Here is a 133156-nt window from a genome sequence, read left to right on the forward strand (position 1 = left end):
ACATTTTGATATGCAAGGGGAAAAATAAAATAAAAACATCATCTGACTCTGATTAATCGACAATGAGGCGTAGGGGGGATTAACTCTTCCAAAAACTAAATTATTTGAGGTAGTTTCTTTATTTACGTCACACTAGAGCTGTTGACGACGGATTTCATTGACTTTGATTTTGCTATGTGAAATTAAATACTTTAAAATTGTGTAAAAATTTATATACCTTACAATTCAAAAGTTTTACGACTGTTATTAAATAAAATAATAAAAAATAGTTAATATTTACTAAACTTTACTTTTTGCATGGATTTGTCTTTGGATAAACGAATTTTACAATTGTGTGCAAATATAATTAAATTTGCTTTGAAAGTTCTCGATATATGGCAAAATACACAAAAAAATATTAACATTAAGGGGACCAAACTTTGGATCGCTCTCCTGCCCATACTATGGGGACCATATTTTTCAGATTAAAGTATATTTGTTCAGAGAAAGTACGTTTTTGTGTCTTGTTCCATAACTTAAAACATCATCTGCCTTAATTAATTAGCATATTTTAGAACACCCCCTCTAATAATTAAAATGGAGTCCTAGAACGTGAAGATCCGATCATTAGATCAATAGTTATTCAGGGTAAGGTTTTTTTACGCACTGTACATCGATGCTATAAAATCTAGTTCCTACCAGACACAATTCAACTTTGTAATGGACGGTTCAACCGTTTTGTCCACGTGACGCATGATATTGAGTAATGCACAATTGAGTAATGAGTAGTCCACTGCGGGACCAGTCCTGCAGTAGATTGTTTGTAAAGACACGGTTACCAGTAGAACACCGAAGTCAAGTATCACTGGCTGCGGTCAATAAGCGAGTGGGTGACCACTTTTGTTAGCCTGCGTTTGGACCCAGGGTCCGCAGTATCGGTGCTGGTTAAACTGTTCTACCGTAACTCGACATAAAATATTTTATGAAATTTTTACAGCATAAAAAAAAAGAAAAATCTAGTTATGAAGGGATTTAGGAAAATAAATCCTAACTGTTCTCGACTTCGCGTGCAAGTTGTTGGGCCACCAAAGCTGCGTAGTCATCCCCTCTACTCAGGATCAAAATTGTGATGACATATCTTCTAATCATCCTCGAGGATGTTTCCCAGACTGTAGCCAATAGCCCATTGGGCTGCTCAAATGCGACGTAAATAAAGTACATGCCTATAGAATTGGCTGCTGCTAGTAGTGGATTTGATCTTTAATAGATTTTCACATGGAAGGTAAAGGAATTGAATTTAGGTTTTTTATTTATTTATTATTATATATACATATGCAGGTCTGGATGCTCATTACAAAAAGACTACTTAGAAACTCTTGCCAAGTTGAGGAGGAACTATTCGCTCAAATTGGAGGAGGACATCATAATGATGCGTCCAGGGTTACAGCGGGATTTGAACCTGCTACCTCCACTCAATAGAGTGGCCCCAGGGAGGCCCCAGCGTCGTCTTAGAATCTCTATTTGTTTTAAAAAAAACTTTTATGACTTTTAAGTCTAAAATATCTCAGAGGACCGTGGTAGCCCAGTGATTAGAGAATCGGATTTCGGTATGGAGGGTCTGGGGCTCGTTCTTCAATTCCGCTAAGACCCACCGAGGACATGCGATATACGTGATCGTAACATTTGTGGAATCGGAGAAAATTTTCTTCCCCTTCAGATCTATGCCTAAATTGAGAAAGTGGCCTCACACTATTGTGATAGCATGTCTTCGGATCATCCTTGTCAGGATTCTGATTCCTCTCCCACGCATTTTATTGACCCCTGTCCTGAGAGTCAGAGGGTAAGGCACACAGGAAGTGTCGTCCCCTTAGAGTGGGGGTGGACTACGGAGAAGTCAAGGACATTTTTTGTGAGAAAAAATATTCTTATATATAAGAGATGGAATGCGGAGACCAGATAGACTGGACGTAGTTAAGGAGTAAGGAGCCGTAGAGCTCCGGAGTTGTGGTATAACATCTATACTTGCTGATATGTAATTGTGAATGTTTATATAATCCGGAATTTTAAATTAAATATTTATATAATTAAAATTCCTTATCATCATTAAGAGTGATTTGATTCAATGAACGAACCAAAATAGAAACATCTCGCGTAATAGAGAGAGAGAGAGATGTCACAATCCTCAAGGATGTTTCCCAGACCGTCACCAATAGCCCACTGTGCAGATCCAGTACGATGTAAATTAAGTGCCAAACTAAAATATCTATAGATGAAAACAATATTATCCATATTCAGAAAAATTCCTGATTAAAATTATAATTTATTATTGCTCCTTCGACGCGGAATCACATTAATAGAGAACATGTTTTCCTTAAACGTGAGACTTTTCTAGTAAGACTATGTAAACAGACCTTGTTTTTTACATTATTGCGTCGTGCTTCGGCACAAAAACATGACACGTGCTGTCAATAATATCGCAAATTATACATATTGACGTTTGACGGTGAATTTATGCATCGAACAACTGTAAGGGTAGCAAATAAAACGAGAATTGGTTATGCATTTAGTGAGGTTTTCACTACAGCGCGAGAACGCGAGAATCTCGCATATTTTTTTCTTTTCTCGCATTACCGCGAGAAATTATTACCGCGAGAAATTCGCGCATTCTATAAATAAATTTCAAAATTCACGAATTTCTCGCATTTTGGAAAAAGCTTCGAATTACGCCATTTAGAATAAAATCCGTTTCACTTTCATTATTTTCAACATCTGCCCCGTTATCTAGCTTCCTTATTTACCAGTATTGTTCAGAACAATTTGAACAACAGAACACAACCACGGAACCCCTTTCAGAACACATTTCTCCGCAACCACGTGTTTACCGTAGGTAAGGTTTCTTCATGTAAGACGTTCAATTTTTTTATGTGCTAATGTAAGATGGACAGATACCTTGTAAAGGCAAAATCTTCTATGATGATGCACCAAAAATATTCAATGCTTTGAAAAATAGAAGACGTTAAAAATGTATTATAATTAAAGAAATGATTTTTTTTCAAGAGTTTTTGTGTTTTTTTAGGTTTTAGAAATCTCTCTTAACTTTTTGAAATCTCACTCTGTTTTTGAGAAAAGGTGAGAAATTCTCACCCATTTTTTTTCTATGATGAAAACACTGAATTTAGTGTAAGTTTAATTCTTGTTGCTTTCATCTTGTATTTTTAAGCCTTCTATAACCCTAGAGTAAATTATGAATAGCTTTGTATTATAAATTGTTACAGAATAGAGGAAAATACTTACAGAAACACATCAATTAACAAAAGTCATCAAATAATTCTTTGAATCAGTTCCCGTCCAACAATTAAGATGAGAAGGAAGTAATTTCGATTTTTTAGTATTAAATAAAACTCATTTTTTTCTGAACAAAAGCTAAACTTTAATTTGTAACTTCGATAACTTTTTGCCATCTTTTTGGTAATTTATTGTAATTCTGGCGTGCTCATAGAGCCTATTGTCCTTATCAGCAAAAGAAAACTCAACCAAGTGCGATTTGAGGTAATCGTTATTAACATTTTTTTTTTGGCAGAAAAAAAAATTTGCCGTAAAAACATTATTTTTCCGTAGTCACTTTGTATTCAGAGTTTAGATGTGGTTCCAGTAATTTGAGCACAGTCCATTCTTCTAATTATAATTCAATTGATCGTATTCCATTTCTCCCAAATAAAGAAAAATATGTTTTTATCCATTTTTTAGCTCTGATCAGCCTCGATATTATTGAATGAAAATCGGGTAAAATTTTCCTTTTATCTTATTTAAATGTTGATCAATATAAATGTTTTCCGATCTCATTTTTCACGAAGATTTGAGCACTATATATCAAAGGAGTCCCGCAGTGAACTGATCGTTAAGACACGGTTCCCAGCAGATCACCGAAGTCAAGTATCACTGGCTGCGGTCAGTGTGCTGCTGGGTGACCACTTGGATCAGTCTACGTTGGGACCGAGGGTGTGCGGTATTGGTCCCCGTTAAACTGTTCTACCGTAAAGTTCTCGACTTTGCGAGCAAGTCGCCTGGCTACCAAAGCCGAGGAGCCATCCCTTCTACAGAGGATCAAAATTGTGATGGCATGTCTTCGGGTCATCCTCCGGGATGTTTCCCAGACCGTTGCCGATAGCCCATTGTGCAGCTCTAGTGCTATGAACTACTAGTAGTAGTAGTATATGAACTACTACTACTACTATCAAAGGTGATCATCGCAGAATATCCTGTGTATAGTATATACTTTTTATACTTTGAATACTTTCTTACAGTATAATATATATCAGATTTTAAGAAATATGCTAGTTTAACCATAATATATTCGAGTAATAGTGTTTCTCAGCTCGGATGGTCCCGCAGTGGACTGATCGTTAAGACACGGTTCCCAGCAGATCACCGATGTCAAGCATCACTGGCTGCGGTCAGTGTGCGGGTGGGTGACCACTTGGATCCGTCTGCGTAGGGACCGAGGGTGTGTGGTATTGGTCCTCGTTAAACTGTGCTACCGTAAAGTGCTCGACTTCGCGAAAAGGTCGTCGGGCTACCGAAGCGGGGGTGCCATCCCCTCCGCAGAAGATCAAAATTGTGATGTCATGTCTTCGGATCATTCTCCGTGATGTTTCCCAGACCGTCGCCAATAGCCCATTGTGCAGCTCTAGTGCGACGTAAATTAACAACAACAGCTCGGATGTCTGGAAAAGCTAGCTTATGTGCTCATTACAGAAACGGCTTGTAAGCCCTTATAAAGTTGAAGAACAGCTAGCACACTTGAAGGAAATATGTTAAGGGTTACTGCTCGAACACACTACTTTTACGCTCAGAACATTTGCCGGATCGGCATGACCACCCGGCTTGAGATTTAAAGTTTCCCTTGGTTTCTTTACGACCGTAGTGACCTCTAGCGACACTAAAAGAAAACAGTTTGGTGATGCTGTAGGTTTGAAAAGTTTACACTCTATAGTATATAATTTAGTGTTTGTGCCATATTTTTGTTAACTTCTTTATGACTTATAGTATGAACGAATAATACTTTTATCTGTGACTTATAAAGTATATTTTTTTCATTATTTCAATAAAATTTATTACACAGTCTGTCCCAATTCCCTCCGGAGTTTGGAAGATTTATAACAAACAAAATATTACCAATACATCGGCAAAATTTACTTTACCTGATAAAGAAACATCACAAGTTTTTTTTTTCAGAAATGTTCATCATGAGAAACTTAAATGATGTGACGGACTTCAAATCTAAAAAAAAATTCTTGTCACAATCATTGCAACTTGTAACGATGGATCAATGGTCGCGAATATGGTTCCGTAGGGTACGAATATATTGCCGTAATTCTGTTAAATCACATGTCATAAAGCGGGTGGGGCAGGAACACGTAATCCTTGACGTAACCCCATAAGATATAGGTAGGTAAGTACTTTATTTACGTCACCCTAGAGCTGCACAATGAGCTATTATGATCCGAAGACATGCCATCGCAATTTTGATCTCTGAATAGGGGATGACTCCCCTTCTTCGGTAGCGTGAGGTCGAGCACTTTACGGTAGAACAGCTTAACGAGAACCGATACCGCCCACTCTCGGTCCCTACGCAGGCTGATCAAAGTTATCACCCACTAACTGACCGTATCCAGTGATGCTTGACTTTGGTGTTCTACTGGGAACCGTGTCTTCACGATCAGTCTACTGCGGGACCCATTGCATAGATGTTTAAATATATTGCCGTATTCACAACTAACTGTCACTGGGATTCTAAGTTTATATTGTCTTGCCTAATTTTAAACCGAATACAATATATCATTCACCGAATCAACCGAATCACTAATATTCTAATATAACAAACTGCTCTACCGTAAAGTGCTCGACTTCGCGTGCAGGTCGTTGGGCTACCGAAGCGGTGGTGCCATCCTCTCTGCAGAAGATCAAAATTTTGATGGCTTGTCTTCGGATCATTCTCAGGGATGTTTTCCAGACCGTCGCCAATAGCCCATTGTGCAGCTCTAGTGTGACGTAAATTAACTACAACAACAACAACAATCTAATATAACGACATAACAGCTGCGCATTCTAAAGCGTAAAATTAGTAATTCTGACCTAAAAGAAATTTGTTAAAAATTGCGATTATTTATTTTAAACCGAAAGTAATTTAATTTCAACTTATAGAACAGACAACCTCCATATTAAGATTTCGTGATTAATAAAATACTGTTATTGAAGATAATCCAATCATTAACAAACTATTGGGAAAGTCTTTATCGACTGAAAAGTAAAGCAAATACGGACGCGCTTTAAATATATTCTGTATAGGAAATCAGGAGCTGTGTAATCAACTTGTTTTTGAAATCACCCACGACATATTCTAAACAGTTAACATCTGCTTTTTTTCAACAGTTTCCGTATATTTTTTATAGGCTGCTTCTTGCTTTCATCAAAAGATTAAAAAAAAGAAAGAAGAACTACCCTAGTTTTCCGGCTAAAATGCCATTACAGCTGTAAAGTGGTATGCTTACTAATTAACTATTTGGCTTTTTGCCACAGCTACAAGGAATACATTACTCGCTTTTTAATCAAACATCTATTCCTTTTCTCCTTTTACTTTTAAAACTTAATTAATACTTAATAGACCCTTAAGTTTGGAAAAATGCAAATTAATAATTATTTATTTTGAGTGTGTTTATATATTATTCAGGATGAGTAAAATTTCTTTCGAATTTCTTAACAGGGGAAAATAAGGAAATTTCGGATGGCGAAGAGAAGATACGAACTTGAAGAATAAAATGCTTCCATTTCTTAAATTACAATTCTTTACACACGATATAGTTGTAGCTAAAACGATATAGTTGTAGATAAAAAAAAACTTAAGTAATATATGTATTTTTTATTTTATCTATCTATCTTTTTCATTTCAATAAATAGGAATCTTATTGTTAAAAATTAAGAGAAAAAAAGAATTTTTTTACCTTAAAAACCTAAAATTTTTATATAACCGCAAAAAAATTTCGATTGTTCACAGGGATTTTAAAATATGCAATGGAATCCTTTCCTTAATCACACAAATCATTGTCTGATTGTGGAGTCTCATTTTTACCCCTTGTTTGAAGAATTGCAGTGTTGAGAATTGAGAAACTGCAGTCTTGCAAAACTAATTATAAAGACTATGTGTTCATTGGGTGATCATCTATTGAGTAAAGCATGAATTAACTATTTAATATATATCACTGAGTAAATTATATAAATATCTATTAAAAGAATTCGAAAATATAACATTTTTACCTATTTAAATAATTTTATATTTGTTACAAGTTCATAACAGTAAAATGACTTTCACATACAATATATAATGTCTAACCCAACATTTTTTACGTCATATAGTATCAAACACTTAAAATAGTGCTTAGCCTATAAATTTCGTCTAAAGATTTTACCGCTCCCTTTATTTGGTTTCAAAATATGATTTTTGGCACCCTCACAGGTTTCACGTTATTGATTTACTTCCCAGGTTTAGTTTCTAATTCTGTTCGGTTAAAATTTAAACTTACTAATTTCTTCCAGTTACAATTACAACTTCGCTTAAAAACTTAAATTATTATTTCATTATTAATTAAATAAACTCATTAAATATTTTCACTACAAAGATTTTTTGTTTCATTTTATAAACGGCGTTGAACAGCTGAACCAATTTTGGGGTTTACGACTACTACTAATGTTCAACTCCGTAACCTTGTAATTTTGAACCCAATCCAGAAGACAAGGGAACTCCTGGTTCAAATATTTGGAAAAATTTACCTTCGTGGAGGACTTTCTGATGAAACTAACTATCATTTGCGTAACATGGAGAGGAAAGCCACCGAAAACCTCCCACGGTTAGCCTGATGGTAAGGGGGCCCTAATCCATGATCCGTCTACAACTTTTACGTCAGCACCGTATTCGGTACGCGACAAGAGTAGCGCATCAACAAGCTACCACTGGGATTCAAACCTGAATCACCTCATTGGAAAGCGAACGTTCTATTCCTTGAACTACCACAACTCTATATATAAGTAGATTATTCGGCAGTAGAGCGAAAATTAGTTCTTATCATTGTTGTAGAATCTTATATAGTTACTAGAAGAGCCACCTCTTACTCGCTGCACTAGCCAGCCCGTAACTGTCTTCGCAGTTTCTATCGGATTGCTTTGCAACTTGAGCTTATTCCGTTTAATTACTCAACTTGGATACTTATACATTGTAATCTAGCTTCGTATGTATCCTTTTTTAAAAATGAAGCTCTTAAACTATGCAACATATACATCCTGTTTAAACCTTACATTTAAAAACATTTCATTCAATTTATATGGATTATAATTTGGTTTATATGATGTACTTGTAAATTATATTAGGGACAAATAATTCATTGAGTTTCATTCGCACAATAAATTACTGTAGTCGGAAACAAGTCGTTTTATGTCCTTTATTCTGACATAAACTGGTAATCAGAGAAAATAGGAAAAATATGAAGGAAAAAAAGAGTTATAAAATATATAGGAATGAAGGTAGTACTCCAGAATTTTAAAACAGAATTCATTAAATCAATAAGTAACGTATTTCTTTTCTGTATTAATTATTAAGCATCATTGAAACTGAAAAAAAGTTCTAAATTATCATGTTACCTGCGTAAATTAATCAGCATAGTTAAAACAAAAATTTAGAAGAGCTTGTTTATTTACACAAGCAGTTTGTTTATAACCTTTTCTTTTTCTACAAAACTTAGAACTCAGTTTCTTTCAGCTTTTTTGTTGCCTACGCGAGAAAAGATATTCCATCGGTTTCGTGGCAATATACAATATATGTATTGTATTCATTACTTAAATTGCATATGTTGATTGAACACAGTTTTACATAACATTTGCAATAAAAATAAAAATAATAACTTATTAAAACGTGTATATAACTTATTTACCATTTAAAAATTGAGAAGCAGTGGTTACGTATCTTTATCATAAAATATTGCATCCTAAAGTAATACCGTACGATTTCTTTACATTATAATAAAGGAACAACTCTTTTAGTTTAGTGTTCAATCCTTAATTTTTAATAGAAATCAAAGGAAAAAACATAAAAATTCACAATAATATTAAGAACTGATGATACATAAATATTGCTAGTTAATACCGTTAAGTTTGCAAAAAAAATAGTGGCTCTCCCCCAGGAAGACTTAAAACCGTTAAATAAAGGATAAATAAATAATTTACGGGCAAGTACCTTTATAATTTCTAATATTTTTTTACTAATGACAGCCTTTGTGAATTTTCTTTGCTTGATAGCAGTAATATCATGTGATTTTTCTGTCCAATGAGGATGGACCAAACGGTAAAATGACAGTTGATTTTTATATAGTATATAGATATAATAAGCCAAAGTAATCGAAAATTATTAGTAAATTAATAAATGGAAATTTAATTCAGCTGAAATTATTAGATTTCGCTGGCAAAAAAAACTTATTATTTCTCTTTATCATACTAACTCAAGTTTTATAAACTATAAAAGCTAGTGATCTTGAATAAAATACTCTACAAGGAAATTATGAAAAGGCTTCATCTAATTTAGTAATCCTTTGAAAGAAAGCGTGAGCATTTCGCTTAAGAGTAAAAATAACGCTTCGGAAGAAAAAAAACATTCTAACTTTTCATTTTGCCTTCTTGTCGATTAACTATTACTTATATTATTTCAATACCTCACTGACATAAATGAGAATTCAAAATAAAGGTTGTAACCAGGCAGCGATATGCTGTAACCAAATTCAAACAAATATGTCGTGATGCCACAAAGAGAACAAAAAATAGCGAATTTGCATGTTACAAAAACATGATTAAGACCAGCCATTTCATTTCCTTTTAAATTAAAAATATAACAAGTAAAAGAACAAAAACTATGTAATTTCCAGTAATAATAATTTCTTCACCGTATTCAATGTTCATACACAAGTTTTTGTAATCTTTCCTAAATAAAAGAGAATAAATATCTTTCATATTTGCTTCATATAATTCTTTTTCTTTTCTATTTTCATTTTTTATTTCTACAACATCTACCTGAAATTGGCTGTCTGAAAACATTTCTTTACCGAAAGGCCAATTACAAAATATTGATGGATTTGTAAAATTAGTGTCACGTTGTCGAAGAAGAAAAAATTAGAAATAGGTGCCTAAAATCAATTTTACAAAGTAGCACGAACTTTTAGAATGAAAATGACCGAATTTAAAAAAATTACATACCAAGCTACTAAAAATAACTGCATACTTTTACCGTGCTCATAAACATAAATAAGTTTAATTTTTTTTTTTAATGAAACAATAAAAAATCATTTTCATTTTAGTTACAACATATTAGGTAGGCTCAGAACAAATAAAATTGTCATACATCAAAATGAAAGCAAACGTTTTAAATTTTCTTAGAGCGAATATCAGCATTTCACCCAATATCTTAACAGTTACTAATTAAGATTAAATATATAACATTATCATAAAAAATTAACCTATCATTTAATAGTTATTAACTAAAATTAAATATTTAAAATTATCTAAGATATTTTAACCTATCTTTTAACAGTTTTTAACTAAGATTAAATATTCAACATTATCTTAGAATTTTTAACCTATAATTTAATAATTACTACCTAAGAAAAAATATTTAACCTTATCTTAAAAATTTTAAACTATCTTTAAAATAATTTAACTTAAATATTTAACTTAAATATTTAACTTAAATATTTTTAAAAAACCACTTTAAAACTGAGGTTAAATATATAACTTTATCTTAAAAATTTGACCTATCTCTCTTTTAATAGTTATTAAATAGATTTAACTATCTATCTTTCTTTATCTATCTTTCTTTACCTGTCTTTTTTAATAATTATTAACTAAGATTAAATACTTAACCTCATCTTTAAAATTTCAATAACTAAAGCTTTATCAGATACAAACGTTAATAATCGACAACATTTTATAGCGAGAAAATAGCTTTTCTGCTTTAAACGAATATAAAAGCTGATTTCTATAGGAATTTCTTATTATCTTCTATATTTATTCACTTTAATACTCTTTGCACGGCCGGGATAGCCTGGTTGGTAAGTCCAAGAGGTCGTGGGTTCGATCCCCGCCAGCCGAAGACTCCCTGTGTAGTAAATAGCTACTGATGCACGTTAAATCTGTTGAGTCACTAACTCCTCTATGTTCCCATTACAAATCATACCTCTGGGGGGTACTGATCCAGGAGTTTCCTTGTCTCCTGGATTGGTTCAAAATTGCAAGGCTATGTAGTTGAACATCAGTAGTCGTAAACCCAAAATTGAGTCAGCTGTTCAACGACGGTTATAAAATATTCCTTGCAGTATTCCAATATTTAATAGTAATTGAATTAATCTGAAATATTTTAGTTAATTAACCTTTTCACTCTCTAACCCTTTGACGCAAGTGGGGCAACAGTGTCCCTTTTATATTTTTTTTTCTGACTCTCTATATACAAATAAAAAATATATTTTAGAATTTTTTTAATCGTAATAAACAGTCTAATAGTTACTAAAAAAATCTATTAGATTATCGTAATCATATTTGTACTAAAAAATAAAAACCAAAAAAAAATAGTTTTGAAAAAAAAGTAGTTTTTTTTATTTGCATTCAAGAATTTATCAATAGTTGATTTTATAAATTAAAAAAAAATTCAATAATGAATAAGTGTTTCTCTTAGATTTAAATAACTGCAAATAAGAACAAATTTGAAAAAAAATTTATTCATAGTGAGCCGTGCTTGGAAGATTTTACCTTTAACGGTGTCTCGTGCTATATTTAACCACAAATTATTAAAACGTAATATTTTTCGCTTATTTCGACTTATATGCAAAATACATATACAATATACAAAATAAGGAAAAAAGTATGAGAAATTTACTTAACAAAAATTCTACGTCAAAGGATTAACAAATGGTATAATTTCAATCTTTCTCCAAGATTTCTTTAACACTTAATCGTTATTTATAATAAATATTTCTATATAATGTTTAGGGGTAAAATATTAGACTTAACACGTATGGGGATTTCATTGTTATTTAAGCTGGGCTTTGGATGACGGTAGGCTTCTGTTCCTTATATGTTAATTTTTGTTAGCTAACATTACATTTTACTAAAATTATATTTTTAAGTTCATGAGAAATCAAAATTGAACCGAAATCAAGTTGAGATAATCTTTCCTAATTTTTAAAACATATATGTGACCGGCAAAGTATAAAATGACGGCATTATATATAATGCCTGACGTTTTTAGGCAAAGTATGAAATGATTTATATTTCACACATTGCCTAGGCATTATATATAATGCCGGATGCTATTTAGCAAAAGTATAAAATAAACGTCCTGATGAGGTTATTATGTAAATGATGTGCATGTTACTGTGAATGACCGAAATCGGTGGTTGTTGACTTTCACCGGTGAATGTTGACAATCACATAGTCGCTTTGCCGAATGTCCGAAATATTTATTGCTTCCGAGTTGATTTTGATTTATTCGTGGATATAATTACATTTATTCGATATTTTAATACTTACTGACGATAGATTAGAATAAACATCAGTGTTTGGAGTATCGGGCAAATGTATACCGGGCAATGGTTTTTTAAGGTCAAGGGCCACTGCCCGGTATACATTTGCCCCATACTCCAAACACTGATGTTTCTTCTAATCTATCGTCAGTAAATATTAAAATATCGAATAAATGTAATTATATCCACGAATAAATCAAAATCAACTCGGATGCAATAAATATTTCGGACATTCAGCAAAGCGACTATGTGATTGTCAACATTCACCGGTGAAAGTCAACAACCACCGATTTCGGTCATTCACAGTAACATGCACATCATTTACATAATAACCTCATGAGGACGTTTATTTCACACTTTGCCTAAATAGCATCCGGCATTATATATAACGCCTAGGCAATGTGTGAAATATAAATCATTTCATACTTTGCCGGCTAGTTTTAGGCATTATATATAATGCCGGATTTCATACTTTGCCGGTAACATATACAAATATATTCAAGTTTAACTCACAATTTTCAGACAATCACAAATAAAGTTATTCTCTAAGTAGAGTTTATTTTAATTATTGACGTAAATTTAGAATGTAAAACTAATCGAGTTGAAGACGGAATAAAATTCCTTTTTCACAAAATTCTGAAATCGTTTCGGGGTGAAAAAATAATTCTTTTTCTCAATTATTATCTCGTATATCTTTTAAAAATATATTTAATTTTTAAACAAATATTCTCCTAATGTAATGAAATTTACTTAGCTTTTAAATTGTATACAATGTAACAAAATACAGCTTTTGAAAACGAACGGAAAGTTACAAAACTGATATTTAATGCTTAAAAGTTAAATTAGCTTGAAAAAATGCGTTTCCTAGTATTAATAATAAATTCTTTTCTCTGACGTTTTAAATTTGTTAATTAACCAACCAAAACTAATTAATCTCGTAGAAAGAAAATTATGCTTAATATTTTTAACTTTGTAACAGAAATATTTGTCACAAATAATTTGCATTTTTGAATAATCATTTTATTTTAAAAACTTAATCCATTTTATAATTGTATAAAAATAATGCTATAATAGTGAGAATTACAGAAACCTTTTTATATAAAAAATCGATTGCAGACACTTTTGGTTATTAAAAAAATGGTGATCTGAAAATTATAATTTTCAACAACGTTATATAAAAACACGCAAGAGTCATTTACTACCTTTCAGATTTATATCAAGGGGGCCATAGTGATTTTTACAGCAAGAAAATGCCAACATACATAAATATACGTCTATAAAATAATATCTTCAAGGTAAAATTAGAGTAGTTTTAACCCAATAACATCATTTTAAGAGAAGATTCTAGTTTTTAAATTTGTTTTAACCCTATGCCACAATTACATTCCAATTTATTAATACTATTTTGCAGTACATAAATGAATATAAAAAATTATTAAATAATTTTTTCCGAATTAATCTCCAAATGTATTTAAATGCCATAAGCAATAAAAAAAAAGTCATTATTAAAATCTGACTAATCACTGTTGAACAAGGCTGGATTAAAAATTGTTAAACCTTCACGATTGGTGAATAAAAGGTAAAAGTTTCTTATAACCATCTAACATCTTCTCTCTACTTCCTCAAGCAATCAAACAGGTTTTGATATTTTTAATCCCCTTTTCCTTTAATAGTAAGAACTGGACAAATTATTTAATAGAACTATGAAATACTAGAACTTAAAATTGACACACTTTAAGAAATGATGAGTACAAATTGATTATATATTTTTTTAAGCAAAGGACTTTTTTAAGTTTCAAAAACTAAATTAATAACATCATTCAAACATATTTCAACATTACATCATTCAGTTTCCACTGTAAAAGTAACCTTATGATCAATAATATCGACATTTTATTCTTCTACATATTCTCCTACTTTCATGCATTTACTAATTTCGATATATTTTGAGCAGGGTTGGCCAACCTTTTGAAGAAGCGTGATAGTTTTGAAAGAAAAAAAGATATGCTTCCAACTTTTTCACGATATGAAAAAAATATAAAAAGATTTAAAATTGTTCTAAAATGTTTATGGTATTTTAATCAAGTGACACATTTTTTCGTGTAAGTCTTAGTAATGAAGATTAAAAAATAATCTCTATATATATATTTCTTTTATGTGGCACCATAAATTCGGTTGTTTATCTATTGGCAACACTATAGTTATTATTCATTTTGTTAGATTGTTTTAGGTAGTGTTAAGAATTAAGCGTAAAGTATTTATTTAGATTCAATATGCTTGGTTGCCTTTAGCAGTAATTTTAATAGCGTTGAACAGTATACGTAAAATATTTAGTTAGAACAATTTTGTATTTTTATGAAAATAAAAGCTTATTTACGAAAATATTATTAAAATTTATTTTTGAAGCTTTCTAAAATATATGTATAGTTCTATGGTGCCGCATACTGTGATACCAATTATTGGGGATAGAGCTTGTCTTTTTTGGCCAATGGAAAATATACACTACCCTACAATAAAGGAAGAGACACTTTCAGTTTTTTTTACATTTCTCAAGAATTATATGATTATTTAATAACTTTAGAAGTGCTTAGTTCAGGCAATTTTTAATGCATGCTTAGCCTAGGGTTAAAACTTTCAAAGGTATGAGAGTTCGACAATAAATTGCGAAAGAAAACAAGTACATTTAAGCTAGAAATTCGTAACTTGTATCAATTACTTAAGCTGTTAATTTAAATAACTGCATGAAATTTCGTAAACCTAGCTGAAATATTTATGGAGATATAGACAGTTTTATGAGAGAAAAAAACTAATTTTTTGCTGTATCTTCTATATTTCATAAAATTAAATAAAAATTTTTAATGAAATTTAAAATTAATCACATATTTATTGTTTTAAAGTTTTAAACAAAAATTTTTTATCCCGCGTAAGCTTTACACCGAAGAGCCATTACATTATGACCACCCTGCTAATAACATGTAGAACCACCTTTAGCCATCAAAACTGCTAGCATCCCCTGTGGCATTGATTCCACAAGGCGCTGATAGGTAGTCTGAGGTATCTGGTACCAAGAAATCACCAACTGGTCCTGCAATTCCCTCACATTGAGAGGGGGTAGCGTGGCAGCGCGAATTTGATTTCCCAAGTAGGATAAGAAATGCTCTATTGGATTAAGGTCAGGTGAATTTGGGGGCCAAGACATGACTTGAAAGTCACTGGAATGTTCCTCGACAATTCGACTCTTATGACATGGAGCATTATCCTGTTGGTAAACACCATCCCCCGCAGGAAAATCTGCTGCCATGAGAGGGTGAACCTGGTCTGCAACTATGTTCAAGTAGCTTACAGACGTCAGGGATTGTTCTATGAGGATTATGGGTCCTAATGTGCCCCATGAAAACATTGTTCCTGGGCGAGAAACCATGAAAACCTGGGCGAGACCATTGCTATAGATGGAGGGTGGTCATAATGCAATGGCTCTTCGGTGTAAGTACTTAAAGTAGCTCTTTTATACTGCGCATGCGCCAAAAAAAGAAAAAGAAAACTCTATAATTTGTTGTGAATCGTATTTGGCAATTAAGGAAAAAAGTCAAATTTGAATATCTTAAAAATTCAAGAAGTTTCAAGCCATTTTTAAGAAGTTTTTGTACTTTCTAAAAGAAAGCTCAAAAAGATAAGGGCTTTTCCACAAATTTCATTTTGTATTATCAAACAAAATTTGTTTAAAAAAATGACACCGACATTGTGGGGGATAAACCCTCCTCCTTCCGCATTTTTATTTTCTTATATTATCACATTTTGGTGAACGGATGTTTATTGTAGCGTATTAGCATTAGTTATTAAAATTTGTCTCATGATACTAAATTAAATTTCGGGAAAACCTGTTATTATTTTTTGAGTTTTCGTTTAAGGGGTAGAAAAGCAACCTAGAATATTGCTTGAAGCTTTTCAAATTTTTAAAATATTCAAATCGGAATTTTTTATTAGTTACCAAATATTTACCACAAAATTATGAAGAAAAAAATTTTATATTTTTCCACGCATTCACAGAAAAAAAATACTTAAAATACTCATTTCTCACTTTTTTAACAAATTTTTCCAAATTTTAAATGAATTAAATTAATTAATTAATTTTGTAATTAATTTCGAATTGATCCCAAAATTTTATTTACTTATATGGAAGATTTTTAAAGTTATTGGAGAAAAACGTAAAGCAAAAAAATTGGTTGTTTTATAAAAATGTCCCTACCTCCATAAATATTTAAGATAGGTTTAAAAAATTTTATGCAGTTATTGCAAATAACAAAGTAATCGGCACAAGCAGCGAGCTTATTGCTTGGTTTTCTAGCATAGGGTGTTCAAAAGTACTTGTTTTATTTCATATTTATAGTCGGTCCCTCATTCCTCTCAAAGCTTTAAATCTTTTTGCTAAATTTAAAAAAATCGCTTGAACTAAACATTTTCAAAATTACAAGATAATTGAGAAATGTAAAAAAACTGAAAATGTATCTTTCATTATTGTAGGATAGTGTTATTATACAATACTCAAGGTATGGCTCGAGAGAAGCGTGAGGAAGTAGTACAGCACGTAATGTAGCATTAGAAAGTAGCATATCTCACGTAATGTAGCATATCTCACATAGATGGAAATAATTTTAATGCTTCTGCTGCGTACTATGCCGAAATGTCCCAAAACTCCTATTCATACAGTTGTTTGTGTGATTTAATGGTTACCGAACTGATTTGAATTATCACTTAAATTCAATATGACAATATCGAGGGCATTTTCTTTAAAATAGTTAAAATTGAAATCAAAGAACTTTTAAACTGGCAAAATCGTGGGCAACAGTTAGAAAACGAAAAACAATTTTTTTAGTATATTGTTTAAAACTAATTAAAGTGTTAGGATTGGAAGATGGGTTGAAGAATAAATAATAAAGTATTGCAGTGTACAATAATAAATACAGTTATGCTGTGCATTCCGCTGGGTAACCATTAAATTCAGGGAAGAGATTTCAAATCTTACCGATTTTGCTCCGAATGCAATAGATTTTTTAATGGCAACGTTATATATAACACGACTTTAGTTAAAAACGTTATAGATAACTCGAAGACAAGTAAATGTTGCGACTAATTTTCCATTTCGTGAGCACTTCGAGGAAATTAGGGACATGAACAAAAAGTAAAAGACTAAAAGTTGATTTTATTTCCTTCTTACTGCAGTTCAAAAATTCATCATCACTTAGCAGTGGAAGATGTTGAGCGAGAAATTTTCTAAATATCTCTACTTGCCAGAATCGAGAAAACCTTATTTTGCACATCTCGCATTTTGGCTAGTACGATCATATGTATGGCGCTGAATGAGACGTTATGTCAATCGGCAGCGAAACCCCTTAAAGTGAGTCAATGAGTAAAACAATAGTTAATTATAATTATTCGCTAAAGAATTTTGATGTTTGTTATTTATACCGAAAAATTAAATTTGTGAATAAAAGTTAAAAATCATATATTGCATAAATATGGAACTTTATAAATTTGAACTACGAAACAATTTCAAGTTTTTTTCCTCCTTCTTTTGTAGAATTCCTTATTTTCGGAAAGTTTTCCAGCTTTTTCTACTTTTTTCTTCTTTTTACTCTTGTTTGCTTTTTTCTTCGAAGACTCCGGCCTATTTTCATCACAAAGGACCATTATATTTTTAATTTCTTTTTTTGTGTTTTTCTTTGTTAAATTTATTTTTTTACGTGAACTTTCCTTTACTTTAGTATCTCACCTTGTCACTTGAGCGACCAAACCCTAAACATTCCTTATCCATCATAGAATCTCAATCTGTACCCTTCTTGATAATCTGCCTTTGATGTTCCGCTCTACTTTTGTATTCTTTTCTTTAGTTTAATACCTTGTCATTGTCTTCGCTTGAGCGACCAAACCTTAAACATTCCTTATCCTTCATAGAATTTCAATCTGTGCCCTTCTTGATAATTTGACTTTGATGTTCCGTTCTACTTTTGTATTCTTTTCTTCAGTTTCTCACCTTGTCATTTTCTTCACTTGAGCGACCAAACCTTAAACATTCCTTATCCTTCATAAAATCTCACTCTGTATCCTTCTTCATAATCTGACCTTGATGTTCCGTTGTTCCTTCATAGAATTCTTTATTTTTAAGAGTTTTCTTGCTACTTCTTTTTTCTTTTTCTTTTTTTTTATTTCCTTTCTTTGTCAAAGATTCTGGACTGTTTTCACCACAATGGACTATTATATTTTAAACTTTTTTTGTGTTTTTCTTATTTGATTGAATTTTTTACATGAGTGCAGAGAACGTCTTTACTATTTTCTCATTGTCTCACCTTCCCACTTTCTTCGCTTGAGCGACCAAAACTTAAAACTTTCCTTATCATTCATAAAATCACAATCTGTTCCAAACTTGATAATCTGATCTTGATCTTTTCTTCTTCAAACTGCATGTCTCGTTGAGCCGAAAAAAACATCGTTCCTCTGCAGAACAGACTTGAGTATCTTATACAGAGCAGCAAGATGGAATGCTTTTTTGAAATTATTGTAGTATTCAAATTTGAAAATGTTTGCCATTGCAAGGTAATTAAATACCTTAAATCATAGGTAAAAATATACCTAAATCTATTGTTTGAATACAATTCAGCTATATGAATACATTTAGAAGTCAGGTACAAAACTACCTTATACATTATAACAGCTAGGTAATGATTACCTATAAAATAAATGTTGAGATTTTTGTGCTGTACAATTACGATAAATTCAAAACGGAATACTGCTAGTCTAAATTTAGCATGTCTATTCACTCTGCAGGTCAAGAGGAGTTGGTGGTCATTTTCATCTTTAATATTTTCCACTTCAATATCTTCGGATGGAGTTAATTCAAGGATGTCACTATAGTTATTGTTTGCTTTTTTTTTTCTTCTGATTTCTGAATTTCTTCATCTATTATTTTCTTGAGGGGAATTAATTTAAAGAATCTTTCTTTAATTTTATTCCAGTCAATGTCTATTTCTTCTTCAGATTGAAAACATATGGCACTATTATGGATAGTATCTGATGTTTCACTTTTATCTTTAATATTTTCCACTTCAATATCTTCGGATGGAGTTAATTCAAGGATGTCACTATAGTTATTGTTTGCTTTTTTTTCTGATTTCTGAATTTCTTCATCTATTATTTTCTTGAGGGGAATTAATTTAAAGAATCTTTCTTTAATTTTATTCCAGTCAATATCTATTTCTTCTTCAGATTGAAAACATATGGCACTATTATGGATAGTATCTGATGTTTCACTTTTATCTTTAATATTTTCCACTTCAATATCTTCGGATGGAGTTAATTCAAGGATGTCACTATAGTTATTGTTTGCTTTTTTTTTTCTTCTGATTTCTGAATTTCTTCATCTATTATTTTCTTGAGGGGAATTAATTTAAAGAATCTTTCTTTAATTTTATTCCAGTCAATGTCTATTTCTTCTTCAGATTGAAAACATATGGCACTATTATGGATAGTATCTGATGTTTCACTTTTATCTTTAATATTTTCCACTTCAATATCTTCGGATGGAGTTAATTCAAGGATGTCACTATAGTTATTGTTTGCTTTTTTTTTCTTCTGATTTCTGAATTTCTTCATCTATTATTTTCTTGAGGGGAATTAATTTATAGAATCTTTCTTTAATTTCATTCCAGTCAATGTCTATTTCTTCTTCTTCAGATTGATAACATATGGCACTATTAAGGATAGTATCTGATGTTTCGTTTTTATCTTTAATATTTTCCACTTCAATAACTTTGAATGGACTTAATTCAAGGCTGTCGTTGTAATTATTACTTACTTTTTCTACTTCTGCTTCCTGATTTGCTTGTTCAGTTGTCTTCGGGAGGGGAATAAACTTGTTGAGGGTTTCTTGAGTTTCTTTACAGTCAATGATTATTGGTTCTTCTTCTGATTTAGAATCTGTGGAACTATTAAGGATGGTATCTGATGTTTCACTTTCAACCTTAGCATTTTCCATTTCTGTATCTTGAGCTGAATCTATTTCTGGATTGTTTCTGTAGTTATTGTTGGTGATTGATTGAGTCAGTTTTTCGCAGGACTTTTCAGTCTATTTGTTATTTTCAAAGAGAATGTGGAATTGCGGCTTTTTGGGCTTTTTGAATCTGAAAAGATTTTTTTCATTTAAAAATATATATTTTTCTTAGAGGGTCTATTGTACTTAACTATTATTTTTACACAAAACTGTTGCACAGAGCTTTTCATTTAAGATCAATTCGCTTTTATAGCATTTTTAAATTCAATCTAAATTCCACATTTTTGCTTTTAATTATATTTTTTATTTATTTTTCACTGTTCGTTTTTTCACCTATATCTTAATGTTATAAACTTTAAATTTTTGTATAATTGAGAGTATGCAGTAAAAATATATTTTTTAATATTTTAAAATAATAAAGAAAAGATATTTCACATTTAAAACTTTTTAGACCTACTAAATTATGTTATGTCTCTTTTACGCCTGACTCGCTATGCTCAGCTTAAATTTGTGCTTTGGTGGTCAGGAATTTCAGTGAGTTTTTCAATCAGCAAGAGGTGTTTATATGAAAACAATCAATCTGCGCAAACGAGTATTTAGCAATTCCGTAACTGCCGAACTTAAAGCCTGGATACCTGGCTTAAGTAGTGTCATTCTTTTAGAATAGAATCTCCGTAATTCTTCATTGTAATCATAGGAATATGTTGCGGTTTTCCCCAAAATGGCTTCGTGTTGCTACTTAAGCAACGTATTCAGGACTTGAGCCGAAGTTAACGTCTAACGTTCTGAAATGGAAAAGTAGCGTTTTCGAACTCAACTGTAACCTAAGATGTACCGTTGAGCTGTCTATTTTTAATTTTTGGTATCTTTCTTACAACTTGACAAGTCGCTCTTAATCAGTCAGCCAACATGAAATAAAGAATATCAGGATCCAATGACATTATAGGGCTCATTCCTATGACGAGAAATTTTTTGAGAAAAACTCGAAAGTCCAGTTGTTTTGCAAATTGACAGAAATTTTTAAGAAGTGTTTTCAAAAAGTTTAATTATTGACCTGAGTCATAATTTCTAAAAATATACCATTCTAAAGGCAAGGCTGTCGTGACGCTACTTAGGATGCGAATGATGGTTAACATAATTTTAGTTTAGGTTTACAATTATTATATTTCCAATTCCTAAATTTTGACTGCTTCGAGAAGTTTAAATTTAATTGATTATATTTAGTTCCAAAATCTACAAATTGTGTTGCTTTTAAAAAAGACTCACTGTGAAAAGTATTTTCCTGAAAATAGTGGAAGCACATTTGGAATGAATTTTGTTATAATTGGGTTTAAAATTTCCCTTGCATGTCATTTTAGATCTAAATATATATTTTATTTTTTTTGGGAATATGCAAATGTTTGTTTGTTTAAGATAAATGCTAATCATTATGTAATAAAATACCAATCTTTATCTTTTTGAAGAAAGACATGTTCCGAAATTGGAACATTAGTGTTAAAGGTGGTCACATTCGGCACTTAAAATGCCTGAACTGAAAAAAATAATATGTAAATATTAAAATATGATATAAATCGAAACTAAAAACTAAATTCTTTTAACTTTTCTATCACTAGAAAGTGTATCACATTTACTTAAAATCAATTTATTGCGCAAAGCGTATTAAAAAGTTTTGCAACACTAAGGAAGTAAAATAAATTTGAGTGTTATTGGTGGATATTTTATTCAAAGCAATTTATTGATATAATCATTTAAATAAATATATAAAAGTAGAGGGAAAAACTTCTTCACAGAAAAGTATTTTTAAAATTCTGTTTTAACTCTTTATCGTGTCGAAGGAAAAACTTGCAATCGAAATTTCTTCCACTTTCCGACTAGCTAGAGCTCTCGAATGTCTGCTAGAGTCAAGTGCTCAGAAAAAACGTAGTTTTTTATCATTTTATTTCCTCTACAAGCAGAATTTGTATGGACAGTTTATTTTATTTTATAACCCGCATTAAACAGTCGACCCAATTCTGAGTTTATATCTATCAATGTTCAATTGGGTAGCCTTATAATTTCGAACCCAACCCAGAAGACAAGGCAACTCCAGGATCAAGTATTGAGACAAACTAGCCTTAGTGGAGAATTTTTTTTTATGAAACTAATCAGCATCTGTGCTACATGATGAGGGAAACCACGAAAACTTCCCATGGTTAGCCCGACAGCAGGGAGATTTTAACCCATGACCCATCCGCCACTGAGGATATTTTAAGCCAGTACTGTAATCATTGAGAGCCTGGAGCATATTTATCATATCGAGCAGATTATTATCAAGCATCCTCATCTGGAATTCGAACCTTGGTTTGCGTTATTGGGATAACGAATGCTCTCGAAAACTAAGCCATAGGGTCTTTGTGTGGACATTTCACCGCTAATAAAAATTTATCCTCAAACAACATTTCAACCACTATGCGATTAACTACAACACAAAAGCACATAAATTGCTGTTACAGCCCCGTGCTTGAAGACAATGTGGGATTCAATCATTTGATTACTGCTACAAGCAGAAGTCAAAACAGAATTCCGAAGATACTCTATGAATCTGCATTTTATAGGCATTATTAAAGTACTCATTTCATGACTGAATTAGAACTCTAATTAATAATGAAAGTCTTAAAATTTATCATTAGTTTTGAAATTAATTATTTACAAGTATCTTAAAAGTAATTTTACCAGCTGTACTCATTTGGCAAAGCAATTTTTCTCTTTAATACTATTTCAAATAATTTTTATCGCTGTAACCAGAAAGACTGGAACAGAAATTTTTTAATTTTATAAATAATATTTTCTAACAAAAGCAAAGTTATAAAAAACTATTAAAAAAAACTTGATTCGTGATTCGACGTTTTGAGTACGTTATTTTCAAGTTCCTATTACATTTCATCGAAAAATAACTTGGAATTAATAACTTTTGCGACCTCAATGAACCAAATATAGTGAAATATAGACTAAAAATTCAAACAAACTTGATGGACTGAATGTAGCGATAAAACGTATAACCTCTTAACAACACTATAATGCTACAAAGGTTTAGAATTATAAATTCATATCATCTTCACCAAGGTTAGAATCGGTATTTTGATGCAACACAGCATATCAATTCAAGGGTTTCAATTCTGCCGCCTCATTGGGCCAAACAGAATATCGATGCTGTTGAAGATACAGTAAATGTAAAGTTAGAACTCCAAAATTTGGTGCAATTAGTTTTGCTTTTAAAATGTTAGATTTTTAAAGCTACTGCAAACCGATCGACAAAATCTTTTTGTATATTTAGTAAAAGTCTTGGTAAAGTTTTGGGTATATTTAGTCAAAGTCTTACAATTTTTGAACCTCCGAAGCGTCAAAACATGATAATTCAGACTTATAATATTCATGAAGTGGAAGTGGAAATACGATGGAAGTAAAAAACTCCTTTGCACTTTCTCTAGAAGATCTATGACACTTTGATTTGATTGAATCCACCCTACCGAATTACTCAGTGCCATTGAGCTACAATTTTTAATTTAAAATAATTAATTCCCTTTCAAAATTGAACAAAAATTTACTTGCAATCTTTTCCATACAGATCTGACGATATTTTTCATTAACATGGCTTTTAGCTAGTTTTAGGCAATTCGAAACTTGAAATTATCTATGGAATATGTTTTGTCGAAAAGGTAATGAAAGTTTTTTATAATAAAAGAACTGTTTGTTATAATTGTTAAGAATAAATTCCTTTCATTGTTACACTTTAAAGATAATTCAAAAAGTATGTTATATTTAGATTGTTGCTTTATATTAACAATTCTCCAACAATACCTTTATTGGCATACCTTTGTTAAAGGGAGGTCATAAGCCGCACATGCATCCCTCCCAATAATTTTACAAATCAATCCTAATTTTCCATTTCATCCCCTAAAGAAACTATTTTTGTAATTTCTGAAAGAATAAAAATGAAATGTTGGATATTTTGTATATAAATTAGTTTTATAACTTTCACTTTTACGCCAAGTGATATCTTAAAAAGTATTTATTGATTTTTTTAAAAGACTACCAGAGTCCGCCCACTGATCGCTCCGCTCAACAACTCCCGTTGTTGGTTCTCATTTATCATGAATCTCAGTGATTACTAAGTAATGAATGATTACTTAGATTTAAAAAATAATCAATTATATTTATTTTGAAAAAAATTTAAATTTAAGAATACAGAATGCGTGACAAAATAAAAAGTAATAAATGACAAATAAGTTTCCTTGCTAATAATATGTATACACCAGTTTAAATTGGAAAACAATTTTATTTCTCTTGAGTCTTATATTTTTAAAAACTTCGATACTAATATTAAAATTTTAGCCTGGCAACATCCAATCTCTATTCTCCTATTTTTTACGTCAAATTTATTTATCGTTTTGTTACTTTTAACATGAAGTCAATTACGAGCTAATAAACTGAAAATCACCTGAGACAGGAAATTTTTTGAAACAAAAGCATAAACAGCACTTAAATCGAGAAAAAAAAGTTTAAAAAAGCGCGGAAAAAATGACTTAAATTTACAATAACTTTCAAACGAAATAAAATTTTGAAATTACAACAACAACTCACGTTAAGTTCATAAATGAAAATGGTCCTTTCCACGGGTCAAGTTTCAACTCTGTAACTGTATTGTAAATTACAGAAAAATGCTTAGGGTTCTTTATTGATGCAAATTCAACATTTCCCGTTTCATTATTTTATCACATTTCCCGTTCATTTTTCTACACATTTTCGTAATTCCAAGTTTTTAAGTTTTGCTGCTAAGCAAAGCAAAATCTGACGAAAACCGATACAACAACGACGCACGATTGAAGGCTATGCTCCTGCTCACATCGCTTGCCAGCCACCCTGGTAGCCTCTTATATCTTATTTTTATATCTCATATTAGTCATTTATTTATATATATTTTTCCTCTTAAAAACCAATTTTTAAAAAAAATTAAAAAAAAATAGAAAAATGAAGAAAAAGAAGAGATTATTTTGGTTTATGAAACAAATAATTATTAGAATTTTATGAAAAAACGTATTGTTAATATGTTAATCATATGACAAATTGGGCGATAACTTGGATTTCAAAAATAATCAATTCGATATCAAGAAAAAATATTTAAACTTAGGGATACAGAATGTATGACAAAGTAAGAAATTATTTTACTTGTTAAGGATACGTAATGATAACTTAACTCGCACTCTTACTCTTTTTTTAATTCATTTATTTATCTTTTATAGGTACTTTTGATATAAAGTCAAGCACGAGTTTATAAATCGAAGATCTCGAGAGAGACAAATTTTCATTATTTAAAGCAAAAAAAAGGGAAAATAATGAAAAAGCACTTAAAATTGCAATAACTTTCATTCAAATTAGAATTTCGGAAAATGGCCCTTTTAGCACGTCTAAATCCGTTGCGTTGTGTTAGTGTTACTTACGCCATTTTATTTTATATTATTTTATAATGGTCATTGAACAGCCGATGCAATTTTGAGTTTGCTACTACTAATGTTCAACACCGTAACCTTGTAATTTTGAACCGAATCCGGAAGACAGGGGAATTCCTGGATCGAGTATTGGGAGAAATTTGCCATCGTGGAGGACTTTTTGATAGAAATAACCCGCATTTGCGCTACATGGAGAGGAAAACCACGATAGACCTCTCATAGTTAGCCTGAAGGCAAGGGAACTCTATCCCATGATCCATCTACCACTGAGGATATTTCACGTCAGCACTGTGGTCGGCGCAGCAGGGGGCGGAATTCGTATCGACTGGGATTCGAATCCGGTTCGCCGCATTGGAAGGCAAACGCTCTATCCCCTGAGCCATCGCGGCTCTAATTAATCCATTGCCAATACCAGAGAGTCTGCTTGAAATCGAACTAATTTTTGAAGCAGAGGTCGCGTTTCTTGCTTTTTCAGTGACGCCATCTATGACCAAGAATAAGATTTCAGTCACACACAAGTCACAGCCTGTTTTACGGGTATTACGCAATCAAACTCCATTCATTCATCCCCACATCATAATTTTGACCTGAACTAGAGAACAATCAATCTCCAATTCAGTACCCCCATAGGTAATGATATGTTATGGGAACTTGAAGGATTGGTTGACCCTGACAGATTTAACGTGCACCTGTCACCATTTCATACAAAAAGGAATCTTCAGCAGGTGGTATTCGAACTCACGTTCTCACGAACACAGTCCCACAACGTCCTACCAACCAGGCTATTCCGGCTTTCGCCTAAATCTGCTAATCTTAACTCTGTAATTGCGTTTCAGCAAGCAGTAAATCAACAAACCTTTGTTTACAACAAATTTAACAGTGAATGATTTTCGAACTAATATTTAAATTTGAATTTTTTTTTATTCAATCAAACTCTTTAACATTCAAGTTTATAAGTTTTATAAATTTTGGGAAGCAAAACGAAAGCAAAATATATGAGATTGCAAAATATGTGGGAACAAAAGCAAAATATGTGAGGCAAGAGTAAAATATGTGAAACAAAATACGCAAAACCAAATATGTGAGAAAAAATTATTTAAAAAAAAGCACTGGAAATTGGTATAAATTTCGGAGTCACAAATCACAGTAAATTGCATATTTAAGAACTTAATAATTGTAGACACCACTTTTTGTAATTTGTCGTATTTTGCACAACATCACTATTTTTTCTAAATCAAATAGTGTTAAAAATAAATAGTGAAAATAAACTATAATAAATTAAAAATACTGTAAAAATAAAAAATAAACTCTATTTTTATATTAGGAAAATTTTGAATCCTTAGTAATCAAACCAAAAATCTATGAAGTATTTTCTTTTACTCTGTATTTAACAACCCAGAACTGTAGAACAAAAAAGTTACCTTAAATACTTGAATTTAAATGAGGAACTAAAACTACTAAAATCGAGCAAAATATTCGTGGAATGAATGAAAACGAAAAAGAACCAAAAGATTTTAGGAATAAACTTTAAAATATTCCCAACTGAATGATTATACCAGGTTTCAGTTGTTTCAGTGCACTTTTAAAGGGTTTTTTTTCTCTTTTGAATTCTTGTAGTTCTTTAAATTGCTTGCGAGCGGAAACTTTTAAAAGAAAAACTCTCAAACTCAGTCTTTCGTACATAAAGCCATTTCGCAGCTTTTGTTTGAAAGTTCATAAATTCTCAACGTAGTAATGCAACAAACTACATTATGCAAAACAGTTGCGATGGCTTCAGCAAATCACCTTCTAAGCTTTTGGTTCGTATTTGAATTCCAAAACATGTTCGTAAATTCAATTACATCCATCCTAATAACCTCCATTCCTTTCTTTTATAGAGTGTTAGATTTTAAGTACCTACCCTCTTTTTTTCTTGAAAAAAATAAATAAATAAAACTTTTGAGCAGTATAAAGATTGTTTTATTTCTTAAGTATTAAAACTTTCAAATGTGCACATAATTTTAATCATCTTCTCTAAATTTTTTGAATAAAGAGATAATTTCAAATGACAGGAAAGAGTATTCATTCCACTGTATTATATATATATATATATATATATATATATATATATATATATATATATATATATATATATATATATATATATATATATATATATATATATATATATATATATATATATATATATATATATATATATATATATATATATATATATATATATATATATATATATATATATATATATATATATATATATATATATATATATATATATATATATATATATATATATATATATATATATATATATATATATATATATATATATATATATATATGAATCACTTATATTTAGAAAAATACCAAGTAACAATTTCTTTTCAAAAACAATTATAAACTATTGATTATTTATATCATTTTCAGTTGGCAATATGCAGGTCAGTCTCAAATAATGGTAAATATTGTTTTAGGAAAATAAAAGAATATTGTTGTTTTAATTCCAGATTTTATTATGTTAATGCAAGTATCTATGTCTGCTATTATGAAAATAATTATATCAGTGAAACTCTTAATTATAACTTTAAATTATGCGTTTTTTCAGTATATCTTTACCGCATGGCTTTACCGCATAGCTTTACCGCATAGCTTTGTGATAATTACCAAACTGATGAAAGTTCAGGAATACATGTTCTTACAAGCAGAGTATATTATTTATCGTTTAATTAGGTAAAAACTACTCAATTTTGCTATTTTTGATTCGAAATTATAGTATATAATTATGTATCATGATGGATTATTTAATTATTACGAATATTATGAATTTAAATTTGCTGAACTTTTCTTTGAAACAGGTACTATATTCAGAATAAATAATGAACTAGCCTTTAGTTGTTATAATTTAGTCTTTTTAGGTGTAGCATTAAAAATGTTATTACCAAAGTGTTTTAAAAACTTAGAATGGCAATTGGAACACTTAAAAATTAAGAAGATCACAAATACCCTCATATGTGACCTATAACGCCCGGTCCAGATGGCGTATTAAGGTTGAGCTAAATTTCTCCACATAAGTTAGAATATTAGCTAACGTAAAGCGAATCAAATACAGAGCCATATCGCACATCGAATTTGTTAAAGTATAATTATTTCTCATCCATGTCTTTTACTTAACTTATATCTTCTATTGTAACCGTGATATATTTTTTGCTTTCTGTACCTGACAACTTCCATGCATAATTAACTTGTTTAAGCTCTACATTTCTTCGTTCCAGTCTTTGTGTTAAGTAAGAAATACATAGTAAGAGAATTGAAATCTTTGTGAAAGAATAAAGAATGAGTCACTTAAGAGAATTTATACTTTACGGGTTTTTCGTACCACGTTTCATTAACCAATCGGGATCGAGATACCCACACTGCGTCACTTGCAGATATCCCATTTCAGTTATTTTCCCATATTCCAATTCAACACTTAAATTAAAGATGTCGGCAATAATCTCCTAAGTATCACAAAGTATCGCCCAGTTTCTATTAAAGTATCGTAAAATTTTATTTATAATTTTTCAATTACATTGAAAAATTGAAACATAATTAAAATCAGCAAATATTTAAAGCTATTACTTACTTTCTTAGGCTCTTTATTTTGACGCATAGGGTATCCAATCTACTTTTCCATGCTCCCCGATCTTTGGATTGGGAACTGACTTCCTCTAATACTCAAAATTTTTCCGTTTTAAACTCCGCCTGCACTTGTCTCTGCCAAGACAGTCTTGGTCTTCCTCTTCTTCATCTCCCATCAGGGGCTCAGGTTAGAAAAACGTGTGTTGACTTTTTAGAATATGTGGATCCATTTCCATCTTCTCTTGATGATTTGTTCTTTTATTAAAGTTTTCTTTTTCTAATATTGTTTCATTTCTTACTTTAGCAAGCCAAAAAATTTTGAGGATTTTTCTGAGACAATTATTTTGAAAAACTTCAAATTTTTGAAAGTCTAATTTTCGAAGACACCGTTTTTCATAACCATGCAATAAATTGCTCTGAATATATTTTACCAAAAATTGTATTCAAATTGGTGCAAAAATCAATTGGCGAACTTGATGAGTTAGTAGCCAAATCATTAAGCTCCATAAAATAGCTATATCTGGATCCATTTGAGGGCAATTTTTGATAATAATTACTAAAGAATGTAAAATTCAGATAAATAAGATAAATAATAGCACCTTCTCAAGTGAACCCGAACAGCCAGTTCATAACAGGAAGGTACCCTTAGCAGCATAAGATAACCTTTCTAAGCATGAGTTGCTCTCACTTCTTATAATTTGTTTTAACTTCCCTTCAAAGTTAGTACAACTGTACAGAATTATCATCGTGTATTATAAGGAATTCCAAAAGATAAATCCTAAAAAATATCATAAAAATTTGTAGCAATGAAACCATACGAAAGTTATCCAAAGATGTCAATAAAAAATCTCCACATTTTATAAACAATCATAATCGAAATATGAGTATCAGGAATATGAGTCACGAGTATCAGTTATTGTTTAATCAAGGCTAAACTAGATCAGTAATTTGACTTACATATCACGCTGTCTTGTTTTGCTCAGATAGACTGTCATAAGAGCAATGTTGCTTCACTAAGATTGGTAAAGTCCTCTATATAAACAATCGATGAAGCTAATATCTGCTAAATTTAATCATTACCTCAGCTTATATCTGGACAAAGTAAATTCATGAAATGAGATATTCGCTTTAAAATATAAAATATGTTTAATCACTTTTAAAAATTGTTAGTGTATTTCGATTTAACTTTGAAAAGTCACAGGAGAATTTAAAATCTAAACTATTAATATTTTCATAAGTTAGAGGTGTTCTTAATAATCACTTTATAGACCTTTACTTCTCTATTATAATAATAAAATTAATTAAAACGTTAGAGTAATTAAGAGAATTTGAAACAAATATTGTTTTTACTTAAAAATAATTATTGTTCTGTAATAAATAATTTGAAAGGCAGAATATCGTTTCTTTTCAACCGCAAAATGCAATTCGCCATTCCAAGGCTGCTAGTGATGCTAAATATTTAAATCTTAATATAATTTATTGTATTGCAAAGCACAAAACAAATGAAGGATCGTTCAACAAAAAGATATACCAAACATACAGTATAAACAACGCTCTTCAAGACATTAAATATTATTAAATTAAACTCCAAAATAAAATTTCTCTCACTCTTTTGTTGCCAAGGAAACTAGAAAATATTTCTTAGAATCGAAACTTAATATTTTATGTACGTGAAAGATTAGTTTAGTTTTTTGTTACAATAATACTTAAGAACATTCCCCTCCGACGTCATTACGAAGCTTTTCTAAAAGTTTCTTCTAGCATAACAGGTCTCTGCACCCTCTAGCTACTCTTAAAGGAAACGATTAGTTGATATAGTAGAGTTAAATAGTTGACACTTTACAGTTTTAAATTATTATCTGTGGGATATTTTTGTTAATTATAGAATTGTCTAAGCTGATGTCACTTCACTTAGTCATCCACTGGAAATCCATCAATTATCAATGAGTTACAGATAGCAACCAATAGGAATGTGTTTCAATTGGGATGCGAATATGAATCATCTAATAAGAATGCTTCAAACGACAATTGATTAATTTATTTTAACTCAGTGACATAGTTCAGCCTCTGGCTCGGACCTCGCTATTTCAGTATGATTATATCATGAACGATGATATAATGATCTGCATAAGACTAATCGAACAATGATCTGCCATAAGACTAATTCTACTATAAACTGAGAAAAGAAAAAATATTTACGATAATATCGCTGTTTCGGAATTTATTCCTTAGTTGAAACAGAATGATGATACATGTCATCCATATGAATATACATAATATTCAACGATAATAAAAAAGAAAACTTTAGGAACAAGAAAAATAGTAAAAAATTTAAATATTTAAAATAAATCGTAATTAACTTTTGCAAAATGTACTTTTGCCTTCATTAACAACGGATATCCTACATCTAAGCATTTCATATAAAACTAAAATAAAACAAATAAACAGACGATTGCGAAGAACTTCATAAATTCAATTTAAAGTAATAAAGGAAAACGATAAACTTCTCAATCTAACTATTAGCTAAGGTTTTTGCCTTAACGTGGCCCTGAAATCATTTAGTTGCGTGTTGCCATTTTGCCACGCATTGAAAAGAAACGAGTCGTATTTTTATATGCTTTAACATTAGAACGGAAATTGTATACATTTACTATAATTTTAATTATATTGTTTAATTAAAGAATAAGAAAAAATATTATAACTGTTTCATGAGTCAATTAGAATATTCAAGCGATGCCAACTTTTAAATACCACCTTAAATAACAATTTTCTTAATAAGAACTTTCGTTTCTAAATAACTAAGCTGCAAGATATTGACTAAATGTAAATAGACAATTCAGAAAGCTGAATGCTTATTCATGAGCTATTGAGAGGATTTAATATCCTCATTTAGACCGCCTGTTGTTTGAAACTACGATTTAGAAACTAATCTGATTCACTAAAGAATCTTTTCCAAGATATTGAACGCTCTATCAATGGAAGACTTTATTGCATACTACTTACAAAGAGAGGGCTATTAAATACACAGGATGTTTTGTATTGCTTAATATATTTTTAGAATCCATATCGAAGGTGATTATTAAATAAATCATAATTACATTGCAGGTCATAAGGTGATATTTAACTGGGAAAGGAGAACGTTGTGTTGAACTAAAATTGCGGAGCACCCTTTCTATGCTTTTAAATTGAAACAAAAATATTAATAAAGTTCTAGGAATTTCGATATATGAAAAGAACAAATTCGCTCGATTTGTTCTTTAATAATCAAAAAGTAAAGAACAAAGGGTTTTTCAACAGTCAGAAATTTTTATCTCCATTTTTTGATCACCGAAAAAAAACCTAATTAGAATCCTGCCTATTACAGAAACCGAGACTAATTGATATAAGAGATTAATTAAAATTCAACTTGCTACAGAACTATTAACAGAACACCATCTGGAGACGTTGTCTGCCTCTTTTTTCAGCCTCTAAACTGAAAAGTTGACCCCGATAAACTATTAAATGTTCTATTTCATATAAGTTCTACTTCCTTTCCCTGTTTTGATGCTTTGTATTTCGTAATTGTGACTTAGCTCAATCATTTTTATATGTGATTTATAAATTTCAGATAAGCTAGTCAGAAATTGCAGAACTCAGAATCTCTGAGGTGTTATGGGGAATTTTTTTTAGATAATTTACAATTGAGGAGAAATTCCGTACTGTCGCTTAAGATTAAAGAAAAATATTTAAGGTTTCGGTATTTCGGTATTTATCATGCACTCAAAAATTCCATCTTTTAATCTATTCACAATATCTTTTGAATATTTTTATATCAAAACATTGCTACATTTATACTTAAGAAAAAAGAAAGGAAACTAATATTCCCCATTAAAGTCAATTCGTGCATTTCTACCAATAGGACTACATTTGATAAAAATCGAACCTTTAATTCAACTTCAAGTTTCTTTAACAGTTTTTCTTTAAAAAACCTTTTTCGAATTGCTATAATTTGTGGAACAAAGCTTTGAAAAATGAAGAACATTATGGGGGAAAAAAGGTTAGAAAGCGTGTCAAGCTTTTACCTTTCTTTTCTTAAATAAATTCGATCTCAATGTAAGTTGAATAATACTATAATTTATTTCAAAAATAAATTGTTCTTTGGATTTCCCGGAATCTCAAGAGAATATCAAGAAAAAGTAGTTTTTATCCTAGATTAGTCATAAATTCAAGAAATAGGACATTTCCCTTACATATATTATTTCTCTACATTCCGCCAATAAAATGACTTTATGATTTTTAACGCTAATCCTTACTTTAAAATTTCCCTTCCTTGAAAATATTTTAAAAAGAGATTATTTCTTTTAAGATTCATAAAATCCCTCTTTGAACTTCTTTTGCTGTTATATTTTTTTTATTCTTTCCCTTTTTTTCAATTATTCTTTCCTTTTTTTCATTTATTCTTTCCTTTTTTTCATCTATTGTTTTTTCTTTTCACTTGATGTGTATGTATTATAACATCCATTCATTTTATAGATATTTAACATCCATACTATATTAAAATATCAATGATTACATCTGTATTTTGTTTTATCACCGGCGTTGAACAGTCGATCCGTATCGGATTTAAGGTTGTTGTTTTTTTTTTAAACCGTAGTTGAACAGACGACCCAATTTTGAGTTTACGACTACGAATGTTCTACTACATAGCCTTATAATTTTGAACCCATTGCAGAAGACAAAGGAACTCCTGAATATAAAGTATTTAGGAGACAGTTTGCCTTCGTGGAGGGCTTTTTGGTTTAACAAACCAGCATTGGCGTTACATGGAGAGAAAAACCACGGAACCTCCCATTGCTAGCCCGATGGCAAAGGGTAACCCATGATCCGTCTATCAGCGAGGTTATTTTATGCCAACACTGTGGTCAGTGCTTGCAGCTTGCGGAATTACTATCAACCAGCCAACGCTGGGATTGGAATCTAGGTTGTCTCATTGGGAGGTGAATGCTCTATGCCTTGAGCCACCAAGGTTTCGGATCCAAAGTTTATTATGTTCAATTCCACAGTCAATGTGATTTTGCACTCAAACTGTTTGATCAAGCACTGGGACAAACCACCACCTCCTAAAAGAGAGGCCGGGGCACGAGTTACCATAATCGAGAATTCGGATACTTTAGTAGTCTGCACGGTGTGACATATTTCGTATTTTTTTCCACTGCACAGTTTAGTAGCCCGAACGTTGTGAGGTTCTAACGCCCACTGCGCAGTTTATGTTCGTTACGTTGATCTACTAAATTGATCCGTGCGAAATCGTTTCTTTTAGGAGGTGTTAGACAAACACGCGCCTTCGAAGAGAACTATTCGACTGAACTAGTTAGTATCGACCAGCTCTCAGGATTCAAAGCGATTTAATTCATGGGGAGGTAAGTACTTTCTCTCCTGAGCAATGCCAATAAAATACAAATTATACGGATGTTGAACAAATCATTTCCTATCCACATTGCCTAAGATATCGAAATTTTCGTAGATTTTTTTCTTCCGTAATATGAGTGACAATTATACTTGAAAGTGTTCCATGCATATAGGTGATACTTCACTCAGATATTCCCGCATCTTCTAAGTCAGTTTCAAAATGCAAGGTTTTCTAATATAAAAAATTGCTCATAAACTATTTGATCGTTTAAATATTATGCAAAAAACTGGCAAAAAAAATTGGGCTATTTTTTTTTCTTCGCTTAACAGAGGAATAGGAGTGATGTTAATATATGGGACTAAACTAAAGTTAGAGAGAAAATTTATAAATTGCAGAAGAACCTAAAATTTAGGAGAATATTACATTTTGATAAAAAAAAATGGAAAAACTTACTCAATTATAGGAATGGAATGGTTGTGATTTGCTTATTTTTTTTAATACTGGGGATAAGGTATTAAAATAATATAAAATGGCAAATGATAATGTTAAATGAAAAATACTTTTGCCACAAACAAGCTTGATTAGTAATAAATGTTTGAAGTTTATAAACCAAGATTTCATTTTTGTTCCTATTGTATATTGTTCATGCTCTTATTTATAGATCATGTTGTTTATTGCTTATTCTTCATATTACCTGCATGATTAATTTATGGATTATTCTGCATTGATTTTTAAATAAAGCCACATGAAAAAAAAATTTCACTTCATATATAGTATAAATCAATGTCATTGAAATTTTAATTACGCTTTTTTTTATTATTTTAATGTTATTACTAGATTTTTGCTATATTATTTGACAGAAGAAACCTAGTTGAAATAAAGTCCTTATGTTCACACATTTTCCTTCCTTCGACTTAAAGAACAAATTCAAATGCAATATTCTGGAAAGAAAATTATAAAATAACAATTTTAATTGCAACTTCAAATCTTGAGGTAAAAGATACGTAAAGCAAAATTTAAAAATCTGCTTGGAAGCAAGTAAATTTAACTAGAAACTTCTTCAAATTACCTTGAAATTTTTCTCTTAACTTATCGAAATGAATTTAACTTTTCCCAAAAGGAATTTGTTATTTTTGTCATTTTTAATTCTTTAACTGTTTACAAGAAATATTTTTTACAGAAATGTTCAAAAATTACCCTCAAGCAAACAAAACCAATTTACTGCTTTTATCTAAAGCTAATAAAATCCTTGATATAGCAGAGAAACTAATCCCATTATGCAAAATAGCGTCTATAATTTCAACCAACTACTTCACTGGTTTTTAAAAAATGTGCATTTACAATTCCACATTTGTTCAGAAAACCAATTAATTTCGTTTCAATGACTCCCGTTACGCTACTTATTATCAGCGTTAAAGTTGAAAGCATATTACCCTCATTTTCATTGTTTAGATATACGAGATATTCTCTAAAGCATTTCGTTTAAAAAATTTGAGTTCTTAAAAAAGATGAAATGCGAAAAGTTCATTTGAGTAAAAGTCATATATGTTTGTACTTTTACCTTCATTACAAGCAACGAGAGATTCTAGTAACGAATAACTTTCGTTTAAGTAGCTTGTTATTTGCATAAAAATTTATTTTCGTTAGAAGTAATGAAAGTACAAGTAGAAATAGAAAATTTTACTTGTACTTTCGTTACAAATGGAGAAAGTACAAGTAGAAATACAAAATTTATCTTGAATTTTGTTACATTTTAAAGTTCGTATTATTACTTGTACTTTCAATGCGAGTTTTAGGAAAGAGTTCAAAATTAATCTTTTTGAAATTATACTTCTTATACGACTTCCAACAAGGTTGAGTTAAACGTTTAACGCTAAATTTTTATTGGCCGGGAAATCACGTGGTAGGTTCCAGTTTTCCCTCATTCATTTCCATATTGTTTTGGTTCTCACTAGCATAAAAATAATAAAAGTATTGTTTTTCTATAAATATTTTTTTAGTTTGTTTTGATACACAGATAATTTAATAGGGTAGTATTTTTTATTTTCAAATTTAGTGGATAACAATTGTAAAAAATGAGTGAAAACAATCCCACGGACAATGTGACGGATTTAAGGTTATGTCAAGGTACGTCTCTTGTGAATATCAATTGATTGTTAGGTTTTCTCTTCTGAAATTACATTATGACGCATACATTATTAATACAAATACATTTTCCAGGGCGCGACGATGAGGCAACCACAAGCACTTCCACTGGTTCAAGAGGTCCACGAGTAGGGAAAAATGCACAATATTACCGTGATTACAGAGCACGGAAGCGAGCGGAGCAGGAAAAAGAGTCGTTGAATAGAACTAGTGATCCTTCTACGACTGCTGATTCTTCTACAATTAACGTCGCAGGTTGCGAAGTTTAACTTCTTCCGCGCGAAGGGACTCCGCGCACTATTTTTTTATTTATTTACTTTCAACTTTTTTTTTTCTATTTTTTGAAAATTTTAAGTTTTTTCTTCTTAGAGTTTTTTAAAAATTTTCTTCAGCCTTCAAAATTTTGCTCTAAATGTTAACTTTATAAATTACTGGCTGGATATATGTTCCTCGTACGGGACGAAAAAAGAAGAAAACAATCAATTAATCAGTACCCAAAAATTCTACAAACTTATGCACCGAACTCAACACCAACAACACTTAATAAAGCTAAAATAATTCAGATTTTTGTTTTATTTATTTATTTATTATTTTTTGTCCTTGTCTGCTGTTTTACGCTATTATAATACGCAAAACATGTTTTACTTGTTCATCTCAACAAAATGAAGATCAGTATTATTTGGCACTATGTTGTTGCTCGAGGCAAACTCATCACAGTCAAAATTTGCCCCAATTAAGCTATTTTCTCTTGAACTTATTTTTCGAGGGCTCTTTATTAGAACTGCACAATATTAAGTTTTAATAGGTACCTAAATATATTAATTGTACCTACATTTATAGTTTTTGGATCTACAAAAACTGCACCAATTTATTACCAAATCTAATTAAACAACATTAGCTTTAATAATAGCATGGCAATTTTTTACGATTCTCCGGATTGAATATGTATCATTTTGCCACTAGTTTTGACTTTTTGTACACAGTTAATGTTTTTATTTCAATTAGTGCATAATGACAAAATTGTTTAAGTATCATTGACGGTATCAGTAGTATGGTGAGTTTTTAACGATACTTTCCCATTAAAGGGGCCATTGGCGATGGTCAAATTTTTTTCGCCACATCAAGCACTAAACACAATATTCACTTAATAATAATCGCTCTTTAGTATTTTGAATCATCTTATTAATCAAGGAATGTGAGTGCAATTGCCCGATTTACTTGAAGATACAGCATTGACCTTGGAAGTGCAAAGAACAATAATTTCAGACAATTACAAAACAACTTATTTAACGCAGCGTAAATACATGAATAATACAAAATTAATTATAGTTACCAGTAGTCGAACTTTTTAAGCAAGATATAATAATTACTTCGAACAAAACATGAACTAATTTATAAAAGATTCTTCACAAATTTAAAAATTAATTATTCTGAATAAATTTAAAGCAGAATTGGGTTGAATTAGAACATGATAGAGAATAGGTTTAAAACAATTTCAAATAAAAATAATATCTGACTTGGTGCAGATATGGAGCAGTAATTACATCATTGAAATTAATAACATTTCATCCATTTACGGTATACCATTGTATTCTGTTAATAGTAGATAAAATGTACGATAAATAAATGTAAATAAATAAATGTACCAATGAATGTAAATGTACTATGAAAATGAATTTAATATCGTAACATATTTTACTTATATTATTTTACTAAACAATCACTAATAAAATTAGTTTAAATGCGAGCATGTTAATTTTGAACAATAAAATATTAAATATTAAAAACCCGATATAAACCAGCCGGTCTGGTCTTTTTTAAAAAAGGCAGGCTTTTTGGCGACTATGTTAATAATCCATGAGCTAATTATTGAATGCTAAACTTTTTTTATACCATTGTACAGGGTGAGCCAGTCAAACCTGCATTTTTGAAATGACTGTACAAAATAAACGGATGGATTTTTTAAAATTTTATTGTTACTATCTTCGACTGCATTAAGCAGCATTTAAGAAACAACATTCACTGCTTAAAACAGTAAGATGGTGTCCTTCCCGATTGAGACATTCTTGTAGGCGATTTTTGAAACTGCCCATCACATCACGGAGCATTACGCTGAGGAATTCTCTCGATTTCCAACGGGATTCTCCCCTTGAGTTCCCCAAGCGTTGGAGGTCGTTGTTCAAAGACTTTACTCTTCTGGTACCCACACAAGAAAAAATCGCACACTGTGAGGTCGGGCGATCTGGGAGGCCAAGAAATTGCTCCATTTCGGGATATCATCCGATTTGGATAAACAAAGTTCGTTCGCTTTCACAGCAAACGAGCGTTGTTGTTCAGACCACTACTTCATGGCGACTTAAATGCTTAGTTGTGGGGGGACACAATGGTAACCTTGGTAACTCGCTCCGTCCATTTTCACGGCTCTCCCGTCCTTTTCAAAAATCCAGGTTTGACTGGCTCACCCTGTACTACTTTTTCCTTCATACCTTCATAGTTTAAAGTTTCTAAGTCTTATAGTTTTTCAGGAGCGAACAAAAACGTAACGCTAAGTTGAACACTCAAAACAGCGGTGCGGCACTTACGATTTTTTAATTTCGAGTCAATAAAAAATATTTAATTATCTTATTTAGATATTTTAATTGTTTGGAAATATTTATTTCATTATTATAGCAATTAATATTATTTATGGGACAGTTCTAGAAATTAGATAAGTAAAACTACGAATTGCCCATCCTCTGCAATGAATTGTTTATACTAAAAATTTTACGTTTTTAGATTGATTAATAAAAACTTGAATTTTGACGTGAACGCCGACTTTTTAATTATTGAAAAGATTCTTACATCACTAACAGCGTTTATTTTTAGGGCATGTCAAGAAAAATATGGTAAACCTGCCATCTTCATCGTAAGACACAATGCCCCTTTCATCTACGTGTTTAAGAGCATTTTCGCAGCATATCATCGCTTTTAGGTATATTAATTAAGCACTTTACTGAAATGTTTACAGCTGACAGTTATTAATTAACGATGCTATGCAAATACAATATCATATTATCTTTACTATTCCACATAATTCTAAAATCTGCAAGAAGAAACAAATGAGCGATAGGCTTTCATTGGCCTCTTTTGCAAAACTTGCTTACACAGAAATGACGTCAATGCGCAGTAACCTGTTTTTTCAAGTTGTCTTCTGCGCATGGTGGTTTCTAATTTTTTAATCATTAACGATAATCATATTTAAAAAAAATTTCACAGATCATTTTGTTTTGATAAAACTTATTAAAATTCTAAATTTAAAAAATCAGTAACTTCCCTATTAGTTAGTAATTTAAAAAGAAGAATGTTTTCGTTTAAAATGAAATTGCAATAACTACTCAAAAATTATAAGAATATAATCTTAGGCATAAAATAAATAACATAACGAGTCCATCAATTTCTCATAGAAATTTAGACTTCAAAATATTGCAAAAATTTTAAATGTGTTAAATTATAATTTTATATTCAAAATGTGTGACCTAAAGTAAAGTACCTGTGAAAACTACACTGGAAAACTTTTTTCCCCCTTTTTTTTCTGTTATATGAAATTTTTTTAATAGATCTTGGCTACTTTTGTATCGCTGATTTCAAATCCGCAATGGAATTCTTTCTTCAAGCTATAGTTTCCTTAACGACAGTTTTAGTCAATTTTTTGTAGAATTATACAAGTTTAAAAACGTCATATATAACAAGGGGTCACATAAATGTTGAGACGAACTTCTGAGAAAGATAGAGCACATCTTCAGGAGTAAAATTGCACCGGAACTAATACCTAGAAATGTCGTCCTACGCCGCTAGGGGTGCTTCCCTTATTATAAACAGTTTCTTCGCGTTGTTATGATCAAGTCATAATAGGGAAGTGCCCCTAACCACGTTCGATGAATCTTTCAGACATGGGTTTACATGCAATTTTAATTCTAATGATGTGCCCTAACTTCCTTAGAAGTTTGTCTCAACATTTACGTGCCCCCCTGTGATACATATTGTTTTTAAACTTGCACAAAAATATATCGACCAAAGATAGACGAAAAATGTCATGATAAAAAAATCTGTAGCTTTAGGAGAGAAAGTATAATCTGATTTGAAATCACCCCACCCGAAATAGGCAAGATCAAGTATTTCCATGTATGTGACGAAACATTCATTCAACAGTGTTATAAAACAAAGCTGTAAAAACTATTAATATACACAATTAAAACTAGTTATATTGTTTCATATGAACTACAAATAACAAGTAATAAAACTTGTTAAGTAGTAATAAGACTTTCAATTTGTTTCATTGAAAAAATTGCATTCAAACGGTAAAATAAAATTTTAATGAACTAAATAATTAAGATTTTTCACATAAAATTTAAATTTTCGCATTATTGCTTTTACCTTAAAAGAATCTGCTTAGAGAAATATTACAAAGTTTTTCTTTAAATGATAATCACTATTTTAAATAGCAATACATAAACTTACTAAAAGTTTTTCTTGTTTCTAATAAATAAAACACAAAAAAATTAAACCCAATTGCATTACAACCCATGAAGGGTCAAAGCTACTGTGCTCATCCCACTTTTCTTGTTTGTTGTCTCAGGGGTACCGATGCAGATCTTCCATTTACGTGGTCAGCCGAATGCTGAACCCTCAGTGTTTATTCCCCAAGCATGATTATTACTCATTTTATCGATCCACTGAAAGGATGAAAGACTGAATCAGCCTTGACCGGTACGAAGATCGAACCCCAGACCTATGGCACGAGCGCACCAAAGCGCATCATTCAACCGCTGAGCCTCTTAATCAATATGTTAAAAATATGACATTATATATTTTCAAATTTCTTTTTCCAAAAGCAAAAAATGTCGCGTATACGAATTCGAAGATGCGGATGAGAACTTCTTTTGCTAGTTTTTCGCATGTAAATATATTCCACTAATCAGTTCTCATCCGCATCTCCGAACTCACATGCACAAATTTTTTCTATGCAGGGTGAATTGCCCCCAAAATTTAGAGCGACGCTTCCTAAGAAAGTGAAATATTGCGTGTGTTTTGTTTAGTAGAAATGCTGCTGAAAATTTTTTCTTCAATCTGTTTAAGAGATTAACTGTAAACTGCTGATTAATCGAACAGTCAGCTGCACAAAAACAATCACAAAAACACGTAAATATCAAGAAACTTGTAGACAAGAAAGCCAGATTTAAGTTAAATCTATTTTAAATACACTTGCTTTTATTTTATTTTAAAATGGATGCTGAAAAATCTTCATTAAGTACCTCTTCTGTAGGTCGCTGTTCCAAATTGTTTTTATTAATTGTTTCGTTAAATATACAATCAAAATACATTTCATTTTTAAAATTGCCATTATAATATTAGCCTTTCTATTACTTATTAAAACTTACGGGGAGATTTCCCTATTGTGATCTGTCGCAGAATAATCGCCAAGTCTTGGAAACTTCCGGGCAGTAGCCCTCGAGAAACTAAAAAAAAAACATCACAGAAAGGGACCAACTCGAAAGGTATAACTCGTAGCCACCCTCGGGCGAACATCTACTTATTTTTTTAAAATAATTTGCAAGTTTAAAATCTATTTGCCACCTTGGCGATTGTAGTTGGCGTAACAGTTCACGATACGGAAATATCCCCCAAACTTACTATAGATATCATTTTAAAATTTTTAACTTATGTAGCTCAACTATTTGGGGATATTTCCATGTCGCTCTCCGGAAGTTGCCTAGACTTGGTGATTATTCTGCCACAGATCACGATACGGAAATCTCCCCTCTAGGGTGTCTGCACTAATTGGTTAGTGAAGACGGATATTTTAAGTAGCGAAATCACACACAAAAAAGTACTTTCTTTGAATAAAGATAGCTTTTTTTTTTCTATGGATACGAATTTTTAACCCCCCAAATATATGGAGTAGCTGGAATCTAGGAAATGTAATCTCTAATGATAATCAAAAAATGTTGAGTTGTAAAGTATACAAACTTATACATCATTCTAAAGAATATATTTTTATATTGCAAAATACAAATAGTCCTCGAGAAATCGAGTTTTAAGAAAGTCAGATATTTAAAATTTGATTTCTCAGAAATTATTCGACTAATTTTATTTACAATTTGTATTTTGTCTTATGAAATTATATTCTTTAAAATGATATAAATATTTATACACCTTACAATTCAAAATTTTTTTGATTATCCTTAAATTAAAAAAAAATAATTATTAAAAATTATTTTTTGCATAAAGTTTGGATTAACAAAATTTTTAATTACATACAAACAGGGGTTTGTCCAAGCCAAATTTAATACCGTTTAGCGATACCTTCACAAATTCAACTTGTAAATGGTAGTTCCACAAAATACTTTTTCTTAAAATTTTATTTTTGTATCCCGTAAGAAGCAATAAATCCGTATTTTGTGTTGATTTTTTAATATAATTTTTTAAATATTCACAAATTGTGTCTAAATTTTCAGAAAATAGGTGCCTCTCAGAAAAACCCAGACAAACCCTTGACAAATGTGTTTCAATTTGCTTAAAAAGTTCTCAAGATATAACAAAATCGACAAAAAGTGAAATTAACATTAAAGGGTCCGAACTTTGGACTGCTCTCCTAGCCAAACTATTATTTATTTCCCAGCTTGCAACTATACCCTATATTTTGAGGGGTCAGAAATTCCGATCCCTCGAGAAAAGGGTATGTTAATTCAAAGAATGTCTGTTTTTGTGTCTAATTTTGTAACTTAAAATATTGTTTGCACTATCTAATTAGCATATCTGTTGTCATGCCCTCAAACCATTAAAACTGAATCCTAGTATGCAAAAATCTGATCATTACATCAAAAGTTATTCAGGGCAGTTCGATTATTTATTTGCGCTCTGTATACATATCTGATGACCTCATACTTTTTATATTATGATTAATGCTTGTTTCAATTATTTTTAATTTCTAATTGGATAGAATCTAATATATGATGTTGATGAGATACTGAATGTGCTTTACTGGTTCCATGTTACAGAATTCTCCAAGTTTTATATTAATTTATTTTTCTCTTTAAAAAATACTTATATGACATATATATCTTATGATTTCTCAATTTTATATTATAATTGCTTATTTCATTTATTTTTATTTTCTATTTTGATAGAAGTATGGGATATTGTGTTTGTTATTTAATGGTATTTTATTAATTATGAGAAGTTTTTATGAAAGGAGCTTGTTTTTGTAAGTTTCAGGATCTGTTTTATATAATTTTATTTATTTGTAAACTTTCTTTTTCTGCCGAGATATTAATATTTCAATATTTCTGTCTTTTTAGCTTATAGATTTAAAAGCAGAACTTCAGAAAAAATATGATTCCTTCAGAAGTTTGAAAGTCAAACAAAAAGCAAGTCAGTTAACAAAGGTCACTCCTTTAAAAAATAAGGTAAACTTTCATAGTTAACGATCCTTAAAATATAGTTTCCTTTTTTTAACAATCACTGCATCAACAACCCCGAATGCACCAATCCAACATATCAGTTGCCTAACCACACTTTGTTTAAATTGGGGAGTATCTTTAGTTAGCTCTTGTGGCAACTGCCAAGTGTGTCGCTAGACTACAGAGATGTGAGGTTAACTTTCTGATATTTAGTAATTTGCATTTCTTAAATATAAATTTCCAGAAAAAATTTTATGTAATTCTTATTAGCATCAATACTATATAAACTATTATAGGCTGTGGTCACTTGAATCAGTTCATTTTCTCTTGTTGGTCAGTCGCTGTTTTGCTATTTTAGTGCTGTTGCTAGCTTTACTTTTTAGTTTATCTCGTAGAAGAACATTTTTGAACTTAGTTTTGTGCACTCATTACTCCAACAAAAGGTGCCATGAGAGTGAAATGGTTAAAGGGGAGTCAATGTATGATTTAACTGAACACTCTTCAGCCACATTTCTTGAAATTCCTGAACAAAGAGTTGCCTGGTGACATTTAGAGTTACTAAAAGTTGTCTACAAAACTTTGATACTATCTGTGATTGTCTTTAAACAAAGAACTGATACTGCTTATTGTTGTTCATTAAAGTTAAATATGATTATCATCTGCATAATTAATTCTGCTGCTTATAGTTCTTGCTGGATTAATATTTTTGTATCATCTAACTATGGTGTTCTTGTTAACCAATGCATGTAATGTTTCTTCACTATGTAGTATCGAAAGTTTGAAATATAACTTTATGTTATTTTTCCTGTAAATATCTCCATATATTTTGGGATTAAAGCTGTTATAATCTCATTATTTAAAATGAACTTGTTTAAGCCATTTTTTTAAAATTGATAATCAGTATAATTCCAAATTTTATTGTATTTATTTATTTATTCGCTTTTTTTTTTTTTTTTTTTTTTTGCTTGTTTATTCTTTTATAAGTAACTTTTTATTTGCTCATCTTCTTTGCACTAATTATTTACACAGTGCATGACGAAAATAAAGAGTTATGTGTTTAATGTTATGGAAGGAAATTTAAGCATCAAGGTTTAGAATTTCAACAATATTAAGAGAGTGATAAAATATTTTAAATTAGTATAAATTTATATTGCCACTGACAAACATAAGAAAGATGTGGGTCTCTCCTAATTTCTAATTTATTTAGTATTTATTTTTTGTATTATTTATTAAAATAATATTTTTGTTATATGAGTTTATATACCATGCAATTAAATTGGTTATTTATTTATAATATTCAGTAATTATCAGTATGTTTTCTCTGATAATATCATATTTGAATTGTCACAAATTAAATTATGTATGCATGGATATACACAGTTAAAAGAAATGCATTAAGCAATTATGTATTAAATCTTTTTTATTGCAATTTCTTTTAAACTTCTTTTTTTAGAGTTTTTAAAAAACTTTTTTCTGCATTTTTAATACAAGCAATTGTAGAAACGGAAACAGTCTGTGTAAATTGAAGAATGAGTTTTTATGTCTAATATCATTAAGAATGTTTCTTTAATTAATAAACGAAAAGCTTTTTCTTATGCTTATCAATTTAAGAAAAAAGCTTATCAGTTTTTTAAAAAATTACTTATCCATACAATATTTTTTTTCCTGTTGGTTATAATTTATAATCTGAGCTAAAATGCCATAATAATAATTTCAGAAATCTTTGATAGCTATGCACCAAAATTTGTTTCTCAAATCAAATTCTATTAATTTTCAATGTTAAGAAATTATTTAATATGCAAATTCAGTTTTAAAAAGAAATCTAATAATAAATTTGTTCATTACTGTGAATTTTTTTAATGATCAACAACTTTATGTTTATTGATAATTTCTTTTGAAAAAGTTGTCAAACTTAAAGGATATAGAAAAAAAAAATAAAGTAGTAAATGTTTATTTCTCATAAAAATTTATACTATATTTTAATAGGGTGAAATAGTGAAAGAAAAAAAAGTTAAGCAACAAGAACCAGCAGAGCCAAAAATTGATAATGAAGATCTTGAGTTGAAAAAATCAAGGTAGAGATTCTCAGTTTTTATTGACAGCTTTAATTATTATTTAATTATATAATTTTTTCCATTAGCTTCTTAATCTTTATTGAGAAAAAAATCAAAATCTGTATTTATTAGTGCATGTTTTAATTTAACACTACTGCTATTCTACTCAACCATTCTGATTAAAATTAATCTTAATTTGTCATATTTTAGTTAGTGTTTACATTTAAAATCTATATATATATTTCTTTTACACAGCGACAAAAAAAGCCTCATTACAACTCCCCGAATGGCAACGCTAGAAAATCGACCAATGATTGTCGCTAAAAATGTCCCATGCCAAATCTAGCTGAGGTGGCTCAACATATAGCGCTTTTAAAAACGGAAACTGAAATAACCAGAGAGAGCATTCTCACCAAATGTGATCTCTTCCAAAATTCACCCTATCAGCTGCGGCAATCTCATACTATTATTGAAGTACAGTAGGGAACCGATTATCCGGAACGATCGGGACCATCACTATTCCGGATAACTGATTTTTCCGGTTTTCTGAATCGCTACAAAAAGCCGTTTTTTTATTGTTAAACCCAACTAAAAAAAATTTTTTTTTAGGAAATAATCTTGAAAAGAAGAAAAAACGATGAAGTAATACACTAATGATTATTTCCAAAATGATGGTAAGGTGAACATCTTTCAAAAAAGAAAGAAAAATCCTAAAATCTTATAAGGAAAAAAAAATTTTGTTTAAAAAATGGCGGGAAAATTTATCGAATTTCGTTCCGGTTTTCTGGTTTTCCGGTTTTCTGATTTCCGAATAACGGGTTCTGTACTGTATTATCAAAAGACGTATACAATTTTGTGGATTTGCAATGTACCTAAGTTAGTAGCGAGCGAAACGAGCTTGATTTGCGAAGCAAACCATATAAGATTGCGTACCAATTTTCGGGGGTTGGCGAGCATTAGTGAGCTGGGGGCGCAGCCCACTAGTATTGGAGAAAAATTTATAATTTTAAAAATATATATTAATTAATTGCATTACTATGCAAATTTAAAAAATGTGAAAAGAGCATGAGTAGTGAAATAAATAATTAAAAATCCTACTATAATTTTGATTCTATCCTATAGTGAGGAACCTTCTATAGCATTGAAACACAGAATGAAGTACTTAAATTTATTGAACTTCTGTGTTGCAATGTCTAACTATAGAACTATTACTGACTCTACTATATCTACTCTATAGACTCTACTATATCTACTCTATAGACTCTACTATATCTACTCACTCAGATCAACGGGTTCATAGATCTGGTCCAACTTCGTCAGGCCAGATGAGGATAAGCAACAACAACAACTATTATAGAACCTAAACTATGGAAATTATTATGTGTTTGATTGACATTATGTGTACTCTTTTCAAACATTTAGCTACTTACATATAAAGTTAACCCTTATTTAAGTAATTAAATCTGTATTATTATCTGTAATTTTTGACATTTTTTATTTTTTTTAACAGGTTAGCTTTGGAAGCTAAAGCAAAGCTTTATGAAAAGATAGTGTCTAATAAAATTCTTCTTGGTAAGTCAAAATTTATGAAATTTAATCATATCACATTAAATTAATAATCTTACTGTTAACCATGTTTTTGAAATATTTGAAAAATATTAATTCTTAAATTTACTTTTACTGTCATTTTAATATTATGTCAAATTGTATCATCTTTGTTTTGATGTCTCTGCCATTTATTCTAGTGATGATGTACTTCTGCTATACTAAAATGTGTTTAGGTTTTAATAAAATTTAACTATTGTGGTTTTTAATCGTTTTTTATCAATTTTAATTTTATCAGACGGGATAACTCTCGGTATTTTATTATATTTGGACAAATGTTTTATGTATTTATAGATGAAGAACAAAAGGATAACTATTTAGTTGACTTTGAAAGGAAAGAGCTTTATAACCCAATAGAAAGTGGTAGCAGTGAGACTAAAGATCCACATATTGATTCTTCCAACCATGATTCAAATAGGAATTACTATGAGTAATATTTCACTTTTTTATACCAGCATTCTTTTATTGTGTTTCATTTATTTAGAACAAATATTTTCAGACTACATTATCAGACAAATTTAGTTTCAATTAACTTTTCTTCATTCATTTATTTCATCAGAAAATATGGTGAGAAAAAAAAAGAACAATGTGAAATAAAGTTATTATTTGTATGTTGCTTTAGAAATATGTTGAAATGTAAATGTTAAGTTTGCGTTTATTTTAAAATTAGAGGGAAACAGCTTTAAGCCACCCACATTATAAACTTCTTAGTTTGCAATTTCTGGTTTGACATATTTTTAACAATTTTTCTAATAAAATAAAATAATCTAATGAGTAAAATAATTCTTTTCTAAATTCTGTATGTTTCATATTGTTATGTGTTTTATATTATTCAACTCTCCTTAAAACTTTTTTGTTTATTTCTGAATAGACAAAGTATGAAACCAGAAAGAGTTGCTGTTTCAGATAATTCAAAAAGTCAACTCACAGAAGACCCTGATCAACCAATACATTACCAAAATGTTCAATATAATGGTAATTTCTTTAAAGCAAAGTTACTTGACTATTTTATTCTCAATCTATGTTGAAATTAAATTACTGCATTTATTTCTGTTAATTAAATTTTAAATCACTTCATTACATTGAAAATAAATTAGTTTTTTAAATAATGTTTTCAGTTAAGTTATATTTTAAAATAAGGAACTTTTTCTTGTAAAAAAGTTGCATTAAATGTACTTCATTCTTTTTTGTGATAGTTAATATTTAATTTTTTTTTAAATTTGATTATTTATGTTTTAGCTCTTACATTGGTTTTTCTCATTAAACAAATTTTTGAGTGTAATTTTTGTGGCAGTTTTAGTTCTAATTCTTTACAATAGTGGTTAGTAAGATGTAGTTTCTTTGTATAATTTAAGTATTATGGCTGTTTCAGATACATTTTAATTTGGATATGATGTAGGGATATTTATCCCAGAAAAATAAATAAAATCGTTTAGGAAAAATTGATTTATTAAGTAAATATAAAATAAAAAAAAGAAAATTCCTTAAAGGGATCAAAAGAATCATTCTCCTCACATCTAGAATATTTGTGGTAAAGATATAAATTCAATGGGTGGGACATCCGTTAGTGAAGAATTTGAATTTAAAAGTAAGTGAATTGTTCCGAATGGACAGTTAGGAGCATGGAAAGAGATCCATGGTTGGCAATTTATTGAAAGATAACATAGCCAAAATTAAAGCCGACCCCTTTAATCAATATTAAATTTAAAAATGATTTGGCGGAAGTTAATCACCAAAAAGACAGTGAGAATTAGTATAACCATGTAGCTGAAACATTTTTATGGTGAAAAATAAGCAATATAGAGTTATAAATAGTTTTCGAATTAGTCCTGACATTGAATTAATGAGTCTTACATTAGTATTGAAATAAAAGGTAGTCGTTACATTGATTGTTAAGAAAAGAATAAGATATTTTATATTCGCTTTTTATAAAGTGTAATAAAAATAATTGTTTTAATTTAATTAAAATTCAATTAAGAATGATAAAAAAAATAAGTTAAAGACATTTTAAAAACTAGAAAATATATAATGTCTATTGTGACATCACAATAATATTAGCTATACAGAAACTATTTGATCAAAAAATATATCATGCTAAATTATTTTTTTAATTTTTGAAGATTTGTTTTTGTAGATGAAATTAGTAATTTTAATTAAATTTTTGTCAAGCTTATGAATGAAATGATTCTTTTATTTTTCTAAATAGAAATTAGAGACCATGGTACAGGATATTTTGCTTTTTCTGAAGAAGAAGAAAAGAGAAAAGAACAGATGGAAGAATTAAATTCTATGAGACAAGAAGTTAGTTATGTTTCAAATCAAATGAATATTGTGTAAAAATATAAAAGTAACTATTTCTTTGATATCTAAAAAGTTATCAGCTGTTATTTTATGATATTTGTCATAACATCAAAATATTTCAAGTATTAATTAATCAATAATTGGAATTTTGTTTAAATATGTTTCCATGAATTGAAATGCTGTGTATTTCTCAACATTTATACTTTTGATAAACCGTTAAATTAATATTTCATCACCCAGTTAATCTAATATACATTATTACTGTAAGTCTTTATTTCTCATCGTAATTTTGAATGTTCTGAAAAAATTAATAGTTATTGTAACTTCTTCACTTCTTAAAATTTTTATTAGAACAATATTTTTACAATTCACTCTCAATATAATGATCTTTGTTATTCAAATACTGAGTGTACAAAAATTATGCAGATATTGAATTGAAATGCCTGGCACATTTAAACTAAACATGTGGAATACTTAACTCGTAAATTAATTTTAAAAAAACAGCACTCCCTATTTTATTTACTTTAATAATTTATTTTTTTAAAAAGTATTTTTTTTTTTACACTTTCTTATTAATAATATTTCCTAAATTTGTTATGTTTTTAGAGATAAGAACATTTATTGTTGAAGAAAGTTTGTTTCTCTTCTTTTTATTTGTTATTAAGTTGTTCTTCCCTTTATTGTAAATTTCTTTTCAAGTATATTTTTAACTTATACTCTTTCAGACTGGAGAACAAAGGTTAAAGAATGAAAGACTACAGAAAAAAAGAAGAGCTTTGATACAAGCTCGTTTGACAAAAATATGTGAAAGAAGAAACATTGATGTCTCTGTTGTGAAAACCTATACAGAAGAATCGGGTAAAAATTGCTTATCTAAAACAAATTTTCTTTTTTTTTTCTTTCATAAAAAGTTTTATTTTTTCCCAACATTTTTTTCTTACGAAATTTTGAAACATTAGCTAAAAGACTCTGAATTTTTAAAAGAAAAAATAATTCTAAAGAATTATCTTTCATGTTTGTTTATCTCTATGCATAGTTATTCAAAGGCTTAGTGAGATTTTGAAATAAATGTTATTAACCATACTGTAAAAAAAAAAAAAAAAAAATTAGCAATGCACCTTTTTTTATAACAAAAAGATCTGTTAAACTTACCTTAGATATAAACGTTGAACCATTTTTGAAATACTTATGAAATTCAACTTTTCTAAACTTCAATTGTGCTTTACTACAATTTATAAACTTGTATCAATTTTAAGAAATAAAAATGGTTTTATGGTTAAGAACACTTGAATCTCTCACATAAAGTCTGAAATATTGATTAAAGTTAGAAATACTTATAATTATATATTTACATTAAATATTGGTATTTATTTAGTATACATCTTTCTCTGGTGAGTAATGAATTTGAGAAAAAAATTGGCATACATTGAGTACAAATGTAAAAATATATATACTTACTGGCAGAGTTGGCCAAAAATGTAATCGATTACATTTTTTGATTACAGTAATCAATTACTTGTAATCATGATTACAATTTTCAAAAATTTTGATTACAGCTGTAATCATGATTACAATATTAATTACAGTAATCAATTACTTGTAATCATGATTCCAAGTAATTGTGATTGCAAGTAATCACAACAAAAACGATTACGGGTAATTAGGATTACAAGTAATCAAAATATATGATTACATATAATCATGATTACATGTAATTATGATTACATGTTATCTAAATACACGATTACAAGACTATTGTATTCTTATAAATGATTATATTTTACAGTAGATAGTATAATGTATTTTATAATGATGCATTTTGCACGTATTTACATGTACTGCATTTTGTATGTATTTGTATATGTACAAATGAATGTAACTAAAATGTATGTACACATGATTTTATCTAGTGCATATGTTCAGACATTTTAGTTTGACACACATGTACATACACTTATATTGTAAGTATAAAATATATGTACGTATGTATATAGATAATAATTGCGTATGTATGTGTAAACAATGTAGACATGTACATTTATATGCAATGAATATATGCATTCTATGCAAATATTTGTGTATGTAAAATGTATATCTATATTCATGTACGCGTGTATATACAAGTACTTGTTGTTTGTATGAACATACATACATTGTCTGTACAGTGTATGTTCCATGCATGCATGTGCAATTTATTTATGAACAGTATAATATATGTATGCATGTACAATATAGGTATATATGTAGTATGTACAATATATGTATGTATACATGTACATGATATGCATGTCCAATGTATTTATGTACATATACACAATATGTTCATGTTCAATGTATGTATCCAAATATGCATAATACATTTGTGTACGATTGTACATACATTGAGCAGATTTATATTTTACATATATTCATGTATACATTCGACGTGCATAACGTATGTACATACACACATTTGAGATGCATATATTGTACAGATGTATATACATATAGCGTACAGATGAATATTCAAATAATGTACATATGATGAAATGAACATATAATGTTCATATAATGTACATATGTGTGTACATATACAGTACATAAGTGCAGAAATATATTGAGCATAATTCTTTCGTATGAATTTTACATGTGTACATGCATGCTATCCCTATCTACGCATATGGTGCAATGTATATAGTATGTCCAATGAATTGTATCCACACATGTACAATGCATGTATGTTCCATGTATGCATATCCATATATACTATATATACATGTACAATACATGAATGTATGTACATACACTGCATATATACATATGTACATTACATTTATGTCTAAATATGCGTACAATGCAATAAATAAAATGAATGTAAGTTAACTTTTAATGACTCAAGCAAGTTAAATGACAAAATCAAACGATATTTAAATTTAGTTTTCAGCTTTAATTGTTCTATATCATTTTGAAATTCTTTGAATAAAAAATTATTTTCAGGTATTTTCATGAAATGTTTGACAATACAGATTTATTTTTTTATAACATAATGCATGATTCATAGAAATTTTTTAAATGGTAAAAAAACGGTAAATTTTATGTGTGGAAATAATATTTAGAAATTTAAAATAGAATTATCGTTTGCTTTCTAAAAGATACGAGTTTTATATGCCTTAGAATAAATTTTAAAACAAACTTTAATAACTTTACTTATATAAATTTTTTTAATGTATGCACAATGTATGTGTATATTGTAATTACATATATTTAAATGTACGCATGTATTTATACATTACTTGTAATTATGTACACGTATACGTTGTATGTACATGCGTACATTGTGCATATAACTATTTTTTTGCGCATCCATACATTACATGAGCATAAGTATCAACAAAGTATGTAGTTATACAAGTACATACGTACATTGTACATAAGTACATACTTTGCGTGTACATATATCGATGTATATATAAATGTGCATGTATACATGTACGCATTTTATTTACGCAACTATGTGCATATATTGCACCTTTAAATAACATTCTTACATATTGTACGTAAATACATACAATTTTATATACATACGTACATTGTATATACGTGCTATTATCGTAAATTTATACAATGTATGTACTCAAGTACATAAAAGGATGCAAACGCATGAACATTATTTTCACATACGTTCATACATATATTGTCTATGTATACAAAGATACAAAACATTGCCTTTTTGTACAAACTAACATACATGCGTATATGTATCATAAATGCATAATTATATGTACTAAGCATATGTGTATTGCATTAAGTATATTACAATATAATTATGAATATTGTACGCACAAACAACATTTTTGCATATATTGTATATATAGGAATCGCAAATTGTACTTTCATACGTGCGTACATTCTATGTACATAAAAATATGTAAACTCATGCATATACTTACATAATGAATTTACATATGGTATACAATCGTTATAACTTGTAATCAAATAGTTTGATTACAAGTAATCACAATTACATGTAATCAAATTACATGTAATCATATATTTTGATTACTTGTAATCATAATTACCCGTAATTGTTTTCGTTGTGATTACTTGTAATCGCAATTACTTGGAATCATGATTACAAGTAATTGATTACTGTAATCAATATTGTAATCATGATTACAGCTGTAATCAAAATTTTTTGAAAGTTGTAATCACGATTACAAGTAATTGATTACTGTAATCGAATATGTAATCACGATTACAGCTGTAGTCAAACTTTGTAATCATGATTACAAGTAATTGATTACTGTAATTGAAAAATGTAATCGATTACATTTTCGCCTTTCTCTGATGTAATAAAAATTTTGATTACTTGTAATCGTGATTACAAGTAATTGATTACATAGCTGTAATTATCTGTAATCAATTACAGTTGTAATCGACGGCCAACTCTGCTTACTGGTCACATTTGACGACCAGCTTGGTCACTTTAAAAGTTAAATTGTACAACGTATAAACTTAAATGCACGTTATACTACTTCCTCACTCATCTCTTGACACCGTAACTTGAGTTTGGTAAAATGTATTTAGACTATTGCTCAAAAAAGGCAAGCTTCATTACCGATAATAGGTATTAAAAAATGGAGCACCATTGCAACATATATGTTTGAAATTTCTATAGCCATCTTAGAAAAGATTAAAAATTAATTACCTCATAACTAAATTTTTATTTCTTTAAAAATACAAAAGTATTTTAAATTTCTACTTAACTATAACTAACTATTCAACACTACTTTATTTACTTATCACAACCTAAAAAGAATGAATAATATCTATAGTGTTGCCAATCAATAGAGAAAAACCAGAGTTTGATAGATAAGTATATTGAAAATTGAACATTAACTCAAAGTCGAGAAAGAATTTTATGAGGCATATGGTTGTGGACTGTGTAACATGAAATTCTAGAGTAAATATAATAATTACATAAGTCGGATTTGTCAAGTCTTCTCAGATTCAGTGAAATCATTACACCTGTTTTGTTTTGCTGACACAATATTTCCTCTTATTCTGCTTATCACCTGCTGAATTTGTCAATTTCTTTTAACTGACTTATTACCGGTGTCATTTAGGTTGTTTAAAAAACAGACAGGGATCGAAATTAACGGTTGGTTAGTAACCACTAAAATCTGACTTGGACCAACACCTAATAATTATCAGTGGTGCACTGGACCAGAAACCATTCACTGGTAATTGAGTAGTGAAGATGCTGGATTAAATTTATATTTGACTTTTTATTAAATTTTTCTTTCTCAAAATAGCATATATTATCAGAAATAATGAATGGAATTACACATTCTTTCTAATTTTCACCTAATCTGCTTTAATAGCTTTTTATTTACTTTTAATAATATGATTAATTTTAAAAGTAATAATATTAAAAGTAAAATAATTGCATAACATTTAATCCATATGTATAAAACAATGAATTTTAATTTATATAAAGCTTTATTTTAATTTTTCAATTTGTTTTCAAAAACTATAAATTGCAATTGTTAAATTTACAATTATAAATAAATAAATTATTATAAATTCATAAATTAAAGCATTTTTTTAATCCACTCGCAGCATGCGAACAAACTAGTGAAATCTTTTGGTTACTGATCCTTAGGACCAGTATTTTCTTCTCCTACTAAATATATTTCAATTTTGTCATCAGTTGAAACAATTCATTGCTGTTAACTAACTAGATAATTTTAAATAATAGCATTATTAAAAAAAAATCCTTGCTTTTTTCATTAATTTTTTTAAACTTATTTTTATTATAGAAACAAATGAAGACTTGGAAGGTCCTAAAGAGGAAAAAATTGATCTCTCTGAAATACCACTACCAGAAATTAAACAAGAGACAGTGGAGGATCCAACTGTAAAAAAAGGACCTAAAATTCGACCTTGGGATATGGGAAAAGATAATTTGCAATATTATATTTCTCAAAAGAAAATTAGTGAGTTGAAATTACCTCAGTAAGAAATAATAAATTCTATTTCTGTAAGATTAAATTATTACTATAAATTCCTTTTTCAGAAACCCAAAATCAGTGGATTGAAGAAAAGAGGGAAGAACGACCCACGGAGTTTGCACCTCCTTCATTTTACAGATAGCATGTCATAACTTTCTCTTATATATTGTACATATGTATAGATAAAAATAAACACGTGTAAATACAATAGTTGATTTTTAATTTATCTTCTTATTATTGTTGTTAAATACTTAAAACTTATTAGTCTATGTAGTAGAAAATAAGAAATTTTATTTCGAAATTCTTAGCTATTATAATCAAAATAGTGTATTAAAACTTACTAAATATCAGGAAAAAAGATGACTTTAGTATTTCACTTAGTGCTATATTGGTCCCAATTTTTCCCCCATCACAAGAAAAAACAGCAATATTAGTGTTAATTTGTTTCATGCGTATTTTTATATGACTTTAAACTGTCGTGTTCTAAAATTACTATCGTTATTTGATTAACATCTCAAAAATGAAGTACACTTTATGTGCATCTCATCTCTATATTTTCATGCAAAAAGAAAAAAAAGATCATAAATGAATTTAGGTTTATTTCTTTTTTTACTTATCCAAAAAAAGTTTTTTCTTTTAATAATGCTGTAAAAATCAATAAGAAATTTCTTTTCTTCATGTTTTTTTTTTCCCCTCCCTTATTTAGCAACTCTTTTTTTTTTTTTTTTTTTTTTCAAATTAAAGTAACTCTGGAATTAAAAATAGTATATTTTATTGGTTTTTTTTGCGATAAAATTTGGCTTTATAGTACTAAAGTAAAACAAATTGTGCTATTTTTAGTTTTGTTATTTGTCCTTTTCAAAAGTAGTCTGGTACATGTATACCATGCCAAAAAACATCCTGGATTTTTCCTTTAGCCCACTAAGAGGCCTGCTATTTGCTCATTAACATAATGCAACATTAAATAAAATGAAATACAAAATATTATAAATGATTTCTGCATATTATTTGTTAGAAAAAAAATTTTTAATACAAAAAGGAATAAAACCATAATATAGCACAAATTTGTTTACACTTTTACTTTGCCGAGTGGTTAGTCAGTATCTGTGTTATATCTGTATCTTTGCTATTAGGTATCTGTGTGTAGTCCTCTGTTGTTAAAAACATTAAACAATTTCAAACCATATTCGCTAACCAATCCTGGTACAGCCATCTGAAAAGACATGCAGATTTTCTAATTTATAAGTTTTTTTTTTTAATTAAAGTATCCAAATACTTCCACACTGCATGTTTCTTACAATTTAAATTGTCTGACACAATGATATATGCTTATAACAATATGATGCAATAGCAGTAAAAATTGTAACCTATGTGCGTGCCTCACAAGCAGTTTGGATTTTATCTTGGCATAATTTTAAACAAAATCCACCTGTCATGCCACTTGACTTCAACTTAAGTAAATTATTTTTAACAAATTGAAAAGGTCAATCTTGAACATCTTTAATATAACTATACTATTTATATGCATTGAACTAATAAGATAGTTTAGTTCCAACATCTAATGACTCAACTCACTAATTAATTCTGGTTGCCCTTCAACATCTTTCCACTGTATGCAAAAATTATGATCTTCCTCAGGAATTTTTAATCTTATGGCAACATTCTTAAACATTAAGACAGCTGGAACTTAAGCTTTACACACAGTCTTTCTTTCCCGCATCATAAACACTATCTGTATTGTTATGTATTTTTAAAAGCATGTATTAAAATATGATAATACTTATATAAACGTTAGTGTTCTAGCACTAAATTTTTAAATCAAAAAAATTAGCATAGTTGCAGAAAATTAAATACTTTTAATTGCTAGAATTCATTCAAAAAATACTTTTTCATTAAAAAAAACATACTTTTTCTATAAAAATTTCCCCTTTATCAATAATTGATTTAGCAAATATGTATATATTGTGAAAAGTGATTATTCAAATTCTAAATTCATGCATCGTAATATATTAAAAATTGGGATTTTTAAAATCATGCAAAATTTTGAAGCAATAAACTTCGAAAAGGCGATTGAAAAACAAAACAGACTTATAATGGAATCAGTGCAAATTGAGCACATTAAAAACTGATGACTTAAATTTGCAATTCAAAATTTTCAACATTGTTTATTTTTTAAGAAAAAAAAATTCATTGTGTTCAGAAGTTCCCGCAAGCCGCAAGTTGTCAACTCAATTTATGCTTAAAAAAAACATCGCTAGGAGCTCAGAAAAGTCTCCTTTTCCTGAAAATATTTGCTTTTTTAGCCTTTTCAGTCAAAAAAGTTGTCGATCGCCTCAGACCGAAAATAATTGCAAATAGTCGTCAGTGGCAACCCAGTATTAAAGCAAATTCAATTTACAGGTTAAAATTTTATTTAGTCATTTTAACAATTAAAGTTATACAGGCATTACCCAGGGTTCTTTGATATATATCCGATATTTATTTTGAAATAAATATCATGATATTTTCAGCAAAATTTCTAAAATATCCCCCACGTTATTTCAAGATTTCTTTTAATCACTACACAAACTCATGCTACCGTTCACACTATCTTTACTTCCTACAAAAATCTTGTTTTAGATTGCACCTGCTCCCACTTGCCCCCTACCTACCTAGAGTACCTAAGTACACTCATTTGCCAAATGCTTGGTATAGAAAAAATGGAGGGAAAATGCTAGGCAGTCAGGTAGAACACTATGTTCAATTTTTAAAGACCTTTTTAGAAAACAGGGGGAAATTGGTACAAGTTTGCCAAGACAACAAACTTAAAATTCATAAAAACATCTTCAATTTAGTAAATGATATAAATTTAATGGTAAATTGTTTTGATTATATAAGCATTTTAGAACCGATTGCAAATGCTTTAGATGCAGTTCAAGCAAATAAATGCACGATAGCACAATGTGTTGAAATTTGGTGCAAACTAAAGGAGAAATTAGAAGCACATGGAAAAAAAGATGTGATGAAAAAGTTCTCAGAAAGAGAAGTAATGACTTTAACCCCTGCTCACTTAGCTGCTAATATGTTGGACCACAGATATTGTGGAAAAAAACTAAATGACGAGCAAACGCAAAGAGCTTTTAGTTTCCTACGCTCTGTTGACAAGGATATTTCACCTATGACTATGAATTTTTTGGCCAAAAAGAGCCCTTTTCCAGGCTTCAAGTTCGAAGATGACTTTCTCAATGTGGAACCCACAGTTTGGTGGGAAACTATCAAGTTAGAGGAACCATTAAAAGTCAGAATAACAAATCTTGAACAACTACTAACTGCCTCTCCTTCCACAGCTGGGTTAGAGAGAATATTATCTAGCTTGTGATTTATTCAGTTCAAGTTGCGGAATAGATATGGGACTGAAAAGGCAGAAAAACTTACTTTTATGTTCAAATATTTTAACAAGAAATAAAGAAAAAGTGTGTTTTAAAACTTAGTAAAAGTAAAATAAAAATGTCTTGTATTTTGGTGATTGCAAAAGATTTTGTTTCAGAGAACCTTTTTCATTTAAAAAAAAAAATTCTAATGTTTTATTTTATAAAAATTACAAATTTATTAATTACAATTAACATTAGGAATTTAGAATTTATATAAAATGAATTATTTTATGTTTTAAATTTGTATATAATGTCTGAAAAACAATTCCTAACAAAAAAGTTAATTTATGTTGAAGATACTAAATATAAAACAAAAATTTTAATATATATCAAAATATCAAATATATATCAAAATATCAGATATATATCAAAATATCGGATATTTTTGATATTTTCGAAAATATCATGATATTTACGATCCCTGGCATTACCACATATTAATAAGTATTCATGTCTTGTATCAAGTTTTAAGGGCTCCAATAGACTGACTCACTTTGCCTATATTACTAGTCTAAAGAATACACCAATTTCTTTTATTTTGTTTCCAATAACAGTGTATAATGAACAAAGTATTCTCATAAATTCAATAAAATATGTGAGCCATATCTGTATCATATTATTAAAACATTTCAAAAATACATAAAGCATTTAAATCTTAAAATGATCAATTAATTATAAATAATAAACTTTTATTTTAAAGATTTTTTTCCTCATCTTTCAAATACAATATTTTTAATTGGCTACAGGTGGCTCAGAGCAGAACTCTCTACCTATGGCAGCACTTTACATGTTTTCACCATTAACGTGTGGATTGTCATAAGGAAAGGATGTGTGTTAGTTTCCATCTTTATTTTCAAATAGATTAAAAACTTCTAAGTTAGGAAACTGCTTGAAATGGCTAAAACTGCATTAAGGTAGTCCTAAAAGAAATCATCTTGGAATTTTTGACACTTAAATATGAAAAATATTATAGAAAAGTAAAATATTTTAGTCTTATATTTGCATACATCTGAGAACACAGGGGAAGGGTCAAGACAAGGTTTCTTCTCCAATGGCATATTTAAGCTAAACTTTAGAATGGATACAATGGAAGCAGTTTATATTTTTAAAATTCCGGGAAGATTTTCATATTGGTATGAGCGCCTAAGTGATAGACAAGTTTTAGCATTTTCTGAATTAGTTGCAATTGAGATGCAAAGAAAGAAATATCACCTAAATGGACGAACTTGAAAGGTTAAAACCAAAGCGGATATTTGGGAAATGCTTTCTGTTTGAGTCAACTACAATCATCAAGCTGCCAAAAGAATTTTTAACTTGCAAAAACTTTAAAACACATGTCTAGGTGACGAGTTCTGTCCTTAGAGTTGGTCCCCCTCTGAATTTTTAAGTTTTTCATGGGTCATTGCCAGGAAGTTTCTAAGAGACCAGCATAGAATACTGCCCCTACTGCTATCTCCAATATAAGATAGAGTGTATTTAAGTTTGTCTTTAATTTATTTCAAGTTACATAATCAGGCAATTTAAGTATAGTATAAACAGAAACCGATATAGAAACATCCCCAAAACACAGATTGCATTAAAAGTCAACACTTTAGAGGAAAAACTTCGGCATAGACATATAAAACATCCCCTGAATTTCCCTAAAGTGATTTGTGGCAGAATAATCGCCAAGTCTTGGCAACTTCTGGGCAGCGACTTGCGAGAAACTTTTAAAAAAACATCACAGAAAGGGACCAACTTGAAAGGTATAACTCGTAGCCACCTCTGGGCAAACATCTATATGTTTGTTTTTTAAACATTTGCAATTCTAAAATTTATTTGACACCTTGGCGATTGTAGTTGGCTCTACAGATCACGTTACAGACACATTCCCCTTCTTACGTAGTTTCACTTTCAATACTAGTTCTTAACATTAACAAATAACACAAATAATTTTTATAATAATCAATACTCGATTTATTTCCTTCTATACAGTCATAATGAGAAATTTTATACAGAGATGATTGAGACTCAACATATTAATGATTACATGTTAAATTTCCGGCATTTCACCACCAGGTACCATCATTGTGATATTGTTACCATTCAAAAGAATTTGATCCAATTTAGTGACTCTTCGGCCCTCCGGGGTACTTTCATACTCTGTTACATCTTCAAGCACCATATTAACAAAGTCATCAAATCCAAGAAGAGTCCCGACGATTTCTTTATCATTTTTCATAATGATATGTATTTTTGAACCAATACACTTGTCGATAAGTTCTAACGGTAACAAAGTAGACGGATTAGGGATACTAGTAGCAGCCATTATATATACTACCTGTTATATATAAGAACAAAGCTTCGAAGATATTAATCAATTTTTAAATCACAAAAAGTTAATGAATAATTTTTGGACGTAATTATGATATATTTGTTTACAGTCTCTCTTCGGTTTACCGGAAAATCGAAAAAACAAAGTAAGCAGAATACAATCACAGTTAATTTAATTTTATTAACTGAAATTAAATATTTTCTTTGTGATCAAAATTAAAATGATCGTATTTCTTGGATGTATATATTAAATTATCATAAATTACTTGTTCTTGTTTTCAATTTATAATTTAAAAAAAAAAAGAAAAAGATTTATGTTTCAAAATCATATTAATGAACTGGCAAGGAAAAAGTCACCTTGGTTGCTCTCGTTCGTCTGCGAAAGTTTAGTTTTCGTTCAAGTTAGAGGTCACGTTCTCGTATCTTTAAGTCAACTGTCAAAAGCACCGGTATCTTTTTGCCGATAAAAAAAAAAACGTGGCTTTATAATTTGCTTCAATAAGACAATTTAAAACCTAACATGGCTCTAAATAAACTCGCTATTGATGCTTTGGACCTTAAGGATAAACGTGTATTGATGCGGTATTTATCCATCTCTATTATCTTTCCTATTATTGAATATTTTCCTTAACTTTTCATTTTAATTGAAAATTAAATTAAAATTTTTTAATATTAGCATTTATTTTCTTTTAGTGTGGATTTCAATGTTCCTATAAAAGATGGTGCTATCACTAATAACCAAAGGTATGTTATACGTTGCAAAATCTGAAAGCATACAGTTGCAATACAAATTTCCTCAATTTTTTCATTATTTAAAACTTATTATGCCAAGTAAATATCCCCTAAATATTGAATGTTCGAAAACATCCGCAATATTTTTATACACTGGAGTTAAAAACTAACTTTTTTAATTCTTTCATGTGTCTTGAATTTTTTATCTATATTTGGTTTAAACTAAGCTTTATTTTTTAGGATAGTTGCTGCTTTAGATTCTGTGAAATATGCCCTGGATAAAGGAGCGAAATCTGTTGTACTCATGAGCCATCTTGGACGTCCTGATGGGCAGAGAGTTGAGAAACATTCCTTAAAGATTGTTGCTGCGGAATTGAAGAAATTATTGAATAAGTAAATGATTTATAATTGTTAGTGAAGTAGCATATTTTGTTTAAGTTTTCTGCTGGGAAACAGTCTCTAAGACTATTTTGAAATAATTGCTTCTTTTAACTTTTTTAAATCAAATTTAGTTATTTATGTTCAATTATTTTGTTATACTGAATTATAATTTTTAGTAATTTAACAAACAAGTGATTTTCCAAACGAAAGGACTTGTTTCTACCAGTTATGGAAGGGTTAAAGCTGAACTCATTGCTACCTAATAGAAAATAAATAGGTGCAAATAAATATTTTAAAAAAATTATGTGCATAAAAATATTTTTTTAAAAAGTTAAAGTTTCATTAATGGGTGCAAAATAATTTAATCTATTAAATCAGCAGCAGTGATGTAATCGCAAAAATAAAAGTATAATTTAAGTATCTAAATTTTTACCCCTGTTGACACTTGCATATTCTGATTTCCAACAATAAGTTAGGAAATAAAAATCCAAGTCTGTAGATAAAAAATTTTGTTTATTTAGAGGAGGTATGTCTTTGTATCTGATTAAGTTATATTCTGCTCATAATTATTTTTGCTTATATTTCATATGTTTATGTGCTCATAATTATTTTGCTTAATGTTTCTTACTATGAAGGTTCTGTTTTGATATATAACAGTCTGAACAAAAATTGAAAATAATTCAGTGTTAGTTTTTTTTTTCTTTTTGATTGGAATTGGAGGAGAAACCAAAATTGAAATATAAGTACATAATCCTGAAATAGCCAATCAAGTCAATTAATTACAGTTGCATACTAATAGCAATACTAATAGCAATACTAATAGCATTTACTTACCTTCAATCTGAATTTTCAAAGACTCAACTATTAATCTCTACAAGTGTAATGTTTTCCAGTTATATTTTATTTTCGTAAAAATGTAGTTGTATAATGTGATAAAAATCCTTCAGAAAAAAAAATCTGAAATGAAACCATATTTTTAATTTTATAAAAATTTAATAGTAATGTTATATATTGTTATAATCTATCAAATAAATCAATAAAACCTTATTTTTATTTATTATTTTAGAGATATATTATTTCTCTCTGATTGTGTGGGCCCAGAAGTTGAAGAAAAATGTGCCAATCCACCTAGTGGGACCATCATTTTATTAGAAAATCTCCGTTTCCATGTGGAAGAGGAAGGTAAAGGTGTAGATGCCAGTGGTGCTAAGGTATTAATGAGTTGCACATACTTTATTTATATTTGTGTTTACTTTTTATTTTAATTTGCCCAACTGTGGATTGAATGCATCTAGAATACAGATATGAAATGCTGATTTATGTTCGTAAACCTGTTTTCACTCAACAGAAATTTCACATACGAACAAACTTATCTATAATCTATTCTTATTTAAACATACAATAAATTTCTATAACTCTATTTTACGATTGGTTATAACATTAAAATCCTGGCTGAAAGCTTGTTAATCTTGCTTTGACACTGAATCAAGTTTCTTATTCTCCAAATTTGCTAGTAGATGTTTTTTTATTTATTTTCTCCTAACAATTTAAAAATTTATGTTCTCTATAAAAGGATTATTTAATGATGAGAAAATCATTACAACTTGAGAAACTTTTGGTTATGTGATACCTTTTCATTACTCCTGGAATAAATAAATAACAAGCAATTGAATTTCTCTAAATTTTATGTTTATATAAATCCTTATTAAAAGTTGCTTTTAAAACCTTGTTTTCATAATTAAATTTAGAGTTGGAAAAAAGTTGTTCATATTTGGTTTTATCTACAACAATTTGTAGAAAATAGGATTTGCAGTGGTAGGATTCTTAATAATTAAACCTTTTTCTCATATAAGAAAGGTGTCACAAAACAGGACTTGAAAATTATATTATCCGACATGCCCAGTTTTTATAAAACTCTGAACGGAATTTTTACTCTTATATGCCCAAGTGCTTTTGACTCAATATATCCTGTAATAGAAAAACCATTGTGATGAATCAAATTGAAATCCCAATGCAATGCAGCTTATCTACTCATGCCGAAGGTTATTTTAATCAAATGAACTATAATGATGAAAAACCTTTAAACTTTGATCCATCACCTGCAATTTAATATTTCAATTCATTTTATTTCTGCAATTTCACATTGTAAAAAATATGCATGTTGAATAAGCATGTATTTGTCAATAATCCCTACTTATGACTCCTGATAATATTTCTTTGTTAATAATAATGTTCAACATTCCATTGATTCTATCAATCTTTATATTGATTCATTCTCTCAATATGTATTCATGCAAAACAGCTAATGAATAATACTAAACCATGCTGAATGCATTGCTATTAATACCTTTTAATTTTTTGTTAATAATGCTTCTGATTTATAATTAAAAATGTAATGTAGATACAATATTAATTTATTCGTTTTTGATTGATTTATAACAAGTATATTTATATATTTTCGCTAATATGCATACTCAAAAGTTGTTAGAGCATATTGTAGACTTACATGGCCTGCTAGTCAAGAAGAAGCTTTGATATTTTTAGCCCTATCACAAAATATGAAACAATTGTTATTAGGTATTTTTACTTTCAGATCCAAAGTGAAAATAGTGGCTTTTTCAAACAATTCAAAGTTTAAACTAAGCTGTACTAATTTTTTGTTGTTAGAAAATATATATATATATATATATACACAGTCGAACCTCTATTTAACGAAGTCGCTAAATCCCGAAAAAAAGTTCGTTATATGGAAAATTCGTTAAATAGAAAATCATCTTTTGAAATACTTACACAACGTAGAATAGGTTTTAAATTCATGGATACTAGAAATAATTAAAATTGCAATTGATGCACCTTTATCTTGTAATTTTTTTCTTTAATAGTCAGGCACTTTCGCTTCGACATTTTGCAGCCGTAAGAAAAGCAACAAGCAGCACTCTGATCAGCAATCTTAAAACAGGAGCTCTACCGAGTGAACAACGAGAAAGTTTTTCTAGAAAGGAAGTGAACAGTGGGGGTGGAGATAATAGGACATGTCAATAAGGGACCAGGGACCACACACTTTGATGACCCATTCCTTTTATCTTCTCTGCTCAATTCCTATTCAAGGAATTTGACCCTTTCCCCCCTTTTCTAGTGGGATTGCATTTCCTGTATGAAATGCAAACAAAAAGGGAAAGGAATTTTACTGCTTTCTCTAAAAGTTAAGGGGATGCGAAAATCAGTTCAAGGTTATTTCCCCCATAAAATGCGTTAAATAGTTAATAATTTTCTCAAATATTTTGGGAAATGGGGAAAGTAGATCCAAAAAAAAAAATCGTTAAATAGAAAATTCACTTCGCTATTTAGAAGTTATTTAACGAAGAAATTTCCAAAATGTTCTTGGTTCCACAAAAAAATTCGCAAAATAGAGAAATTCGTAAAATGGAAGTATGTTAAATAGAAGTCCGACTGTATATATATATATATATATATATATATATATATATATATTGATAAAGTTATTTAGTTATTTTACCATAAAATACATTTAACCTGTCACTTCTACAGAATGAGCCAAATTCTATTTGATAAGTCACTAATCTTAATCCTATGATCAGCTCAACTTGATTTGCCTATCCAATCTGAGATACCATTGGTGCTTGGGTTAGACTAGTTGATTCTGATTCTTGTTTTGTCAAACTCTATATTCAACTAACCTTATACTTTTCTTATTTTTAGGTCAAAGCCAAACCAGAAGATGTTGAGAAATTCCGTGCATCTTTGACTAAATTAGGTGATGTGTATATAAATGATGCATTTGGAACTGCTCATCGAGCTCATAGGTATTTTATTGTTTCTAAAGTCTTACTTAAAAAAATTAATCTTTGCTTTTAAATGCTTTTTTTGTATATTTATTATATTGTTTTAAAATAGATTTTACTTTCACCATGTTATTTGGAATGTTAATAAAACAAATAAAGTAATGTACTTAATTTATTTTAATTGGTTACAAACAGAATAAACTGTTAAAAAGGTATTAGTAAAAAAAAAGTTATTTCTTCTTGCTTTTTCTATATCTAAACAATTACTCTGTTTCAATAAACATTTACACTGAAAAAGTTGTTGAAAAGACCAAAGCAGTTTAGTAAAACCTTTAGTGATAATGTTTGAAATGACCACCAAACAGAGAAACTTTGTTTCCCTATTAATTAAAAGTATTTTCATTAAAAACCTACTAACTTCTGTTCCTTGTTTTATATTATATTTTCATTAAATTTGATTAATTTACTGTTGGAATTTAAGGCTCATTTTTTTATATTATTTTTATCTTATCTGCACTCCTTTACATCAAATGGGGGGAAAGTCTTTATTCTTGAGAAAAAGTTCAAATTATCAACCTACTCACCATTATTTGTTTTTTTATGTACGTATTTTATCATACTAAACATTCATTAGTTAATTAAGTCATTCATCTTGTAAGAAAATGTACAAAATTTAAGTTAATTGTTGTGTATTTGTTGTTTTTTTATTGAATGATGCATGTTTTGATGTTTGTTAACCTAAAACCTACTATCCAAAAAAATATGTATTTCGACCTTTCAAAAGTCCTAATGATTCTGTTTATGGTACTTCCCATAGTAATACTACTTCTTCACACAATTTTATTTATTATTTTTTTATTATATTTTTATTTATTTATTTCAGTTGTGCACATTTGAATTTTTTTAATATTTGTAATATCATCTGGTTTTTCTTGTAAGAAATGATTTTTTTTTTATTTTAAAAGTGTAAAAAATAAGTAAAATAATAAAAAATATTAAATCAAGAAAAGCTTGTCTTCTCTAAAATAGGCATTCATCAAATTTTAGCTGAAATTGTAACTTTAAAAATTTCGTCATTATTCATCTTTTTAAATGTATTAGGTTTTATCTTTATGGTATTGTTTTACTTCACATAGATCACTTTGTTAATGTCTTGTAAAAAAATTCCTTGTACTAAGCTAAATTGAATAATCAAGCTCAACAAGCAATAAATTTCTTTTATAGTCGGCCATTGTGAATTATGATAGAATTTAATAATCAGTACCTAAAACTAATTATTTTCCTTTATTTATTTTTAGTGCCACATTTTTTAAGTTTACCTTTTCATGCGAGCCTGTCATTTAAAACAATTTCGTAACAATGCTGTACAAGTTTTATGAGAGATTTTGCATAAATGCATAATTTTGAAGATGCTTAAATTTGAATAAAATATGTAGTATGGTTTTTATGTATGGCATAAATCTGATCTTTTCTGTGGCCATGCTTCATGTAAAACATTTTTTTTTTTTAATTATGAAAAAATATATATATATACCATCACCTTACATAGATAGATAATTTTATATACATCTATGTAGATACGAAATCATTTTGATAAATTTAAAGGCTCAAATTACTTTAACCTTATGTAAAACAGGAATCGCTTTAATGTAAACCACAGAAATAAAAATTAAGGTCATTCATTATGTTTGTACTGCAATTGTAATTTTTAGAAACTTTGATTTTTTTTTTTAATTGTATTAAGTATGAAAGTGTTTAGTAATTTTATATTTTGCAATTTTATTAGGCCGTAGAATTGAAAAATATATGATCTCTTATTCTTTTAAAACTTTAGTACTTTATTAAATTAAAAATTTGGTTTCATGTACAACTTAACTTAGAATCTACCGTCATGTGTTTATTCTCATTGCTTATGTTAATTTTTTTCGCTTAATATATTTTTGCATGTTTCTTTTAGCTCCATGGTAGGAGTTAATTTACCTCAAAGGGCCTCTGGCTTTTTAATGAAAAAAGAACTGGAATATTTTGCCAAAGCTCTTGATAATCCTGTTCGACCTTTCTTAGCTATCTTAGGAGGGTGAGTTTATTCTATTTCTTTTTGAAGATATGATATCTATATTTACCTTTGAAAAAATTTATTTATTTTATATTCTAGTGCTAAAGTTGCAGATAAAATACAGCTGATTGAAAATTTGCTGGACAAAGTTAATGAAATGATTATTGGGGGTGGAATGGCTTTCACATTTTTGAAAACATTAAACAACATGGAGGTAATATTTTATTAATTATTGTAAATTATATTTTGGTGATTAAATATATAAATTAAGGAAATATTTGGAATTATATAATCTAGGTAAATTGAATTTATTAAATTGAAATAAGTTCTTTTAATTATTTAACATCTTTAATTTAAAAATAGGTTAGTCCTGGCCTAGACATGAAAGCATATAGTGGTTTGAAACTCACTTTAAATAGTGCATATTCTAACGATTATACTTTATTTATAAAATAATTTTAGAGTAGCAAAAAAAAAAAATTCTTTTTTGTTTGTTATAAGTGAAAATTTTGAAAGATCAGGTGTATGAATGTGTAAAATAGTTTTTTTTTTTTTTTTTTTCACTTGCTCAATAAGTGTAAAAATAATACAATGTTTAAGTTAAACTGACTCAAAGGTACTAATGCTATAATGTTAATAAGATGTTTCTAATGCCTATTATTGTACAACTATATTACATAACTTTATTGATAAAGACATGATTATATTACAGAAACATATTTATAATAAATGTTCATAACTTTAAAATGGACAAAAAAAAAATTATGAATCTAATTTAAATAAATAAAATGATATGCATTTAGTTTTTACACCACCGTCTCTATTTTACTGTTATAGTAACTTGTATAATTTTATGTAACATATTTATCTGCTAACTGTTGTATTATGTTTTTAAAAATAGTTTGTTTATTTTTAGAAAACTTTCCTGGCTTTTTAATTTTGGTAGGAGTTAATCATACTTTGTGTTTTATTTTATGCAGTTTGCACATATTTAAATGATTTGATAATAAAAAAAGGGTTTTCTCATCTCTTAGATTAGTTTGCACCTTATTCTTAAGTTGTATTTCTCCTCTGTACTTATATATTTTAAAAGTTTATATTTTGTCAGTACAGTTTTTAAAACTTTAAAATGAAGCAATTGTGGAATGAGCATTCCCAAAAGATTCATGAAAGCATATTTTTTTCAATTACAACTTCATGTAAAATTTTAATAAAAGTTATAAAATTAGTTTCTTGAATAAAATAAGTCTCTATTGTATAAACTTAACCACTTACTTCCTGACCAGATGTAATTAATTCAAGTTGCATGTCTGCAAAACATAGATAGTTCTTAGTTATTTAAGAGGAAATCAATGCTTAGCAAAGATATTTTTTTTAAGTATTTGTCAATATAATTTGACTGTTGCAGAGTTAAATAAGCAGCTTCATAACAGCTCTTTTCTTTTAACAAAATTTATTGCTTTGCTAAAAAAAACTGTAACATTGAAATTAGAGTAAAAAATTAGAATTTAAATTAGAAAAAAAAATTGCTTTTTTTTCTTGAGGCTATCTGTATAAATTTTATTTATTTTCTAATTATTTTTTTCAGATTGGAACTTCCCTATATGATGAAGCAGGTTCAAAAATTGTTGCAGGTTTAATGGAGAAAGCAAAGAAAAATGGAGTGCAAATACATTTGCCTGTAGACTTTGTCACTGCTGATAAGTTTGCTGAAGATGCAACTCCAGGAACAGCAACTGTAGAAACTGGTATTCCAAAAGACCAAATGGGTCTAGATTGTGGACCTAAGAGCACTGTAATTTTCACAGAATCTATTGGCAGAGCTAAAACCATTGTTTGGAATGGGTATGTAATGATATGCACAAAATTTAAAGAGTCTGACCTAACTAGAACAGTAAAAAATAGTGTTATATATATATATATATATATATATATATATATATATATATATATATATATATATATATATATATATATATATATATATATATATATATATATATATATATATATATATATATATATATATATATATATATATATATATATATATATATATATATATGTAGTGCCAGTTCCTATCTGTAGTGCCAGTTCCAATCTATAGTACCAGTTCCTGTGCTGTAAGCTGATCTAGCTAGAGATCCAACCAGATTATGTAAGCTGCAAGTTAGACCCAGTGCGAATTTCCCAAAGACACGAGAGACACGGGAGCGCGTAATGAAGTTAAAAATGAAGACCAAAACAACAAGCATATTTTTTTAAATTAAAATAACGTGCAGCAGAAAACATTTTTTTTTATTAGCTCTTTCTCTCAGCACTGTTCTAATAATCAGATCGCTGCATACAATTCTTTTCAACCTTCTTTCTTTTTTCAAATGTTGGTCAGTTTTGGGACATTTCATACTTGTTGCACAATTTTATAACAGATTATTTGTTTATTTTCATTGATTTAGGAGATAGCTATTACTATTGTTATATTAAAATTCGAAATCATAAATGTAACATGATACATGTGCATTAAAAAGATGCAGGAAAATCTTTTAATTGCAATTTAATTAAAACTTCCAATAAAAATTTAATATTTGAAAATTATTTTCTAGTAGTGTTTTTTAATGACTAAATAAAAATCTGAAATTAAATTGAAAAAAAAAATTTCTTCACAAGTAAAAATATGATGCTATAGTAGTACTAAAAGTAAAAAATTAGTAATTAATAAATGATCATCAAAATAAAAAAGGGTAATGTCTTATGTGGTGGTTAAAAGAAAGGTACTCAATATTAAAATTATGCCAATTCTCACTTCTAAATTCAGAAATTTGTTTTACAAGGTACATAGATAATTACATTATGAACCTAATATAAAAGAGCATATAAAATATTATGTTAATTTTGTCATAGATATTTTCTTTCAAACAAATACAGTGAAACAATGATAACTCAAAGTGTCATCTAAAGTCAAAAATATTTTATGATATCAAAAATTCAACTAATCATAAAATGATCAAAATGTGCTTTAGACAAAAACAGCAAAATGAGAACCAATTTTCATTAAAAGAAATAGTTTTTCAAAAGGAATTTGTTAACATTTAAAGTAAATGCATACTGCATTAAAAAAAAAAAAAAAATTTTCATGATTTTAAAAAAATGTTAGGAAGAATTCTGCAAACAATTTTATTGCCCTTTTTCACTATGTCTCCCAGTCGTTTACATTTTTTAAAATTCAATTTTTTTCCATGTGTAAGGTTTTAGATCAATGCTAAATTTACACGACTGCTACAAAATCCCTTACAAACATTTGTGAAACTGAAGCAAAAATGAATGCTTTCTTCAGAATTTTTCAGTGTTGAAGTAGACAAAATTTCAAGTTAACCATGTTCCTATTTACTACTTTTGACAATGAAGAGAAATATATTTTAATAATGAAGAGAAATTTAGATAATTTTCCCTCCTAAAATTGTATTTTTTTTTTTTTCCTAACCCTATCTGGGAGCTGGAATTGTTTTAGAATAAGGCTTATAGATTAGAATTGACATTTGGAAAACAAAAGTTTCTTCAAATTAATGAAAAAATTGACTTATCAAACTTCGAGCAATCAAAAAAAATAATCAAAGTTAAAGCCGGTATTTTTGCTAGGATTTCAAATAAGAATAAAGTCTTCAAATTTAGGAAATTAAGAACTTAGTTAGAGACGTTTGAGCAATAGAAGTTTGACTGTAATAATTTTCTTCATATTTTAAAAAGGTATTTAACGAATTGTAATTATTTTCACTGAACTGAAACCATTTTTTTTTCTAGCCCAGTTGGTGTATTTGAATTTGCAAATTTTGCTAATGGGACCAAAGCAGTAATGGATAAAGTTGTTGAAGTTACTAAATCTGGTGTTACAACAATTATTGGTATTAATACTTTTCTTTTAAGCTTTCATTTTCTTATATTGTTAATCTAAAATTTTATTCTGGCCAACATTTTTTTCAATTTTTTACTATTTGAACTATTTTCTACTATCTTTAGTATATTGCATATTCATTTGTTCATTTAAATAACTAATGTTTTTTTCCCCTCTGTTTTGGAATGAAACATAACCTTATTTCAGTGTTACACTAAAATTTACTTCAAGCACTAAAAAATTCATCTTTTATAACTCATCTTTCTTTTATACATCAATAAACTATCTTTTATGCATCAGTAAACCATTTTTAAAGCTGTAGTATTTAATCAGTTTCCATGTATGTTTTTGAAAAATAAGTTTAATCCTGCACAATATTCAAAACTTTTTGCATGTTTTGCTTTTTGAAGTTAGTATTTTATTATGATTGTAAATTATGCAGACAAACTTTAATATATCAACGAAAGAATTATACATTTAACTGTTAATAAAAAAAATTTGCATAGAAAATTCTAAAAATTTTACTTTTTAAGTATAATTTCAGTAAGTCATTATAAAAAGTATGATTTAAAAATTGAAGTTTAATCCCTTAACATACACATTTTTGAAGGAAAAAAAATCTTTTTAGAATCATATTTTGGCGAAAAATGAAAAAAAGTACAAAATCAATCTTAACTTTGATTTTTGGATTTTTATTAAGACTATATTTTATTTTCAAACAAACAAATGTAAATAATTTTAGTTTTTAATGTCATGTAAATAATTAAATGTCAATAAAATTATTCTTTTCATAGTTTCCATATTTTCAACGCTTGATTATATTTGCTTGAAAATTGCTACAGGAATGTATGAAATACGACATTGTTTGAATTATCTAGAGTGTGCATATCTTGGTCTGCTTAGCACACTCAAATTAACTTGAGCTCACACCTTAAGGGGTTAAAATTCATGGGGAATAATTTTCAAGCACTTTGTTTAATTTTTAAACAATACGATAATGATGGGGAAATGAAATCTTTTATTTTTTTAAAATAGCAATTTGTTTGTTTTTTATTAAGATGTTTAATAGAAATAAATAAAGCATAAAAACAGTTCACTTCTTATGATGTGTTATTGATTGCATTTTTCACAATTTAGATAATAAATTTTTTTATTTCGAATTATAATGTATAATAAAGTTCCAATACATTAGTTAACATTAAAAACAAATATTTAATTTTACAGGTGGTGGTGACACTGCAACCTGTTGTGCAAAATGGAAGACTGAAGACAAAGTGAGTCATGTCAGCACTGGAGGAGGTGCTAGCTTAGAACTTTTGGAAGGTATTTTATGTTATATTTAAACTTTTATTGATATTTGTTTCAACTGTATAAATGTATGCAGGGCTGATTGTGCTCCAGAAAAAATCCGGATTTCCGGGTTTTTCGCTAACCGTGATCCGGAAGTTTCCGGAGATCGAAGGTTCAGACGTTTCAAAAAATCCTTGATCACAAAAGTTTCCGGAAATCAAATTTTCAAAGGTGGACCTTAAAAATAGTTTATTTTATTTGTTTGTAAGGGAGAGCCAGAAAGATACTTTATAAGCTTATATTCAAGATTAATATTATATATGATTTTTATCAGTAAATAGTTATTATAATCATAAACTCAAGAAAAAAAGACATATTTGTAATTTTCAATTACTTCTCCAGGTCATCATAGGTACATGTAAAATTTTAAATATATTTTATGTAAACTAAGAAATATTGAGAAAAAGGAAAAAACCTTTAGGAGAGACCATTAAAGCCTCTCCCAGCAACCGGGTAAACCACTACACTAAATGTTAATAAGGTCAAAAAAGGAAACTTGAAAACGCATTAAAACATGAAATATTAACAAAACAAATAAGTAGGTTAAAATGCCTGCAAAATATTTGCGTGAGGCTCTTACTTAGCGAGGTCTTTTTGACGATCTCTAAAAGAGATCTACAACCTCATGTTACTGTCAGAGTGCACTTGAGACGATACTGTTAATAAATTATTTTTAAGAGTGGAAAATTAGAAGGAAAAAATTTTTTCAGTAAAAACTAAGCATCTCAGACAAACAAACCTATTCTCATCTTTTAAAGCTAACTTATTTTTATGCTGTAAAATTAAATGCAAACTTAAACAAAAAAATATAATTTTTTATTTATTTAAAATGGTTCTATCTTTCATAATTGGTAAATTTGTTTTTACTCATAATTATATCAGTGTGGATCATTTTTATTGACGCTAAATTTTAATCATCAATTCGATTTATAAAAGCATTTCATGCAGGCTGCACCTGCCTGTTGAATTGGTTTGGGTATCAAATTTCAAAAGTGGGTTAATGATTCCTTGACTGTCTGGTGTTTTTTAATTGATCTCTATTCATTTATTTATTTTTTTTGCAACTTCACTTACTTTAAAAAAAAACTACATTTTCTTGCTAGCAGTTTATTTATTTATTTATGTTGAAAGTCTGAGATAGTAGTTAATCTCCATACAGTGTAATAATCTGCTACACTCACTACCGTGCTGACGGTTTCTGCTACCGGGACCCTGAATAACTTTTGATCTAATGATTAAATTTTGACTTTAACTCAATCTTAAAGGTTGAGGGGGTAACTTTAAGTGCAGGTGATATTTTAAGTTGCAAAATCAGACACAAAATTATTTTTTGCATGGAATTATCTTTGGATAAACTAATTTTTTAATTGTGTACAAACATTTTCCAAATCGTTTAAGCTCTCGAGATATGGCGAATTAAGCAAAAAGTAAATTTAACATTAAGGGTTCATAACTTGATCACTTTCCTGAGATAGTGGCTTATCACTATATTTTGGTGGTCAGAAATCCAAATTCATTGGGAAAAAAGGAGTATGTTTATTCAGAGAAAGCACATTTTTGTATCTGATTTCGTAACCTAAATATTATCTGCGCTAATTAAGTCAAGAAATTTAGTCCTACAACGTGAAAATCCCTCATTAAATAAGAAGTATTCAGGTGAATATTTTTTTTGCACTGTACAGGACGGGCTGGAAAATCTAAGGTAAAATATAAATACATGACAAACTAAACTATCTATAAGTAATTTTCTTATAAGAAAGAAATTTGTCAATTATTTTAAGAAATATAGAATAAAAAATATTTATTGTCAAGTATTTTAATGTGCATGTTGGTTAGTTTGTTTGTTTTTATCAAGAAATAAAAAAAATTTTGTAAATGAAGATATTAAATATTCTAATTTTAAAACCTATTTATGAAAACTAAGTACATTAAACGATTTATGAATTATATCGATTTATTTTGTGTTCTGGATCGTAAATTTTTATGTGAAACATAAAAATGACTAAGTTAATTACTTTCAATATAGAGCTTCTTACTTTATAATCTTGCATTTTTCTCTCAGCTCACTATAAAGTTTTTCTAGCTTATCTAGCCTTTTAGGTTCAAATGTAATTTTTTTTTAAATAAAATTGAAAATTTAACTTTAAAACTTTTAAGAGATATTTTAAAATACTGTAATTTATTGAATGATTAGGATATAATGTGATTTCAACCATTTTTGAAGTTGTCAAAAAAAATGTTTCTACTTTTATAGGTAAAACATTACCTGGAGTTGCAGCTTTATCAGATGCATGAAATGGTCCTCATTCCTAGAAAGTTAATGATTCTCATTGTCTAAGTCATCTACAATGTTTCCATGTGAAGTCTTGGTTAAATGTTGAAGAGATAAAAACCGGTGTTTATAAAGTGACATTTAATGACAACTGAAATAACTAAAGAATATATGTGTTGCAAGATTACTTTTAAGAATATCAAAACAGTTTTGTTTAAATGCATGTTCATTGTGAATTAAAGTGTTATTGAACTACGTTTATGGTAGTTTCCTATTCTGATAATTTTTATGTTAGCAAGCGAAACTTTCTATACTAAATAATTAAAATATTTCATTTCAAAAACTGTCTGACCATATTAGTCAAGGATTGTTTATTTTAATCTGTGCTAGTTAATATACAGGTATGAATAAGTAGTTTCACTTATCATAAAAATACTCATTGTAGTTATTAAGTACTTAAGTCAAGCGCAATAATTTAAAAATACTAGTATAGTGAAACCTTGATTAAACTAACACTTTTGGGACTCCAAAAACTGCCAGTCTTCAAGAAGGGTACACTAATAACTAAGGCTAGTGTCAAATTGTTTTTAATTGCAGTGGTATAGAAATAATTAATTTGTATTCATATATATTTAAACAAAGCAAAATTATAATTTATAGTACAAAAAGAATAGATGAAGAAATTTTATATGCATGACTTTATTTTATATTTATGCAGTTGAAAAGAAAGATGTAATTAAAAGTTTGTATTAAGCAGCAGCAGATATGTCTTCATGGTATATTTTTAAATCATTTAGCATTTTTACACTAATTCATACCACAGTTAATCAAATAATTATTTCAGTCCTACATCACTTCCCCAGTCTGTTCCAATTTATAGGTTTACATCCCTAACACCTTCCCGTTGCTTGATAGGAAATTTGACAATATCTCTTAGAAGATAAACCTATGATGCATAGAAAAAAAGTGAGCAATTTGTCGAGAGTCTGAATAAATGATTTATTTGAACACCTCAATAATTAGATTTCTATTTTTTTTTAGCTGTGTTAGGTAAAGTGGTCAAATTGATTAAGAAAAGAATTTCCAGAAGAGGTGATTTGAGAGGATTTAATGTACCATTTCAACTAGTGAGGTCTCATAACCTGTATCCTACAAATGAAAAGATCCAAAAGACTATGTCCGTATAATTTTCTCTACTTTGTAAAGGTAAAGAGAGGTGACAGAAGAGGAAAATGATTTTTTTGTAATGAAAAAGTTTAATATTTTTGGTTATAAGGCAAAAAATTTCATGCCTTAATAAATGAAAAGATGCATATTTCTTTGAAATTTAAAGTCTAAAAAAAAAACTTAAATTTAGAAAAGTTAGAGAATAATATTTTGAATAAATGACTGTTCAATTACAAGAGTGTTCACTTTGAAGAGAGAAGATTCACACGGAATAAAAAATTACATAATGAGGGGCTTTTGTTTTGTCTCATAACTTGCGGTTTCAGTGTATTTTGCTGTAATGTATTTCTGTAAGCCATAAATAATTATCCTGTGGATGTAACAGATTTAACAACTTGCACTTAAAATATTTTTGTTTCACAAAATGCAATAAAATTTGCAATACACATAGAAATATGGAATTTAAAATTTTCAATCATGATTCCCTCTACTTAAAATTTTTAATAACCTCGTTTTTTCTAAATGTTAGAAAAATATACACTCAGTACTTGATTTGTTAAAACAGATTCCAAAATTAAAAATTTTGGGGTTAACTCTACACACAGAAGTGGCATTTGTAACATGGAATCAGGTATAATGCAAATAGAAAATCAGAAAAAGACTAAAATTAAAAAACAAATTTGGAGAAAAATAGAATTCAAATTTTATTGCCAAATGATCAGAAATTAAGTGCTAGAAAAGTCATTAATCTGTTAGAATATGGAATGCTCATGCCAAGAAACTCAGGTCAACCAATCAAGAGCAGTGTTAAATGATTTTAGTAGAAAATTTATGCCAGCTATTAGATCTATACCAATTTTAAGAAATAGGTATAGAAAATAAAAATAGCCTCTTTATGTTAGCTGATTATGCCCTTTGTTTTAATAATTTAGTTTTATAATTTAATAATTAACATATCAGTCACCTTATTTGCACCAACTTTGATCAAATGCCTGTATTTTTTAATATTTATTTACTGCTATATACAAATAACTAATTTTAGTCACTTTACTTAAAGTGAAGTTAAGAATTTTCATTGTGCAGATAGATGTGTTATAAGTTAAATTATTTTAGATTTTAAGAAACACAAAGTTTAAAACAAATGAAAAAATATCCATTTATTAAACATCACAAATTCACAAACATTCTCTTAAGAGGTAGAATATATTTGGCAGTGTATATTCACTGTTCAAACAGTATAAAAAGTAGACATTAAATGCTAATTTGAAATGTGATAATAAATGCTAACTATATGTGGTTGGTATGGCACTAAATTGTGTAAATACAGAAATAATACATGATATATATTAAACAGTGACAGCGTAATTTAATTTTTGTAATAAATACTGAACTCAATAATTTTTTGGTAGAAGCCGTAAAGATTAGTAAATTTTATACACCTTACAACTACTGCCTTATAATATAAAAAGTGCTAAAACTGTTACATAACAATAAATTTGAATTGAACAATTTTTGACAACACAATAATTATAATATAAATTAACAATAAAATTGATTTTTACCAATATATTATAAGCCCAACCTCATTACCTGTAAGTACACACAAAATATACACAGCTTGAATTGGTAAAATATTTAGTTAACATTGCTTCCAGTAATAGAATAAAAAAAACAATTGTTGTGATTAAAATATTATTTTACTATAAACAATAACAAAATAGAATGCAATCCTATCAAAACCCAACCTTATTATACGAGACTTGCATAGCAAAGTTTGGAAGTTGCTAATAGAGTGATGGAATTGCGTAGCAAAAATTTAAGAGTTGCCAGTGAAATAGCATTCAGCCTTGACTAGTAGGAATTTATAGGATCATTCTATTTATTAACATTCTGGCTGAGTTTTGCAGTGCATTCATTAATGATGCAGATTGTATACATTCAAAATTGCTTTTAAAAAGTAAGGTCTGTTACAAATGCTAAGAATCTGAAATAACTGTAAATTTTAATTATTTTAAAATTAAATTAATAGTAAAAAAAAAGGTTTTTATAGGTACACTTGAAAATGAAACTTAAATTGCAAAAATAACCATTCTCAAAGAAATAAATAAAAAAACGTAAAAGGAGATACTAAAAACATTTACACTTACTTCACAAACAAATAACTTTTTTTTAATAAGGGATAATTTCAAGAAAAAAATGCATTGCTTGTAATGCTTTTTTTTTTTTTTACACTGAAGTATTTCGTTCATTACAGTACGATTACTACTTCACAATTTTGAGCAAAAGGCAGGCGTTCAAATTTAAGAGTAGACACATTACACATCAAATAATAAGAAAAATACAATCAACAATTTTTTCCCATTTCACACCTTTTTCATTTACTATTTGCCTAACAAAGTATTCACATAAACCCAAATATCATAATTTCAGCAAATTCTTAGGCTAAAAAAGGCATTTAATAAGATTAAAATTGTAATAGGAAAAATATTATCAAGGCACTTACAAGTAAATAATTTTACGTCAAAAACACTAAGAATTATAATTTATATAGATAAAAACTGCAAACATTTAAATGACGTATTTTTATTAAAATAAAATATTACAATACATTACATTCAAGACTTGGTATTAGAAACATGTTCACCACAGTAAACTGAATATAAAACCATATCACATGAAAAATAAATTTAACCTAATAAAATATAAAGCAGGTTACTTAATATTTTGTAAACTCTCAGAAATATTACTAAAAAATACTATATCTTTCAACACACATTTGATTCATATATATATATAAAAATAAAAAAATATTGATATGCATACAGTGTCACAATCTACAAAAAATTGTCAATACAATAAAGTCAAACTTCTTAAAAAAATATTGGATAAATGCTTGTTTTGGGAAATTCTTTAAAAACTAACAGTTGTGTCATGTCTAAAAAATTAAATGAAAAAGAATTAGAATAACAAAATTAATAAATTTTATTATCTTTAATAAAAATTTAATTCTTATGAAACACTGTAAAACTTACTTTTGTTCTAGGTTTGCTGCTATTCACAAAATGCTTTGAAATAATTTGAGGATTCATTTCATAGTCTTTAAAATAATGATGCTTCATTGCTTCACAACATGATATTCGTTCAACAGGATTAAAGTGTAGCATTGACTGCAAAAAGAAAAATTTTAAAGAAAAAAAATTTAAGCTGAAAGTAATAATAAAGCATAACACAGTAAAATATTTGTTTTGTTCAAACTTAACCTGTAATTTTTACTGTATTTAAATAAATTACTTACTAAATTAACTTACTTCACAATTATGTAGATAAAAAGATTAAAGTTATCTATCCATTTAACAGGTTTCAAAACATCATAAAATTGAACAAATAATCACAATTTTAAGTTTCACTTGTCTTCTAATATATTAGAAGTCCAATTTATTTTAAAATGACATTGAAATGCTTACTTAAATAACAATCAACGAATTATAGAATGCATGTAGAAAGGTTGCCTAAATCATACCACTTATTACGTGTTAATTTTTATCAATCATAAATTATTGATAATTACATTTGAAATATTTTAATAATAAAATACAGCTATTGAGCTACTTATATAATTTTTTCGATATATGATATTTCTGTAGTAAATGCTGAAAATTAACTGATTTCTAAAGGTCTGCAAGTGATATAATTTAACAACTCAATTGCCTAATTTGTACCACCTGAACCCTATACATGACACATTAGAAAACAGTACTTTACATTAATCCTCCTATATCCTTATATAGGATGTTAAAAAATTACTTATAAAATTTAAAACTTATAAAACCAAATTAATTTAAATAAAAGTGTATTGTGATTACACGGCCACTTGTTTCTTCTGCCAGATTCTAAATATGAAAAAAGCTTCCTAATTTACCTTTTTCAACATTCTGTATACAATGCTTTTTTAGAAATTTAAAGTGGTACGATTTAGACAACTTTTCTCAAATAAAGAGTGTTAAATTAGCACTGTCAACAATTTAAAAGTGAAAAAAATCTGAGCAATGACACCATAAGCTATTTTTTTTTTTTAAAGGTGAAATATGTTAACTTTAAATAATTTGACTGTGTAATTGTTTTCAATAATCATTTTACCTTTATAATGATATTATAATTACTGTAATACTTAATAGTATGAAATGAATTGTAAAGGTGTGTCATGTAAAAAAGTCATATGAAAGTGTGTCATCTTACAAAATTAAATTTAGAACGTATCTAGGTAACAATTTTTCGCACTTATCAATGCGATAGACTACTTAACGAATCGAAAGTAATTAGTATTTAACATAATATATATTGCTTATGTAAAATATATACTTATGTAAAATATATTTAAATATACTTTAGATTATTGAAATAAATCATCATGAATAGAAAATCATTCTTACAATTGAATTTTACATAGAATAAATAATTACAAAGACTAGTGAAGACTAACTTACTTGCAACAAATCTGCTCCATCTTTACAAATTTCTGGAATCACATTTTGAAACGGAACACCACGATAAAAACGAAAAGTAGCCCACGCTATTGAAACTTCAGCTGGCCATTCAGCTTCAGGTGGGGTGCCAATGACTCTGTATTAAATATATTTGTTTTTATTCACACATTTCTAAATATATTTACAATTAAAAATTAAAATACAAAACTTTATATGATTAACATTTGAAAAAAATTAATTGATCATGAACAAGTTGGAAGAACTCACTCAAATATTTTAGCAAGTTGGTCAGCATCATTTTCACCAGGAAATAATGGCCTGAAGAAAAATGGTAAAAAAATTAGTGCATTCAAATTTTACATTTATGTATTTTAAACATATATAAACAATATTTAACATCAGCTATATAATCAAACATTGATTCAATTTACTCTTAAATATAGATATCATATCACATTCTTTTTTTACAGCAAATTCATATATGATTTCAAACTTTCTAACCAACCAATTTTGAAGATTTTCAAAAATAATTAGGCACATTAACTTAGAATCTGAAATATTTAGAGTAGTGTTTTTAGTTAAATGAAATCCTTATGCGTAACTAAGTTTTACAATTTTATCTTTAAAAAAATATTTTAATGAACATAACTATATGAAAAGCAAAAATAAATATAAGAAATTATTCTTATTTGAATATTCATATGGTTTTCAGCCCAGATCTAGGTTTTAAGATAAGTTTTTTTTTCTAGTTAAATAAGATCATTTATTGTGACTACTATAGACTATTATTACAGTGCACATCATTAAAAAAAAAAAACATTTTTATAAGTTTGAATGTTGGGTTACTAGAGTTCTAAATAATATATCTAAAAGCAAATTTCTAAAAACAAACATACTTAAGTCTATATAACTCAGCAAAAATGCAACCAGCACTCCAAACATCTACAGCAGTTGCATATGATTGAGCTAGAAGGACCTCAGGTGGTCTATACCAAAGAGTTACTACCTAATTAATGAAAAATGAAATGGCTAAATAAGATGTTTAAAAATTTATTGTTAAGTAATAAAATTAATCAAAGTGTGTAAGAAGTTTTATATTTTTGACAAGAATCAAGTAATTTTTTAGAGTATTTCAGAAAAAGTAAAAACATATTTAAGTAATGTGATAAGTATGACTTTACTCAAAAGTTTCAGTTTAGAATATTTACCTTAAACTTAGTCAGATGATGCAATAGGTTTAGAAATACATCACAAAAAAAGTACAGAACTTACATAAATGAACTATTGGAATCTTGGTATCAAATAAAATAACAGGAAACCTTTTCAACAGTAAATATTTATATTTGTACTAAACTTTAACTGTTGATGGTTAGTAAAATTATTACTTAAAAGTTCCTTATAATTTAAAAAATTTCTAATTTAAAATCCACATTAAATTATTTATTTCTAGAGAATATATAGTGTGAATATTGTATTAAAAAATAAATAGTGTGAAAAATGAATTTAAAAATTTCACATTATCTAAAATATAAAATTCTAAATAAAAAATGTCTTCTTATATTTAAAGTATAAAATTCTAAAAGCTGTAAAAGCAAAAAAAAAACTAACCATCACTAACTTCCTGATAACATCAAAACTTCATCACTAACTTCCATTTATCTTTGAAACATTAAACTAACTTTTAAAAGAAAGGATAAGAGTTGGAAGTACAAAAAAATGTTATGAATAACAAAAATATTGTTCTCTGAAATTTTGACAAATTACTCACTGCCTGCATTTGTTCATTAAAATCGGGTAACTTAACATTGTATCAACCAAATATTTTTGATTTCTCCGTCAAATTAGTGTTCTTGTTGAATCAGGACTCGTTATAAGCAAGTTCGATTGCATACATATAATAAATATAATATACATTAACAGAGAAACTTTGCATTAACAAAAGTAACAGATTTCTCAATTGATAAATTTCAAGTACTTACAACAGAAGTTAAAGGAATTTTTTCAGAGTAAATTCGAGCTAAACCAAAGTCTGCTAACTTCACAATGCCTTTATTTGAAATCAGAACATTTTGAGGCTTTAAATCTCTATGCAGTACTCGATTGAAATGTAAGAAATCTAATCCATTAAGTAGTTGATATGTTAAATCCTATAATGATAAAAGAAAATTTGTAATAGTTATATAACTATACAAATAATATATCAGATATCAGAGGTCAATTTGGAATATAATTAGGTCTATTTATGATTTATACACAAGAGTACAGCACTTTGAAATAATACCTATCAGAAAATCCCTATCTACTTCAATTCTACTTCCCAAAACTTTCACCTCGGAAAATATTGTCTGTCTGAAATGTATGACTATTCCATTTTGTTAGCATTCTTACAACTCAAACTTAAAAAGAGATTTTCAGATACTTGAAAATGAACATTTTTATATAAATTAATAGATAAAACACTTTAAAAAGACCAAAAAAAAAATCATAAAAAGTGTGATCAATTACTGTAATTTTTAATAAATTAGAAATTCATTTTTAGGCAATGAATAAAATGTTTTATACAGTAGATAAGTTTGAATAAAATAACTATAAATGCTTATAATAAAAGAAACCTTTAAAAATTACTTTGAACAATCTAATAAGTTGATCTATTAGTTAAACAAAAATTTTAAATAATGACTAAAATTTATTGCTAAGAAATAATTTAGCTAATTATGATCAAATTTTGTATTTTTCCTTGGAGTTCTCTTTTGACTAAACTATTAGGATCATTTTTCTGATTGTGTTGTGACTACTCCAAAATTTTGAGAGTCAAGAATCTAAATGTGTTGAAACAAGATGCATTTATTCAAAATAAAAAGGGTTTTGCTGCTGTCAGATATTTCAATTTGAAAGATTGTCATCATGAATAACTGAATAAACATAATTAAAGTTATACCCTCAAACCATTAAGATAGCATTTCAGTATGGTGAAATCCAATCATTAGATCAAAAATTACACAGCTGTGCAGATTTTTGTTTTGCTCACCCTACAGATTCAATAACAAAGCTTTAAAGATTATTTTATTTTAAAACAATAGTTTAAAGTATCTAAAATACTAAAATAAATATTTAAAAACTATATTAAGTTATTACTAAAAAGTAAAGAAAATTCTTCGAGTATATTGCCCCAGAACACAATTTTTTGGTTCGAAATTTCCCCAGAATTCTAGTGAAATTTTTGTAGTTATTATATTTTTCTTAAAAATATTTTTAGTAAGGAAAGTCTGCATTCTATTAAAAAATTGTTTTCGTTAACCAAGAAAAAATATTCATTTCATTTTACACAATTGTTGAATAAACTATCAGAATAAAAGGAATAAGAATAAAAGGAATAAGAATAATATATTAAGAAAAAGGTTAATAGAAATCAAAATATATTGAAATCGTAATCATTTATAAAACTAAATTTATGGCTCAAGCCATAAACTTAAGGAATTCAAACATAGAAATTAAGGAATTGGACATAAAATCCAGAAATTTTTTCTGGGGGGTGGGTCATAGACTCAGATCCCTCCCCCACAAAAGAAAATTTTTTTATATTTTTTTTTTGAAAAAAAAAAAAAAACTGATTTTTAATGCTAGTTTTCTCATTTATTTTTTTCATAATGAACAGTAGAACAATACATAAATAATTCAAGTATTCAAAATCTTTAAATAATAAATGTAATGCGTTTTTTAGAAACTTTGGCAAATTTGTCAATGATTTTTTCAACATCCAAATCAATTTCTCGATGAATGTTTAATAATGCGAGTCCATTTAATCGTTCTTGATTTTGAGATGCCCTAAGCCAAGTTTTGAGACGTTGAAGAGTTGAAAAGGAGCGTTCTGCTGTTGCTGCACTAACTGGTAGAGTTATTAAAATTCTAAACAAATTGATTGATGGGTAAAATGTTTTATTTCTTTTGTAAACTATTAAAAAAAAAAAAAAATTTATTTATTTTCTTCAATTTGGGGGGGGGGTCATGATCCCTATGACCCCCCCCCCCCGAGCTGGATCCGCCACTGTGTTATTCCTATTATTTAACAAAACAGAAAATATCCTTTTTCTCTTAAGACACTAAGTTCAGCTAACAACAAAAATTTCCCTAGGACAACCTAAATTTCCCGGGAACATTGATCATGCAATCGGACATATTCTGCACCCCTAATTATTTATTACATAAATTTAAGAAGCAAAGAATTATAAAAAAATAAGATTACTTTGATTAAATCTGTACTTAATCCAGGTGGTGGACATCGTTCCAAATAAGTGGCTAAATCTTGATCAACATGCTCAAAAACTAGATAAACAAGCATCTGTCTTTCATTTTCTACTCTTCGTCCATGACAAATGTCTAATAATCTAAGAAAGCACAAAACAATCATTAGCAATATTCAAAACTAATTTAATTTATAAACTGTTTGCACTAATCGGATTTAATAAAGAATAATCTAAAATGGTGTTTTTAACTATACATTTTTAGAAATAGTTTTACTACTTTAGAAATAGCTTATTTTAATAGTTAGTTTAGTTAGATGAATTATTGAAGACAAACGGAATAATGGAATTTGAAGAATTGTTACTTGATTACTTTGTACTGAACCACGAGTTTTTGTACAACTGCTTTCTTCAAATTATATTCAGACAAATCAATTTCATTGTTTTTTTGACACTGTCTTAAGACTTAAAAACATTTTTTTTTTCTTCCCTAACTATTTTTATTATAGCAGGACATTTTAACTGTGCGTTTTTGACTGACTGTGTTCTTTTATCATTCCTTTTTTCCTGAAAGGTAATACAGATTACCAGAAAACTGATTTTCAAGGTTTCAGTTTTGTTTTAAAAACGAAGAACATTTTTTTCTATTTCTCTTTGGCTTTTTTTCGTCTTTTTTTTTTAATAAACTATTTTATTTGCCGGTGACTTTTACATGACACCATTCTTTAAAGAGCGTTTCCATTAAACTTTATAATAACAATTTTTTCTCTGAAAATACAACCATGTGAAAAAGTCAAATGGACATTTTCCGCATCAGATTTTCATTTTAAAGATTATGAAAGTTTTATGTTTTTGTTTATATCTAGATTTTTCCATTTAAAAAAAAAAAAGGAAAGGAAGAAAAACTTGTTTTTATTACTACGCTACGTATTATTTTTAAGAGTGTTTGTATTAGACTACATTCTCTTTCTTTAATTTTTCCATGAAAATACAGTAATTGGAAAACTTAGCTGCTGAGTTTTAAAATTTTCTCTCGAGATTTAAGATTTTTATTTTTTCTCCTTCATTTTGTATATAATTCTTCATTTTAAGGGGCGTGATTATGACATCGCGGCATTTTTAAAAGAGTTTTTTGATTAACTATATTTCTTTAAACATTGTTTTAGGGTTATTTTTTTTAGCATTTAAGTTTTGTTTTAAAGTAAGAATTTTTTTTTTTCTAATTTCTCTTTTTCTTTTTTCAATTTTACAGCTTTATTTTATTTTTTTAGTTATTAGTTTGTTTTTTGTCACATAATTTTTATTAATAACTATTATAGTATAATATAAATTTTTGATTATTTTTCAATAATGACTAAATTTAGCTATAGATAAAAATGTTTATTAATAATTTTTAAAAAAATTTGCTATTCAGTCGCTAATTACTCGGTATTCGGCCAAATCACTAATCCACATCCCTAATACACTCTATAACAAAAAAAATCGATGCACCAAGAAGCAATCATCCGATTGCTTTGAAATTTCGTATGCATGAATGTTTTGAACAGATATAGCTGAAATGATGCCGACTGGGGACGTATAGTCTTTAGCGACGAATCCCGCTTCCAACTGTGTCCTGACGATCATCGAAGACGTGTTTGGAGACGCACAGGACAGAGGGGGGATCCTGCCTTCACTATTGCACGCCACACCGGCCCTCAACAAGGCATTATGGTCTGGGGTGCCATTTCCTTTGGCAGCCGGACCCCTTTGGTCGTCATTAGAGGTACACTTACTGCACAGCGGTACGTCGACGACATCCTAAGACCTGTTTTGCCACCGTTCCTTTTGCAGCGCCCTGGGCTGGTTTTTCAGCAGGACAATGCCAGACCACATACGGCACGTGTTGCTATGAACTGTCTGCAAGCTTGTCAAACTCTTCCTTGGCCTGCCAGATCACCAGATCTCTCTCCCATCGAGCATGTCTGGGATATGATGGGAAGGCGATTGCATCTGGCACGGAATGTTGATGACCTCGTTCGACAATTGGATCGAATTTGGCAAGAAATACCGCAAGAGACCATTCGGGAGCTTTATCGGTCTACGCCACGCCGAGTGGCAGCTTGTAACCAGGCTACAGGCGGGTCAACACCTTATTGAACTTGTTACTGTAACTCTGCAATAAATTATTCACTTGTTCTGAAATTTTTATCATTTACTATTCTGTACATTGTCTTCCTATCCACAAATTTTCGTTTCAATCGGACAACTCCTTCTTGGTGCGTCGATTTATTTTGTTATAGAGTGTATTCAGCATTACGCACATGCAACCTTTACTTCCCAGTTCTTAGTTTTGCGGTCCGTATTAAAAAAAAAAGAGTTGTGCAGACATATTTTGTAAAATATAAAGAAATTTATGTTGCAATTTAACAAAAACTAATTCGAAAAAAAAAAACAAGCATGAAGTTCACCTGCATTATAGCAACCAATGCAGAATTTGAGTCAGGTATGAGTAGAAAATTATTGCACTGACAAAATAAACACAAGGGAGATATTTCCGTATCGTGATCTATCGCGCTAACTACAATCGCTATGGTGCCAAATAGATTTTAAACTTGCAATTTTTTAAATAAAACATATAGATGATTGCTCGGAGGTGGTTACGAGTTATACCTTTCGAGTTGGTCCTTTTCTGTGATTTTTTATTTTTTTCTCTCGAGTGCAGTAGCCCTAAGTTACCCAAGATTTGGCGATTACTCTGCCACCGATCACGATGAGGAAATATCCAACATCATGAAAACTTACGTAGAAAGTGATAAATATAAAGTAATAAATATAAAGTAATATAATCTTATAGTGGTACTTTAAAATTTATATAATATATAACACAAAAATTTCTGGAGTTTATGATTGTGTGAAAACTTAAAGTAAATAAAAAAATAATAAAAATATTGCAGGTCAGAATTCAATACTCAATTCTCATTTGTAAAAAAAAACGGTTATTTACAAAGACATTAATCATTGATTTTCATTGAACTAACAAAAACTACCATTTTAAGAAATTTTATATTAATACTAATAATGTTAACAAAAAGGTTTCAATTAAAAGGCTTATTGCTAGCTGGATTATTGTATGGGGCCGTTCAAAAAGTATGTACATCCCGAAGGGGGGAGAGGGGATTTGCTATTTTGCACAGTTTTGTACAATGGGGAGGGGGAGAGGTATTATACAAAGTACGTACATTATAAACATACACCAAATTTAAATTTGACTTTTTCCTACACACTCCTTAAATAAATATTTAATTTTATTTAAAACATAATTATTTTAATTTTTGTGAAAAAGGGGGGTAGACTAATAAAATGTACGTACTCTAAGGTGGGGGGGGGGGAGTAAGACCTTATGTGCGGTAATTTACGAATGGGGGGAGGGGGTTAAAATTTCTCCATTTTTGTGTACGTACTTTTTGAACGGCCCCTATTGAAAAAAAAATTATAATAAAAAAATATTACAAAAAAAGCAATATATTTTTCTGTAGAGCAAAAGATATTTTTAAAATCACAAAATAGCTATCTAGATTTTTTTCTGACATTGTAATAAAGTAAATCCTCTTACGATGAAATAAAATTGAATTTCATAAAATCTCTTACTTTATTAAAAACAATTATACATTATTATTCATTATAAATTTATCACGCGTAATCTGCAGGATAAAAAATACTGAGAGCGGGGCTAACTTTTACTATGAGGAACAAGGACAACTTATCAAAAAAATTACTCATTTTGGACAGGTGCAGTGCAATGACAAAAGAAAACCGGAAGAAACTAGAACTAAATAAGTGAAAATAGTACTGAGCGGGGAAAAAAAAAGCGCGAACATCCGGTGCGACTATGACTTCAGGCAACATTATTATGCAACATACAACAAAAAAGGGCAGACATTTTATTTTTAGGCTATGATGAATTTCAATGAGGGAGAAAAGGGAGTTGTAATAACAGTTTTCTTTCTTTTCTATTTATTTATCTTTTTTTATTTTTTTAATAATAAAAAATCATTTTTAAACATAGATTTTTTTTTCTAATTATGAGAGTAGAAATTAGTTTTGTTCTTATGTTTTTATTTACTAACGCTATTTTCTTCTATTACATTTCTTGAAAAAGAGAAAAATTTTGCAACGATAATTTGTATTATGTATCTCACACAAAACATACAAAAAAACAAGAAAAACTATTTTTTTTATCAAACTCTAACAATTATCTTAATTAAGAAATTAATTACATAAAAATAATAATTACATCTGTTAAGACAATGTTTGTTTATTTTTATACTGAATCACGCAAAACAGAGACATAAATTTTAAACTCCTAATTACATCCAAGTAAGTAGAAGATACTAGAAATAGTGTTAAAATAATGATTCGAATAAATAACCATAAATTTCAAAAGAGAGTAAACTTCAAAAAACTAATCAAACCTGCACATTTTATTTTATTTCCTTGTTAAATTATATACAAGATTGAATATATTTTATTTTATATCCGTCGTTGAACAGCCGACGCAGTTTTGGGTTTACGACCACTAATGTTCAACTCCGTAGCCTTGTAATTTTGAACCAATCCAGAAGACAAGAAAACTCCTGAATCAGTACCCCCACGGGTATGATTTGTTATGGGAACATGGAGGACTTTGCGACACGACCGATTTAACTTGCATCAGTCACCATTCACTACACGGGTCTTCGGCCGGAGGGGATTGAACCCACGAACTCTAAAGCCATAAAGTGCTATGCTGAGCAAGTTTAAGAGATAAAACCGGTCGGTGTTGGTGGGCCAAGATATGCCCCTTCAAAACCTTCCCATATTTCAGACGAAGAAAATTTACCTTGATCATCCATTTAAAATCAGCTAAGTTAAAAATAATTTAAGAAGGAAAAAATAATTAAGAAGAATGGAAAAAATAATTAAGAAGAATAGAAAAAATATTTGTAAAATAATTTTGCTAACATTTAACAAAAAAAAATCCGATTTTTATTTTATTTAAATGCATAGAAAACTTACAACAGAATATTTTAAACAAAATGAAATGGTTAGACTGAATTTAAAGATTAATGGCATAAAAACCAGAACGGCTATATCGCAGTTAACTCAAACGCCTTAAATTGTATAAGCAAAGTTGGACACGATAAACAAAAAGAGAACGAAACAAACCGAATAAATAGTTTTAAGCAGACTTAAAAAATACACTATAAATAAGTAAACATAACATTTTTCAACATTTTAGTAACTTTTAATATTTTAGCAAAAAGCCAACTTATGATTAGAGCAGAGGTCGCCAAAGTGGTTTATATAGACCCCCAGGGGTCTATTTAACAAAAGCGGGGGTCGATCTGAGACAGGGGGGCGAATGGGGGTCGATCCGAATCGGAAGGGTCGATTGTGGGTCGAGAAAAAAAAACAGTTCTCAATACGCAAATCATACATACCTAATTTAGTATGTAAAATTTGTGAATTTTTTTTTATAATTGACTCAATATCAATTTCGTTATAAAACATAAATTAATAAACGTATATTTATTGGGGTGAAACAAGTATTTACGTACCAGCGCGCAGTGGCACGAACTCAGGGCAGTTTATAAGTCATATGCATATGTGCGTTTGTCCAAATGTCACGTGTGACGAGCATTGACGTTACAAATGCAAATATATGCAGTTTCAGCTATCTTTGAAAACTGTGTTGAATATTTGCAGTGTCATTATTAAAACTTTTATAGTTTTGGATAATTAGTTATTGTTTCGATAAAACCATTCGTTTGGTTTAGATATCAATTTTAATTATCAATGCACAAAAAAGAAGGTAAGCATTAATAATATGGATGAGTACAGCCCGCGACAAAACTATAGCACACTTTGTATTTTTTTTAAAAAAAATTACAAAATTGACCAATTTTGACGAAAATTAAAATTGACCAATTTTGAACCCAATATAGCGAACCTTGCACAAAAAACACCAGGCACACCCATCTCATTGATCAAGAAGCACCTTTACTTTACTTATTATATCTACTTATGCATAATTACTTATTATTTAATAATAAGGTATTTAAATTTCAATAATAATATATTTTGCATAAAACTATTGTTACACAATGTACTATTACTTTAATAAATGTTTAAAATCATAACATAAATGTACAAACACAGTATCTAATAGAGTTTTATTTAAATTAACAGAAAATTACTTTTGTGGGGGTCGATGGAGATTTCGAAAAATTATATAGGGGTCGATGATCAAAAAGGTTTGGTGACCCCTGGATTAGAGTAAATATTTGTAACATAATTACAAATTTAATTCTTAACATAATTTTCTCTAAATTCTTTAAAAGCTAATATTAATAAGCACCGTTAAAAAAAAAATTTTTATATTATATTATTTTAAAAATATCCACTACTCAGACTTACAACGTAAAAAAAATCTGTGTAAAACATATCTGTGTAATCATACATATCTGTGTAAAAATTCTGTAATCAGTTAACAAATTTTTAGCATGTTGGAAAAATATGTCGGGAGGCACGTATGATTATATTCCTTCCGAAAGTAACACGCTTGACGCTTCCCTGCCTTTCTAAAAGGTTAGCCACCCCAGATCTGAAAGGTCGAATGTATTTTTTATCATCGAATTCATTAATAGTAACGAAATTACAAGCACTGACAAAGCCTAAATTATCTTCACAATTTATTCACTTAGATGCGAATATTCTATTAATTCGAACAAAAAATTCCCAATATTAAGAACTTCAGAACAAATTTCAATAACAAAACAAATAGCCTTGACCAAATTAATTTAGTAGCTTCGTAACAATATCATTCCGAACAGAGCGAATTGTGGTTATATAACCACTCCAGTAACAAAAGAAAACCACCAAAACTTTCACTTTTATTAAAGAGAGCCGCCAGTAGTTCCAGGAATTTCTTTCGCACAACAGTAAATAACCCAACAAGGTGGCAATCATATACAAAGAGAGAGTGGGGGGGGGACGAGGTAGTATGTGCTAGTTCTTGAAAATCGTGGCGGCCAACAAGATTAAACTTTACACTCAAGTGCGCTAGAAAGGAATTTTTTCCAAGAAGATCATCACCCCAGGGAATAGAAAATTTAGTGTTGAGGATGTGGTAAACAACCACCCATTATTAAGCCAGAGTATTTCAATGCATGTCTCTGAAAACTCCAAAATGTACATAAATCAACCTTAAAAATAGCTTTTTTAAAGCATATTTGCCTTAAAAGGGTCTAATAAAAATCGCATCATTTTTTAAAAACAAAATGCATGTGTAAGGGTTTCTTCACATAGAATTCTTATATATAACGATGCAAAAATTACTGCGAACGATACCTGAATGATGAACTACCACACCCAATAAAATTAAAACAAAACTGAAGTAAGCATTGATAATTCTTTTAATAATTAATAAACTCAATTTAAGCCCATTGAAACAATTGAAAGTGCTATTAATTCAATAGAATACATATTTTTTACCACATGTTTCGTTTTGCTCGTACAATAATCGTTTCGTCTCCTAAAAAGAAAATATAATTAGAAATAGAATTTCAATTAGAGAAAAAAAAAAAATACGCACTAGTGATTTGGGGGAGAAATTAGGTCTGCAATTTTCTCGTTTTTACAAACAAGTATGGGTAGTATGAGGAATGCTTACACAACACACTAGAATTAAGTGACCACATTTTTATTGAGACAAAGCGGGACAAATTGGATGAAATGAGAATTACAATTTAGTCAAACTTTCAACACGCACAATATATATATAAAAATACGAATAAATGTTTGCAATAATATTTTTAACATCAACTGGAAGTAAGTCGGATGCTGTTTGAATAGTATAGGTATAAAATGTGCGCTGCACATCCTACTCCAATATTTTTTTGCTTCAAATGTTCGTTAAGTTTCGCAAAAACGTTATTGATGCCTCTTCTAGCCTTTCCACCAAAATTTACGTTAGTGTCATCCGCACAATAGGCAATAATTTTATTGTTCAAATTATTCTTTTTTAAAATAGTACTTATTAAATCAAAAATTATTTGTGAAGTTTAATCAGGCACTGAAACAAAATCTAATATTCTAATTTTAATTCCTGTTTCTGGATCAAAAAATCTAACATCTGTGGGAAATAATTTTAAATCTTTGTGGTTGGAAGCATCGGAATATATGGATATAAATGCGCATTTTTCTAATTCTATCTGCAATTGTGAAAAAACATTGCAAATAATTGCTTCGGTTTTTGTCCTTGCACATGCATATTTTTTGTCGTATAATGTTTTGATCACTTGCGACGTACAATCCATTGATCTGAAACTTTGATTGTGGTTTATGGTGTGGAAAGCAAATAGCTAATCCTCCGCTAATGCTAGCTGTTTTTCCGTGTTGCTAAAGCTAGCACTGTGAAAAAACTGTTCCATTTTGGACGAGGAAGCGGCATTATTGAAAAATCTTTTGTGCCTCTTTGTCGCTAGATGTTTATCAATATCGTTTTTTCCACCATGTGAGACCGAAAATTCAGCATTGCATTTATCAAACCGTACCATATAGTCTATTTTGGTACTTTTAATAAATGAAAATTCTCTGCTTAGCTCTTCATTAAATTTGCATCCTCTTTTTTTACTCATCTTTTATTTTGTGGATGAATACTATAAATAAATAAAAAATTTACTACAAAGGCTAAAAAAGAGTATTAAATTTTACCTTATTGACCGTTACTTTGTGGCGACTATTGCTCTACTTTTGTCAATCAAATAATGAGTCAAATCGAACGTCAAATTGAAAACAACAAACCGCACTGTCTAACGGCAGTCCGCACTTATCTGAATTAAGCCGAGACGTAAAGACAATGATCGCACACCACCGAGTAAATTTAACTCGGTACATTGCCTAATTTAGTTTACTCTGCATGCATTTTATGTGTTTTTTATGTATTTTTTATTTCTTTATGTTCACCATAATACTTAATAAATAATCGGAATATATTTTTAGAGTACATTTAAAATAAGAAATGCAGATATTTTCTAAAAAGCGGGACATTTTAAAAATTGGCGGGACGCGGGACAGTCCACCAAAAAGCGGGACTGTCCCGCCAAAATCGGGACGTGTGGTCACTTTACACTAGAATCCCTTTATAAGAAAAAACTCTAGTTTAAAGGGAAGAGTTTGAGATATGCTTGCATCTACTCACAAGAGACAAAGAAAGAATTTCAAAATTACCAAAAACATACTCTCGTTGTAAGATTAGAATGTCTCCTAATCAAGTAATCAAGAAAAAAATTATACTAATGAAACGTTTCATAATGGCTTTATCGATTGAATGCGGTCGACAAGTTAAACGATTTTGCAAGGCATCTAAGCAACTTTTTGAGTCAGAGTAAATAATCTTTTTTATAATTTTTTTTTTTTATTAATTTATTTTTTATTTATAATTTCATCCATACATTTACTTATTTTGTGTAGAGCTAAAAATTATGGCATTGCATGCAGTAAGGAACTAAACAGTATGGCAATGCAAATGAAGACAGTCTGAAAAATTCCGTTCAAAGTTTATCGATTCTAAAGATCACAATTTCTTAAAGACGCGTATCTATTAAAAGTTCTTTGGGTAAAGTGCATAAAAGCAAATTAAACATATTTTGATTAAATAAACAGTTTTTGAAGAAAAAAAAAATATCCAGTTTTATGTATTCTTTTAAAAACTTTGACATTTCATACGCACCAATCCACAGTGGGCCAAAAGACAATGATCTTTGACCAAAAGTCAAAAATTAAATTTCAACTAAAATATGTTTAGGCAGCTTTAATATCGCCCAAATTAAGTATTCATAACCATTCCAATTTACTTTCTGGACCGACGAGAGTACAATGTAGTGAAAAATATGTTTAAAAAAAAAATTTTTAATGTAACTTTTAAATTTATATTTCAGAAATATATATAGGAATTTCACCTTTCTGTTACATTTTTAGTAATTAGTCGAAATTATAGTACAATTTTTCAATTTGTTGGATTAGTTAACACTCTTGACAAACTTATAGTTTTTATCTTATCATTTGACATTTTACAATGTTTGAATCACTTTCGAATCTCCAAAAAGTTCCACGAGGTAATTAGCTAAACTTTTTTTTGTTGTCATCTTTGATGTTTCTTCTTTCGAAAAAACCTGCCCCATGTTTAATTATTGTATAATAATGCCCAAAATTATGTTGTTGTTTTTTTCATGTTTTCGCGTTATTTTGTAATATTACTTCGGATATATAATTTGCTTTTCATTTTTAATTTAAAATTACGAAAATTATTATATTTTCATTGCTATATTTAATTATTTAAACATACTATATATATATATTTTGCTCGCCATATTTCAGCCGCCATCTTGTTTTTTTTTTTTTTTTTTTTTGGTATTTTTAGGGTATTTCAAAATTTCAACTCTGAATTCAATTTACCTGAACATGAAACCCCCAAATTTTGAAACAGATTTTATCGAAATACTAATTTTGGCCACGAAACCTTGGATGCTGGTCCACTGTGCAATCTAATAAATATTACAGATGAAGTTGTTTCCGGTAAGAACATGCTTTCCTAAAATTAGGGGGGGGGGATATACATCAGAGGCATATATATTTATATTTTTAAGTGCTGTATTGGAGTCGCAATTCTGATTACAATATATAATTCCCTGATTAAACTGTAAAAAAAAGAAAATAGATTATTTATACACTGTGAAAATCCATTACAGTAATCGATTATTCAACCCAAGATTCGTAATTAATCATGGAGAAAAAAAAGGAAATGTGATTATTTTCATAAAAAACTATTTTTAACACCACACATGAAACTTAGTCCTACTACTTAGGGTCGTCATTATGTATTATTGAAGTGAGTCCCACCGACTAGGTAACTCTTCAGAATCTGGGTTTCTTAAAACAAAAATAGGGTCTTGAAAATTTGGAGGATAAAAAAATATTTTATTGTGCATAAAAATGAGAAAAGTATGAACCACGTAGGTTTATTTTCAGAATTAGCCCTGTAAATTTAATTGATTTAAAATAATATAGAGTTTTAAGCTTTAAAAAAAATATTAAATAAAAAAATAGAAATAATATCAATTATCAGTTACCGATTTGGGGATTTTATAAATACCTTAAATAAGTTTTTCCTTAATTTCCTTTTACCTTAAATAAGTAAGTTTTAAATCTCAGCTATCTAAATTCCATTCAACCAGTCTTTTTTTATTATTTAATCAGTTGATCAAATTTCCGACATTTTATCGATGGCATGTGTGATGGAAAAGTCACGCCGATACGTTAATAGCATGATTCTTGAGAAGCATGCCATTGACGCTAATCATCGTAACCAGGAATCATCATGCAAATCATGGTAACCAGGAATGCGGTTCATTAATTCTTCTATGACGTATTCGTGAAATGCGGCTTCTGTTGATCTTGAAGACTGAGGCAAATATAAACGATTTGAGTATAAGATGAGATAACAGTTAACCTAGCTATGTCGCGAAATGAAAAAAAAGGGGGAGGGCGTTGTTCATTACTTTACGACAAGATCTCAACGCCTATCCCGAGTGGTTCCGAATTCATGGTACAAACTTTAAGGGTAGGTCTTATAGGAATATATGTGCTCAAGTGACGCGGTGAGACGCAAACACAAGAAATAAGAGACGAAAGGAAAGGCAAAGTGTTTATTGAAAGCGTTGTTGACGAGTGTAATGCTTACAATAACTGTATAAAATTGTGTTCACCAGTAGTGATACAGGATTGACAGCGTTGGTGGAGCGATTGGGCACGTACGGTCAAAGATGCCAGGTATATCACGCACACGTGCAGCATCTTCAGATATTCGTGCAACGAGATCCTCATTTGAGTCAAGTTGAGTCGCATAAACTAGATTCTTCAGATTTCCCCATAAAAAGAAATCTGGGATAGATAAATAGGAAGATCGGGGTAGCTAATGTACTAGTCCAACACGGTAAGTGGGCACATCAGAGTAGAACAGAGCTGATGCCCTATCATGCTGAAATCACATGCGGTAGCGAATGTCGATCGGAACATCCAGCAGTAGTTCTAGTAGCACCTGGTCCAGAAAAATAAAATAACATCCACCATTCGGTAGCATCGTTAGTAAGTATGGGCTAATTAAAAAGTGGTTGACAATACCTGCCCACAGAATCGTTGTTGATACGCATGGGGTAGCGTTGCATGTGCATCATCGTTGACGTCAGCACAAATGCGAATGGCGCTTACCCCTACTGAGATGCATTATGTGGAACGGCGGCTATACATCTACTGCCCTCTACCGGCAACGCAACCAAGCGATAACTCCATTTCTCTTTTCTTTTATTTCCCCTTTTTGCTCCTCATGCATCACTTGCACCCATACATTCCTACATAATAAATGATTGTCACAATATCCAGTATCTACCCTTAAAGTTTGTACCATGAATTCGGGACCACCTTGTATAACTTGAATAAAGAGTTCAATTTCTGACAACTCCATGATTGAAATTAACGCAATTAGAGGCACTACATTGCTCCGCACTCCAAATTTATGACGTACGCAATTTACAAAACTATCAAATGGCAAAATTCCTGATTCTTTAAAAAAATAATTTATTTTTTTTTAAACCAGCCAAATCATATAAAATGTTTGTTTTGTTTTTTTTTCTCCCCCCCCCCCCAATGCCCACCTGTGTTAACATCCGTTAATTCAGGCATTTGCAGGGCAATTTTTTTGACCTCTCTTTCAGGGTTTCTAATTTCAGAAATATTAGGTGGGCCAACCTCTCTCCCACAGTAAGGACAGATAGTACAGAGAAGGAAAGAACATCCATGCCTTGCCGGGATTCGAACATAGAACCTTTCTGATGCAAGGACAGTTCCGTGCCCCCTACACAGGCCGGTCTGCTATATTATAAAATGTATTAATATTATAATACTGAATATTATTTAAAAACAATAATAGCTAAAAAGTTACTATTTCAAACTTCTAAAATTATTATTTTGTTTTTCTTCTCTCTCTCTTAATGTATTAGTCTATTTTGAAATATAATAATTTATATAAATCTCCCTTTCATTATTTCTTTTGATAAAAACTTCATTATCAATGAAATTAAGACCTTAAAAAAAATCACAAGTTAAAGAATATATTATAAGAATTGTATAAAAATATTTGTATTTATTATTGAAAAAAAAAACTATTTCAATAAATGATTTAAAAACCATATGATTTAAATCAGGATTCTAATCATAATTTAAATCCGGCATCTTAATTTATGCCAACTTTGTCAGTAAGTTAAAATAATTTGCAAACCCTCCTATGATAAAAAAATAATAATAATAATAATAATTTCAATGTAATATTTTTTTTCAAATTTAATTATTTTTCCAATTTGAAAGGAACTTTTTTCAGTTTAAAATATTTTAGTGTCAGATATGAGAATTTTATTTTGTAAACTTCGAGAAACTGGGCCATTTTTGGGTTTGCGGGTATCAATGTTCAATTCTGTAGCCCAATAATTTTGAAACGAACCCAGAAGACAAGGCAACTCCCAGTTCAAGCATTGGGACAAATTAGCCGTTGCATAAGACTTTTTCTGGAAGTAATCCGCATTTACGTTAAGTGGAGGGGAAAATCATAAAAACCTCCCATGGTTAGCCAGATAGCAAGGTTGGAAAAAGTTATGATTTATTTGTTTTAAAAAAATCAAAATATCTGATCTTTTTTATAATCAGATTTTTCTTTTTTTTTACCTTTACCATTCAATTTTCTATTAAAAAATATAATAATATTGCGTATTATAATAAAAATTTAATATGCAATATTCTAACTTAAGAACTTATCAATTTTACTTTGAAAGGTTAAAACTATATATAATTTTTACAAACTAATCACTGAAAAAATAAAACGTTAGTTGGTTTTATCCCACTATAGTTGGTTTGATTCAAGCTTAATAATTTCATGAAGTAGTTAAAGACAAACACCAGATGTGTCAGTTAGATATCAAATGAATAAATTAATTTAGATTAGGAAACAAAAGAAATCAACTACTTCAAATTACTCTTTGCAAAATAGTTCTATATTATTTATAAACATAGTTTACATGTTAAATTAGTTTCAAGAGTATTTTTATTTGATTAAATATAAAACTAAATTAGTAGACGAAATAAGTTTATTAAATAGCAAATCATTTGACATACATCTAATGAAAAGTTATAATTTAATAATTTAACACCACTTCAATCCACATTTATTTTTTTAAATTATTATAATTATTATTAAAATAACAATAATTTTAGCCTGTTCTCAACACCAAATAATAATTTACATACATTATCCTGTCATTCTTTATCTGGACTTATAACCTTAAGAATATATTTATAAATTATCCTGAATAAAAATTATATTTTACTTGAATAAATGTTTTTTTTTAACGAAAAAAGAAATTTTAATCAATGATTTTTATAACAAAAAAAAATTTAAGTGATTTAAATAATGCCAACCCTGCCTAATAGCAAGAGTATCCTAATCCTTATCCATGATGTCTTGTCTACCACTAGGATATTTTATGTCAACACTGTTATGGGAGCAAGATAGAAGCAGAATTTCAGCCATTCCTGGGTTGCCTTGTTAGACCATTATCCTCTGAACTATCTTTCTATCAGCATAAATTAGAATGTAGCAAATCCTCTCCAACTTTTAGGTGCCGACAATTATCTGAATAGCCTATCACATATTTCCAATAGCATGCAGACATTTATATGAGAGTATATGGTGAGATTTTATACTACATAGTTTCTTTCTTTATGAATAAAACTTCAATGTAGTTTTTATAATTTTGTACAAGATACACAAATTTAAATATGGTATGCTTACATAACTAATATCAACATACTTCCATACCTTTTGCTTTTATTAAATTAAAATCTAAAATGTGTTAAAAGTACTGCATTCAAATTCATTTAGAGAATCCATTCATATTGTTCAATGGGAAAAAATATTTCAGAGAACTCATCTCTTTATAGGGTAAATAAAGATATATAGGTCTTTATTAGGGTAGGTCATAGTTGACTGATTTTCATGAGGACGAAAAATAACTAGTTTAAATTAATTGTCAGCTTAAATTTTTTTCTAAAAACGCTTATTTTTTTTTTTAATTAAATGAATTGCCGTCAATTTGCTTAATTTTATCATCAGTGTATTCACTATAATCAAATAATTGTATATTATAATAAACTATATTAATTTTTATTATACACAATTCTTTATTAGCATCTGAATAATATTCACTACTTATTTGCTACAACACATTGCCTTGATAGCTAGAAGAAATATATATTTATATAAAATAAACAATACAGATTCGTTTTGTTAGAATTTAACAGAAAGAGAAGTTCACATTTATAATAACTTACATTCCTTACTTTAAAAGTGTCTTTGTTGAAATAAAAAGGGGGTGAACTCCATGAGCCCCTCTTTTTTTATTGCTTGAACACAATTATTTACTCTTAGACTGCTTTGCTTGCTTACGAGATTATAAAATTTGTAAAACAGAGTCGTAAAGAAAAAATAATCTAATTCAATATTCAAAATTCTACGAACCATATAAAATTAACTAAAAGCAGCTTAATAAACAGATTTTGTTCTCATTATCTTGCGCTTTCAAACATGATTAGTACAATCAGCCCTGCACTTCTGTCGAAACAATTTCCCAGAACAGTTCAGAAATTTTTGCTTTGTTCAGAAAAAAAATAATTAAATAAAAAAAAAAAGAATTTTAAAAAATTAGTTTGAAATTTTTCAAATATTTTAAATTTTTTTACTATAACAAACCAAACATTTACCCAACTACAGCACTGACACTGTTGAATAAAAAATAGTCAAATTGTTTATAAAATACATCATTTATCTCAAGAAAACAAAAAGTTTATTTAAAGACTTGTCATTAAGGATTGATGTAATCTATGATTTATGCCTATAATCAACTATAATATTTTCTACTGAATACTTCACATAAAACATATATTTTCTTTTTTTTTTAATTTCATCATTATATATGAAATTATCTTATCCTATTCAAAAGGATACAGACAAAGAACCTGGGATTTTAGAATAATTCCCGGAATGTAAACCATGACAAATGCTTTTACATACCTTGCACAGATATTTCTTCTCAGATTTATGAATAATGAAACATTTAATTAATATTCAGTGTGCATTTGTACGACAGTTACATTTTCCCTCATAATAAAATAATCTTCATGATACTTGATCATAAAAGGATTAATAATCGAAATCTATAAATACATCCATTATTAAAAACTTATAAAAAAATTTGACTCTTTTTCTTTTTTTTAATTCATTCAAAATGTATAAATACAGAAAAATCTTTAGTAATTTGCCTTTCTGCAGTAAAAGTTTATGGGTCTTTAAGTCGAAGATTAACAATCCCAATTAATAGTATATAAACATGGCTATAACAAAAAAATCTTATTACAATATTTAATCTACACATTGCTGATAAATGCAATTTTTATAATGGTTATTTTTAATAAAATTTAGCATAATCTTAAGTTTAAATTTAAGTTCTAGTTTGTTTTCTTTTTTAATTAGCAAGAAAAATATCACATTTTAGAAAATGATTCTGTTGACAATGTACAAAACTTTTCGACAGAATCACAATTTTTGCAGATAATGTGTTAACGGAAAGCTTTATGCTTATTTTTATCACGGGCTTAAAAATTACTTTGAAAAAAATTTGTTTCCAAATGTGATGTGTTACAAAGTGATTGTTTGTAAATAATTGAGTTTGATCTCACAATTGAAGTTTATAGTTATTTTCTGCACAACAGGGTTTAAGTAGATTTCAAAAGTTCATTAACAAAAGAGCTAAAATTAGAAGAAAAAGAAAAAATTTAAGAAAATTTAAATAACACCTGGTTAATAAGTTTGTGCTTCAATATGAATATAAATTTGCAAATATGAGGATTCATTTCAGAGCTGAAAAGAAATATTAAAATTCTACTTAATAATAAAATTTCCAAGAGGTATAGAACTCAAAATGTTATATTTTTTCTTGCTGGTTCATATTTTATTTAGATCACTTAATTGTTCCATCTTTTGCTTAATAAGTATCTCTCCGTGACTAGAAGAAATTGTAAGAATTTTTTAGAAAGATGATAGTGATTTTCACCCTCATTTTTAATGATAGATTCGTAATTGATTGTGGCTTAACGCTTTAGAGCAACAGTGAAAATGTTTTTATCATTTTTCTATGAAATCTTAGTTCTGTTACATAAAAATTAAATACAAAGTAAAATTTTTTTAAAAAGCAAATGGTATGAAAATAAAAGCTCATACAAAGGACATTTGAGCAAGGAATTAAATTTTAAAAATGATTTTCCAAGAAACTTACTTTTAAAAAAAAAATTCTTAATAACCTGTAACTTAAATAAAAAATTATACCAGAAAACACTTACTTTACTACATTTGGATGGTCAAGAAATGTCAGCTGCTTCAACAAAGATATTTCCCGAACAGTGCTAACAGGAACACCATCTTCTCCAATAGGAATTTTCACTTTTTTCAATGCAACAAACTGACCATTATTTGCAAGATCTCTGGCTTTGTAAACAGTACCATAAGCCCCATTTCCAATAAAAGTAACATCATCAAAGTTCTTACTGCTATGTTGAAATATACTAAAAGAACTTACACTAGCAGAAGCAGAATTCCGTTGCTGTAGTGAATTATTTATTAAAGCACTAGTTGTATTTCCTGGTTGTACCATGGTATTATTTGATGGTGCGTTTGTTCTATTACAGGCTAGACTGGCATCATTAGAAAAAGCAGCACTGTCATGTCTAGCCACATTTGAATTTGCTATAGGTGCCAAATGGTTTTTAACTACAAGATGACTTGGCATTATGAATGTTTGTGGTAAACATAAACCTGAAATAGAAATTAAATAAATATTTACAAACAGTAATCAAACAAAAAAGAAAATATTATTAAAGAGTCTAACTTTTAGGTTATAAAAAAAATAACAATAGGGAATGCAATTTAAATATTCATACAGAATTGTAATCAAATTTTGATTTCTCAGAGTTCAAACCTTAATTATATATCGGCTTAAACATAATATGAGTTCCCTCCATGCACAATGAGTTTAAAATAAGTATTTATTTTATAATTTATACTACAATTCACCAATATTATCAGTTTTGAATTAACTGTTTATTATTAATATTTCTTGTATTACTTATGATTTAAAACTGTAAAAAATTTAATTTAACTCATTTTTAGGTAAATTTACTTATTAATTATGTAACAAAAAATAACATGTTTTATAATTTATATATTTCTAACAAATATATTTAAACACATTCATACAGAAATTTAAAAATATATATACATATCTATAGATTTTTCCAGCCAATCTTAACTTTCTTACCAATCTTTTTCTTTTTGGGAGATTTTAATTTCTAAATAAACAAGTTAGAAAATTCTTTTGACATAAACCCTTTATATTTCAATCATAAAAATGATATTCAGAGTAAGTATGTTACTTAAAGGAAAGTCTAAAAATATTCCCAATTAAAAAAATACTTAGATTTTTGTAAAGTTATATTTTGATTAATGTAATACAGTCTAAGTTATTTTCAGCAAAATTTTCACTTTTAAATTGCTTATGTTTTATAATTGTTAATGCAAAGAACATGTTTACATAAGTTTTATAGTTGTTAATATTTATATGAACAGAAAAACAATTTGACACAGACCAGATAATATTGGTATTTTGTTTATGCAAAACATTTTATGATTTTAACAGTATGAATAGTATAGCGTATCATAAAAACTTATTGATATAAATATATTAGGGCTATTTCTTGCAACAAAGAAAGAAAAATTAGTTCTTAGAATACAATAATATTTTATGCCCTAGTATTCTAGGAATTAAATTGAATAATAACAGTATTAAATTTGAATATGGAAAGAAGGCAGAATTTTACAATAGGCAGTGTTATAGCTTAAATAGTTGAATTTTACAAAATTCAAGTCAAGAAAAGAATATAGAGTAATTGCAATAAATTGTAATTATATTATAAATTAAACAATTCGATCTATTACCAGGAAATTACAGCATTATGGCAACAAAACAAATTTTATACATTTCTGAATACAGATATTAACAAAAAAGAAAAAGCACATTAGATAAAGAAATTAAAAATTGGAAATGATCAACGATACCAAATACCTGATGACTGAAGAAAATCAAAGAATTAAAACTTCGAAATCTGATATGTAAAGAACAAAACTGTTTTATCTATAAGTTAAAACACTAACTAATGTTTGAATTAATAATTCAACAATAAAATTCGTACATTCCCAAACAGGGAGGGGGCAACTTTAACCTATCACCTGTCTATTTTTTATAATCGGCCTCCAGCTGTTCTTTTAGAAGGAGACATGAATGAGCAGAGCGGGAGTTCCGAGATGAAAGAATCAAAGATGCAAGAGTGACATCTAGCGGATCAAAAACATATTATTCAAAAGAAGCAAGATAATTCCGGAAATAAGCAGACCTATGCTTTAGCTTCCTTAGTGGCGCTACTAGTAATGACAGTCTGAAATTCAGCAGAATTTACGCTTCAATCACTGATTAGCGGAGGTGATTTACCTCTGAACATCTTCAAAATAGAGATTTTCGGATTGCATGCATTTAAAAACAATATTTTTGTTAATATCATTAATTTAAAGTATTGTCAAATTTAAATCAACTTTTGATGGGGGTTTTCTGTTTCCTTAACATTTGGTTGGGGGGGGGGTAGTGTTGAGAGCAATTTATCTAGTTTTTTTAATCAAAATCATATAGGAAAATCAAAGCAATTATTTGTGCTAATTAACTTTTTGAGAACTCTTTATATGCATTATTTTTCTGAGTTTAAAATATGCATTTGTTGGAGGAAAAGAATTTATTCGATCATCAGAATTATAAATTATCATTTCTTCAAAATGTGAACATTTCTGTATACCAATTAAATACCTTTGTTTTCAGTTTTCTTACATGACCATTTCGATTTAAAGCGCGATAAATTAAACCCGAACAAAATTAGAAACACATTTCACATTAGATTGCTTTAATTTTATTTAAGTTTCCACTTTTTCTTCCTTTTTTTACAATCTTACCACTTTTTTCTACTTTTTTTTTCTTTTTTTTTTTTAAGATGATCTTTCTGTAACCAATGTTAAAGATATAATTGAAATTTTTAGTTCAAGTTATTGCATTTTTCAGGTTAGAAATTCGTAGCAATTAAAATTCATAGTCATGACAAACCATTAAAAAAAAAAAAAAAATTTTAATTAGCAAAAATGGTTTGCAAAAAAGGCCTTCCTCTCCATGTAACGCAAAGGCGGGTTACCTTCATCAGAAAGTCCTCCACGAAGGCGAATTTCTCCCTATACTTGATCCAGGAGTTCCCTTTGTCTTCTGGCTTGGATTAAAAATTACAAAGCTACGGAGTTGAACAACAGTAGTCGTAAACCCATAAAACTGGTCGGCTGATCAACGACGGCTATAAAAAAAGAAGAAAAAATACCAACTACTTATTATCTTACATGCCAATAGTAGTCGTATCGCTCCAATAATCTCTCTTAATATTCTCCTTTGATCTTATACGATGAAATTCGTCAATAGGGTTCCAATAACAGCAGCTTAAAGTTCAATTCTGAGTATCATGGCTCAAGTCAACAAAGAAACTCTAATCTTGGTAGCCAGTTCTGCCCTTAGACGTAAAACCATTCTAAAAATTATTTTCGTGACTAGCAAACGATATCTTCATCCAAGCTTATTCCCTTTTCCATGTTTCTATATCATTACTTTCGCACAAAGTATGACTGGAGAGACAAAACCGAAGAGATCAAATATTTTATAATATCTATGTTGCTTCTACTTTCTTAAATTATACTTCTGTAATGACTAGAATTTATGCATTCTTTAAGTTCTAATCGCTTTATGGGCAAAGTGTTGTTGAATCCTGCATATTTTTTTCTAGTTCTTCTTTATTTTCAATATTAGTAATGTGCTGTCCCATAGCGTGGGGTTTTAGGAAATAACACTCTTATATTTAACAAGCACTATTTATTAATTAATTACAACATTTAGAATTTGGAATACAAAAAGATGCATCTTAACGCAACGCTAACAGATGAGGAATCTGAACTGAAACTTTTAGAGGGAAAGTCCCAATTCGATTGCGTAGGCGTGATAGTTCGTAAACATAGCCTCGAACGGCTAAATACATGACAAGTAACAATAATTTCAACGTAAAAACTTTGAGCCAAGCTAACTTTTTCCTAAATTTAACGTCATATTCCTCACTTGCTTCAAATGTTGTAATCAATCTACGACGCTAACAGAAAAGGACTGCATATTACACCAAAAACTAGTCTTGTAAGTCAAAAATACTTGAATTTACTTTGTTTCTCGATCTCCCACCATAAAAAAAAAAACAAAGAAATTCTGTCTTTATCACGAATGCTTATTTGACAGAAGGCTCTTCTAATACCTATCTCCTATAACTGCGAATTTTCCATCTCTAAATCATTACAGGAAGTCAAACAATAATTCAATCAAATTCGATCATCATTAAAAATATAGGTTAAGAGATCAGGGATTTGGCAAGCGTGTCGTCGCATCAAAAACTGGCCGAATTAAAGTAGTAGCACTGTTCTGTTTCAGAACAGGTCGATGACACAGAAAATTCCTTCAAGTATATTTCAGTTAGTGGAACTTCTATTATGCTTTGTTTGAGCCAATTTGTAAAAATATCTTTGTATTCTGATACAAATTCATATTCCTGAATTTCGAACTGGTGTGTTCCAATTGTCTCTGAGATAAGTGCAAATTATCGGGTAATAGTGATTTATCTTCAGCTCAAGGTAAAAATATCTTCGTATTTCTGATACAAATTCATAGTTTTAAGTTTCAAAGTAAAGTAGTGTATTACAATCGCCTCTGAGCTAACTAAGTGTAAAATATCCGGTAACAGTTCATGTCATTAGTTCATGGTAAAGAATCTTCGCACCACCCACTACAGTACCACAACTAATTTCCCCGGTCTGTAAAAAAATTCCTTTGTTTGGAATTTAATTTCTCTTTTGAATTTCTTTTTAACAGGATCACTAATTCCAATAGAGACTAATTGCCATAAATTAGATATCTCAAGATATATTTACGGTTATATATATAACCGTCGTTGAACAGCGGACCCAAATTTGGGTTTACGACTACTAGAGTCCAACTCCGTAGCCAGTACCGTCTTTACGCATGGGCACACCCGGGCAGTGCCCGAGGGCCCCTAGGCACTCAGAGGGCCCTTGAGAATCTAACTTTTTATAAATTGTATTTAAAAAAAACTAAGAATAAACAAAATTGCCTTATATATATTTTTTTAAATAAATATATTTTATTGTATAAAGTGTGTATTTTATTTTCCTTCCTACAAATAGTGATTGATTATCATAACACACATCAATAATTTGAATAGTTTATCACCATGGAAAACTTAAGAAGGCAACCGAAATCTATTTTTCTACGTTCCAAGGAAGTTTTTATGTGAATTCAGTTTTTTGGGGTAGTCAAAATTTATTTAAATTTGTTAAAATTATGGCATATATTAAAAATACTTTATTTTATGCGTGTGAAGTTTTTTAGTTCCATTTTAAGCACTATGATCCGTTATAAGGGCCTAAAACATTTTTGTGCCCTGGGGCCCTGAGTGTTATTAAGACGGCCCTGTCCGTAGCCTTGTAATTTTGAACCCAATCCGGAAGACAAGGGAACTCCTGGATCAAGTATCGGGAGAAATTTGCCTTCATGGAAGATTTTTTGATGGAACTAACCCGCATTTGCGTTACATGGAAAGGAAGACCAAGAGAATCTTCCACGGTTAGCCTGACCGCAAAGGGACTCTAACCATGATCCGTCTACCACTGAGGATATTTCAGATCATCATGGTGGACGGGGCAAACCGGATGCGGAATTCGTATCGACCAGCCATCGCTGGGATTCGAACCCGGTTCACCTCATTGGAAGGCGAACGCTCTATCCTCTGAGCCATCGCGACTAGATATATATGTTTATTAAAATTAGACGAGTTGACAGTATTTTCAATTTGTCTTTTTCCTTAATTTTTTACAAAAGTCTTTTGTGTATACAGCTCATCGCACTTAAATATCACATCCCAAGTAGCACAATTCACAAAAACGATATCGTAAAAACTTAGCTTTGAACATTGTACAATATCGTAGCGAAATATTGTACTATATAAAAATGGACCCCTTTTATAACGTATATTCAATATTGCAAAACAATATTGTTCGATATTGTGAAAACGTTGGGGAACGTCGATCGACATCTCTCTGCATTTACAAACGTTGTACTATGTCGTCCGACATCGTCAATACGATATTAAAAAAAAAATGCTGTGGAATGCCGACAATCTCCAAAATTACGTTATTTGAGAAAATAAAAATTAGTTATTGAAAATATTCATGCCTGTTTGTAACCTGGAAAAAGCTGATAACAAAATCGTTCTAGCTTTTTTAAAATTAAATTATTTGTTATTACCAAAACTTATAGAATTTTTAAGTCTGCAGCTTAGTTATTAATATTTAATAAGTTTGGGTAGGCAGGTATATTTTACCATTATTCTAGAAAATAAGCTAGAAAGTAAATAGTTTTGTTAAGATATTTCTTCTCTTTTTCAGGGTACAAGCAGCCATTTATACTGTGAAATAATTTTAATATTTTAAGTGATTTGTGCAATCATTTTTACAGCATCTATATTTTACTTTGCAGATTAAAATTACAATATGTTTAATTTAAAAGGATAAACTTTTTTGCTGTGACGTTTTAGTATTATACAATCTGTATTTCCTTACAAAATTCCTTATCTTCACAGCATCAGGTTCGATTTTAAGAAAACTGATTAAAAAGAAGAAAAAAAAAGCAATATTTACACTCATATTGTCATAATAAAATAACAGGAGTCACATCCTCAGATTTCTGATTTAAAAAAGGGTAAGCATGGTAGAATAAGCTGCAATTTAATTTACTTATAGCCTATGTCCATTAAAGTGTTGCTAAAATATCTATTAGGGCTTGAACGGTTGTCAAATGTGTAAATGAAATATACATTTTATTAAACAGTAAAGAATAATATACTAATTTCTATAATTTATTGCATTGTTTAATACAATCGATTGTTTCTAAAACAAAACTGTGTCAGTTGAGGCGAACTTAGTCTTCCTGCCTTCCCGGTCGTTGGCGGTGGCAAGAGCTTCACCAAATTTTTCAGCTTTTTCTAGTCAGCTAGTTTCTTTAAACAGTCTGAAGGTAGCAGCTGAAAAAAAATAAGACACGAACTGTGGTTAATTTTAATATTTTTAAATTAAAAGACAAATAGCTATATTGAAAACATTACATGAACTAAAGTAGACATAAGCATAACGCAAGTACTACTAGCAGCGTTCATGCTAATCCCTAGGTTGACAATTCTTTTGTATAGAATCAGAGCAGTTTTTATGTTTTCAGTAAGTTTATAACATATGGAAAACGAGTAAGTTCATATAGTAAGAACCTTAAGACCCTTTACGAGTAAGTTTATAACATATGGAAATTATATTTTATAATATAATAGATGGAAAAAAGTTTTTCTTTGAATAGTTTTTAAAAATTATTTGGTCACCTTTCGATGAGGTAATCCGGGTTCCAATCCCAGTATCGGCTATGAAGTAATTTGTTGCATATTAGCTAAGTGGTAATAAATTTGGCTTGGACACAGATCCCTGTTCTCTAACTATTAAAACAAAGCTTCAATTAGCAAACCATAATTTTAATTAAAAAGTGAGATCTTTTTTCTCTTGATTTTTTACATGACAAAAAAAATGCAACAAATTGTGTTTATAAATGTCAGTCATTCATCAATAAATAAATATTTAATCTATATATTTTTATATTAAAATATTCCTTTTTAATCTTATATCAAAATAGATAAGTGAAGCTAAAAAAAATTTTAAAAAAATTTGTGTAGTCATTGGAATTTTTTTTCACAAAATTTCTTTATAGAAAATCTGATAATGTCAACGATACTATAAACATATTATGACAAAAAAAATAAAATACCAGTTACCAGTTAATAACTCTACTGCTTCAAATAGACTTTGAAAAGGAAGAATGACACTAAATCAGGAAAAAAAAACATCTGAATTCATCAGCCCCCTTTTTTTTCCTTCTATTTTTGACATATTAGGGTAATTTCCTTCTAATATAACCTCAAGCTTTAGAAATATACATTTTCCACTAATAAAAAGCATTTTTTTAAAAATCATGTTTATTAATTACTTTCTACAGCTATGCCAGTCTATATTAAGACAGCATTTAATGTGTACCTTAATCTGTACACATTTAATGCTATCCAATCAATCTCAAGAATCAAAAAGATTTTTAAAAATGTAATTTCAAATGTGTTGGAATTTAACACACACCAAGAAAGAAAGTAATTTTAATAACTAAAATTAATTAATGCAGCAATTTATTTAAAATAAATTTTAAAACTAAGAAAAGAAAACAATAAAAGTATCAATAATTTAAAACACTGTTTTTTAACTTTCAAAATCAATGATTTTTTTAAAAAAAATCATTTGATTTAAATCAACAAGAAGTTGAGAAAAGACGCCATGAAAAATATTACAAAACTTTAAGAGTGGCTAATTTTTGAACTTTGAAACATACAATGCTGTAAAATGTAAAAGTATCAGAGTTTAGAACACAAACTAAGCAAAATAAAACAGGAAGGACCAGGGTAAATAATTTAAGGAACAACTGATCCATTTTAGTGCAAGATAATGACTCATGAAAAAGTAAAGTCTTATTACAAATTTTAAAATTCTAAGTTTATAAAATTACCCAAGATGGCGTTTGTAACCGCTGAGAGGCTTTCAAAACACTGTTTCCTTTTTCATTTTAATTTACAATAGATCATCGCCAATTCCAAGATGGTGCTGAAGTAAAAGAGCATAGATAGCCTTTACAGATGGTTTCAAAATAACATATCTGAAAGGAAAAAAAAGATGTGTATATATATAATGTTTTAATAACCATTACAAAATGTACCACATATTTTATCATCAATTAAGACCATACAAGTAAAACGGGCACGGGATTGCTGAAGGAAGGAATTATCTAAATTTTTATAATATATTATTTCTTATTTCAGTCACTTTATTCTCTAAAAGAGTTCTTGCATTAGTTCTCTACTTTGTAAATGAATGAGAAGCTTCCAAAGCAATGGCCTTTGCTTAAATATATTAAACATTGCAATATCAGATTGTATGTTAACGAATCCAATTATCAAGAATTCTATGTATAAAGTGTGTGCGGAGAAATACCCATACCATCAAAACACTTATCCCAGTCATATTTGACTAAAGAATCACATAAGTTAAAATATGTTGCAAAGTTGGGACATATTCAGCTATGGATTGCTTTTCATTTTGATATGTACATGATATCTGCAACAATTTAGATTTTCAAATCACTGACTTTCCATCAATAATTCCAAGAAGTTGTCATGACTTACCGAAGTTACTATTTTATCCGACAATAACACTACAATAAATTCAAAAAAGCATTATAATAACATTAATTGAAATGATAGATATAACCAAAGCTGTTATATTACTCAGAATCCTTGAGGCAGAATTTGTTCGAGCTATCTGCGACAAAACTCTCTAGCACAAATATCTTTCTGCAAGATACTTTTCACAATAATAAACATGTATGTTACTAATTTAAAATAACAAAAGCTCTGTGTTTACCAAAAAAAAAATTATATATATAACTTTTTTTAAATTGAACGTGTAATTTGTATTATAACATTATATATAACATTTTTGCACCTTGTTGGGAGGCAGGGAGACACAGAAATTATTTCCTTCGCCTTTTGTAACTAATCATCACAATGAAAAAAATTGCAAATTATTAAATCCGCAGTAGTACTTGGCAAAAAAAAAAAAAAAAAAGATTGACGACAAATTCACAGGAATATGTCATCTCAAATGAGTGTTTTGTTTCTTGATTAGGCTGTTGTATAAAAATATCGTATAAAAATTATCAGATTTAAAAACTATGGAGAAATCAATAGCAATAACTGATAAAATTCGACAGAATTATTGACCTAAAAAGTAAATACCCAAATACAAGATTCAAATTTTTCAGGTTGCTTATCGGGACAACAAATAACATATTAAACAAATAAAATAATTAATAAGATTCTGAAATCACTGAAGTTTAAAAGATAATTCGCTCTAGAAAGGATGTCCTTTCCTTAATTATTTTAAAGAACACAATCAAAAAATTTTATATTTTAATAAAATACGACTGAGATTGGATATTTTGTTACAAATTCAGATATTCAGAACGCTGTGAAATTAGGGGGATTCGATTTTTAAAATTAAAATTTTTAAGTTACCTAAATCCGCAATTTTTTTAAAAAAATAGTTAAGATCATGACAAATTTTGTTCAATCATGAAATCCATGACTTTCTAGGTGTGCAGATACCCTATATGTAGCCTAATAAATACATATATATACCCAAAGAATAGTATCAGGAGAGATACCCTATTCTTTGGCACGAGTACATGGGAGAAACATTGAACAAGTTCGTCATCTTTCAAGTCATTCAGACATTTTTTTTAGTCCGAGAAGAGCAGACAAATTGTTATAGTGCACAGAACCAATAAAAGTAAACAAACAATAAAAGTAAACAAGATCTTTGGGAATATCAGAATTGATTAATTTGATAATATAATAATTAACAAACTTCAGTTTATGTAAGTTAAAACCCCTTCTGAAATTATGAATCACTTGATTAATGAGCTACTCGGTTCGGTAAGTAAGATGTAGACACATAAAATTTTCATGATTCAATTATTTTTTTTGTAATTTAAACATTATATATTAATTAGGTACATTAAGCATAATATTAAATAATAATTAAACACACACACACATATGTATATATATATATATATACAGTGCACTCCCGATTATCCGGGTTAATCACCGGGACAGGTTGCACGGACAATCGAAAAACACAGATAATCCGAAAACTCCTTTTTATTAAAGAAAAAATTAATATCAGTACAAAAAAATTTCTGTTGCTGTATAATACCAAACTAGCAATTTTCCATTCAACATTTGATGCTTACAAAATGTGTAATGCGCCATATATTGACGCATACTTTACGTACCGCAGTAATGTTACCGTAATCAAATCCTCCCATATAATCTAATAAAGTTTCCACAGATTGAAGAGTAGCATAAATTGTATTTCCCTTATTCACTACATCTTCTGCATCAGTTACTATCATCACTATTTGATTTAACAACATAACGATGTCTTCATCTATCAAATACTGGAAGCCAGGCTCACATGCATCACTTTGAAACCAATCTTCTAAATTTCCTTCATTGAGAATTTCAAAACCTTAGATTTCTTTTGCTTGTTCGAGAATACTGTTATCATATTCTTCTTGAATATCTGAAGAAGATTGTTCATCAAGCTTTATGAACTTACTCCACGATCGTGATAACGTAGACGATTTTACCTTTGACAATGCTGCTGATATTCCATATATTGCAATCCAATTACGAATATTGCTTTCCAAAAATTTGGTAGTGTTATAACTTCATGAATCAAATTTTTTTAATCCTGAAAATGTTTCTCTTTATACTTTTTATTCCGAAATGAGCACGGATAATCCGCAAACCGGATAATCCACGCACGGAAAATCGAGAGTGTACTGTATATATATTTACTGCAAACTTGTACGGTTGAAAAGAAAACTTCTTACTAGCAGCAACATTAGATATCTTATTAAATCTTCAGTAGACATATTAAATCAATCTAGTAGACATACTAAATCTTCAATTTAAAATTTCGAAATAAAAACATTTCAATCTACCATGACAAATTAATAATTAAAAAAAATATGCAAATATGATCTATTTGTTAGCTCACTTAGCTTTTAAATTTTTAATTAGTTCAAGTATTGAAAAATATTTTTCATCGAACGTACAAGTTGGCAGGTGTGAAAAAATATAAACATAAGTATGCCAGAAGGCTTAACACCTCCAAACATGTTATAAAATTTCGCCACTGTTTGTGAATATGAGAATTGAATAACGTGATATAATTAAATAGTTAAGCAGCCTGGACAAGAAAAAGGAGGAAGTAAGTCAATGTAATTCTTACAATATATAATTATATATATATTAAAAACAGCACATACCTGCCAAGATCAGAGAATTCGCTCACTTCAACAAGGTGCATTAATACCCCTTCATATTCAGCTGGTTTGAGTTTTCGGGCTCGCTAAATCGAAATAATTTTTATTCCATTTACATTATGCGCTAAGGAATAAATCTTATGAGACGGAATTAGATTTAAATATAAGTAGAGAAAAGATAAATAGACCGCAGGTGTAGCGGAAAATGATAAACAGCATCTTAACGGGTTATAGTTACCCTTATGAAAAAATCGAGGTATAAACGAGGTATATTTTAAAGGTATAAAGGAGGTTGTTATTTAAATACGTCGTAAAGGTTGAAAAGGGTGCAAATGAATACCTCAAAATCAACCTCAAATATACCTTAAATATACCTCCAGAGGTATATATGTTTCAGCCTGAAGTATATTTTTTTACACTTGTGGAAGTATTTATTCAACAACCTAAGGTGTGTCATTTTACACTTCAGGTTATTATAAATCAACCTCAGGTATATAATTTTATGCTTGTAGAGGTATATATTTTTCAACCTATGGTGTGTCATTTTACACTTCAGCTTATTTTAAATCTACCTCAAGTGTATTTTGTTCGACATCAGGTAATTGTTTTTCAACCTCAGGTATATAATTTTATGCTTGTAGAGGTATATATTTATCAACCTGTGGTGGGTCGTTTTACACTTCTGGTTGTTATAAATCAACCTCAGGTGTATTTTGTTTTACCTCAGGTAATTATTCTTCAACTTCAGGTATATAATTTTATGCTTGTAGAGGTATATATTTTCAGCCTAAGGTGGGCCATTTTACACTTCTGGTTGTTATAAATCAACCTGAAGTGTATTTTCAACAATTGGAAAGGTTATTTTTAATTAGCGTCATGTGCTCCATGTTCTACCTTAAGTTATTATTTCGTAACCTCAAGTATATATTTCTATATTTTTAGAAGTGTTAATTTATCAACCAAAGATGTTTTTTTTAGCACTTACGAAGGTGAGGTGTTATACGGACCACCTAGTTTATTAATTTTTAGACTCACTATATAAAAAATATAATATATATATAAAGATATTATATATATTATATGAAGAATAATGTACATTACATTTTTTTCACTAGTACTGATCATTTATCAACCTGAAAATTTTAATATTAAACCTTCGGCAGTAATTGCTTCTTTTGTTAAGCTATAAAAGAAGATTTCAAATGCATAATTCTTATAAATTGAATTCTTATAAATTAAATTCTTTAAATATAAATTCTTATATAATTTTAATAGATTGATTTAAATCATCTTAAAATAACACTTATCCAAATTCCACAGTTAGTAAAAATTATTTATAGGAACTCATACTCGTATTTTTAGAAGATAGTTGTCTAAGGTGCTTGAATTTTTAAAGCTATAAAACTACAAATTTAAGTAATTAGTCAGCTCAAATTCGAAGTACTTTTATTTAAAACTAAAATTTCACTTTTTTTACAAACCAACAAAATTATTTTAAATACTGTTTCCGTCTACATGTTGAAACTTGTAATTATTGGAACCTAAAAGAGAAAAAAATATAAATTAGTAAGAAAGTCATATTTACAATAATAGTGGCAGGTCTTAAAATATTAGAAAGTATTTTTTTTATGATTTAAATTAACTGGATGAAATTAATTTTCCTTTTCAGATAAATATCTTCTGCCATTTCTATTCAATCCTCGTAGCTAAAAAGCATGACATGTATCACAGACACAAAATAAAATACACTGAAGACAGTATTACCATTAACAACATTTACAGAAATTCAAATATACAGGGCGTTTATAAAGTCTCAGACCCATTTTGATGTTTAATAACTCATAAAATAATAAAGATAGATTAAAATTAATAACATAAATGGTTCGATAGACTCAAAAACTTTCATGAACCTTGTCAATGAACTTCCACGTGTTCCTCCGTCCTTCGTCGCACGGAGAATATCAAGTCGATAGTCAATTTCACGCCAGGTAGCAGCAAGCATGTCGGCATCCACAGAGGCTATTGCGGTTGTAATTCTGGCTTTCAGGCCATCAATGTTCGACACGATCCTCCTGTAAACATTGTCCTTTATAAATCCCCAAAGAAAAAAGTCCAGCGGCGTTATATCAGGTGATCTGGGTGGCCAAGGAATTGGACCTCCTCGCCCAATCCATCTTCCTGTAAAATGGTCATTCAAAGAACTACGAACGATGATACCCCAATGAGGTGGTGCACCATCTTGTTGCAAAAAGACATGTGGCTGAAGCTCTTCTAGTTGTGGAAATACGAAGTTTTCCAACATGTCTAAGTATACGACTGATGAGATTGTCTTTTCTGTAAAAAAGAAAGCTACCTCTCGTGAAACTGACTATCGACTTGATATTCTCCGTGCGACGAAGGGGGCACACGTGGAAGTTCATTGATAAGGGTCATGAAACTTTTTGAGTCTATCTAACCATTAATGTTATTAATTTTAATCTATCTTTATTATTTTATGAGTTATTAAACATCAAAATGGGTCCGGGACTTTATAAACACCCTGTATAATTCCAATCTTATTATGCAATTTTAACACTTTTTATTTTTCTATACATCTGTAACATTATGGTACTTATAAGTTTAATAATTAGATTTCCTTCCCTTTCTTTTTTAAAAATCTTTAAACTCTATAAACCTAGTCTATATTTTTCAGCTTTTTGTCAGACATCATGAAACTAGCAGCTTTTTTTTAAATTTTTGACGCTGATTCTGAAAAGGACTTATGTTATTGTCAATCACATCAGAGTTTCTTAAAAAATATTTATTTCAATAATTTTTAATCAATGTAATCTAGAATCTACAATCGTTTAAGGGGACAATGGACGTTCAAAATACGAAAAATCCTTAAAATTTTGAGTTTTTGTTTTTTGTGATATTAAAAAAAAACATACTTTTCTGAATAATATACAGCAAACAGAATTCAAATTGGAGCTTTTTTGTTAACGAGTTATAAGAGTTTAAATTTGTATGTTGTAAGTCATTTGCATTGAAAAACATAGATTTTTCTCAGAATAAGATTTTTGGACGATTTTCTATCTTCGAAAAGTTCCTTGCGCATCAATTTTTGCTCTATTGCTCTGAAATTTTTTTCAGGGATTGTTTGATGTTTGTTCTAAGGATAGAACTACAATTAGTTAGCATTGCACAAAAATTTGTGTTGCTAATATTTAAACGAAAGTTTATGAATAGCAAATTTTTGATGAAAATTTAAGAGCGATGTGTAAAAAGACTTTTGATACACATTATTGCTCTATATTGTATCTGAAACAAGTTAAATACATTAAAGTACTTATAACCTCCTTTTTTGTACAAAAATAATTTTGAAAAAAGTAAAACTGATGCGCAAGGGACATTTTATGCATTGCTAATTAATCGTTAATTAAAAATATACTTTTAGCTGTAACTTGAAAAATAATTAACGTTTTCTTAAAAAAAATTATACACAGGCTTCTATTGAGCTTACCAACATTCAATAAAAATTTCATATGGCTAGGAGGAAAATTAAAAGTTTTGGTTTTGAACGTCCATTGTCCCCTTAATAAATTAAAATTTTAAAGTTATGTACCAATTTTTATTCTTTTTTCACACTCAATTGAATAGAACAAATTACATTCTGATAAGGAGCATTTATTTTAAAGTTGTGAGTAATTTTATGTGAGGAAAATGTCTAAGAGAGAATGATTTGAAATAATACTTTTAAAATAAGTTGAGTATAATATCTCCTATATAACTTATAATACCGAGCAGAATAAAACTAATAGTTAGTTGTTACAAACACTTGTTTAAATATAAATACACATCCCATAGGATGAAACTCAAAATAATGCATATTACTTTCAACAATAAATGTTTTTATTTGCAATTGATTTTATTCAATTCAGGATTAAAATTGCATACTATACTGACTTATTTCTAAAATATTTAAGATTTCCGAAATTCGCACATTTTTGAAGTAGTGAACCATAAACAGCTGCATGAAAAAGCTCATAACCTTGAAACAAATTGTCATATAAACTTGAAATCGGATTTAATTTAATTCTGCCCAATATTCTAATAAGTAATAACAATCTGCTTAGCAAATAATTAACGTGGGTAAAATGCGAGAAAATAACATGTAATGAAAATAGCAGTTTTCTGATCAAACATGAAGAAGTGAGCTAGTACAGTTACTAGTTTTCAATTATCAAATATCTAGCAAACTATTGTTATCAACAATTACACAAATTCTGTAGTTTATTAGGAGAGATTAGTTTTTCTTTTAGGTATAAATTCAGAACTATATCCTAGGAGAAGGCTGAGCAGTAGCTTGCTTGTCTCTTCTTCTGCGCTGCCGCGCATGTGCTATTTACAGCCTAGGCCATCTCAGTAATATCAGGGAACTGTGGATAAGCTCTGTAAATATATATATATATATATATATATATATATATATATATATAAACAATAATATAAACTTTGCAACAAATATCCAAACGATAAGCATACAGCTATAGTAGAATTTCAAAGCAAAATTGCTATTTTAAAAATCTTTCAATTTTCAATGATTTATTTATAAGAAAAATTGTGAACATTTTTCTCAATTAATCAGCGTGCATACTGCTACGTTAAAAGATATACATTTAAGCAAAATAAAAAGAATAGTTCTATTTGACTGAACTACAAACAATAAAATATACTGTGCATAACCTGCTGTAACGATTCACCAGTAATGTTACCCCAAACAGTGACGAGAAATATTTCGGTTATTCTCTCTTATTGCTAAGCCTACAACGATAGCCTCTAAGAATATCCTCCAACTTAAATTATTTAAGATCAGGACGCGTCGTTAAAACAAAAACAATAAAATTTAAGTTTCAAAATTGAAGCATATTTGATTAAAAGTGATAAAACTAAATTAATAAATGTCAAGCACACTTACCGAATTTCGAATAGACTTTCGATTGTCAACACACACGCCATTTGCCGGCTCGCATGGAACTCTGGGAAGTGAGCTAGTTAATATGAAGTGTACTTTAAACAACCTTAAAACAAGCTTAGGTATAAATAAAATGACTTCAACACCTCAATAAATACCTCACTCTCTTTAGTTGAAATAAGGTATATTTTTTATACCTCGTAATTACCTCACTCTCGTTAGTTGAAATAAGGTTGATTTTTTTATACCTCATAAATACCTCTTTTGTTACAAGTGTAAGAAAAACAACCTCGTATACCTTAAAAATCATCTTATCAGTCTGGGTGATTTGAAGTGAATTTAAAACAACCTCAAAATAAGCTTAGGTATAAATAAAATGACTTCATATACCTCAATAAATACCTTTTTATCGTTAGTTGAAATAAGGTAAAAATTTTTGTTCCTCAAAAATACCTCTTTTGTTACAAGTGTAAGAAAATAAACCTGGTGTACCTTAAAAATCACCTTATCAGTCTGGTTGATTTGAAGTGAATTTTAAACAACCTCAAAACAAGCTGAAGTATATATAAATCAACCTCGTACACCTTAATTACAACCTTTACGAGGTATAATTTTTATTGCTGTTTTCTCTGCAACCTTAAATATACCTCAAAACAACCTTAATACCTCAAAAATACCTCAAATCAACCTTAAATATACCTTAAATTTTCATAAGGGTACGGTTCCGAGTGGAATAGATCGTAGATTTCAGTATTTAGAGAAAACGATCGATGTCGTGACAAAAACACGATTGCAATATTGATATCAAATATTGTCCGGGTGTGGTTCGGATATCTCTAAATTTATATTTTAAACTTATTTTTTGGAATTATAACAATTTGACGTCATTTTTTGTCTTTTAAATGATTAATTTTGATTTAAGAACACAATAAAGTTTTAAATGATAAGTTTTACAAACAGATTTTTAATGTGAAATCGACGGGAATCGTACAATATCGTACACACAATTTCGATTTTCGCCAATATTGACAATGTCGGTCGATGTAGACTAAAGCTGTTACAATATCCCTGTGCTACTTGGGATATCATGATTTCAAGAGCAAATTACGCATCTTGAAGCAGCTCTGCATTAACAAATTTATTTACTCTTCACCTTCAAATTTTGTTTTAATGAATTGCATTAGGTTGTTCAACTTCTCCTTCAGCAGAATATCAACAGAAGCAGAAGAATTTGTATGACAATTCAAAGCCATCATAAAAAAAGGAAAGAAATTCGCTAAAGCTGAAGTCGATTGTTTTGAACTACCTTTTTTGGTTTATAAGGCATAAAAAAGAAGAAGAAATAAAGAAAAGAGCAAGAAGAAGAAGTAGACGAGGAGGAGAATCTATTATAATTACTTTGTGCCTTCCGTTCAACATTGGAGGTATGATAGATATTAATTATCAGTCAATATACATATGTATACGGTAATTTGGTATTTTTAAATAGGTGAAAAATTTGAGATTACTGTCTTTATGGAACATCGGTTTGGATAAAACCACTACATTTCTGAATCAATTGCCATGAATTTCAATCCCCTTCAATTTTCTTTTAAGTTTTATAGAGAGTAGTTTTATTTGATTTTTTAAAAAGGCATATCTTCTATTTAGTAACGTTATATCTAAACATTTTCACACCAAAATTTATTGGTTATTGGTTTTTGCAATTACATAAATTTTCAGGCTTGTGTGCTCAAAATGGCCAAAATTTATTTAGTTATTTACAAATGAAGTTAAATATTCGCGATCGCAACACTCGAATACGCCATCTGGGGAGAGACCGGTTTCATGCCTTTAGCCCTTCTCCCTTCCCTCTCCTCCTCTTTTCAGTTATATAGGAATGTACTACGATATTTTCCCTTTTTTTAATATTTTTCCTTTTTACTTAATAAAAATATTTTTAAAAATTTCCGTGATACTTTTCTTTAGAACTATGTTTAATGTAGTTTTCAGTTCCATATAGTTTTTCAAGTTAAAAGATTTTAATCTATATGAAAATCAAGAGAGAAACTAACGTACTTCCTTCCTCTATGACTTTCCACACGCTAATGGGGAAAGCATGTGAAGTGTTGCCATAGGAAAAGAGTTTTGCTCTACGCCACCTGCAGCCCATTTCGATCGCCTATAACAAGTCCTCTTTTTTAATATGATTGAACGCCTGTGGATACAATATCTCCAATCAGAACACAGTAAAAATATCCCTAAATGTAGCAATCCAATCAAGGAGTTTCATAGATATAAGGAACCCGTAAGAGGAAGTGAAGGTCCTATCCTCCCGGTGGCAACGAAAAATGGGTTACTTTTTTCAATCATCGTGGCGACTTTTTCTATCTGTTAAATCGCCACATCGCCAGTGTTCGTGTGCTTTGTTGTGATGGCATGTTAATTTCACGTGTTGAAATTTTACTGCATGGGATCGATATCTAATCTGTTGTGGTAAGTAAAAATTATTAATATATTAATTTTTTGTATTTATTTTTAGCTAATTAAATGTGAAAACATTGCATAAATGTTTATATATTACGTTCTATAAAGCGTAAACACCATTCTCGTGTTATTTTCCAATGAGAATGAATTTTATAATGCATTTATAACTCCACTCTTTTAGAAAATTATTTTTATGTGCTTAGCATTAGTTGATTGAGTGGTTATTGTTTAAAAAATTTGTAAAATAATTTTTACAGAAGGAAATTTCTGATAACCTAAAAATGTTTTCATATTGGAATATTTATTCTACCGAATGTTTTGATCATTAAAATTTTTTTAGTAAAATCTGCGATAATATAGCGAAAATGAGCTTGCATAAATTTTAGGAAATTATATAGTCTGTTATTTATGCACAATAGTAAATGAACTTATTTAGAGATAAATGCTTGTGTTTTGTGCTGTTTGTCATTAGAATTTAGGAACGATACTAAATTTTACGTTACGAATAGTTTATAATATATGAAGGTTGTATTTAGCTATATTAAGAAAAAGTGGTGATTAAAGTTAAGAGTATTTTAGATCTACAATTCATCTTTATATATTTCTAAATTTCCTAGTAACTATCATAGGAATTGTATGCCTTGCATTCAAAATTGATAGATGAGATTAATGTATTTAAAATAAATAAGTTAACTCTAAGAAAGAGTAACAACATATTGAAATTTTTTGTCACTGTGAGAAATTTATCTCTTTTGACGTTGTAATTTTTTAATACAAGTATTGTTGGTGTTACTTTTTTTTCTCTAGTGGTTCATGATTCATATATAGGAATGACTGGAAGCATGTCTGTGTACCACATACAGTTGGCTGATCGTGGAGAAGATAAACTTGGTGAAACAATAGCTAGAGAACTGCCTATTTAGAAAGTTTATTAACCTTTCTATATAGATGTTTTTAAAATGGTTTTCTTTTTATTGTTTTTTCCAAGTTCAGTATAACAGCTAAAGCTCACCTGCAAACTTGGCTAGATATTAATTACTTTCTAGGGTAAGTCATTCATTAACATTTTCAAGTACTTATAAGTTTAAGAATGTTCTAAAAAACTTATTACTACATTAGCTATATTATGTACCTCTTACTGCAATTAGTATTGCATTGATATGACATCAATAAAAGTTAAGTGACATTTTTACAGACTCCCGAAACTGGTAAGTTCCCATTTTTGGGTAAAACATTGCAGTTTTATCAAAATATTTTTAGTTTAATTTTGAACTTTAAAGATATGAACGTTTTCTGTAATTCATATATTATAATATTTATATTGCCGATTATTTATAATTTGGCCTTTATATGGATATGTAAATAAACATTTGGAGTTTTCATTATTCTCCATTTAGTTGTGTGCATATAATCATATCATGAAATGTAATCCAAAGTTCTGATTCTCGTATTTATACAAAATTTAATCTGCTGTTTGGGAGTAATGTTAAGGTTATTGTTTCTAATTTATAAAAATTTAAGTATTGTTTTTAAAATTGTACATGATTAAATGATCAAGTTATTGATGATAATTTAAGTTCTTTAACTCTTTTAATGCACATTCCATGTATTGTTGTAAAATGAGTAAACATATCACATTGAATTTCAAGTATATTGTCAATTTTAACTGGAAAATATTGCACTTTTTCTATTTTGATAACTAGAAAAATCTCTAAAATTCCTTTTGTGTAAAATATGTAGTACATTCTGTGACAATTATCATAAAATGTATATTGTTTCGTAAAATCTACTGGATTTTTTTCCTATCCCTGTCGTTCCAACGCAATTTTTCAGAGGAGAGTTTCGACAATTTGAAATATAGTTATTAAGGTTTATACTTATGTATATGAAACTTTTTTTTTTGTATGCTGGAAATTTATTTAAAGAAGAAAATCTATGCAATGAAATTCTATAAACCACATTAACTTTTAATATCTTTCTATTTTTAAGTCTACTCTACTTGGTTAAGCAAACTAAAGTTGATAAATTTATTGTGTTATATTAGTTGTTGTATGTTCTTGAAAGTTTAAAAAAAAGTTTTTTTCTGTAATGCTTAAGCACATATTTATGTGTCTAACTATTTGAATCTTAAAATTATATTATGCATTTTATGGCTTGTCTTTCTCAGATTAATATTACTGTCATGCTTAGTTGGTAAGTTTAAACATGAGTCCAATGTTCTGTATGACACAAAATTCTATAAAATGCAAAGACACATGTTTTAAATGTGTTTTTAAGATATTGTTTTAATAAACTTTGAAAAAGTTACTATTAATCCTATAAATAATATTTTGGAGTTGTGAACACCTAATTAAAATTATTTGTAGGCTTTAAATGAATGGCAAATATTATTCTGAATTTTTGTTTTATTTTCAATTGCACATTATTTGTGAAAAAAAAAAAATATATATATATATATATATATATTTTTTTTTTTGAAAACCCAGACAAAATTTAATAATTTTCTCTTCTAAACTAGATTCTTTAAGCATGTATAATATAACGTTAAAAATTAATAAAATAGATTTTCGTATAGAATTATTGGGTGAATTATGTTAAACTTCCATTTTTAAATTAGATGTTTATTGTAAATGACAGTTTCTTGGATTGGGTAGATTTACATAATCAGTTTTTTCTAGTCTGACAAGAGCTTACCAATCCTGGTACTATTTGAATGTAATGTTTGAAGAAGCTACCACTAAGTAATAATTTTTAAAACCGTTCTATCAAGGAAAGAATCCTTATGTGCAAAATTCTTATTTATATTTGTTATTTGTATCTAAAACTATTGTTTGTATGGTTATTAATACATTTATTTAAGAATATGCATTTAGGTGAAGTGTATTTAAGTTGTGATGTCTGTCTGCTGAAATTTCAGAAAAATGAGAAACTGTGCAACTATTTTATTAAGTAAAGTTTTAAATTGTTCACATAACCAGTAGTAATTTTGACTTCTTTCATTTATTATAGCTTCGTACTTAAAAATTTTTTATTGAAGTAAAAATTCATACCCAATGCACCTACAAGATGTTGATTACAGTATCTTTGTACAATAAATAAATAAAATTAGTAAAGATATTTGTTGTTGTTTTTTTTTGTTGTAAATAATGCTTAAAATATTTAATTAAAAAAATCCGTTGAGATATGTTTTGAGTTATCACTTTTGAAATTTGAAAACAGTGTGTAAATATCAATTTGCGATATCTACCAACTTAAAATTCTACACTTTTAAATTTTATTGCAATTTTTCAGATAAACTTTCTGTCCTATCTTCCTTAATATTAGTGCATTTTTTAAACGTTTGATCTTCAGGTAATGAAATAGTTTGGGAAATTCTATACAAAATGCAATCAGATCCATTAAAATGGAACAATTGCTCAGCAATAACTCTACTTGGAACAATTTCTCTGCTTCTGAGAAATTAGCATCTTGAACACTTTTCAGAAGAATACAAAATACATATTAAAAATAAGCATAATATACTCAGAAAATAAAGGTTTTACTTTTTTTTAAGGTACATTTCAATAAAATTATTTTTTCTCTTGTGAGATAATGGATGTGGAATTTTTTAAAATAGCCTAGAAATAAATGAAATATTTTAAGTACTTTGTATGCAATTTTTCTTTAATTTATTAAAATTAATTAATTATGACGTTCTAAAATAAATTTAGAAAACCTTTACAAGTTCAGACCATATACATATATACAGCTAATTTTTATAACCATTTGAGTGTAAAAGGGGGTCTTTAAATCTTGTTTTTAATTTATAATTTTAGAATTGTTTTCAAAAATAAAGACAGAATTAACATTAGCGGTCGCAGATTAATTTTCAAACAAGGAAGAAAATAAGCTTCTTGAATGATGAATCATCATTGAGGAAAGCAGGATTAAATTTAAACCTGATATATTTCAAACATTTGCCTTTCACATCCTCCCGGTTTTCTTTAGCAACCTACCAAGTTTTATTGTTTTAAAATTACGAATGAATGATTTTTCAGATTTTCATAACCTTTCTGCGTTAGTTTCGTTGAACTTTACTTAGCAACACATGTATGTGTTTTCATTTAATTTTGCGCATCCTCAAAAAGTATATTAAAAACTGTGGTAACGGAGCTTCTTATATATGAGCTTATCAAAATATATGATAGCATATATATAAAAACTTTAGATCTAATAATTAAGTACGAATATAAGGAGTTTGAAAATTTTGTTAAATATTCTTCCCCAAATTTGTGAAACAAATAAATTTTCTAAAAATGTTACTATTCCGTTCTCACCTGGTGTGTGTAGAAGATTCGCATCATAATGTATATTTGTAATTATTAGATTTAAGATATCAATAAAAACTAAGAAAATAATTATGGATCGCATTTTTCTATCATCCTTTGTATTTTGAAGCATTTTGCAATTTGATCCTCTCGAAATCCGCTGCTTCTCCAAATTATTTTATGGTCTAATAAAGTATTTTGGAATACATTCGATGCAAATATGTCAAAAAATTTCACGCGACGTATAAAATTAACCAGTAAGTAAATATAAAAAAGATATTTTGTTTCATATTAACTTTATTTCAACAATGGTTAAAAAATATAATATTAAATGCAGCGGGAACAATTTTTCAAAGAGACATTTTTTTTTTTTAGAAACTAGCTAATTTTAGATAAATAATCTCTTTGCCGAGAACAATCAAAATGTAAAAAAGCTAAATACAGTTTGTTTGTTTTTTTCATTCATAAATTATTTCCGAACAGTTTTAAGAAAATAAAGACATTTCATCACATACATTTATTATTTAACCGTGTAATTATTAGATATGGAATGACCTTAAAAGCTAAAAGAATAAAATTGCATAATCTGCCACTTACTATAGTTATGCATTTGACGCAATCCGGCCTTATAAAGTCGAAACGATATTTTTAAAAGCTATTTGATAATGAAATAAAATAGTTTTCAACACCAGCATTTGCTGAAATTAAAAAATAAAAAAAAAATCGTACGCCATATTTTACATTAATTAGTAGTAAAAGAAGGATACATCGTCTGAAGTGGAAATTATTAGTTAAAAATTCTAAGAACATTCATCATAGTCTATCAAGTTTTATCAAGAAATTAATCCTTGAAACAAATCAGAATGTAAATTTTGAATTCGATAATGCTGTAAGTTATTTAAAATTGTAAAAAAAAAATCGGTATTGATTTTTTAATTTCAACAAAGGTGTCTTTAAAAATTATTTCTCTGTATCAGTGGAAAAATAAAGGTAATTAAAAGAAAATTTATCTTTCGTAAATAGCAACTAACTCCAATTATAAACTAAATAAATACAACAATTGAGAATGATGCATAAATTTTGTAGTATTATTAAATTTAATCTTTTATTTTGCTAAATTACATATGAATTACATAAATTTTTAATTCATAAAAATATCATTTTATGGATTTAAAGAAAGAATTTAAAAAAAAATCGGAAAATTTTGAAAAATTTTTGGGTTATGGCACGTGCTTCCTTAGGTTCCTTTCCTGGGAATTAATGATCCAAAGAAATCAGAAAATAAATTTCGAATTCCAAAACATCCTGCCAGTTTCGTAGATAATTTGAATACTATGAGACAGAATTTATTTATATTACCGTGAATGAAAGAAATTGGTGGTTGTTAACTTCCACCGGTGAATGTTGACAATAACATAATCGCTTTGGTAAATGTCCGAATTATATACTAGCTCTAGTTATGTGCAACTACCCGATATACATTTGCCCGGTATGCCCCATATTAATGTATTTTAAAGGTTCAGTGCCATTGCCCGGTATGTCCTACATCGATGTTTTTTTAAGGTCAAGTGCCACTGCCCAATATGCATTGAATCGGTTCTCCGAACACTGATGTTTCACCCAATCTATCCCACGATATTAAAATAGCGAATAAATAAAATAATATCAACGAATAAAGTAATATCTAATCGGATAAAACAAATATTTCGGACATTCACCAAAGCGACTATGCGATTGTTGGCATTCACCGGTGAAAATCGACATTCCCTTGATTTCAGTCATCCACGGTAACAATTATGCTGATATATATATAAACTCATGTTTGTGAAAATTGCAACACCATGAAGGACTTACGCGAGGGAGCTGAAATTTTCAGGAAGTGCAAAGTAGAGCATGATATGCAAATGATTAGAATTTCAGATCCGTAGCGCATGCGTATGCTGAGCAGCGCCCTCTGAACGGCGGATGGATCCAAATAAATAGCCGGCTGTAGCCAAGCGAGTATGGTTATCGGTGGTTATCTGCTAGTGGTAAATGTTAGCTTAGTCATTACTTATGCCTATTCGACGAAAGAGAGCGAGATTTCAACAACTTACGGAGTTTAAACGGGGGAGAATCATCGGCCTTCGTGAAGCTGGATTATCTTATCCTGCAGTAGCCGCTCGTGTGCAGCGTAACAGCAGCACCGTGATGCGTGTTTGAAAGCAGTGAATGGACGAGTGTCGGACAACTCGGAAATCCGGGAGTGGACCCTGAAATGTCACGTCAGTTCGCGATGACAGACACCTGTTCGGCGTTGCGCTAACGGACCGTACGGCTCCCTCTAGACAACTGGCAGCACGGTGGTCAATAGCTACAGGTGTTTCATTGTGTGCTTTATCAATTCGTAGATGTCTGCTACAGCGTGGACTGCGCGCAAGGACTCCTTTATACAGGATCCCCCTCACGTTAAACCTTTGCCGCCTGCCGCTGCAATGGGCCAACCAGCATAGGAACTGGCTTGCTGATTGGCAGCGTGTCGTGTTTTCTGACCAATCTCGCTTCAATTTGTGGTACCATGATGGCCGCATTCGTGTCAGACGCTATGCCGGTGAACGCCATCTTCCGGAGTGCGTTGTCGAACGCCACAGTGAACGAACACCCGGAGTTATGGTCTGGGGTAGCATAGCATATCATGGACGATCTCAATTGCTACGAATTGTGGGTAATCTGAACAGCAACCGGTACATCAGTGAAGTTCTACAGCCCCAAGCTGTTCCCTTCCTTCAAGCCTTGCCAGGTGCTGTATTTCAACAGTACAATACCCGCCCTCATATTGCTAAGACTGTTCAATCCTTCCTTGCATCGCGACAGGTACAACTTCTTCCCTGGCCGGCGTATTCCCCGGATATGTCGCCGATTGAACATGTGAGGGATTTCGTTGGTCGGCGTCTCGCTTGTAATCCTCGTCCTGTTGCTTCTACAGACGAACTTTGGGTACGCATGCAAACAGTATTGAATTCTCTTTCTCGGACAAACATTCAAAGTTTGCTCGACTCCATGCCATGTCGTGTAGCAGCACTTATTGCGGACCGTGGTGGTTACACAAAATACTGATTTCGATCTCTTGTTATTGTTTGTTTGCTTTGAAAGTTTAATCATTTGTTTGTACCACTACCACTCAACTGTGTATTAAATTTAATTCAATTATGACGATTCCTTCATGGTGTTGCAATTTTCACAAACAGGAGTTTATATATACGAAAAAAAAGAAAAAGAAAACAATAAAAAAAAGAGTATTATTAAAATCTGATAATTTAATTTCAGTCACGGATAGCATGTATGTCATCAAAATCATAAAAGACCAGTTAGTATGCCATAGACTAAATGGGGAAGTAAGGATATTATTTGGGTTACTAGATTTATTTGTTTGGCTAATTGGATTATTACTATTTTTCTAATTAATTATGAATCCATTTAAGCTGTGATTATCCTCAACAGTGATTCCTAAGATTTTGATAAAATTCTGACTGAGACATTTATTTGCGACACCAGAACATGAAGTTTTTAATCAGATTGCGACTTCATGTGCCACAAGCATTTTTAAAATATATGAACAGAGTGTTCCGTTTCCTCGTTCTTAATATTAATTGTTTAAATATTTATTAAGAATTTAATCTAAATAGTACGCAATTAATTGCGTACTATTTAGATTAAATTCTCAATAAAATAACCTATTATTGGTTAATCTATAATTATAGGTTATTTTATTAAGAATAATTATAGGCTAACCTATAATTATCGGAGACCGATAACTATAGCAAAGAATATAGAGGGGTTCTATAATCAGGGGGGAAGGTGGGCGCACGATGCGCCCACTTAAAGCTTGGGGGGGGGGGGAATTTTTACACTAAATAAAATGAATAGTTTGGGGGGGATTTAGATGAGAGAATTTTTTTCTTTTTAAGTACATAAATAAAAGAAGCAACGTAGCACTATTTCGAACAATTTAACATGGAAGGGGGAAGTTAGCAAATTATTTTTAGGGGGGATGAATGCGCCCAAGAACTTGGGGGGGGGACACTGTCTATAATATTCTTTGATTATTGGTCGCAGGCTAATATGCGGAGAAGCGAGGAAGTAACAAAAAGATAGTTGGAAACTATCGAGTCCCTAAAGAAGAAAAGATGAAAAAACGGCAAAACCAATTTGATTGCCTAATGATTCTTAGATATAGTTCTACCAATCTCCTTTCAATTTTTTTCTGTTTCACCCGAAAATCAAGTATGCTTCGTTATTTACCCCAACTGGGATTCGCTGGTTTTCACAGATAATGTTTCGTTCTCGCTTAAATTTTAATATGCATGAAATTTATTTGCAGCCTTTGTCTATAGTTTCTTTTAAGTACAATTTTAAATATAATTTATTTTCCTTCTTCAGAAGAAGTTAAAAAGCTGAAGCGTCAAAACAACGAATTTTCGAAGAACCATTTTTTTTCAGAAAAGGCTAACATTAACACACACAAGATAATTTTTAAAACAATAGTTCAATAGTATAAGAATTAGAAAAATGTTTTTCCCTCCCCCTTTTGTTTAAATTTAAATATCTGAAAACCAACTCATGTATATGTGACCAATGTGTTAATGCATGTAAATAATGCTTCTTCGAAGAAGGTTTAGGGCATTTTCAACGTGGACGGAAAAGAAAATCTTTGATGTCAAGCTTTGTGCTCTCGAAATAGTGTTCAAGCACAGTAAAATCAACTAAATCAACATAAACTACAATTCAATTCGTAATTAAATACTTTTAAAGGTAAGTGTAAAGCAAAATGTCAACATAACATCAAGGAATTTTTTTATACAAATTAAACTATTTTAAAAAAATTATTTTTGTTTCAAGTTTTATGAAAGGAAGAAAAAACATTATTTAAATTGTAAAAGTTTCATTTTCTTCAATACTCTTTTCTATTTTGGAATGATTTGCTGGTCCGAATATAATAGCAATTGTTTCTACACTTTTTGACAATGTCAGTAAATTCTTCTTTTAAAATGTAAAAAATTCTTAAACGACTTATTTTTCAAGGAAATAAAAAAAAAATTCATCCCTCCCAAAATTAAATTTTTTTTTTGTACACTCCTTTCTATTTTCATTTCATTGCTGTAGGGATTTACTAATTCCATCACTAGATGGCAGCTCTGCATTAAAGTACACTCTACTAAAGGCTCTGTTAGTAGTTTAGCATTTTAAAATTAAATTATCAAATTAATTATCAATAAGTAATTAACTAAG

At 29.0% G+C, this 133156-nt stretch overlaps 4 protein-coding genes and 2 long non-coding RNA genes across 7 annotated transcripts; 3 read left to right on the forward strand and 3 right to left on the reverse strand.

Moving 5' to 3' along the window:
- The first annotated feature begins 42410 nt into the window (after positions 1 to 42410).
- On the forward strand, positions 42411 to 56872 carry LOC107436197 (coiled-coil domain-containing protein 174). Its single transcript, XM_043045363.3, has 10 exons — positions 42411 to 42570; positions 44610 to 44717; positions 46698 to 46786; positions 48276 to 48337; positions 48665 to 48800; positions 49242 to 49345; positions 50577 to 50671; positions 51397 to 51529; positions 56473 to 56649; positions 56730 to 56872. The coding sequence occupies exons 1-10, from the start codon at positions 42535 to 42537 to the stop codon at positions 56804 to 56806; spliced, it is 1017 nt and encodes a 338-aa protein (XP_042901297.2). The 5' UTR covers positions 42411 to 42534; the 3' UTR covers positions 56807 to 56872.
- A 5134-nt stretch (positions 56873 to 62006) lies between these two features.
- LOC107436202 (U6 snRNA-associated Sm-like protein LSm5) lies at positions 62007 to 62538 on the reverse strand. Its single transcript, XM_087165694.1, has one exon. The coding sequence runs from the start codon at positions 62380 to 62382 to the stop codon at positions 62107 to 62109; it is 276 nt and encodes a 91-aa protein (XP_087021820.1). The 5' UTR covers positions 62383 to 62538; the 3' UTR covers positions 62007 to 62106.
- Positions 62539 to 62548: 10 nt separating this feature from the next.
- Pgk (phosphoglycerate kinase) lies at positions 62549 to 77129 on the forward strand. Its single transcript, XM_087165691.1, has 11 exons — positions 62549 to 62969; positions 63081 to 63131; positions 63360 to 63512; positions 64567 to 64711; positions 67221 to 67324; positions 69261 to 69380; positions 69459 to 69573; positions 70948 to 71204; positions 73158 to 73258; positions 74473 to 74571; positions 76853 to 77129. The coding sequence occupies exons 1-11, from the start codon at positions 62908 to 62910 to the stop codon at positions 76891 to 76893; spliced, it is 1248 nt and encodes a 415-aa protein (XP_087021817.1). The 5' UTR covers positions 62549 to 62907; the 3' UTR covers positions 76894 to 77129.
- A 2052-nt stretch (positions 77130 to 79181) lies between these two features.
- On the reverse strand, positions 79182 to 106334 carry LOC107436200 (cyclin-dependent kinase 4). 2 transcript variants are annotated; one of them, XM_087165692.1, is made up of 9 exons: positions 106064 to 106334; positions 104286 to 104757; positions 86765 to 86906; positions 84501 to 84668; positions 83418 to 83527; positions 82789 to 82839; positions 82522 to 82657; positions 81070 to 81204; positions 79182 to 80972 (listed from the first exon to the last, which is right to left on the reverse strand). In XM_087165692.1, exons 2-9 carry the CDS (start codon positions 104729 to 104731, stop codon positions 80967 to 80969), a joined length of 1194 nt encoding a protein of 397 aa, XP_087021818.1. In that variant the 5' UTR covers positions 104732 to 104757; positions 106064 to 106334; the 3' UTR covers positions 79182 to 80966. The 2 variants fall into 2 exon arrangements, with proteins under 2 accessions (XP_087021818.1, XP_087021819.1); XM_087165693.1 differs by having other exon boundaries at positions 106057 to 106321.
- Positions 106335 to 110203: 3869 nt separating this feature from the next.
- LOC147807790 (uncharacterized) lies at positions 110204 to 116389 on the reverse strand. The gene is made up of 3 exons (XR_015434586.1): positions 116165 to 116389; positions 112778 to 112924; positions 110204 to 111212 (listed from the first exon to the last, which is right to left on the reverse strand). It is a non-coding gene; the product is annotated as an uncharacterized LOC147807790 (long non-coding RNA).
- Positions 116390 to 122293: 5904 nt separating this feature from the next.
- On the forward strand, positions 122294 to 126696 carry LOC147807791 (uncharacterized). The gene is made up of 2 exons (XR_015434587.1): positions 122294 to 123590; positions 124389 to 126696. It is a non-coding gene; the product is annotated as an uncharacterized LOC147807791 (long non-coding RNA).
- The last annotated feature ends 6460 nt before the right edge of the window (positions 126697 to 133156 follow it).

The sequence above is a fragment of the Parasteatoda tepidariorum genome, chromosome 6 (genome assembly GCF_982258835.1).
Source record: "Parasteatoda tepidariorum strain Cologne lab strain chromosome 6, Ptep-v5.0, whole genome shotgun sequence".
NCBI classification, from domain to species: domain Eukaryota; kingdom Metazoa; phylum Arthropoda; class Arachnida; order Araneae; family Theridiidae; genus Parasteatoda; species Parasteatoda tepidariorum.

Bases quoted from the DNA above. Each gene is read 5' to 3' on its own strand.
- LOC107436200 (XM_087165692.1), bottom strand. From the start codon at position 104,731: ATGCCAAGTCATCTTGTAGTTAAAAACCATTTGGCACCTATAGCAAAT. The intron at 86,907-104,285 runs GTAAGTGTTTTC...GTGCTTTCTTAG, and splicing joins GACCATCCAAATGTAGTAAA to ATTATTAGACATTTGTCATG. The intron at 82,840-83,417 runs GTATGTTTGTTT...ATTTTTCTTCAG, and splicing joins GCTGAGTTATATAGACTTAA to GCCATTATTTCCTGGTGAAA.
- LOC107436197 (XM_043045363.3), top strand. From the start codon at position 42,535: ATGGATGCTGAAAAATCTTCATTAAGTACCTCTTCT. The intron at 50,672-51,396 runs GTTAGTTATGTT...ATACTCTTTCAG, and splicing joins TAAATTCTATGAGACAAGAA to ACTGGAGAACAAAGGTTAAA. The intron at 51,530-56,472 runs GTAAAAATTGCT...TTTTTATTATAG, and splicing joins AACCTATACAGAAGAATCGG to AAACAAATGAAGACTTGGAA.
- LOC107436202 (XM_087165694.1), bottom strand. From the start codon at position 62,382: ATGGCTGCTACTAGTATCCCTAATCCGTCTACTTTGTTACCGTTAGAA.
- Pgk (XM_087165691.1), top strand. From the start codon at position 62,908: ATGGCTCTAAATAAACTCGCTATTGATGCTTTGGACCTTAAGGATAAA. The intron at 64,712-67,220 runs GTATTAATGAGT...TCTTATTTTTAG, and splicing joins TAGATGCCAGTGGTGCTAAG to GTCAAAGCCAAACCAGAAGA. The intron at 67,325-69,260 runs GTATTTTATTGT...TGTTTCTTTTAG, and splicing joins ACTGCTCATCGAGCTCATAG to CTCCATGGTAGGAGTTAATT.